This window comes from Ictalurus punctatus, chromosome 15 (genome assembly GCF_001660625.3).
Source record: "Ictalurus punctatus breed USDA103 chromosome 15, Coco_2.0, whole genome shotgun sequence".
NCBI classification, from domain to species: domain Eukaryota; kingdom Metazoa; phylum Chordata; class Actinopteri; order Siluriformes; family Ictaluridae; genus Ictalurus; species Ictalurus punctatus.
The window spans coordinates 22,109,645-22,246,660 of record NC_030430.2 but is presented as its reverse complement, the minus strand read 5'-3'; the positions used below and the strand labels follow the sequence as shown (position 1 = coordinate 22,246,660).

The 137,016-nt window shown below is 41.1% G+C and overlaps 3 protein-coding genes and 1 long non-coding RNA gene across 6 annotated transcripts; 3 read left to right on the top strand and 1 right to left on the bottom strand.

The window, feature by feature from the left end:
- Positions 1–54,929: 54,929 nt before the first annotated feature.
- myb (v-myb avian myeloblastosis viral oncogene homolog) lies at positions 54,930–64,872 on the bottom strand. The gene is made up of 15 exons (XM_017487823.3): positions 64,586–64,872; positions 62,253–62,370; positions 61,931–62,002; positions 61,143–61,235; positions 60,535–60,755; positions 60,115–60,343; positions 59,676–59,744; positions 59,410–59,514; positions 58,897–59,133; positions 57,636–57,760; positions 57,331–57,442; positions 57,090–57,209; positions 56,897–56,980; positions 56,346–56,450; positions 54,930–55,901 (listed from the first exon to the last, which is right to left on the bottom strand). Exons 1-15 carry the CDS (start codon positions 64,606–64,608, stop codon positions 55,788–55,790), a joined length of 1,827 nt encoding a protein of 608 aa, XP_017343312.2. The 5' UTR covers positions 64,609–64,872; the 3' UTR covers positions 54,930–55,787.
- LOC108276283 (uncharacterized) lies at positions 62,309–63,034 on the top strand. Its single transcript, XR_001814880.3, has 2 exons — positions 62,309–62,418; positions 62,721–63,034. It is a non-coding gene; the product is annotated as an uncharacterized LOC108276283 (long non-coding RNA).
- Positions 64,873–72,509: 7,637 nt separating the features above from the next.
- hbs1l (HBS1-like translational GTPase) lies at positions 72,510–117,917 on the top strand. 3 transcript variants are annotated; one of them, XM_017487481.3, is made up of 18 exons: positions 72,522–72,719; positions 73,288–73,353; positions 73,988–74,125; positions 75,588–75,773; positions 97,514–97,622; positions 99,400–99,611; positions 99,746–99,911; positions 101,724–101,841; positions 104,574–104,720; positions 104,877–104,951; positions 106,898–107,015; positions 111,175–111,243; positions 112,669–112,773; positions 113,018–113,108; positions 115,070–115,178; positions 115,314–115,414; positions 116,100–116,244; positions 117,100–117,917. In XM_017487481.3, exons 1-18 carry the CDS (start codon positions 72,677–72,679, stop codon positions 117,109–117,111), a joined length of 2,010 nt encoding a protein of 669 aa, XP_017342970.1. In that variant the 5' UTR covers positions 72,522–72,676; the 3' UTR covers positions 117,112–117,917. The 3 variants fall into 3 exon arrangements, with proteins under 3 accessions (XP_017342971.1, XP_017342970.1, XP_053542464.1); XM_053686489.1 differs by lacking the exons at positions 72,522–72,719; positions 73,288–73,353; positions 73,988–74,125; positions 75,588–75,773 and adding an exon at positions 77,758–78,628; XM_017487482.3 differs by lacking the exons at positions 97,514–97,622; positions 99,400–99,611; positions 99,746–99,911; ... (9 more) ...; positions 116,100–116,244; positions 117,100–117,917 and adding an exon at positions 78,634–80,200 and having other exon boundaries at positions 72,510–72,719.
- An 828-nt stretch (positions 117,918–118,745) lies between these two features.
- On the top strand, positions 118,746–132,431 carry aldh8a1 (aldehyde dehydrogenase 8 family, member A1). Its single transcript, XM_017488064.3, has 8 exons — positions 118,746–118,755; positions 120,728–120,975; positions 123,697–123,844; positions 124,247–124,402; positions 124,487–124,636; positions 125,551–125,807; positions 128,946–129,107; positions 131,533–132,431. Exons 1-8 carry the CDS (start codon positions 118,746–118,748, stop codon positions 131,983–131,985), a joined length of 1,584 nt encoding a protein of 527 aa, XP_017343553.2. The 3' UTR covers positions 131,986–132,431.
- Positions 132,432–137,016: the final 4,585 nt, after the last annotated feature.

The window sequence follows — 137,016 nt, the reverse complement described above, 5'->3', positions numbered from 1 at the left end:
AGTGCTGAACCGAATCATATTGGATCACTAGTGAATCGAATCGCTACTTGTTTAACTATATTGTTTTCTATTGTATCAAATTGTCTGAAAGAGGGAGATTCCAACCTCTACATCAGGGATACGTCTCTATCAGCTTTGTATTTAAGGCATTATTCTTGGCTAAAGCTGTAGGTTTGATTCTTCTTGGAACGTGCGTGATTATACTGAACTCGAATGATATTTGAATTGCACACAGATTGACTCCTCTCAACTAATTATGTGACCTGTGATGGCAAGCTGGAAAAATTTCGCGGTGTTTCGTCCACACAGGTGAAAACATATACAATCACCTCCTTGTCCAGATCGGTTGGATGTTTGTTGTGCACTTGTTTTGTTTTTTTGTTTGTTTACGGATCTTGCGTTGTCACACGGCCCAACGTATTGACCCTGAGCACGTTTTTTTTTTTTAAATTTTACAGCTGCTGGAATATGACAAGAACTGTGAAATATCAGTGTGTATATTTTAACTGGAGAAAGAATTGACCCCCATACTGCATTCAATAGTGGTTGCAACCTTAAATCCCCCTGCTATGTGTTTAGACTGGATTCTGACTTGAGTAAATGAAATAAGAATACTAGGACAAGCGTGAGCCGGCAACATGTGATCTACATCTGATCCCAGACTTAAGCGGGGGCAAGAATACCTTTAGAAATGTGTCACACTGTAGTTGACCCTGAACTGATCGACTTTAGCGTACCCTATGCTTATGTTTGTGTGTGGTTGGAGGTGTAATGGAATAAATGTATTGTGTGGCATGTGTTGTTTGTTTCTGTAAACCACATCCTTCCAATCACTAAAGGTTAGCATGAAGAGGATGTACTGGTGTACCAAGGCAGGAAATGGTTACACACGAAAATCTGATTAATCCTCTGCTCCGTCTCTCACGTTGTCAGTGGGTCAGAAGCGCCTACGTGATGGAATGTTCCCATTTAAAGATTCGGCTTCTGCTCACGGCTGCTGTTTTTGCATCGCTGATAGTGTGTGTTTAACTTTAGTAGTGCACCTGTATTTTCTCTCTCTCTCTCTCTCTCTCTCTCTCTCTCTCTCTCTCTCTCTCTCTCTCTCTCTGTGTTGTCTGACTCTCCCATGTTGCTCTTACATTTGCATATCAGCCTGTTTGTGGCTTGTGAAGATAAAAAAAAGTGTGTTATATGGCAGTAAAGCAGTAAATGTTGTGTGCTAGTAACGCAGAAGGTTGTGTTCAAATCTCAGGACTACCAGAGAGTCAATGTGGGGCCTTTCAGCACCGAGTCATCAATTACATTCTATCCCCAAGTGGCTCAGAATAAAAATCACCTGGCAAATGAATCACACTCGTCTGTAGACTATAGCAACAGCGTACACTTTTATGCTGGACGTTCCACCATCAAGAGATGGAGGGAAAAAAAGAGGCTGGTGAGAAAATGACTTCTTATAGCTGTTTTAACGTAAGTGATGACAACAGCTAACTTTTTCGCAGATGGTCCACTCGATTAAATGTAATTATGAACAGATAAAGAGCACGATGTCCGTCCGTCCATCCGTTTTCCATACAGCCTATCCTGTACAGAGTTGCAGGGGAGCCTGGAGACTATTCCAGGGAACTTGGGGCACAAGGTGGGGCACACTACATCTCGAGGCACAATGACACACATTCACACACTATGGACATTTTTTAATCAGCCTACAGCACATGTCTTTAAACTGGGGGAGGAAAGCCCTGAAGTGAGAACATGGAGAACGGGGAGAACATGCAAAAACAGGGCGGAGACAGGATCTGATCCCCTGTAGGTTCGAGGCAAATGTGCTAACCACTAAGCCATTGAGCCTCCCAGAGTTCTTTATTTAATAACACAAAACCGTAATAAGAAAAACTGAGCACTTCAGAATTCATAAGGAGGTAACGTGGGGTCGCAGGGAACCTGGAGCCTATTCCAGGGAGCATCGGGCACGATACGGGGTACACCCTGGACAGGGTGCCAATCCATCACAGGGCAAAATCACACTCCCATTCATACACTATGGACACTTTGGACATGCCAATCAGCCAACATAGCATGTCTTTGGACTGGGGGAGGAAACCCCCGCAGCACGGGAAGAACATGCAAACTCCACACACACAGAGCAGTGATGGGAATTGAACCCCCAACGGTGTGAGGCGGACGTGCTAACCACTAAACCCCCCATACGCCCCCAGTTAATATTTTTCAAACTGGTAAACTTCAGATCATGTGAATGCCGTGACTCATCAAAACATCCCAAGGAGTGTCAAGATGCGATTGGTCAAGATGATCACAACACACTACAAATGGATTAGAGACTGGTCAGAGAGCTCATTTGTACACTCCCTCATTCTGTGATGCCAGAATTCAAATGCAGATATTTTAATAATGATAAGTGATGTACTGTACAAGTCAAGGTCGAAAGGAGGAAACCTTCAAAACTGTACCAGTAGATGTCGCCAAACACCTTCAGAATGTCAGGGATTTTCAGGCCTCGTGAAGTCACAGCGCAGGGAGTTTATGTGGGACTGGAGACATTGTGACTGAAGGGAGAGAGTGAAGTGAGATGGTGGGAGGAGACAGACTTGCTAAGTTAGTATAGCAGTATTTGCATACCTGTATGAGCACATTTGCAATCCAAATCGCACCTAGTGATTTCGACTGTTCTGAGCAGTGCGATTGGGAAATCATCAGATCACCTGACACAGGCTTTGTTCACTTCATGAACATTTGCTTTGAATTAGAATTCCCTGTAGGGGTTTACTACATATCAGGTGTGTGTGTGTGTGTGTGTGTGTGTGTGTGTGTGTGTGTGTGAGAGAGAGAGAGAGAGAGAGAGAGAGAGAGACAGAATGGCATTCATGGTGTTTGAGTAGCAGGTGGAGAAGACACTGTAAAAAAAAACAACAACAAACAGTAGAGGTCAGAGGTCACACACACACACACACACACTCCATTGACAATTGTTAATGCAGCTAATAGATGGAACTTCATCACAAGGATGGTAAGACTGCATTAGGGGTACATGTTTTTATATCTTGGTGGAGAATATGCAACAAGTGGGGAACATGCCCAATTTTGCACAACAACAATCTGATGCACTGTCTAATTGCAGCTCACGAGCATTTTTGACAAATTCTCCTCATACTGCAGGCACATTTGAGCTTATAAGTGACTTAATCTGGGGGTAAGTGTGTATGTAGGTTCGACTCTAAATATTTACACTTGACACAAAGCTCTCAGAGATGCATGACAGGATGACAAAGTGCTCCCCGTAACACCAACACGCCGACAACACCATGACTCACACATCTTATATCCATAACACCCTCCGCTAGTCACAGCTTTTGTACTACTTAATCATCCTGATTATTAGATTAGATTAGAGCTGTATGTAAATTACTTCGGGGGTTTGTGAGTTAAAGCTCCTGAAACTGTGTTCATTATTATTATTATTATTATTATTATTCAGTTTTTCCTCTTAAAGCTTTTTATTTATTCATGACCTACTGTGAATAATGCATACTAGAATTGTAAAGGTGTATCTAGTTATAAGAGTGAGGATTGGATCACCACACAGGTCCTGGGCGTTTAATAGTTTTAAATGTAAACCGCTCTTATTAATTATTATTATTATTATTATTATTATTATTATTATTATTATTACTAATAACGGCCTCATTATCAGGGAATAGATCATTCTCATTTCACTTTTAACCATAAGTGTGCGTGAGTGTGTTTGTATAACCCTTTTTTCATGGCTCAGAGCTGGGACTTTCCCAGTATGATTCATTTTAGTTCATATATGAGTAAGTGAGTGATTCTGGGAAGGCAAGGGTTAATTTCTCACTCCCACCATCTCATCTCATCTCTTCTCTTCTCTTCTCTTCTCTTCTCTTCTCTTCTCTTCTCTTCTCTTCTCTTCTCATTTACCGATTAAAAAACAAAACTGGTTAACCCATGTCAAGCAACAATCTGAGGCACCTCTTAATCGAGTAACACAGTTGAGTTGGAATTAGCAAAGACACAAATATGGTTAATTAGCGTCCATGCTAATGGGATGGTCTAATGATGTACTGAAAATGTAGTCATTTGGTTGATAAATAATTTACTTTCATTCTACATATGTTAAAAAAGTGACCTCATTCATCCGTATCAATATAATTGAAAATACAGAATTATCGATTGATGAGCTTCAGGAAATTCGATGAGGCCGACTTCCTGTTGAACATGTGACGTATTGTTCAGGTAGCAGGGTTGAGGGAATGAAAATGGACCTTTTTCATAACCTATAATAGGCAACTCATGGAGAAAAGGATGCTCCAAGCATGAGATGTTCAATGAATTTGCACGTTGCAAGTATTTTAATGATTATAAAGCAAGAAAATTGTAGATATAGTGAACTAGGGCAGGTATAGTGTTGTTTAGATTTAGTAGGTTTTATTGAAATTTATTCGAATGTATATATATATATATAATAACATAACTTATAGAGCTTGCACGTTCTCCCTGTGGTCCAGGGGTTTCCTCCGGGTACTCCAATTTCCTCTCCCACTCCAAAGACATGCGTTGGCATTTCCAAATTGTCCGTAGTGTGTGAATATGTGTGTGATTGTGCCCTGAGATGGGGTGCAGGGTGTCCCCCGACTTGTGCCCTGAGCTCCCTGGGATAAGCTCCAGGCTCCCCCTGTGTATGATAAGTGGTATAGAAAATGGATGGATAGATGGATGGATGGATGGATTAATAAATGTATAAAAACCAGTGGGACACAAATGGCACCCCGATCTTGGCGTCACCCTCCGAACGCAGAAGCAGATGCGAGCCAAAATAAGATAAATAAAGGATTTGAGAGAAAACATCAGTCAACAAGATGGCGTTTGCATATTTCAAACTAGTTTGTATATTAGCACGTTAGCAGTGTTAGCGTTTGGGGCGAACTATCCTGTAGGATAAGTTCAGCTCGTCTGGCCACTTCTCAGCTGTTGTCATGTTGCTTTATTAGTTTGTCATGGAGCCTCGAGGCCTCAAGAGAGAACAATGATTAAAGGAGCGTCGCACCGACTCATAATATTATCCTCATTGCAAATGATCACTCTCTCTCTCTCTCTCTCTCTCATACACACACACACACACACACACACACACACACACACACACACATTTGTCTCACTGTCTTTATGAAGACCCTTCATTGACATAATTATTAATGCAACTACAGTACTTAACGCTATTCCTACACTTACATCTAACCTTAACCTCGTTTACCTTAAAGAAGTGCTTTTCCTTATGGAGACCAGATACATGGTCCCCACAAGGTCAAATATTCAAGGTCAAATACCCCTATCCATGTGTTGGAAATGTGTTCTTGAAAACGATGTGCATAATAATACTATTATATTGTGCTAATACACCATTTTGTCACTTCCAAACACTCTTTTGCTATGAAAAGCAATGTTTGAATTGCACAAGTATGCGTGTACCTTCACCAGGTAACACAATGTATTTTTTATTTGTGTTAAGTGTGTGTGTTTGTGCGTGTGTGGGTGTGTGTTGTATATGAGTGGAGATTGAGGAGCAAACTCACATTCCACGACCCTTGAGTTGGCACCGGGAACATGGCGTATCATTTGACTTGCAAATCCACTTGCAAATGAAGGGATTCTGGGCGAAGGCGTGTCGGCGAGGTGGTCGTGTGTCAGCCAGGTGCGCAAGATCCAAACAGGCGAGTGCGTGCGTGTGTTTTTTTTTTCTTGCGAGGCTGAAACCGAAATGCACTTCTTTTACACGTTCAGTCACGTCGCCGCCGGTTTCGGCCCACTCGGCACGCCAATCCAAAAGATCTCGGACGAGAAGATCTCATGTTCTGAAAGGAATGTGATTCCTCGCCCTTTCCCTCAACACGTGGAGGGAGTGGAAGAGAGAAAGTAAAAAAAGAAAAAGCAGAGCAATCGGTACAAGGATTCCGTACTGATATTCTCAAACCCTGCGTTACATGTACACACTTTTCCTCCTGAACTGTTCATGCACTTTATCCTACGACTCCTGAACCAAATTCACTTCACCAGTGTCACCATGTTTAGTGCTTTGTGTTTAAAGAGGGTGCGTTGTGGTTGACATGGTTACATGATGTGGTTACATGTGTATGTTTAGTTTGCTTTTTTGGCGTCTAGTTTATTTTTCGGGTTGTGTGTTGCTGCTGTTAGCTTTGGGGTTTTTTTCTTTTCTTTCGGTGTCGTAAAGTTATTGTTGGCGTTAGGAGGGAGAGGCTGTGTCGGAACGTGCGGTGTGGGACCCCTGCACATCTACACTGAGAGACTCGTTTGACTTGCAAATGCTTATGCAAATAAGTGATCTGAGAGAGTGTGTGTCAATAAGGTAAAAGGCAGGGCTGACAGGTGTGTGTATGTGTGCTTGTGCATGTGTGTGTGTGTTTGTGTGTAAAACAAAGGTGTATCATTTATAGTTGACCTGTTGAAGACTCTTTTTGCTGAAGTTAAAATGTTCCTTAACGTGTCTTGTTAAACATTTAACACGGTCTGGATTAATCAGTAAGAGCTCAAGGGTTTTGTGTGTGTGTGTGTGTGTGTGTGTGTGTGTGTGTGTGTGTGTGTGTGTGTGTGTGTGTTTTCTCTTTACCATTAAACAAAAGCTACACCAACAACATAATTATCTGCCTATTGTTTTTCTTGCTGCTATTTGAAAACTAAATTATGAATATACATGATTAGATATGCAATAATTGGGTTAGCATACAGTAATTCTAAATCATCATCACCCCTGCAAAGGTACTGAAAAACTAGGCCTACATCCTGTAGGTGCAGAATAATAATAATAATAATAATAATAATAATAATAATAATAATAATAATAATAATAATAATAATAATAATAATAATAATAATGGGTAAAAATCCAGAAAGAGTTTTTCAGTGTGTCTTTTAAAGGGTTTGTGTAGAACTCTACAAAAGAAAGTTTTTTTCTACCAGAGAGTTTTGAAGTAAAAACCCATAAAGATCCAAAGATACCTTGAGAAACATTTGAAGAGTTCTTTCTTAAAAAGAGCAACGGTCAAATCTAGAACCCGGTTCTTCAGCATGTCCTTCTGTCAAACTCTTCTACTTATAACCCTAACTAACAAAAGGTTCCCCAACCAAATAGTGTTTTAAGTAAAACTCTTAATTAGCCAAAGATCCCTTGAGGGTTGTTTTTTTTTGTTTGTTTGTTTTTTTACAAGAATGCAGGCCAAACTAGAACCATTTAAGGGCATTTGAGCTTGTCCTTCTGGGAAACCCTTAAAGATTCCAGAACCCTTTTAGAAAGAGAAGGAGTCTTAACTATTCAATGAACCCTTGAAGAACCGTTGAGGGTTTCGTTGCAGGATCAAATGTGTAGGATTAAAAGGAATGTAGGATAAGATGTCAAATCTAGAAACCATTTTTGGGTTCTTCAGCTTCACCTATGTAGAAGCCTGGAGCAGAAGGTGTCCCTATCAGAGAGGATTTAAAGTAGAAACTTTTTAGGATGATTGAGTGATTCTTTTTCTAACAGTGGGATACAAGGTCAAATCAGGGGGCACGGTGGATTAGTTGTTAGCACGTTTGACTCGTACCTCCAGGGTTGGGGGTTTGGATCCTGTCTCTGCCCTGTGTTCATGGACTTTGCTTGTTCTCACCGTGCTTTGGGGGTTTCCTCCGGGTTCTCCGGTTTCCTCCTCCAGACATACATTGTAGGATGATTGGCATTTACGTGATAGTCAAATTGTCCGTAGTGTGTGATCGTGTCTGTGATGATTTGGCACCCCATCCAGGGTGTCCCCCGCCTTGTGCCCTGAGTTCCCGGGGATATCCGCTCAGCTGCTGACCCTGTGGTATGGAAAATGGATGAATGCATGGATGGATAGGACAAGGTCAAATCTAGAACTCTTAAGAATACTTCAGCTTGTCCTTCTTGAAAACCCTTAAATGGTTTATATCTAATCCAACAAAGGATTCCCAATTAGACAGAGCTTTAAATAAAACCCCTATAGAAAGCAAAGAACTCTTAACTATCCAAAAATAAAATCCATAAGAACCATTAAAGTTTAAAGTTTGAAGTGTAGGATAAAAAATAAAATAAAAATCTAGAACCATTTAAGGGTTCTTCAGCTTCTCCCTGTGGAGGTTTTATGTAGAAGTCTACAACAGAAGGTATTACTGTAATGCCTTACTGTCTGGATGTTCCAGTAGGAATATAAATAAGCTCCAGTTAGTCCAGAATGCAGCTGCTAGAGTCCTAACTAGAACTAGAAGATACGACCATATCACACCGACATTATCAATACTGCATTGGCAGTAAAATCTCGCATTAACTATAAAATACTTTTATTAACCTATAAAGCACTAAACGGTCTCGCGCCACAATATCTAAGCGACCTTTTGGTTTTCTATGATCCGCCACGTCTTCTTAGATCAAAAGATGCAGGCTATTTGACGGTACCTCGAATAGTGAAGGCTACAGCAGGGGGAAGAGCTTTCTCTTATAGAGCCCCACAGTTATGGAACAGTCTTCCTATTAGTGTTCGGGACTCAGGCACAGTCTCAGTGTTTAAGTCTAGGCTTAAAACGTATTTGTTTACTCAAGCCTACCCTGACTAGATTCTGTTCTACTACTTCACAGTCATAATTATCTTTTTTCTCCCTCTCTCCATTCGCCGAGCCACACACGAATTTATGGAGATACTAGAGATCCATATCCTTTCTGCCTCTGGATGGAGCTCAAATCTTCTCTAATTCCAGACTGCTGGGACTACGGCTGCTCCTAACGCCATACAGACTTCATATAAATCCATAATGAACTTTTTCACACTAACTGTTGTTACCCAGATGAGGACGGGTTCCCTTCTGAGTCGGGTTCCTCTCAAGGTTTCTTCCTCTTAAAACATCTTAGGGAGTTTTTCCTTGCCACCGTCGCCACTCAGTGGCTTGCTCAGTTGGGATAAATTCGCGCCTTTAATATCTGTATACCATGTTGATATTTCTGTAAAGCTGCTTTGAGACAATGTCTATTGTAAAAAGCGCTATACAAATAAAATTGAATTGAATTGAGAAGGTTTCCCTGTCAGATAGAGTTTTATGTAGGGCCATTATCCGAATGCAAAGGACTCTTAACTATCCAAAGTACCATTGAAGAACCCTTAATGGCTTCTTTTTGCAAAGAGTGGAGGAAAAAAGATCAAATCTGGTTTCTTTATATATATATATATATATATATATATATATATATATATATATATATATATATATATATATATATATATATATATATATAAGAATGACAAGCTACACTGGCAAATATGTTATAGGAGGAATAAAACACATCGGAATTTCTCGTTATAGGAAAGAAGAAATCATCTCTGCAGTTGAACCCGGCTCCATTGTTTATCACAGCATGGAAAATATTTTTACCACCACTTTATTCCAGTACAACTGTGAAGAACCTGAAGTAATTTATACGAAGTGAGTCCACAACCTCGAAGTCATGAGTGATATTCTTAATAACTGTCATACTACGCACAGCTGTCTAACAGTTGAGTTATAGTAGAAGTGGGACACTCTTTATATGGGCCTCAGGAGATCATGGCTACAAGGTGCAGAACAATTTAAACAGGCTCTGTCTGGGAGAACAGCCAATATCATCACCCCTCAGGTCTGGGCTGTTACTGTGAAAACCAGGATTTTGGCTGAAGATTTAGGGAAGCCAGTTGCAATTTCAAGAAGTACAAGTAAAGTCTACTGGAAGTGGTCCATTAATTCTAATCAAACAAGATCTAAATAATATAACCTGGCAGATAAAAGAAGGTATTGCAGCTTCATCTAGAGCAATTGACTCAGGTGTCTGTCGCAGATTTAAGACTTGATTACTGCGTGCGCCATTAGGTCCTTATCTCCAAGTTCATCTACTATTCCTGCATTCCTGCAAACTGGGTTTGGGTAGATTCAAAGCTCTGATGTTTGCCTACAAAACCAAAAATGGACCTGAACCTGAATTGGGTCAATTCCCAAACCATACCTCAACAGTGTTTGACTGGCCACCCTTCAAGACACAAGAAAGACAAGATATGCATCAAGGGTCTTCCATGTACCCAAGTGGTAGAAAGAGCTTTCTCGTCCTCTTTCAAGGTTCTACATCATTGTTCTGCAAACAAGGGTTCAACTTTCATAGTAGAACCCTTTTAGAAAGCTAGAACCAATAACCATGCTAAGACCATCTGCTATTCAAGTCACTTTGAATAAAAGTCTGGGTTTGTTTACCATTTTTTTTGTGATTTTTTTTTTACCAGTCCAAAACACTTTTAGATATCTGGATTAATCTGAGTTTTAACCCATGTTGGGAATGCTCATTACCAGCAGGAAGAAAGCTACTCTGTGGTTTTCTTTTGATCAAACTTATGCAACAAGGGCTGGTTCGAGAAATCTCCTGGCACAAAAACCACCCATGCTTGGCACAAGAGAGCCTCATTTCTGTCATCTGGCAAAACTTGACGTGTGTAAAATCCAGTCTGTCTTGTTTGCCCCCGCTTTCCTCTCAGATTCTGGAATTTAGAGGAAAGGAGAAGCACAGGAGAGAGGAAGAGAGATATAAGAAAAGAGGAAGAGATGGAGACCAAAAAAAAAAAAAAAAACACAGGGCAGGTGTACCTGTAATGTAGCCAAGCAAGTCTAATGTTTGAAAGCAGTCAGTAAAACGGTAGGATTATAATCAAACTCTATGCTGTGGGAAAAAAATGTACGCGTATGAACATTTCATCTTAATTTCTCTGGTGATACTTACAAATTTTAGATTATTTGACTCGATATCTGACTGGGCCAGTCTATGAACCTGTATATTTCTGTAAGACAAGCCTGTCTTACAAATATTTATTTTCCCTTGAACAAAGAAAGCATGGCATAATAGGATGATGTGACGCTTTGATATCGATGACTTGCATGGCTTGTAGGACACTGCTAGCACTGACATGAACCATAGCGAGGTTTACGACACACTCATGCTCCAGTCCTCATGCGAGCCTTCCCACAGGCGAGTCCGGACACGTTAGGATCAGAACCCAGAGCGCAGGGAGAGAACAGGAACAGGAATAACGGGATTCCACCTCCGTGTGCCGGCTGCGGGAGTATCGGCCTGCCCCTTTCCCACGAGAACACACTCCTGACCTTGCTGCTGATCCGGGGGTCTTTGCATTTACATCGACACTGAGCGATCTGACAGATGTTCTTAACCAGAGTGACGTACAAAAACGAGGCTTGAAGAGGACTCGGGGATGAGGGTACAGTGCCGTCAGTGCTGTGATATCCTGCACCCTGGGTGGATGGGAAAGTATGCCTGATAGAATTGAAGGAGTTCACATGATAGATGCTGTAAAGGACAAAGACACATGACAAAGTTTAAAGAAGGAGTCAGGGCAGAATCCTCTTTTGTTCAATTCTATTGAAACGTTTCTTGTCGTGTATTGTTTTCTCTAACACCTACATGTCAAAAAAAACAAAAAGAGCCGGAAATCCCGGTCGCTTTGTCTCTGTGTAAAATTGTTTCAATATCATCTAGTATTGTCTCCCATGAGACAGAGTTCGACAATAACAACAAAGCAAACTCTCCCACCTTTAATTTGAAGTATTTTTTGACGTTCTAACTTAAAAAAAAAACAAACGATTAGCATCAAAACTAAGGATACTAAATTAGTTCCCACTGAGGCCTCTTGTTTTCTACCTCTTTGCCTCTGATTGCACTTCCTGGTTCTTCCAAAGTTCCTGACATAAACATCCTCACATCCGTGTTGATTTGCTGACATCAATTTTACGAAGTTCATGTGTTCCTGGAAGTGTTAAGAAGAAAATCTCAATTCTAAGACTTATATTCCTGTTTGTCTAGTTGCCTAGATTTACTAATCCTAGTTCCTGCAGTTGCTAGAAACCTCTGCCTGTCTTATCCATCCATCCATCCATCTACACAGAGTCACGGGGGGAGCTTGGAGTCTATCCCAGGGAACTTGGGGCACAAGACAGGGTGCCAACCCATTGCAGGGTACAATCACACCCTCATTCACACACTACGGACAATTTGGAAATGACAATCAACCTACAATGCTTGTCTTTGTGCCAGGGGAGGAAACAGGAGTACCTCGAGGAAACCCCCAAAGCACAGGCAGAACATACATGCACACAGACCAGAGGTGGGATTCGAAATCCCAACCCCGGAGGTACAGACAAACTGAAAATGATCCAATATTACATTTCTGTGAGTGGCAAAAGTACGTAAACCTCCAGTTCACGTTAGCGTCAGATGGTTTCAATCAATGGGATTTCAATCAGGTGTGACAGAGCACCCTGTTTTATTTAAAGAACAGGGATCTATCAAAGGAGATTACCTCAGAAAAAGAGTTGTTGATGCTCATCAGGCTGGAAAAGGTCACAATACCATCTCTATAGAGTTTGGACTCCATCAATCCAGAATCAGACAGATTAGGTACCAATGGAGGAAATTCAAGAGCGTCATTACCCTCCCAAGGAGTGGAGACCAACAAAGATCACTTCAAGAGCAAGACGTGTAATAGTCTGTGAGGTCACAAAGGAACCCAGGGTAACTTTGAAGCAACGAAAGGCCCCTCTCACATTGGCTAACATTAATGTACATGAGTCCACCATCAAGAGAACACTGAACAACAATGGTGTGCGTGGCAGGGTTGCAAGGAGAAAGCCACTGCTCTCCAAAAAGAACATTGCTGTCCGTCTGCAGCTGTCCAATTATGTTTGGAGAAAGGAAAACACTGCATTCCAGAACAAGAACTTTATCCCATCTGGGAAACCTGGTGGTGGTAGTATCGTGGTTTGAGTCTGTTTTGCTGCATCAGGTCCAGGACGACTCGTCATCATTAATGGAGCAATGAATTCTGAATTATACCAGCGAATTCTAAAGGAAAACGTCAGGACATCTCTACATGAACTGAATCTCAAGAGAAAGTGGGTCATGCAGCAAGACAACGTCCCTAAACACACGAGTCGTTCTACCAAAGAACGGTTAACGAAGAGAAAAGTTAATGTTTTGGAATGGCCAAGTCAAAGTCCTGACCGTAATCCTATAGAAATGTTGTGGAAGAACCTGAATCAAGCATTTCATGTGAGGAAACTCACGAACATCCCGGAGGTGAAGCTGTTCTGTACTGAGGAACGTGCTAAAATTCATCCAAGCCGATGTGCGGGACTGATCAACGTTTAGGAGGTCACACCAGATACTGAAAGCAAAGGCTCACATCCTTTTACCACTCACAGATATGTAACATTGGATCATTTTCCTCGATAAATAAATGACCAAGTATAACATTTGTGTCTCATTTGTTTAATCGTATTCTCTTCATCTACGTTTAGGCCTTTCGTGAAAATCCGATGATGTTCTAGGTCATATCTATGCAGAAAATTGTAAAGGCTTCACAAGCTTTCAAGCACCACTGTATTGTGCGAGGAGAGAACTGGCTAGTGGGGGAAGGGGAGGGCGGGGAGGGTGTAGTGTGTGATAAATAAACTTTTGAGACACGATGACGTTACGACAATCCTCATTTCTCCATCGACTGAATTTAAAACCAGAACCTGGAGCAAGCTGGGCCTCTTGAACATTATAGACACTTTGAAGAAAACCTTAGCGCTGACCTTGCACATTTTACGATCTAATATCATCGCATTGTATTTAGAACAGCAAGACTTTTCAGTCACAGATTTGCACCTGCACAAAGGATTAAAAAGGGGAACCTTCTCTGATTAAGACGTGGCTTATCTTGTGCCTGGAAATCCCTGAGGTTACAGTAACAATCAAGATCAGAGCTCTTGTGATCTTTTGGCATACACTGCCGAGGGAAGTGGCTTACATCTGTACAATTTGTAGATCATTGAACTCATTGTTTGTCTTTAGAACTTCCTGCACAGAAGAAACGAAATGCATAGAATGGCTGCATGTCGCTGTTTGCCGTTCTGAGGTTGACGTATAATTACGGCTGCTCAGAAATACAGCTGTTATAAAAGGAGGAGAAAAAGATCCCTACCGTCTGTCAAAATGTGTAAGCCTTGGGGTAAAAACGAGGTCACGTCTCTGAAAGAGGGAAAGTTGTTTATGAAATACTTACGAGTCATAAAAATGAGCGCGGATAAACAGAAGGTAACCAGCACTCAATGCAAAACTATAAGAGAGAGTGTGTGTGTGTGTGTGTGTGTGTGTATACAAAGAATAAATGACAGTGTTCACTTCTCCCTGTTTCATTTGTCTCTGTCCTCACTCTTTATGTTCTGTTTGTTTACACTCATCTTACAACTCGCTGACAAAGACTCAAAAGCTAGGAGTGCTTATCTCAAACTAGGATCCAAATTCTTTGCACTAATTTGCATGTTTTTGTGTAAACGCATGTGTGTGTGTGTGTGTGTGTGTGTGTGTGTGTGTGTGTGTGTGTGTGTGTGTGTGTATGCAGTGGAGAGGAGTTGTTTTCAGGGGTGTTGTAATAAAATGTCCACAGACGTTGCTTGGTTTAGAAGTGGACCTAGAAGTGTGTTTACATGTCTTTATTTGCGTGTGTCTGGGGTGGGAATTCATTCAATTTACATTTAATATTGTAAATATTAGATCACACACACACACACACACACACACACACACACACACACACACACACACACACACACACACACACAGACTGTCTTGTCTTCTATTTTTCTTTTTGTCTATCTCTCTTTGTCTGTTTCTGCCTTTGACTATCTGTCTGTCTGTCTCTCTCTGTGGTCTCTATGTCTCTCTCTCTCTCTCTCTTTCTCTCTGTAGGCCTCTACTGTCTCCCGTTCTCTCGTTCTCTTTTTGCCTGTCTCTCTGTTTGTCTATCTACCTTTTTGTCTGTATGTTTGTGTTTGTCTCTCTCTCCACCTCTGTCTGTCTGTCTGTCTCTCTCTCTCTTTCACACACACACACACACTCTCTCTCTCTCTCTCTTTCTTTCTATGGTTGTAGAAGAGTTGGGTTGCAGAAACGTTAAATTTCTGCCCTGATTGTTCTGAGCACATTTGTACATAACATTTACAAACCTTCCTACAACGTTGCTGCAACATTGTTAGTCGTGGGGAGCATTTCCTTAATGTTCCTTAACGTTAACACTAATCACACTGTGAAGCAAACCATTCTGAAACATTGCGGGAATTATTTCTGTTATTTCTGGAATGTTGCATTCTAACTATCTTGAAAAGTTACTAAGGGTCTAACACCGGTCTCTTCTAGCCTTGCTGTCACTGCCTGTCTGTCTGTCTCCCTCTCTCTCTGTCTCTCTCTCTCTCTCTGTCTCTCTCTCTCATGGTGTTTGTTATTGGGGCAGGCTGGCTGTACAGGTTAGTCGTGTGTGACGGGGTTGTCGTGTGTGTGAGCATGGGAGCATGTTTGGACTGCTCCCGGATCCAGGAGTGGTGTGAGACAGTCCGGGGTGCAGAAGGAGGCCAAACCCTTTTTGACTCACCCCTGATCCTGACCTGGTTCCACCAGTCCGATCACATAGTACTCCTCTTAGCAAGAACCACAAAGGACATCACCTCTCTTCTCCTTTCTCTTCCCTTCTTTTCCTTTCTCTTCTTGGCAATGTTAAGACTGATCACACGCAAACACGAACACAAACAAACACACGCCACACACTTCCTTCTCTGGCGTTTTACGATGGTCCTGATTCCTGTTGTGCACCCCACTTCCCCTCGGGTTCTCCGGCAAATGTCCCCTGATCTCTGTCTTAGGCCCTGTTTACACTAGTGCGTTTCCGTTTTAAAACGCATAACTGTTGCTACATTTACACTTGTCGTCTACACTACTCCGGCGTTTTCTGAGACTTGTGGAAACGCCGAAGACTCCGTTTTAGTTTGAAAACTCCGGCCTCGCGTTTCAGTGTAAACAGACCAAAACGAAGACTTCTGAAAACGTAGGCGTGGCTTCGCCCACACTCGCCCCCTGATTGGGTCTTCTGGATCATGGCGTATCCTTCCCTGATTCGTCAAGCCCCTGCCATATCGTTTATGTTTTCCCTGCAATGTCCCAGTGTGCTACTGTTACAAATAAAGTGAATTGTTTGACTTTGTTTTAATGGAGTTTGATGATGTACAGACTAGCGTACACGCTAGCCTCGATGATGCATATTTATAAAGTAAAAACATGACGAGGAAAACAGAACGACTAGAAAGTACGAAACCCGATGTTTAAGAAAGACGTCCTTGCTTTTCCTCGCCATCATGCTCGTTGTTGTGCCTGCCGGTGACTAGCAAACAACTTCCTGTTTACACTTGTATGCGCATGCTCAGTGTGCGTGAATGGTCATGTGACATGCGTTTTCGGTCGTGTAGTGTGGACGGAGCGGAGATCGTTTCTGAAACGCATCGGAAACGCCGGTATGGATGAGGATCGTTTTTGTTTTAAACAGGGCCTTTGTGTGTGTGTGTGTGTGTGCATGTGTGTGCGTGTGTGTGTGTGTGTGTGTGTGTGTGTGTGTTATCTGGTTTAGTTACCTCATCATTTCCAAACACGCCTGTGTGCTCTTGTTACTGTGGTTATATTACACATAAAGAAAAGTAGTAACCTTTTGCTCTGCATCATCATTCTTCTTCTCCTGTCCTGCTCTGAGGTGGAAGCCACAGGCACAGAGAGCCTGGCTATGGACCAAACAGGATCCGGATTTAATCCTGGCAGCTCAAGCACCAACAATGAGCTCCTGACGTATTTCTATGCCACATGGGCACTGTAGCAGTCTATAAAGATGACTCTGAAGGAGGATTTATTTACCGAAAGTCGGGTGTAGCGTAAGAAAATGTAAAAAAAAAAAAAAAAAAAACCCCACACAGCAATAGCACAGAATAATGACATAATGAATAGACAGGAAGTGAACTTGTACTCAACCACAACCTCAGTGCAAACAAAAGAACACTTTCAACACTCGCACTTATTAATTAGATTTGTTTTTCTCTTTCGTATTTTCGCACTTATACCCACAGACATCATCGGCATACCGTGAATGTTTCTGTTTTGCATCATATAACCAACGCACTGTTACAAAAGTCCCGTTAGTCAGGATGTGATGTTCAATAAATCACTCGAGTCTTATTTCTGAATCTAATTTCCAGACATATTTTCAGTTCCTTTCGTTGTCACTTCATCTTCGTGCATCGTGGGAGAAATAGTGTAAACGTGCCATGATTAATCTTGATTAATTCCCAGGAACATGGTACTAGGCCGTGTTACAGTAGGCTGATGTGTCCAGAGGTTAAATATAGGTGGATATACGAGTCGGCGCTCTATTTATTTAATGGATACCAACAATGTTGGAAAAAACCTTCAACACTGTATGGCCAAAATGATTTAGTCCCACTTTCCTGCTATAATAACCTCCACTCTTCTGGGAATTTTAGGGCGTGGCTGTTGGGATTTGTGTTCATTCAGCTATAAGAGCATTTGTGAGATCTGGCAGTGATGTCAGGATGTTGAGGAGCTCTGGGGTGCAGTCGGTGTTCCAGCTCATCCTAAAAGCTGTTCAGTGGGGTTGAGGTCAGTATCGTTGGACTCGGTGCAGGACACTCGAGTTCTTTCACTCCAAACTTTACTAACCATGTCTTCATGGAGCTTATTTTGTACACAAGAGTATTGTTATGCTGGAACATGTTTGGACCCCAAGGTTCCAGTGATTACACAATTATGTTTTTCCAACCTTTTGGCAACGGGTTATGGAAGAAACATATGGCTCTCACTGGGGTCCTTTGGAGTCCCGGAGCCTTTGAAATAGCTTTGTAACCCTTCCCAGGCTGGCGTCTTTCAATCACCTTCTTCTTCATCATTTCTGTTTGGAAAAGCCAACATGGCTCATTATCCAACAGGAAGTAGCCTAGGCAAGATCAGAAAGTAGATCAAAATATTTCCATGTGTTTTGGTCAAATATATTTATGTTTTCTTAAAAGTGAGGTATTACAGGCAGAAATTGAGTTTTTGCCCAAAAACCCGAGTCATCAGGTGGGTTTTCCCAGACATCACTAAAAACAACTGAAATCATACATGAATTTATTTACACTGTTTATTCACTTTCCATCGCAGCTGGTTCCGTTGTCTGTCTAATGAGGTGCCTGTGAGCATTTTGTTTTTCTACCATGTCTATCATGAGGCTTATTATCTCACCAGGAACAACTTAAGCAAGCTCAACTTACCTATCTACCACAGCTACTGGTATAATGTTTACACTCTCCATACCGATACCAACCTCAGTAGCTAGCAGCAACTATCAGCTTAGCACATCAGTTCACTTCATGACCAAAATGCACTAAAACAAAATGTAAGATAAAACAAAGGCAACCTGAGTAAACACAAAATGCATTAAATAATAATAATAATAATAATAATAATAATAATAATAATAATAATAATAATGTTATTTATTGAAGCAAAAAAGTTATCCAATACCTACTGGACCTGTGTGAAAATGTATTGGTCCCCATAGATACTAATTCCCAAAATCCATAAAACTGCATTATAATGGGGTTCAGCTGGATTAGACGCAACCAGGTCTGATTACTGCGAACCCTGTTCCATCAAATCAACACTTACATAGAACATTTATAACAGCACCAAGTTGGTTAAACGGTCTTACGCAGTAACACACTATGCCAAAGTTGAAAGAAATTCCACAAATGATGAGGAAGAAGGTGATTGAAATACATCAGTCTGCACAAATATTTTACAAATTGCTCTGTAAAGATACAGAGTTTCACTTGTGGTAGAAATTCAGTGAACAATGTACGCAAGGAGTTTGAAGAATGTTTTCAGTAAATGGATTTTGTATCAAAACAATAACATAAAAAAAAAATTTAAAAAATAATTTCCATTTCAGGCCGAGATAAAGCACAGTCGCTCTTCCTGTGTGAACAGGTTTCTGTGTGATACACGTTCGCGAAACTGTCAATGTTTTATGGAAACAGGTCTGATGTTCAGTGGAAGAAAACTACTGAAGGTTCGTATGATAAAACCACATATCTGCATTCTGTCACTTTTTCTTTCGCTCCTCTGAGCCTAATGATGAACAGTGATGCTTTGATGTCAATCTGGCTCAAAATGAATGATAAGTAATAGAATTATACTGCTGTTGTACTTTAACATCGTTATCTGTTATACTCCTTACAATACGTTTTGGGAATATAAAAACCTTTAGATAAATAATGAATAATAACATGATGTCATTACAGTTCATGGTGTGATTATCACACTTGTGTTGTGTTACTTAAGGCTGTTATGGAGGACAGTGTCCTTGTGAATCAGACAGAGAGGAGTGTTTTTTTTTTAATAAAAATGTGATGTGTGTAGATGCCCTGGGTTTGGGTGTGGTATCAGAAATGTGTGTGTGTGTGTGTGTGAAGATGTGGTAAAGGGTGTGTCTGTGGTCTTGGGTGGGTTGTGGCACACAGTGGGATTGTGTCCAGGAGCAGACATGTGTGTATGCATGTGTGTACTACTGTAGACATGCATGTGTGTGTGTGTGTGTGTGTGTGTGTGTGTGTGTGTGTGTGTTGTTATCCAGTAGCTATAGTATTGTGAAGTCTGGAGTACACATAAATAAAAATCTATCTTTTTTTTTGTTATATTTACTTCCTCATTTTCTTTCCCTCTTTCTTTCTTTCTTTTTTTTTTTTTAACCAAGAAGTCTTCCAATTGTTCATACACTCACTTCTGCTTTCCTGCTGAAAAAAGTCCTGGAAATGATTGACAGGTTTCTATTGGTCGCTGTTGTGTTTGCAGAGCAATTTTGTGTGTGTGTGTGTGTGTGTGTGTGTGTGTGCGTGCGTGAGAGGTTTGCTTAATGGTTTTATAATAGGAATAAAAAGTGTCTGCACTCAATTGAGGTTTTTGTCATTGTTTTTATTCGATAAGAAGACGTGCGCATAAACTGCGATGGAAACACGTTTACCGGATAAATTCCTCGATGTGCATCAAAACAGTCATGTGACTTTGCCTCAAAAAAAAAAAAAAAGCACGCGATTGGATAATTGGCTCGGAAAAGTAAGAGATGCGCCGGTTTCCCGGGAAGTGACGATTTTTTTTTTTTGAACACGTGCGATGGAAACGGTGCTTTATTCGCAAATGTTTTACGCGACATTGAATTTGCAGCTTGGATGGAAACATAGCTATTAACGTACACGTAGATCATTTTCCTATCACACCACGTCCCGAAGTGTTTCGTTTCTTTTTACAGCACATTTGTCCGCGACAAATGACATTTTCATTAATCACGTGAAAAAATAATTTAGCTTGTCACGTTAGTTAGAAAGCACAAAGTCTGGAAGACTTTCATGTGGCGGAAAACTTGCTGTTACAAAATGCTGATACTGGAGACTCCTTCCATAAACGTTAAATAAACGTCTCCTTACAGAAAACATTTTTTCGTTGTTAAACAACAATGTTGTTTTGTTGTATTTGTTGAACATTGTGGAATTGTTTTCCGTTAAAAAAAAACAACTATTTATTTATTTATTTATTTATTTATTAGATTCTGTGGAGCATCTGCCATATACGTCCCTGTGTACTCTGTTACTATGGAAACGCGAACATATTAGAACCAGTGCATTAATATAAACCACTGATTAGAATGACAACCAACACTAATGTCCACGCTGCTGTTATAGAAAATGAATCAACAACTTCCGAGCGTTTCAAATTGAGCATTTCACAATGTCAACAGCCCCGTGACAGCAATATTCACATCTCTCAATTCAATTCACATACCTGTTCATTTGAACACTTTAAAGAGTGTTTATCATTGTAGAAACGACAATTTATTTAATTACACCTACAGTACTGTGCAAAAGTCTTAGGCACATGCAAAGAAATGCTGTAGAGCGGAGATGCCTTGAGAGATAATGAAAAGGAATGTTTCTCAATACTATAAAGAGCAGTAAACAGTAGTAAATGAAACAAAGGCAATATTTGATGTGACGACCCTTTGGTTTAAAATAAAAAAAAGTAGTCTCAGGAGGAATTAGTGTAGTTTTATAAGGAAATGAGCTGTAAGTGTTATTGAGCGTCTTGCAGAACCAGACACGGTTCTTCTGGAGACTTTGACTGCAACAGTTTCTCTGTAACAGTTCCGTTTTGTGCTGGAAAACCAATGTTTGGGAATCTAACATCGATAATGTAGAAGTCATAAAATAAAGATCTTTAACAAAATTTGTACTATAAAAATAGGGTGTCTAAAACTTATGCACAGTACTGTATGTCAAATCTGTCCTGCATTTGTAACTGAAATAGGAATGTGGGTATTTTGAAACCGATACACCCTGATGGGAAAATGTTTACTGGAAACCACTAGGCAAATTCCCATTAGGAAATGAAACCATTTTTCTGTGGTTTTATTCATCTCTGTGATTTTATAGCATCCCTCTGCTCTCACTGCTAAGCTACTTTATATTTCGTTAGATTTATTATTATATTAACACAAAAGGCCAAAAGTATGTGGACACCCGACTATCACACCCAAAACTTTTATAGGTTTTGGGATTTTTTTTTTTTCATAGGAAAAAAAGTTTTATAGGATGTCTTTGTATGCTTTATGTAGCATTATGATTTCCCTTCACTGGACGCTCAAACCTGTTCTAGCACGACGATGAGCCTGTGCACAAAGCCAGCTCCATGAAGACATGGTGTGTTACGGTTGGTGTAGAAGATCTCGCGTGTCCTCCACCTCAACCCCGCTGAACACTTTCGGGATGAACTGGAACACCGACTGCACCCCAGACCTCCTCAATATCCCGACATCAATGCCTGATCTCACTAATGCTCTTGTGTCTGAATGATCACTAATCCCCACAGCCACGAAGCCAAAATCTAGTGGAGAGCCTTCCCAGAAAATGGAGCTTATTATAACAGCAAAGGACTAAATCTGGAACGGGATGTTCAACAAGCACACATGGGTGTATACTTTTGGCAACATAGCGTATTATTATTATCATCATTATTACTGTATTTATTATAGTAATTTGGCAGATGCTATCATAAGTCATACCTTACCTTCTGGAGAATAGAATTAAGGTCCCTTCATTGACTGCGTTTACATGGACAGCAGTAATCTAATTATTGACCTTATTCTGAATAAGAACAATATTCTGATTAAGGTGTTTACGAGTCGCTTTTAGAATACTCCTTTCATGTTCCCGTTTTACATGTTATACAACATGGATGGATTAACGGCACACGTCATTACGTCTCCACGGCACGCCGTCCGACGTTCCCTCCAGAATTTCACGTATCGACATACAGTTCGTCTGCGTTATGGTATCGTATACAGTCTTGGCTGTTTCATTTTTAATTTTACGAACGCTTCAAGTGCGGTTAATTATTTGTCATGATATACATGCAAATAGACGACTGCTTGAAGCCGTGGTCTGCGTCCCAAACCGCGTACTTACCTACATGTATTTCACCTACTGTATAGTAGCCGAGGTGCATGTATTTCTCCTACTATATAGTAGGCAAGTACGCGGTTTGGGACGCAGCCGTGCTCTCTTGTTTGCCATCAAACGGTTGAGCACTGCCGTGTGTGTAGGTGTCCTGTTCCAAAATGCGGTGAAAACTCTCACACGACATTAATAGTGTGATGAAGGTGTGTACACGTCTGTAACGCATGTCGATAATGCGACTAAAACAGGAATACTCCACACGTCTTAATTCCATTTGTGTTTACTTCGAGTGTGACTTTAGTCTGATTAAGGTCCTCGATACTCGCTGTTTACATGCTAGTTTCTTAATCCGAGTATCATCTTAATCGGGTTAATATCAGATTATTGTTGTCCACGTAAACGCAATGATTGTCAGTTCACTTACAATACAAGGAAATGTGTGTCTCAATGAAGGTAGTCTCAACAGGGAGAGGAACATCTAGGAAAAACAGCCTCTACAGTTTCGAGAACGCACCGAGATTAATCCCCGAAACTCATATCTAACATTAGCATAACAATTAGCATAGCTTTCCTATTAGTTTCAGAGCGGTTCATTTAAAATACTTGCTCAATAATGCGATTTAAACGAATAACCAAATGATAAACTGCGACTTTAACGGGAAGGCCGCAGTTATGAGCATTGGAGAAATGCAGCAAACACTAATCACGAATCATGAGTCATCAAACTAGGAATGAAACAAGAGAACACACCGCACACACTCAGAGCTTGAGGGATGATGGTGGTCTTTATGAATGGTTCCTAACATAGGGTCCATGTTTTTAAAAAGAATTATTATTAATATTATTATATGTGGCGGAAGAAGCAATGGAAATCACAACCCAGCATGATTAGTCATTTATTCGTTAATGAGTTATTATAGTTATTAGCCAGTTGGACACATGAATCAAATAGGTTTAGTTTCTTTTAACCTAGCGATTCAGTCATGTGATTGTTCTGTTGCAGTCGCCGAATTCTACAACGGAAGTGTACTAGAGGAGAAAGGTGGCAATAGTTACTCACCTTTCTTCAGAAAAAAAAAAAAAATCGGCTGTATTTCGACAAAGCCGATGAAATGATCTTTATCTCCTTTCTCCAGAACTGCTGAATCATCGGGAGGAGAGAGAAAAAAATACTCTCCTCTGTCATTATAGAGAGGGTAATTCAATTTCAGCTAATAATTAATAGTACTTACTGCTGAGACAAACTTCCCAGTTGTCCCATAATGTAGCTAGTTAGCTAACGTAGCTACGTACGAGGCAGCACGGCGGGGAAGATCTGCTTCACTGCTGCTTCTTAACGAAGCACGGACACAATAACGCTGATGTAGTCAGTCCCGTATTCGGCTCTGAGATTGCAGGGATTATACACATGAAACTCATAGATGGTTAACGAGTCTGTCTATAAACAGCTTGCAAACCCTCGCTCCGTATCATCCTAACATCTACATTAACACAAGATGAAGAGTTGCAAAGAACACAGAGAGCAGAGAGCTCAGCCTATGTCGTGGTTTGCATGATTACTTTTTCCCATACTATATTCCTATGGCATTTCTTCATCTAAAATCCTAAACCTAATCTCTCCATGAGTTTAACCAAACCAACGTCAAAGCCTAACCGTTAGAGGAAAGTTCTAGCATACATAGCTAATCTAGCTAGGAGACTTATCCCCTATTACTAGCTGAGATAAAATCATGCTAACCAACTAACTAATCTATTGAAACTTCCCCTCACTGTTAGTTAAATAATTTCCATTATTTAAAAACTGAATTATTCCTATAGTTATTTTAGTTTTGACTTGAGAACGTGCGTCAAAATGGCCACCTGCATCTCAGTGAGCAGGGACTCACTTAGCCCCAATGCTAAGTGGTGCTGGATGTGTTTTGCATAACTCTAAGGATGACTCTTCCGCCAGCTGCTCGAATGGTCATCCTCGCTTTCTCTCAACACACACAGTCTGGTCTGTTTTAGGAAGTATGTACATGTGTGTGTATGTGTGTGTGTGTGTGTGTGTGTGGGTCAAACATGGTCCGTCGGACATAGAGAATATCGTGTGAGGATATCGTGGGTTTGTTTATGCTACCTACAAGGATTTTTGCTGATGTATAAATGCATGTTTGTGTGTTTCTTTATAGCATAAGAGGACTGATAAGGAGGTAAGTTTGCCTCAGAGTGAACGTAGTGATATGAATAACAGACATGCAATGAAAAATTGATCATCTTTTGGTAGCGTGTTTAACCATTATGATGTGCATTAGAGATTAAACCTACAGTGTGATAACAAGGAATTTCCCAGTTATGATGTATAGAAAGTTAATAATTTCAGATTGAATCATTTCCACCGTGCGCCTGCAACCGGATACAGATTGATGGCGTGATAACAGAATCGACTTTTCCAATTTAAATGCAGTTTTCAAAACTAGCATCGGAAAACCGTTTACCTCAGCTGAACCTCGTGTTTCGGATTACCGGGACGTTTTACAGCAAAGCGATCAAGCCTGTTAGGTTATTGTTTTCTACTTTCATACTGGCTTAATCTTCAAACATAAGAACTGCAGGCCTTATCTCTCCGACCTTCTGTGCTTGGACTTTTTTCAATCCTTTCCATTGGGCTCACTCTTTCTCTCTCCCTCTCTATCACTCTTGCTTTCTCTCTCGCCCTCGCTTTCTCTCTGTGGTTTTTGTTCTTATCTCTGTTTAACTCTGTCTACAACTCAAGTCACATTACCCAAGTGTAGCGTTCTGATAATACCAGCCCCCCTCCCCTCGCCTCGCCCCTCTCTCTCTCTCTCTCTCTCTCTCTCTCTCTCTCTCTCTCTCTCTCTCTCTCTCACTCTCTCAATTCATGAGAAGGGGAACCCAGAGAAGTGGCTTCCCAGTTTTATTGCGCTGTGGTAAGGGGGGTTGGGGCGGACAGGGGGAGGGAGCACTTGGCTGTACTTTCCACTCTTTGTGCTCAAGTGTTTGTGTGTTTGTGCGAGTGTGAGTCCACTTGCTGACGCCGAACAAGAAAGCTTCTCGTGTTGTCACTGTAAACAGCAGCGAAGATCTTCTAAATCTGCTTACACACAAACACGACTCTGTCTCCTTCAGCTTCATTTCCGACTCAACACCTGGCACACGTCTAGCTGGCAGTTTGTGTTATGGAATATTGCACAAAGATGATTTTACTATGAAGATGGTTTTCATGTTTTTAATGTATTTAATAAAGCACCTTTTATTTTTTGACATTAACAAGTCGGACTGTCTCTCTGTTTCTCTCACTGCTGTGTTTTTGGTGTTAAATCATCAGCATATATTTTTCACACGTTCTCCAACATCAACCTCCTCCTCCCGCCCTTCCCTCCATCTCTCTCTCTCTCTCTCTCTCACTCTTTATTTCTCAGTTCGTATAATCCTCCATGAACACGGAACAGAAAATACTCATCTGTGGTCTTTAACAGCAGCGACAAGTTATTATTGTTCAATGAGCTTCTGTTTAACACACAGTCTCTCTTGTCTTTGTTTCACTGTGTGTGTGTGTGTGTGTGTGTGTGTGTGTGTGTGTGTGTGTGTGTGTGTGTGTGTGTGTGTGTGGGCAGGTTTATAGCTTATAGTCCCAACAAGGATAGAAATAACAGACAGTTTTGACTTTTAGTTGGTCCCCATGAAGGAAAAAAGTTTTAGAAAGTATGTTTAAATATATATATATATATATATATATATATATATATATATATATATTAGTTGTAGGCATACTATTAAATATCTGTATTAATACTGTAGTTATATATCAGTGGAAGGTTCTCAAACATGTGTGTGTGTGTGTGTGTGTGTGTGTGTATATTTGTGTGTCAGTATGTGAGTGTGTTGAGGGGAAGTGACTTGCAAGTTGTATTCATTTTGTACCCCAGCATTCTTACGCTAACCACTGACACACACACACACTACTTCTCCTTTTCATTTCATGTGTTTGTGTATGTGTGTGTGGGTCTGTGTGTGCATGTGTGTTCACACTGAGTAAAAGTATGAAGTCTATCTAACACCTTCATATTCGGGTTACAGTGAAACAGCGTTCACCTTAAGCCTGATCTGACTCACAGCATGCCAAAAGTGCGTAACATTCAATATCATGACACATCGTCGGGGTCTGATGTGCAGTCCAGGTTATTTATTGATTCAGTTGCCTTGCTAGTTTCCTAACTTAGATACAAGGCCAACTTTTAAAATGTGATTGCTAAATTGTAACGCTAATTACGCCAGAAACTGTTCTACCAAAATTTGTATATCAGGATGGTAAATGTGTTGTGTGTTGTGTTGGCTGTGATGTGTGTGTGTCGTAAACCGGGTTGAATTTATCGTCATAGTAGTGAAAACATGACAGCAGACGCACAATTTATGCCTGAGCATGTTGCTCTACCTCACATGTTCTACGACAGTTTAATATACAGTCTGCCAAAAAGAGAGATGAGAGTAACAACAACAATCAGAACCGTGAAGATCGTTTATATGTGCTTATAACATAGTGCTGTTGAATTCTCAATTCTGATTGGCCGGAACGTGTCGATTGATTTTCTAAACAAGCGGCTCGGACAATATTTTATGTTGCGATTCGAATCTCCGTGTTTTTATTATTTTTTTGATCGATCGTTCCTATAGTAACAATTCGCACAGTAGCCGATTCTCAATATGTGTCTCGCGTACTAGTTCTACGTCATCGTCCACCGCCGAAGTTCAATTCCGATAGTAACGAGGACGCTTGAAATTACCCGGATGTGTTCTTACTATCGAGGATGCATCGGGCGGACAGAACCCGCCTGAAGTCCCAGAAGTCAATGCGGCAAAACAACGGCGGATGACTGCAACAATGTAAATATGCGTCTAAAAAGAATGATCTTGATATATGATTTAGATTGGGAGATATGTAGGGTTGCTGAAAAGTTCGAATTCATCCCTCAGAAGTGTTTTAATTAAACGACGCTAGCTTCCATGCTGAGGTAACAGTAAACTCGTTAGCTTGTAGTTTTTAGTTAACGTGAGGTCGCAGTTCCAAACGGTGAGCTTACGACTTTAAAACATGAGCCAGTTAAGAGTAAATCTATTAACCACTGAAACGTATTACTTAGGGAGCACTGAAGAGACGATGGTCCGAACCCACTACTAGAAATGTGCTGGGGTGGTCCATTGTTCAACAGGAAGATCGCAGCACATCTCAGGTCTTACAGTGATGCGTTCGATGTCCTCCTGTCCTTCCGAGTTCATTCTTCCAAGGTAGCCTGGCAAGACCGGTCTTCAGGAGCACGCACCTTCTTAGAATTGAGAAACAGCCATAGACTTATAGGTCTGGAGACAAGAATGCCATTGTCAAGTCCAAGACCAGGACTAGCCGAGATCAAGTGAAGACCGAGTCTTAAGGGGTTTGAGGACAAGTCGAGAGCTAGTCAAGTCAAGATTTAGACTGAACACTATTGAATCCTTTTCAAGGGCAAGCCTTTACTTCTTTCGAGCATCGTGCCACATATTCGTCATAAAGAAAACATTACAAAGAAAGACAAAACAAACTCTCGGACAACACCAAGATAATACTGTATTGACCAAGACTGAGTACAAATGCCAATAAGACCGAGAAAGGCCATCCAAGTCAGTAGTGAAAACAGATGATTCTCGAGACCAGACTAGAAGGAGAAGTCTTTATTTGTCACGCATACATTACAGCACAGTGAAATTCTTTTCTTCGTATATCCCAGCATGTTAAGAGGTTGGGGTCAGAGTGCAGGGTCAGCCATGATACGGCGCCCCTGGAGCAGAAAGAGTTAAAAACCTTGCTCAAAGGCCCAACAGAGGCAGCCTGGCGATGATGGGACTTGAACCAGCAGCCCAGAGACTTAACCGTTGAGCCACCACTGCCCCAGAGTAGTGGCTAGACTCGTGCGGTGCTAGTGATGCTCCACATCAACAGATGAAAAAATGTGTAGTTGTTGATATGGTGAAGTTTTCTGTGAGGAGACATTTATTTAACATTTTTTGGAAGGTGTCTATGGGAGCACAGTGGCTTGGAGATTAGCACGTTTGCCTCGCACCTCCGGGAATGGGGGTTTGAAGTCCACCTGCACTCTATGTGCATTCTCCCCGTGCTTCGTGGGTTTCCTCCGGGTACCCCATTGGAAATCGCTGTTTTTTTTTGTTTTTTTTTTGTGACATATTTGGACAAACAAACATTTGATCATCTTTGAAACAGTGCTTATTAATAAAGTGGATATACTTGAACAAAACCACAAGGAAAATTAAATGGGGTATACTTATTTATTTTTTTACCATGACTGTACCTTAAACGTTGGGGAAAGTCCTACTAGAGAGAGAGAGAGAGAGAGAGAGAGAGAGAGAGAGAGAGAGAGAGAGAGAGAGTCTGTTGTAGTGTTAATAGAGTAGATGGTCTGGTAGTTGTAGTGTTTATTTAGTGTTTAGTAGCTCTATAAAACAGGATTGTGATATCTCTTATCAAGGCACAGGTGTTCTGGAATCCCCACAATACACCCCACCAACACACACACACACACACACACACACACACACACACACACACACACACACACACACACACTCGCACACATACACAAAACATTTCTTAGAAATAGAGTGTGTAAAAAAAACATCTCCACCATATAGTCCAAATATATTCATTATGATGACAGAGTGTGTGTGAGATTTCCTCATAGTTATTTCAAAAAAAAAAAAAAAAAGGAAAAGGCTCGAGTCTCAGGCAGTCTGTGTTGTGTGTGCACCCATGTGTGTATATGTGTGGGTGGGTGTGTGTTTGCTCTTTTGCTGTCAGCATCATTTAAAGGATAATAAAAGAGTGGACAGCGGCTGGTTGTAGGGGCTGCAGGGTGAAGGGAGTGTGTGTGTGTGTGTGTGTGTGTGTGTGTGTGTGTGTGTATGGGAGTGAGTGAGTGAGTGAGTGAGAGAGAGACAGACAGAGAGAGAGAGAGACAGGGAGTGAGTCTGTGGCGGGACTTTGGACGTGCGTGGCGGGATTGTGTATCTGCGTAAATAATAGGTTCCATTTACTCTTTTCATTCTGCTCTATTTCACCAGGTGAATGGAGCAAGACACACATTCAAATACGCCTACACACACACTCGCAAACAACACACACGCACAGAATGTGGGAAGTCAATGGTTCCTTTTTGATTTTTTTTTTAAAGTATTTATTTTTATGAACAGATTAATGACACGTTTCTCAGAAGTCAGCGACAAAAATACCCAGCAATTCAGGCTGCAAAGAAAGAAATGAAAGCCTTACAGAGATCAGACGCCTGAATATTATCAGACGGCATTATGAATAAAATAATAAATCAGGTGAAAGATAAGAGCTTTTTGTTATTTTCGAACTTTTGAAGAGTGAATACACATCTCTGACTGTCCTGAGGTGTGTACCTGTATGTTATTCCTATGAACTGCCTGGAAATTTTGAATCATTTGACCGAATCTAACATTAGATTAGATTTGGGACGTTTTTAGAAAGTGAATCATGTGTTCCGGTTTGAAGTGAAATTGTCGACTCTGAGTCCAAATTGTTTGGATTTTCTGTTTGGTTCGGTGAAGTAAAAAAAAAGAAATCAATGGACAAATATATGAATGAATAAATCGTCAACAATGAAACTTTCACATATTAGTGCTTTTACTTTATTCATTTAAAGAAATCAATTCGAATGAATACATTTTTTGGATCTTTTTTTTTTTTTTTTTTTTAAATTCTTTATGTTCAATCTTCTAATAATTTAATAATCATTTCCGCAACCTTTTCAAACATTTTATTTGCAATTCTTTTATTTGTTTATGTATTTGTTTATTTATTTGTTTGTTTATTATTCATGAGTTCTCTTTGCGCAACACACTTGCATTTCCTTGACATGAAACAGGTTTTCAAAACTTATTATGACTTAGGAATGCTGGACCATTATACGGAGCGTGATTAATCATGATGACTAGGACACACTTAGGTAACTGTAAATTAGGTAGTTGCTCATAAATCTGCAACGTTCTGTGGTGTACTGCAAAGGCAAATATTGTAATAATAATAATAATAATAATAATAATAATAATAATAATAATAACAGATGATGTGTGAGAAAATTCATGCATTCATCATAATATAGAATAAAAATATTATCTTTTAAAAATATATGCTTAAACAAAAGATTATATATATATATATATATATATATATATATATATATATATATATATATATATATATATTACCGTTGATGAATTTGCTATTTAGAACTTTATTATTAGTCCTTGACATCCGTAGAGCGCTCCAAATATCTGTTTTTGGTTTTGTACCTGAAGTGGGCGTGGCCTAATTTGGAACAGTTTTTTTTTTTAATAGCCAGAGGTAGAAATGTCATCATAGTGTGTGAAATCTGGCACTGGCTTCTTAAAATCTAAACAAACTAGTAGCCTAATTTAAACCACCTTGGCCCTGACCAGGCAGTTACTAATGATGCTGTAAATACGTGTTAATGAGCGTGGTCTTTGTTTGTCCCACAAGCTTCATATCTGACAGGTCAAAATTTTTTTTATTATTATTATTATTTTTTTTTTTACATCCTGTGGGATTCCAGTCCTGATACACATCTCTAGTCTCAACCAAATGCCCTCTTTCTGGCTAAAATAAATAAATAAATAAATAAATAAATAAATAAATAAATAAAAAATAAGACAATGTATAATTAGGCTTTAAGGCTCAGGCTGGCTTTAAAGCTCAAGCTCAAATCTTACTATTTTGATTAGTTCTACTGCTGCTTTATCAAACTGCCTTGTTCTGTGGTAGTGGATATGTACTACACTGTATACACTATAAGGCCAAAAGTATGTGGACACCCGCCGATCTCACCCGTATGTTCTTGCCGAACATATCATTCCGAAACCATAGGCATTAATATGGTCTCCTTTGCTCTTCTGGGAAGGCTTTGCACCAGGTTTTGGAGCGTGGCTACGGGGATTGGTGTTCATTCAGCCACAAGAGCATTAGTGAGATCAGGCCGTGATGTCAAGTGAGGAGGCCTGGGGTACAGTCGGTGTCGTCATGCTGGAACAGGTTTGGGCCTCTTAGTTCCAATGAAGGGAAACTGAAACACTACAGCATATAAAGACATTTTAGACAATGGTGTACTTACAGATTTGTGATAACAGTTTGGGGAAGGAAGACATATATGTGTCGTGATGATCGGGTGTTCATATACCTTGGGCCGGATAGTGTGCTAAAATCTACTATGACTGCTGTGTCTACTTGATCCTTTTTTAAACTTTCATTATACTTTTTTTTTTTTTCTCCCTTTAAAAGAAAAAAATAATTAGACAACCAGTGCTCAAAAACTGGCCATTAAGTGTAAATGTGTAAAAGTGTCATGTAAATGCTTTGACTGCTCACATCCTGACAGGTTAATACACAAGACAAACTATTGCACCAGGATACAACTCTTGCACATACTAAATAGACCAGAGCGCTCAGAGCTCACTTGTTCCATGCTAATGAGGGATTTTACTACATGCACTCAGGGTCACTCACAACTTTTTCACCACCATTGCCTGAAGTGTTTGACTTGGCTTTTGATGATACAGAGGTTGGGCACATGGCCATGTGTTTTGCCTGCATTAAATTTTAATTTATTTATTTTTTTACATGAATGAGGGGGGTTGTGTGAGCTACTTCCTCCAGGGATAGTAGTGGCAGTTCCAGTTTTGTTGTCCACCTGCTTGTGTGTGTGTGTGTGTGTGCAATGCCGAGGTGTTTTGTATCTGATTTCACAGACTGATATACGCATCGCCATCATGTGAATTAGGAATGACGAATGCTCGTGTTTGTTATTGTGTACAGGTTAGTGGTCATTTGGATTTGAGTGGGTGTTATCTAAATAGAGGGTGTTCCAGGTGTCGCTGTGGTTGAAACATACAAAATACACCTTTGTGAGTTTTACTCTCAAACATTCGAAGGAAGCAATGAATCAGGTGTCTCCCTATTTTTCATCAGTGTTTCAGGCATTTTTTACATCAGGCAGAAATCATGTCTATCTCTGATGTTGCAGTTTCTAAAACATCAGGACTCCATAGTTATTCAGATTATTATATTGTAGTGCCTCAGTTTGAGTTAACCAAGGTCACATTTAAGCAACATCAGCCGTTTTGTGATCAGTATCACTGGTGTCACGGTCACTGGTGCTACACTATAAATATGTATTAATACTATAAACAGCTCCGGGGTTCGATTCCCGCCGTGGCCCTGTGTGTGCGGAGTTTGCATGTTCTCCCCGCGCTGCGGGGGTTTCCTCCGGGTACTCTGGTTTTCTCCCCCAGTCCAAAGACATGTATGGTAGGCTGATTGGCGTGTCTAAAGTGTCCATAGTGTATGAATGGGTGTGTGAGTGTGTATGTGATTGTGCCCTGTGATGGATAGGCACCCTGTCCAGGGTGTACCCCGCCTTGTGCCCCGTGCCACCTGGGATAGCCTCCGGGTTCCCCGTGACCCTGTAAGGATAAGCAGTATAGAAAATGGATGGATAATAATAATAATATTAATAATAATGGATAAGCATTATTTTAATATATTTTAACTTTACAAGGACTTTTAAATACATTTTAATGTATTTATTTACGATTCAACATTTTTTCAGTACGACATCGACAAACACACCAAACAAATGAACTATGGTGTTAAATATTGTGTTATACCCTTCGGAGTAATGCATTAACGTCTGGATTAAGTACGGAGCTTAAACTCAAGACTACACTTTTAGAAAAAGGTGGTCCTCAAATATTTTTTTTTACATTTAGGTTTGAGTTTAGAATTTCAGCTTTTATTTCCTGGTTTATCTACGTAGATATAAAACAACACAATTTGTATCAATTCGTAGGTGAGCAAAAATATCGGAACACGTGACCGACAGGTGTTTCTTGTTTCCCAGGTGTGTCCTGTTTGATTGTTTAAACAGTAAATAGCTCTGAATATCTACTGTTGGTTTTAGCCTTCAGGTTCACCTGTGAAGACTGCATTTGGTGTTAAGAAGGGTAAAGCAAGATGAAGATCAGAGAGCTGCCTATGGGAGAAAAGCAAGTCATTTTGAAGCTGGGAAAAGAGGGAAAATCAATCAGAGGCACTGCACAAACACTGGGCATGGCCAATATGACAGTTTGGAATGTCCTGAAACTGAAAGAAACCACCGGTGTACTGAACAACAGACACCGAATGGGTCGGCCAAGGAAATCAACAACAGCTGATGACAGAAACATTGTGAGAGCTGTGAAGAAAAACCCAAAACAACAGACAGTGACATCAACAACCTCCACAGGGCAGGGTGAACGTATCACAATCCACCGTTCGAAGAATGACTTTGAGAGCAGAAATATAGAGGCCATACCACAAGATGCAAACCACCATATTGGAATCTGCAAAGAACTACAGAGATGAGCCACAAATGTCTGGAATCAAGATTATCCTCTACCAAAGTGATAGAAAGGCCAAAGTGTGGAGAAAGAAAGGATCTGCTCATGATCCAAAACATACGAGCTCATCTGTGAAACATGGTGGAGGTAGTGTCATGGCTTGGGCTTGCATGGCTGCTTCTGGAACATTCTCACTGATCCGTATTGATGATGGAACTCATGATGGTAGCAGCGGAATGAATTCAGAAGTGTACAGGAACATTTCATCTGCCAATTTACAGAGAAATGCATCCCAATTAATCTGGAGGAACTTCATCACGCAGCAAGACAACGATCCAAAACACACTGCCAACTCAGCATAGGACTTCATCAGGGGGGAAAAGTGGAAGGTTTTAGACTGGCCAAGTCAATCACCAGAACTTAACCCAGTTGAACAGCACTTCACCTCCTGAAGAGGAGACTGAAGTGAGAACCCCCGCGAAACAAACAACTGAAAGAGGCTGGAAAACTTTTACTCACCTAAAAATTGGGTTATCGCATACAAAATGCTCTATGTTTTATATTGTTTAACACATTTAAATGTAAATACCAGGAAATAAAATCTGAAATCCTAAACCCTCGTATCATATCCATCTTTTGATCTCAAAATCAAATGTCTTTGGTGTAGAGCACAAACAAATGAATGAGTCTTGCCGTTCCAACAGTTTCGGACGGGACTGTATTACACAGATTTATCTCGTTGCGTGTTCATATTGCCCAACCGTGACCTTTTATCCTGCAAGTTAATATCTCACACTTATCATGCAATTCTGAGTTACTGTGCTTCCGCTTATTAGTCTATCCTCTGCGCCCAATCGCTGACGAGACTATCGAGTATTGGAAACAGATGCTCTAAGACACGGTTGTGTGATATTAAGACGTAATTCCGAGATAAACCAAATCGTAGTTATGAAATATTCATATTCATATGAAATATTCCGTAGTTGTGAGATATTAACTTGCAGTTGCGAGATAAATCTGTGTAACTAGAAACTTGCTTCCCTTTTTCTTTTGACGGACCTAATCCTACAATGTAGGGGTAAGTGGAAGAGACATTAAGCCATATTGAGTCTCTCTAAATGTCTATAATGTGATTAACTGATATTTTACTGTAACATGTGTGACTTGATTGTGTTTCTGTCACTCGGCCTTATTGTAGTTATGTTTCGTATATGATGCTCGGCCTCGCGTTGAGTTTTCAGGATTGTTGGTTTTTTTTTTTTCTTATTGACTTTCTTTCCTGGGTCTAAACAGTTTTCATCAATTATTATCTATCCCTGACACGCTGCTGTATGCATTTTTTCTGCTCTCTCATGAACAAACTGTCAAACAAACGAATGCCGAAGCTCATCCAAATCTCTGGCTAATCACACCAACACACAAGCTGTCTCTGTAACTCTCTCTCTCTCTCTCTCTCTCTCTCCATCCTTCTCCTTCTCCTCTGTTTGTCTCTCAGAGCCCCTCTCTGGTATTATCTGCTCAATCTGTGTGGGTTTTCACTCTGTATCAGAGCGTGTGTGTCCGTTCACGTGTCACGTGTCTCTGTGTTATCGGAGAGGCTAAGACAGGGACAGGTCTTACGCTTTCCCTTCTATCATCCACGCAGCATCTGTCACCTCAATCCCCCACTGTGTGTGTGTGTGTGTGTGTGTGGTGTGTGTGTGGCTGGTCTGGCTGGCTTCTTTTGTTTACCCTCATTCACAACTTTTTTGCTTATCTTCCACGCTTGCTGTTGTCTGAACAGATGCAATTTCAATTTGATCGCATTGAGTCATGAATTCGTTTACATGCGACACCGTAAACAAGTCATTTACCTGTGCAGAAGCAATACAAAGGAAAGGTTTGCATCCATCCCGTCACATATAATTCTCGTCACGTGCAGCAGCCTCATATCATATCTTGGCTCGTATCATATCCAGATCAATTTTTAAATGTAATTTGATGGTAGAAGGAATGAAGTATTGAATGAAACATTATAATGACTGCAACAAGTGCAGGACATATTACTTACTGTGCTGAGTAAATAACATTACCCACAAAGCCTAGACGACTAGACAGGGGGTTCTCTCAATTTAAATATTATGCACATTAGTCAAATATACAGTGTAATACTGGTTTTTTTGTTGTTGTTGAAAACTACACGAATTGGCGAAATCGCACTCGCACGAAATAGTTTTGCACGGTCTTTCGCAGTGATGTTTTTCGGTAAACGAGACTTTTTAGCTGTACTCATGTTCGACGCATGCGAATCGAAGAGGGCTTTGGCTGTACGCTAAAATGACGCGTCTCGGCCCGAATCTGCTCTAAGGTTTGAAAACGTTTCTGTTTATTGCAGGGGTTTGCTTGATTTTACCATCGCAAAATCGCTAAATCCTGGAGGGACTGGAAATTCCTATAAATACAAACACAGTGCATTACATTACATTGACATTTATTCATTTAGCAGACGCTTTTATCCAAAGCGACTTACAAATGAGACAGTACAAGCAAACAATACAAATACAATACAAATCAGTGCAACTGCTTATTTTCATTTTTCGATTCAGAAAAATAAATAAATAAACCAGTTAAAATGTAATTAATTTCAAAATGAACGACGCTATTTATCCCTGTTTTAAAGTTATTGAGCATGAGATTGGATTTAAATCAGTGTAGTGTGCGTAATTTTAAATCTATTGACTTCAAATCAGGCTAGCAAAAAAATTTTTGGACTCATTGCTTTCAAAAGAGAGCGTGAGAGAGAGCGAGAGAGAGAGAGAGAGAGAGGGAGAAAAGGAGAGACTCACCATAGACTCAACAAGAGTCTGCCATATTAATAGCTGCCATAATATAAGTGACTGTTTTGTGGATGTTCTACAACATTAAGCGTAACTACAAATGTATAATAAAGTGTATGTTCTTTAATAAAAGCTTAATAATCATGTAATCATTGAATTGCTGAATTAGTGACCCTTGGGGACCTCTGGACATTGAGAAGCATAGGACTGTGCCATGGAAAGATGCACAGTCTGTAACAAAAGTGAGCCACATGTGGGAATTTGCAGCTATTTACTAAGACATATCACGAATCACAACAGAAGGGTGACAACACTTAACTGACATTGTCACTGAAGCCATAATCATACCCCCCCACCCCCCCCACCCCCCCAAAAAAAATAAATTTAAAAACAGCCTACGGACATGACTACAATACAATGCGTTAGGAACTACTTTTACGATTGAGGAACTAAGAAACAAGGAACTAGGAAACACTGAAACTAGATAAAACAAGGAAAATGGAAAACCAGGAAAAAAGTCGTTCCTGGGTTAACAAGGGCAGAGCTTACAAACATCGTCGCATTACATCACCACAATAGTTTGCCTGACATTAGCTAGCTCGCTAGCAAGCTCGGCGTTGCTGAATAATTCATAGTTGTGACTACAGAATATATTTTAATGAATTAATAAACACTAATAAATACTAAGCTGGGAATTGCTGCTGGAGAGGTTCGATAAGCGTTACCAGGTTCAATAAGCTAAACTAGGTAGCTGGCTAAAGTGCTGCGTTTAGCTAGCTGGCTAGCTTATTTGTTAGGTTTCATTCTACAATGTAATAGGATACTTTTAGCTAGCTTGTTAACGTACTTGGTTACACAATATAACAGTGAGCCTGATATCACCCAGTGCTAGCGAACCTGACTAGCTCATTTAATTAACATCTAATAGCTACTTCTGGTGCAGTTCTTTACAAATTTAGGAGAGCTGATATCAGCAGTTAGCTGATGTAGTGATGAGAGGAAGTACCATCCATCCATACATTTTCCATACCGCTTATCCTATACAGGGTCACGGGGGAGCCTGGAGCCTTTCACAGGGACCTTGGGGAGCAAGACAGAGTGCCAACGCATGACATGGCACAATCGTACACCCATTCACATACTACAGATGATTTGGAAATGCAAATCAGCCTACAACGCATGTCTTTGGATCATGGGAAGGAAAGTAGAGTATACAGAGGAAACCCCCTAAGCACGGGGAGAACATGCAAGCACTCAGGACGGAGACAAGATTCGAACCCCCAACCCCGGCGGTGCGAGGTGAACATGCTAACCCAGAGAAGTATCACATTTAGTGCAAAATATAGTGTTTGCTTCAAGACACTACTACCCTAGATATAGTGTATAGCGTATGGTTTGACTAGCATTCAGGGCTTCTTTGGCAAATTTGTTGAAAAAGCTTGGCTCATAATGTTCTGAGGACAATGTTCAGAAACAATGCGGGAGAATCCCTGGAGATTGTAGACCTGGAGAAGACATGTAAACATGATGGAGTCGAACATGCCGAGACTCACTGATCTGTAGTGCCAAGGTTTTGCTCATTAATACACGCTAGCACGTCCCAGTCTGCTAGGGTTCATCTCCACATCCAGCTCAATCAATTAACGAAAGACATGTGGATTAGCACATATCGTGACGTGGTAGCTCGGTGGTTAAAGTTTTGTACAAGTGAACAGAAGGTCGTGAGGGGCTGCCAAAAAGCTGCTGTGGGGCCCTTTTACGAGATCCTAAACTCTCAACCGTTGAACCACTGAGCAATCTCACTTACTAGTCAGCTGTACGCTTTCAGTACGTTGTTTGGAGTAAATATGGCACATTATTTACCACTTAACACTGACACTGAAAAAATAAATCAATCGGGCGAATATTACACCACAACGATGTTATATTCTTCAATCTGATTGGTCAGAATGTTCTATTAAAGCAGTTCTGATAGCGATTCAAACAATATGTATTACAGTAAAGGCGCTTGTTCTAATATGGCATCGTTTCTACGGTAACAGTCAATTCACAGCGCAGATGCTGTATGGAATCTATGGCTGATGTTAAACAGATTAAAACGTTGAGTTGTATAACACAGAAAAATGCGAGACGGACTTTCCCCAACGTGCGAATGTAAAAAGCCTGGAGCATAATACATTAAACAATTCAAAATTGTCATCGTTGGCAAATCACTGTGGCATCAGAGGAGAAAAAGACTTCAGGGTGTGCTGTTATAAAAAAAATTATCCACTTTAAGGAGGTGATACTAACTCTGCGTCCTGTCAAAGCCCCATCACATCACCTGGTCACTGGATTATTTTCCTATAACAGCATGCCCAAAAAGTGTTTATTCCTTACTTAATAAATTCACTGGAGTCATCGATGGGCCCAGATGTACATTCCACACTCAACTAGGCTCAATATATATATAAAATGACTCAATGAAAAGAAATCACACTCTACGCACGATACTATAACTCGGCTATAGTATACACATTATTTCTTATTAGAAGTATACAATAAACTAAATATCAACCGATTATTCAACCAATTTCTAGACATTCTTACCCATTTCAAGTTTTAAATAGTCTCGTTCTATTGGCAGGTAATGTTTCGAATTTCAAGCATTCGTTTCTAGAAATAAAGCAAAATGACCTGCCAGTAGATTAAGACCATTTAAAGCCTGAAATGAGTAAAAGCGTTCAAAAACAGGGTGAATAATCTTATATTCGGTTTATAATCATCATCATCATCATCATCATAATAATAATAATAATAATACCATAAAAATAAATATTTGATACTTTTGCCCATATTTAAGACATTTTCACTTGCTAAGATTTCATTTTTGCAGCGTCATCAACTAACCAGAAATCCTTTCAAATCCATAATCCTTTTATCCTAAACGAGGCAGATTATAATCCTCTCATACAGCTAAGTAATTAAGGATTAAGGGCCCTACAGTGCCTACCAGTCTGCGGATTTGATTTCACAGGCTTCTGGTGAACCAAACTTTAACCACAGAGCTACTAAAGCTTGGGAAATGAAGCTTAATTGGTTCTTAAAGCTCACAAACTCTGAGCTTAGTAGCTATCAAACCCCCTGTACCTCCTCAATAATCTAATAAATTTGACGTTTTTATTCTGCTTGAGAATGTTGGTTTTTAATATATTTCATTTCAATTCAGTCGTCTTTGTGTAGTGCTTTTAACAATGGACATTGTCACAAAGCAGCTTCACAGAAATATATACATTCAGGATATAGATTTTAAATGTATAATGTATCCCTAATGAGCGAGGCAGAGGTGACGGTGGAAAGGAAAAACTCCCTGAGACGATATGAAGAAGCAACCTTGAGAGAAACCAGACTCAAAAGGGAACCCACGCTCATCTGGGTGACAAAGATAAGTGCAATTATATATTTACATTTACATTTATTCATTTAGCAGACGCTTTTATCCAAAGCGACTTACAAATGAGGAAATACAAGGAATATACAAGCAGGAAATATGTAATTCCCTTCTATAAGTGGGTACTACATGGTCAAAAAGCGCATTTGTGCAACCAGGAAATTCATGATAGTTTGCACATGAAGTCTATTTTGTTACTTACAGTGCCAACTGTTCACTGATGGAGACTTGAGTGCTGAACTCTTTGTGGCGTTTGCATTCCTAAAGCTATCATAGCGATTGTAGTTTTTTTTTTTTTTTTTTTTAAAACAGAAGTCCTTTCAATGGGGCTTTGAAAGCAATCAGTTGTTTGCTAACACATTACACCAAAGAGGTTCAGAATTCCAAATAAGCCCCGTCTTAAGTAAGGAATAAAAATTGGCGTTATGCTATTACAGGAAATTAATCAACACATCTGACTGGTTAGTGTATAAGCCTGCAAAAATCATGGATTAAAAATGTGCTGTTGTTTAACTACGTGCTGTATAATTGTCGATATGGTGAAGCTTTCCGTAAGGACGTGTTTATCCCGCTTTAATTTTTTTTTTTTTTGGAAGGAGTCTCCAGTGTCAGCACTGCAAAAAAAAAAAAAAAAAAAAGAAAGAAAAGAAAAGTCAGAAGTGAAGCCGTTGTAAACGAAGTTTTCCGACAGTCTCAAACACACGAGGCTTTGCGGTTTCTCGGTAACACGACAAGCCGCATTTTTTCTTTCTTATTAATTTCAAGAGAAAGCGAAAGAATGACTGCGTATAGCTGCTGTAACATAATTAATAACATGAACGGACTTGTTTCGCGGATGCTCGACACGTCATTCTCGAATTCATTCAAAGTGTAATGGCAGGGATATTCCTTTGGTGTAAGAAGAATGAAACATTTTAGGTCATGCTGTTGTGAGAAGATAATCGACTTCAAGCTGGTAATGGAGACTTACTCGACTCTGATGACTATTTGCATATAACCGTCATGTTTTTTCGCTTACAAAATGCACGCCTTTATATATAGTAATCCATATTTGCGTTTCTAACAACCTGTTCGCCGTGATTATAAATTTGATATAATCCTTGCTCGTCATCCCAGAACAACTTTTAGGTTAAAGGCTGTAAAGAAACAGTACGGCCCTGAGGTCAGCGTTTAAAAACGAATCCCTCATTCGTTAAAGCCTAAAACTGAGTTGGGACCTGTTGGGAGTGTTTAGTAACAAACACATATCAAGTGCACAAGCACCAAGTGTAAGGACGTACTTAGCTTTCGTTGTATGTGCTTTATTTTTATTTAACCGTTGCAGATCCTTTAACGTGGTCCTGCTTTACTTGGAAGCTCACTTTAAGTTACGTTTCACACTTAAAAGAAAGTCCTCACGTAAAGTGTAAATAAAGGGTATTATTAATAAAGTGAAATCATCAATGATTCATGTGTTATGCTATGCCGGTTGTGAGGTGTATTTGGTGACTCTTTTGTGTATGTTATAGAGTACACACATATACACAAACACACAAACACACACACACGAACACAATGCGCTTGGGATTAAGTTGCGTTGTTTGTGCAACATTACACTTCAAGATCTTACAATGACAGATGCGTGTCAGCGTTTACAGTAATTGTTTTTCATTGTTAACAGTCACACCATGCACATTTTTCAACTCCGTCTCACATAAACACACACACACACACACACACACACGCGCGCACACACAAACACACTTATCATGGGAGCTCAGCAGTATTGTACCTGCCAGCAGAGTGGGGTGTGGCTAATGGGCCTGACCACAGAGGAAATCAGCCTATTGTAATCTTCTCAGTGTTTTTGGCTGTGTGCGCGAGTGCTTGTGTGGGGGGGTCAGAACGGAGGGGGGTTTATGAGGGTTTGTGTGTTTGTGCACATGTTTGTGTGTGTGTGTGTGTGTGTGTGTATGAGGGTTTGTGTGAGAGAGAGAGAGGGGGGTGGCCCACGGTGCAAAGAAGGGAAAGTGCTGCTTCTGCAACATCCGGCTAATAATTTATTGTGACAGGTTGAACAAACTGAATTTGTGTGTCAATCTGCTTGCGACACTCCGATGCACTGTTTTAGAAAGAGAGGGAAAAAGAATTGACTCATGCACCAGATGGGAGAAAATAGATGTGTTTTTTTCCACTGCTTACTGCAGTACTGTAAAAAAAAAAAAAAAAAAAAAAAAAAAACCCCAAAAAAACAAAAAAACAAAAACAAAGTAGACCTGCACTTAGATTTCAAATAAATAAATAAATAAATACGTTTGTTAAACACGTCTTGGATGTCTGATTTTGCTTTTATAGACTGTTCATGAACGGTCTTTTCGAGACGTTCTCCGTGTTCTAACATAAAAACAATCTACGAGGGTTAGGTTTCAGTTAAACGGCTCAGTTCGACAGAACTGCAGAACCTTTTCAAATACAGGCTACGTTTACTATACAGAAAGGTGACGAATTAAAAGGAAAAACCAACACAGAGTATGTTAGTAAGATGTTAGGTCATCACGAGCCACCAGAATGCTCTTATCTGAGTCTCTGTATCTGTACTGGAGCCATGAATACCGTTTTCCCAAAAGATATTCCCTCCTTTAATGTTTTGACGACGGTGGTAGAGAGCGCCGTCTAACACGGTTTGGCTGCGCTAGTGCTGCATTCGAGGCGATGGTAGCTCAGTGGTTAAGACGTTGGACGTCTGCTCAGAAGGAGGTGAGTTCAAATCACAGTACCACCTAGCTGCCACTGCTGGTCCTTTAAGCAAGGCCCTTAACCCATAACTGTATAAATGAAATATAATACTGTAAAAGCTGCCCTGGATAAGGGTTTCTGCCAAAATGAAGTTGAAACTTGTAATATCTGCCTACAACTGGAAAAAAAAAAAACCCACTGAAATTTCAACTCATCTTCTCAACTACTAGTTCCTTCCCCGTTTTACAGAGTCACGTCAAAGCTACTTGATTACAAACACTGTGAACGGTGTAAAGTCCCCCTTCTCTACTTTTAAATGAGTTTATATTAGCATAAAGTTTAGATCGGTTCATATACAGACATAGTACTTGGTTAAAGCTATAACATTGATGAACTAATCACTGTTTTGAGAAGGACTAGCTTGTTGATAAATGCTGCTTGCTATTGTCCGTTGACTAGCTTGTTGCTAAACGCTGCTTGCTATTGTCCGCTGACTAGCTTGTTGCTAAACGCTGCTTGCTATTGTCCGCTGACTAGCTTGTTGCTAAACGCTGCTTGCTATTGTCCGCTGACTAGCTTGTTGCTAAACGCTGCTTGCTATTGTCCGCTGACTAGCTTGTTGATAAATGCTGCTTGCTATTGTCCGTTGACTAGCTTGTTGCTAAACGCTGCTTGCTATTGTCCGTTGACTAGCTTGTTGCTAAATGCTGCTTGCTATTGTCCGCTGACTAGCTTGTTGCAAAAAGCTACTTTCTATTGACCGCTGGCTAGCTTGTTGCTAAACACTACTTGCTATTGTCCTTTGTTGTTGATGTGCTGCAATTTCAGCCCAAAATGTTGCATGAAAGTTTGAAATTCACTATAGTAGCCCAGCACCAATAGCCAATCAGGTGTGTAACTGTAAAAGTGCAGTTAAAGTAGCATCATGAGCTTTGCGTACTTTGACAGAGCAAAGAAAAGCCCTGCGTTCATGGAGGCGTCCATCCCCCCCCCACTTCGCACATCAGATATCTTGAGGTTGAAAATGACATGTACGTAAATAAATTGCCTCTATAGGTGTGATTGATAGACTGTGATAGAGCTCTACCCTGACCATGATGAAGCAGCTCCTGAAGATGAATGATGATTGGTGACTGTCGTGCGCTTCTTGTCACTTGGTTGAAAGTGCCTTGGCTGTACATGTACCTGAATCGATTTCACACCAGAAACCTGCTCAAGTAGGCATCAGTACCGATATGCATAGATCCTCCAGTAGCTAGATCCATAGATCAGACAGCATTTAGCTACGAACTACAGTATAGCAATGAGTGTTTGTTATGGATGAAAATCTTGTTCTCCTGGACCTTATCACTGCATTTGTCGCAGTGTTCCATGACATGCAGCTGCCCGGACATGACTGGGATACCTGACTGGTATCACTGGAGAGGTTTCAGATCAGCATTAATCTAGCATTAATTTGTCTTCCACTAGTTTTCAGCCTGTATCTCATCACTCCATTGGTGCTCGTCAAGACTCAGATCTCATCCCACTGCTATTCCTTATATACCTAACAGTACTGTGCAAAAGTCTTAGGCACATGCAAAGTAATGCTGTAGAGCGGAGATGCCTTGAGAGATAATGAAAAGGAATGTTTCTCAATACTATAAAGAGCAGTAAACAGTAGTAAATGAAACAAAGGCAATATTTGATGTGACGACCCTTTGATTTAAAAAAAAAAAAAAAAAGTAGTCTCAGGAGGAATTAGTGCAGTTTTATAAGGAAATGAGCTGTAAGTTTTACTGCGCGTCTTGCAGAACCAGACACGGTACTTCTGGAGACTTTGACTGTCGCACTCGCTTCTTATTTTTGCAGCAAAACCCAGCAGCCTTCATTATGTTTTTGGTCTCTTACCGCTTAATACGCTGCTTTCTGTACTGACATTTTTTCTGTAACAGTTACGTTTTGTGCTGGAAAACTAATGTTTGGAAATCTAAAGTGTTTTTGTACTGACTCGATAATGTAGAAGTCACATAAATAAGTACTGTATATACTCGCTGACACCTCTGCAATATCATCAGACAGCATTGTTTTCAGTTGCTGCACCGCTGATACACAATTGTCTGCCGAATCTGAACCCTCACACAGTCCTCCCACGCTGGCATAGAGACGGTGGATGGTTAAGAATACTGCAGTTCGAATATGACTGATCGGAGGTTATCCCGTCTAGCCGTATAATCACTGCCATTTTGAGGACAGAATGGAGGACAAACCCTGCGAAGAACATGCCTTTAAATAGAAATGCTCTTGGTTGCGATAACCGTCAACCAAGAGAGCGATTAACATTTTATTTGAGCATTCTAATAAATGGATCACCAGCATAATCCCAACAAAACTCTCTGATTGTATAATGAGTACTTTATTTCAGGTCAAGATGCTAGCTAGCTAGCACTTATTTCTTTGTCAGTGTTGCTAATGTTAGCCAGACCAATTGTGCAGCGGGCTCAAGAGCTTGCGCTGGGAGCTGCACTTGTCACAACGAAATATTCTTTAAAAATCATTCGACCTTTAGTTTTCTCTTTAATGATCACGTTTCTCTGTGTGTACGCATATAAATGCCCCAAAACAGATATGTTTAGCCAGCTGTGTTAGCTAGTTAGCTATGTCATAGGATAACTGGGATATTTCTGAAGCAAGTATTGCTAAGCTGAGCAAAGATTAGCTAGTCAGCTGAGATAAATATGAATACACTATACGGTAAAAAGTATGCGGATACCTGGCCAAGACACTCATCTGTGCTTGTTGAACATCCCGGGAAGGGATTTAGTCCTCCTTTTGCTGTTATAATAAGCTCCACTCTTCTGGGAAGGCTCTCCACTAGATTTTGGGGCGTGGCTGTGGGGATTAGTGATCATTCAGACACAAGAACATTAGTGAGATCAGGCATTGATGTCGGGATGTTGAGGAGGTCTGGGATGCAGTCGGTGTTCCAGTTCATCCCGAAAGTGTTCAGTGGGGTTGAGGTGGAGGACACGCGAGATCTTCTACACCAACCGTAACACACCATGTCTTCATGGAGCTGGCTTTGTGCACAGGAGCATTGTCATGCTGGAACATGTTCAAGCATCTTAGTTCCAGCGAAGGGAAATTGTAACACTACAGCATACAGAGACATATAGTATTGTCTGCTTCCAACTTTGTGGCAATAGTTTGGGGAAGAACCCCATATATATATATATATATATATATATATATATATATATATATATATATATATATATATATATATATATATATATATATATATATATATACGGGTGTGATGGTTAGGTGTCCGAAAACTTTTGGCCATGTAGTGTATATATCAAGGTGAGTCAAAATGAAAACCTTATATTTTTTAAAAATTTGCATTGTTTATTGTAAATAGGTTTCCCAAAATGTGTATGAGCTTTAAGTATATAATAAAGGAAAACACAACTTTATTTTGCTAATAAAATAACATTTATTTGGCTGTCTGTCCACTTCTACTGTACCTACAACATCATTTCTGGTTATGAAGTCCCTTCCTGGTTTTGTGCCTCATCTTTTTTTTTTATCTGTTTGTACAGTGTAGGGTCTTTGGGTAACTTGAAAGACAATTATTATATATAAAGTTAATTATAATTTTGATGGATGCACCAGTTTGAGCACTGGTATTCGACTGGTATCGGCCTTGATTAATATTGGACAGGATTTGATACATTTTCCTATCAGAGCTACTGATGTACAATATTTTTTTTTATACATGACGTCAATGTATGTAGAATATTTCCTTCATTCCGTCCTAAATTTAGCTGCGATTGTAGATTCCACTCTTCAGTACACTGAAAGAAAAAAAAAAAAAAAAAGTGGGGCAGCACTTTGAAAACAAAAGAATCGGTAAGAGATGTCGCATACGTTCTCAAATCTTTTGCAGGGTGTATTCCCGCTTCACTCTCAGTGTTCCCGAGATCCACCATGACCATCACCCTGATCAGGAAAAAGTGCTTAGTGAAGCTGAATGAATAAATGAATGAAATGATTAGCCTCGCATTACTGGGTGAGAAAAGCTTCTGCGTTTAAATTATTCTTCTTTTTTTAAATGTATATTAATGGTGGGGGTTTTTTTTTTTTCTTCCCCCAAATTAGGCCACTCCACTCCAGAATATTCCAAGGCACTCATCAAATCTGAAAATGTTATGATGTCATCATTTATCCTGCCATCTATACTAACAGGAGGTTCATTCAGATACGTTTACACCATCGAGCAGATGCTCTTATCCGGATCGTTAATAGTATATCAATTTTAGATGCCCTCGCCACGATGTACTCGTCACACCGGTATACGCTTCCACCCTTAAGAGCGATGAAGCGATTCAACAACACAGCAACAGGCCACCAATTTGACATCTGGTGTTTTTGCTGAATGTGAACTTGGCTCCGATCAGGCGTCTGCTTTTACCAAGCCTCGATTGTTTTTAGAAGCAACATGAAATAGCTTGATTACCTGCCAAAAGTGGAAAGAAGGAGGGGTGAGATTGACTGAAGTGTAATTTTAGAAGCAGGTTGGTTGGTGTATATGGAGGGCTCATATATAGGGTGATGCGTGCGTGCTGATTGGACGAGACATGACAGGCATTAGTGATGTCATTCACCATCGGAAAAGTTCTGCAGACCATGTTTCCAACGTCAAGGCCGTGTATGTAGGGGCTTAGTGCTTATATTTCTGAACATATGGGGGTGTGTGTGTGCGTGTGTGCGTGTGTGTGTGTGTGTGTGTGTGACTAAGTGGAGGGAACTCTCTCTTTGCACCTGTGTTTTTGTTTTTTTGTGTCACATTGGCTTGGTGATCTTACCCCCTCCCCCTTTTCCCTCTCTCTCTCTCTCTCTCACTCTCACTCTCTCTCTCACTCTCTCTCATTCTGCCTCTCTTTTTTTCTCCTTTCTCGCTCTTTCTCAGACAGAGAGCAGGTGTACGGGCCTTCGGAGAGGCTATACGCGTATTCTGAAAGTCTGCTCATGTCTCTTCATTGACAGGCCTTTCCGTTTCAAACCCACAGCGTGCATATCCTCTCTCTCTCTCTCTCTCTCTCTCTCTCCCTCTCTCTCTCGTTCTCTCTCTTTCTTTCTATCACAAACACACACACACACACACACACACACACACACACACAAAATGTTAACAGATGCTCTCACAAAAGACAGCTGAGACAGTAACAAAACTTTCCGAACAATGGCTCTCTGTGTCACTTTCTTTCTCTCTTCATGCTTTGTCTTTTGTTTAATCCTTCGATCAATCCTAAATCGCTTAATCAGGTTTACCGTTATCCGACCTGACTTTTCAAAACAAAACAACGACAGTAATGACAGACGAAGTGCCTAACGCGGCCAACTTTGTGTGATCCTGTCATATTTTCACTCGGATACAATCCGGCCCGTCGTCATATCAGGAGCGATATTTAGGCCGATAGAGGGGTTTCACTCACGTATCTGGAAGGATGGTACTACATGGATACCCTAAAGATTTGCATCTTCAGTGGATAACAGGGCTGGTGCAGTGGATGTGCAAAAGCACCCAGACCATAAGAGTGCCTGTTGCTGCTGAGATTAAAATGACATTATTTATGTAAACATTTCGTGAGTAAAATAAAAAGTAATGTACTGTAAGTATGAATGGCAGTGGATGGGATATCCTTGTATCCTTGAGGAGCAAGGGCTTTTACTTTGAAAAGAAGAAAAGGAAAAAGATCTGATCCTTTAATTGGCCGACTGTGCCCTTGTTCTACACAGGATCGCAGGGGAGCCTGGAACCTATCCCAGGGAACTCGGGGACACCTTGGATGGGGTGCCAACCCACTGCACACACATTCACATAACTACAGACAATTTGGAAATACCAATCGGCCTACAATGCATATCTTTGGACTGAGGGAGGAAACTGGAGTACCCGGAGAAAACCCCTGAAGCACAGGGAGAACACATAGTGTGGAGGAGGGATTTGAACCCCCAACCCTAGAGGTGTACCATCCAACATCCATCCATCTTCTATACCGCTTATCCTTTTCAGGGTCATGGGGGAACCTGGAGCCTATCCCAGGGAGCATGGGGCACAAGGCGGGGTACACCCTGGACAGGGTGCCAGTCCATCGCAGGGCACAATCACATACACACTCACACACCCATTCATACACTACGGACACTTTAGACAGGCCAATCAGCCTACCATGCATGTGTTTGGACTGGGGGAGGAAACCGGAGTACCCGGAGGAAACCCCCGCAGCACGGGGAGAACATGCAAACTCCACACACACAGGGCCAGAGGTGTACCAATATGGATGACAAAAAAATCCAGTTTCCCGGCAAAACAACGACGGACGAGCCTTTGAACGGACAGGAAAGCTTTTTCAATTGCTTACTAGACACACAAAAGATCTATTGAAGCCTTCGACAAACTCGCTTTCTTTGTAGGATGCTTTCATGCTGGAGATCTGAATCTGCTCCTCGGGGACGTTCTGGACTAATTGGTCAGCAAAGACATGAAATCAGCATTGCCGCCGTCACATACAAAAGATCCTAAAACTTCCACCAGCTGTAGCAAGTGAGAACGCAAACTGAATGTGAGAAACTAATGATCGGAGATCCTCCATGTCACAAGACAGGCTGTCAGCTCTGGCTTTGCTGTTCATAGAGAACAAGACAGATGGATTTCAAAGCTACTGTAGATTCATACCTATAGAATAGCTGCTGTAATCATAGCTTCCTGAATCTTCCTGTGCTCATTTCAGGACTCAAACAAAAAATGCTCGCACTAAGCATCCTTTTAACACACTTCCTCTACTCTTTGTCTTGACTCTTCTACACCTGTATATACGGTAATGCTTTATAATCCCTCCATCTCCTTCAGCCACTCTGCGATTGAGCGATCTGAATCTGCCTCCTTTTTATTTAGTGACAACGTATATTGTTAAAAGCACGCCACAAACAGAATTAATTAGCGTGTGTGTGTGTGTGTGTTTACAGAACTGGGTGATACAGGCAGCGTTGAGCAGGCAGGTGGCCACGTTGGAGGGGATGTGAGAGCTGAGCAGCTGTAAATTTAGGCCCTGGTCCGAGCCAGGCCTTCGTCTCTGACACCCACACAGGAAAAGAGCTATCCTCAAGAGACCTTACACATCCAAGCGCACCAATTCCTTCATTCACTTTACCATCCTCTCTCACCCACAAGCTAACACACACACATTCACACACAGAGACAAATTTGGTTTCCGTTCACGTTAAAAGGGGCCATTTACAGTACTCCACCAACACCTCGCCATGGTATAAATATACACACTGCAGAAAAAGCCACCAGTCTTGTGCGCAGTAAAGAAACCTAATATAATCCAATATTCATTACTACCGGTTTATTAGAAGAAACACAACTATACAAAGATCATTTCACAACAGTCCTTCCCTGTGGCAAACCACAATATAAACACGGAACCATCGCATTGTAATATATAATACAATAAAACGTGATGTGGTCTGGTGCTACAGGAAAACAATCTTCGACAGGGTAGTGTGAAAATTATTAGTATTATTAGGTAATTATTTTCCCATAAAAGTGAATCCTACATCGTTTAATTCCTCTCATACCACCACAATTAGCTTCTTTCTTTCTTTCTTTATTTTTCACCAATGGTTACGATATTTTATTACGTACCTTTACATACTATTATTCCGTCCAATTCCTCTTCATGTCCATTTATGGTTACATTTAATGTTGCTGAATGGTCACAATATTAGTTAGTTCCTGTTATCACTCGTACACAGCGGTCCGGCCGCTTTCTCTTAGAGTTAAAAGGACAGAATCTTCTGACACATGTTCTGACACATCTTCTGACCAAGCAGATGGAGAAGTCAGTAGTGCTGCTGTATGAAAAAGGAGTGAGAATGTAATACGAACCCGATATGGTTAAAGGACACACGGAAAGACAGATGCTTGTTTAAGCGTCTGGCGGTGTTCAGCAGTTAACATCGGTAGAGCATCAACATGGTTCTATGCTGGCAAAATAGCAACAAAAGCAACACAACCCGTGACACAAAGTTGCAAGTTAAAGCTTAAGGTTAGGGATGGGGATCTCCTTCCTGTGAGATATAGCAAAGATTGTCCAGTGCCTTCATGTAAAGCTTCCAATACCGATCTCTTATTTTTGTTTCCCCGTTAAAGTCATTTTTAACACTGTCAGCGAGAGGAAAAGGAAGGATATTGAATAATAACAGACTAATCAGATTAAAACATGATGAATGCTGTATGGAATTACCTGCAGAAACAGAAGTGCTCTAAGGTGTTTAGAACAACCACACTGTAAAACCGGATCAGTTCATTTACCTCCAAAAAATCGGAGGAAACTGATTACCTCAAAGTTTTGAAGTCGCTGAATCGATTTCTTTAAGCCAAATACACTTAAATATAACAAAAATTTAACTCAAACTTGTTCTATTTACGTGTATTCGGCTTAAAGAAATCGATTTACGAACTTAAAAATGTTTTAAAATATATTAAACCCAAACCCGAGTCAGTTTTAAAGGCAGAATGTCGATCTTTTTTTTATTATTTTATTTTATTTTTTTTTTTTTTACCACCTACTGCTCTTTATAGTAATTCATTTACTATAAGGAGAATAGTCATTGCATTATTTTCAGTGTATATTGAGATATACAGCAGTCTCTACAGTTTACACGGAATGGTTCTGGTTCTGGAATAAAAACAAACAAACAAACAAAAAAAGAGATACAGGTGAAAATTTCTCGTTGATGATCAAACTCAAAGGAGAACGGTGCGAGTGGTTTGAGCCGACAGGAAGGAACAATAATCACTCGTTATGACCGTGCTGAGCAGAAAAGCATGGCACGGTGTGTGTCGAACCTTGAAGCGGATGGGCTATGAGACCAAATCGGATTCGAAAAACAACAGGAATCTGAGGCGACACACACAGACACAGGCTCATCCAAACCTCATCCTGATGCATGGAGGTGCCGCTATGTGATTGGCTGATTGGATGTAGATGTACAGGTGTTCGTATTAAAGTGCCTATACACAGTATGCAGACTCTGTTCCCTGGTATATATTTAAGTTTAGTAGTTTAAGTCCGGACGCCCTGCTGAACCGAAGTAGTCCTTGATAAGGGAAACTACTGCATAGCAAGAGGGAATACAGTTAGAGGCATTTGCATGTGTAGTAGCTGGAGGGGTGTATTGTGGCAGCTGATAGATCATTTAGAAGTCGCTATGTAGAGTGTTGATGAGCTTTTTCCATTCACACCAGCTGCTCCTGAACGAGGCTTATCAGTCGCCTCTGATCAGCTCTATCAGCGTGAGTTGCTCTCTTGTATTTGAATACTACAGACGCCGTGCTCTTTCCCCTACTTACTCCCATACTTGGCCTACATGTGAACAGAGACATGTGGACACTGGGTTATCTGTAGCGAATGCTATAAACACTTCTCTGCTTCAATCTGGCAACTCTTTACTCTTTCGTTACAGAGTTTTTACAGTGTCCTTGTAACATTAACTACGGCTAAACAGAGCTTTGGTGACACGCTGGGTCAGGTATAAATAAAAACCTCAACGCATATATACGGTGCCCTCCAGTTCTATTGGCACCCTTGGTAAATATGAGCAACGAAGGCTGTGAAAATTTGTCTTTATTGTTTAACCTTTTGATATTTTGTTTAAAAAATATTCACAAAAAATACTCTCTGATGGATATCAAACAATTGCAAACAAAACACAGGTTTATCAGAAAAATATATATCTTTGTTAAATAGAGGTGTGCAAGAATTATTGGCACCGTTTTAGTCAATAGTTTGTGCTACTTCCATTTGCCAAGATAACAGCTCTGAGTCTTCTCCTATAACGCCTGATGTGGTTGGAGAATACATGGCGAGGGATCTGAGACCGTTCCTCCATACGGAATCTCTCCAGATCCTTCACATTTCGAGGTGCACGCTGGTGGACTCTCCTCTTCAGTTCACCACACAGGTTTTCTATGGGGTTCAGGTCAGGGGACTGGGATGGTCATGGCAGGACCTTGATTTTGTGGTCAGTAAACCATTTTTGTGTTGATGTTGCTGTATGTTTTGGATCATTGCCCTGCTGGAAGATCCCTCCACGGTCCATTTGAATCTTTCTGGCAGAGGCAGTCAGGTTTTCATTTAATATCTGTTGATATTTAATCGAGTCCATGATGCCATGTATCCTAACAAAATGTCCAGGTCCTCTGGCAGAAGAACAGCCCAAAACATTAAAGATCCACCTCCATATTTAACCGTGAACATGAGGTACTTTTCCATATGGCTACCTCTCTGTGTGCTCCAGAACCACCTCTGGTGTTTATTACCAAAAAGCTCTATTTTGGTTTCATCTGACCATAGACCCCGATCCCGTTTGAAGTTCCAGTAGTGTCTGCACACTGAAGACGCTCGAGTTTGTTTTTGGATGAGAGTAGACGCTTTTTTCTTGAAACCCTTCCAAACAACTTGTGGTGATGTCGGTGACTTCAGATTGTAGTTTTGGAGACTTTCTGTCCCCAAGACGCAACTAACTTCTGCAATTCTCCAGCTGTGATCCTTGGAGATTTTTTGGCCATTCGAACCATCCTCTTCACAGTGCGTTGAGACGATATAGACACACGTCCAATTCCAGCTTGATTCATAACATTTCCAGTTGACTGGAACTTCTTAATTATTGCCCTGATGGTGGAAATGGGCGTTTTCAACGCTTGTGCTATTTTCTTATAGACACTTCCCACTTTGTGACGCTCAACAACCTTTTGCCGCACATCACAGCTATATTCCTTGGTTTTACGCATTGTTATGAATGAATAAGGGAATTTGGCCTATTATTTATACCCGTGAAACAGGAAGTCATGGTTGAACAATTTCCTGTTCCTAGTTACCCAGGTATACATTTTTATTATTGTTTTTTTAAATATCAATGGGGATATACTTAAAATATATTTTTCTCATATGAATTCATAGGGGCGCCAATAATTGTAGCACACCTCTATTTAACAAAGATATTTTTTTTTATTAACCTGTGTTTTGTTCGCAATTGTTTGATATCCATGAGAGTAGAGTATTTTTGTGAATTCTTTGAACAAAAGATCAAAAGGTTAAACAATAAAGACCATTTTTCACAGCCTTCTCTGCTCATATTTACCAAGGGTGCCAATATTAGTGGAGGCCAATATTACCAAGGGTGCCAATATTAGTGTAATTGACGATAAGCACGTATTCATCACGCGTCTAACCTCCACCAAAAGGAAAATTGCTGTTAATTTGATATAAATTATGTTGACATTTTAACACACTGCAACCGGTAATCACCGGTTCTCCATAATGTAAAATTCAGAAATAAAATTAAAAAAAAGAATCCGCACGGTTCGCATTTACTTCACGTGAGTCTGAATGGTTGTATCGAGTATTAAATCGTGATTCACACACACCTAAGTGCTTGAGAAAAACCTGAGAAATGTCACATTGTGGAATAAGAAAGAAAACCACAGAAAGTTCCAAAAACACACTTTATTCACATGGCAGTTAAAAAAAAAATGTAGAAAAAAACGTGTAGAAAACGTTTGATGTATATAAAAAAAAGTGTTTGTACTTTCCGCTAATACAAAAGAGGCAGCAAATAACAAAAACGTTACTGCTAAATGTTTCTGATTGGCCATCATAGTCTTGGTATAAAAAGCACATCATAATATCACAAAAAAAGGCACAGTTATAAAAAAAAAAAATAAACAAAAACAAAAACAAAAAAAAAACCAAACAAGAATTTCAGTGTTTATAAAACTAGCAATACCATTGACACGCTGGAATATAAAAAAAATTAAACAGTGTTATGAAATTAAGTGTAAAGAAATGTCGCATCAGATCAAAAGCTTTTTTTTTTTTGTCACTTAGGCCTTTGATATGAAAGCATGCTTGGTAAACTTTGTTTGTTTGTTTGTTTTTTAGCTTGGTAGTAAACCAGAAAACCAATACTTATTTTTTTTTTCGTCTTTGTTCAATTGAAATCTTGCATTATAGCTTCACTGGTATCAAGTTTAACATAGTGCTAACAGGATCCTAATTCAATCCTGCACTTTTCATTTTTGGGTTTTTTTTTTTTTTTTAATTTGAAATGGTAACACTAGTGAAATGATGGGTGCCTTTCTAAGGACACACACGACTTCTAAACTTGGCAATGTGAACTATGAGGCACTTGAGTACTCTGATCAGTGCTTTGGTTTGGGAGTGTGTCTCGTGTAGCGCACTTTGAACATGGTTCTGTGTCATTTCGGAGGCAGCACTGCTGGGCTACAGGGTGTAAATCATGGGTAATGCTCGAAGCAAACAACGCTCCTTACTGTTAACGCGCAGCATAGACTAGAGATTAGCAGGATGCACGAATACTGGGGTCCAACACTGACGAATGCGCCTGTCGTAGTTAATTATTCTTAATACAAAATAATAAATTATTACAAATTGTTATTTATATTAAAATTCCATACAATTAGAGCCCTCATAGACAGTTCATTTCCCCGTGTATAATACAAAATATATAATACAATATTATTAAAAAATAAAAGCCGACAAACAAAAGAGACAAAAAGAAAAAATGTAGAAAAACAAACAAACAAAAAAAAAGGTTCATTTACTTTAGTTGGCTGACGTCCAACACGGAAAAGCACAACATAATTGACGGCTGTGCAGTCAAATGAATGGCTGTACGCCTCTCCCAAATCACGTATTGTACCATAATGACTCGACCCCGCCTTAGGAGCGGCCACGGAGTGTTTTCTCTTTCCATTATTGCAGAATGATTGTCTGCTGTCTCTCGACCTCGCTCCTCCACGCTTCCTACATGACCAGCGTGCGGGAGCAGAAGTTGTTGAGGTATTTGTGTGTCGGCTCAGAGGGCAGAAGCTGGTCCTCGGTCTTCCCACAAAGCACCTGCTCCCATGTTCCCACGTGCTAAGGAGGAGGAGGAGGAGGACAACAGAGGGGTAAGAGGAAGGCGGGAAAGAAGCACAAAGATAACGAACATGATGAGCGTCGTCATTTTATGATTTTATGGTGTAATACAACACCTGGATTCGCAGCGTAACAAGCAAACAGCCCATTCGAAATACCTTTATACTAAACGAACCACGGTTCTGTCTCGCTATTAAAATGTGAAATTTTTTGGAAGAACAATAGATGGATGGCAATAGTTTGATCAGGGCCCCCCCCCAGAACTTTCCAGCCTTTCAAGTTTACGTTTTCTTCAAATGAAATCTATAATCCTTGGAGATATTTTTTCCCCCAATTTTCTCCCCACATCTGGACTCGTCTGGCAATACGACGGCTATACGAGAACGTTAAATAGTTAGAAGGACGTATCAAGCAATGCACAACTGAAGAAAGAGGTTGTGTTACCTGCACTGGGCTACCCAGAGTTCTGCGGGGCATCTGAGCGGCTTTATGTCCGTCCTCGCTCTTCTCCGATCCGGGCAGCATCAGCAGCGAGCTCGTCAACAGATCCTGCAACGAGTCGGAACGACACAGAGGTTAAATATCACCTCACGAGGAAACGACGGAAGTTTATTTCTGTATTTCATCTACATTAAAGAAGTTCAAACAGAGGACAGAGGTGAAAACAAGGACTGGATGATGGTGCAATTGATTGTGATTATAATCACATAATATCTGAGGACAACTTCGTATTGTCTCGCTTTGCTCAGGTTTTCCGAACGGGAAGTCACTTTACGAGTCAAAACATCTGTTTATTTTTATTACTGACAACAATTGTTTTAGACGATTTTAGATTGTCATTGTCTGACTGCGAGTCATAACAGGGTCGCTCATTACTCTAGAAAAAAAAACAAAAAAAAAACGGAAGACAAACACTTTATGAAATGCATATCTCAGAAAAGTCTGTTGTGAAATTTGTGGACATATCGCCCATGCTTAGGTGAAAGGTCACTCACCGGCATATTGTGGGCGGGGCCACTTGAAGGAAAAAGCTGGGCATGAAGATTCTGTCCCTCCCACTGCAGACACGTTGGCTCGACCTGCAAGCGCAATATGAACTCACTCGCTGTCTTTCATACGTACGCTTACAGATCACATGACGGAAGACATAATAAAAGATATCTAGATACATATAAAGAAAGGACTCACCTCTTGTTTAATCTTCTTGAGCGGAGGCTGGTCGTGATGCGCTCCTCCGACGCTCACTTCACATTCCTGAGGCTCCTGTTTAATTCCTCCAACTACTGCATCTACAGGAGGGCTGTGAGCCTAAACACAACACACACATTCCCGTTAAGACACTATAACACACGCACGTAACAGCTAACGTTAAACCATCAGTATCGTATTTAACACACACACACGATCACGCTTATACACAAACTCTCACCCTCTTCAGCGGGCCATATTTGGTGTCCTGCAAGGTCAGTGCTGTTTTGAATGGAGTAGGAGTGCGAGGAGAACACTCCATGATCGAGCGCCTTAGAGTCGGAGTCCTGAACCTGAGAAAGAGAGACGATTCAGGAATTAGCTAACGGCTTTATCGTAACAAACGCCGCTCGAATCGGTTTAGGTCTATGAGTGCAGAATGCTGTATCGGTATTTAGATCATCGTGTGAAAGAGTTCATTTAAGGTCTAATACTGTAAAAAAAAATAAAAAAATAAATACATTTAAAAAACCAACAGAAACTTACATATCGTTCTCCTTCTGGTGGTGGAGAGCGAGGTCGGGCTGCAGCGGCTTCTGGGAGCACACAGCTGAGGGCGAGACGGGTAGACTCTGACCGTCCGGGTCTGGACTCACGGAAGCGTTTAAGAACTACAAAAAAAAAAAAAACAAACAAAAAAAAAAAACAAAAGACAGAAATCATCATCACACACCTGCACTTGACTGTGTAAAGGAACAAACAGCCACAGAATACACTTCAGAAAAACGCAGCTGTGTTTTAGAAACGTGCCTGCAAGTTATGAAAGAAGATCTGAAAAAAAGCAGGTTTTCCTCCCCCCCCCCCCGAATTCCCCCCCCATCTCTTATAGGAACGCGAAACCCGTTATATTATCTAATCTCTGCTCATAATGGAACGTTCGCACCAGTGGGGTGTTTTGAATACGAAAAAGGACAATCTGAGGTTCTTGCACCCTGTGAATGCAGCTTGCACCTCGTGAAGTAACCGATTTCAGATCTAAACGTCTGGGAAGGGGAACCGAATGCTTAATAGAGTCCGATGTTTCTTGAGGATAGTCACTTTTGCATATACGTTGATTCGCGGATTTGGTGGTATTTGGTGAACGGAAGCCTGTTCGGTCCTGCGCAAAGTGCACAACCTTTACAACTGCTGAATTAAGATTTCATAAACATGTAATAGAATGCGTGTGGAGTTGCAGAGGTATGATCTCCAGTACCGTGGATATACACTACGACACACTCCTTAGAGATGAGATAATGAAAAATCAGGAAGGAACGAGAAATGATTGTCGACACGAACACGATCACCACTACTACAGTGGAGACTACCACTACTAGCACTACTGACTACTGACTCGGGTCTCTCGGTGGTACCTGAGAGGGCGAAAAGGGCAGGATGCTTGTGTCAGAACGTTTAGGCGCGGAGCGAGCGAACGACGAGAAGCCGCTGTCCTCGCTGTTCACGCATGCAGCCTTATGCGTTTTACTCAAACTCCTGTTAGAGCTCTTGTCGGGCCATGCTGTGATGTTCTGAGAAGATCATGCAGAGAGGGTTGATATTTAGCCTGCCCGCCCACTGATATACTACCTATACTTATACTAGAATGTTTTTTTGCTCAGGAAACTGATAAATACGTGCAATAAATATGTAAACGTATATTGTATATACGTTTGAATATGTCAGGTGCAAACTCTCTAACTGACTCTAAGCTCGTCCAGGCAGCAATATGTCACACGTCTGTAATACAAAGTTTTGTTCGTTTTCTTACAGAATCGATGGCATCCATGAACTCTGGTAAGGCTGCCAGGACGCCGCTGTTGCCTGCTGCACTGCCGCCGCCGTTTGTGCCGCCGCCGCCGCTACCGTTCGGACTGTTCGTGTTGCCGTGAGCGCTCTCCTCTGGAAGGCAGCCTTGCTCCAAGGGTGGGGCTGGGACGGAGACAGCCACGCCTACTGAGGTGTCAGTCAAAGAGCCCCGACCCCATGTGTAACTGGCCATGGAGATCTGTGTGTGTGTGTGAGAGAGAGAGAGAGAGTGAAAGACAGAGTAAATGATGGAGGAAGAGAGGAGAGAGAAAGGGAACTTGACTTGTTGAATGATTTGGGAGGGGTGGAAGGGGTGGGGTGGGGGGGGTTCTATGTTTCACAAGAATTTGAACAGAGTTTGTGGTGTGATAAGGGCACATTGCATCACTTAGCCAAGCAGTTAGAATGTGAAATAGACCCCCAGATGCTTCCTCCAATTATTCACACACGCACACACACACATACACACACTCACGGGTAGTGCTTGTTGTCCTTTCAGCTCATTCTCTGTCGACATCAGAAGCATCTCAATCTCCTTCACTCTCTTCTCTTTCTCGGGATCTTCTTCATTATAGTGTTTCTGAAGCACACACACACACACACACACACACACACACACACACAAGCCGAGTTAGGATAAAATATCTGTGCTTATCTACACAATAGACGCAGTGTTTTTTACCCAGACATTTTAAAAGTCTAAAATAGACTTCATATGAAAAGTCGACGTTTCTGGGTCACCTGTATAGCTGCAGTGCCGTGCTGAGGGATGTTAAAAATGTTCAGCTGCAGAGCCAATGGAAACGGCACCTAAACAACCAATGACGAAACAGATAATGAGTTCATGATGATGATGATGATGACAGTCTCATACTGGCTCGTTGAGTCATTCTAATGCAAGAAGTGTACCACATGTGTTTTCAGTAGAAATGCACTGAATGTGCGTAGCGGGCTTGTTTATTAATCGCTACAGTCTGGAACGTGCCAATAAGCGCTCTGTACATGGAACTATAAACATAACTATTCCGTTTAGTAATAACGGCAGATATTCCTGGAGGGGTTTTGATCAAATCGCGGCATCATTTTTGTAGCGTTATAACCTGCGGTATCACGTGCCGTCTGTATCCGTGCGTGTTAATGAACGATGAACGGAATGTAGGAACGTAGCGCTAACAGTTACCCGTTGTGGGTCAGGGATGTAGTACTGGGCCGGGTACTGGTTAGTGATGGGGCTGGTTGGCATGGAGCTGCTAGTCGGAGTCTGGCTGTAGTTGAGCAGGTGGGACGGTTTCGTGTATCCGCTGGTAATCGGCGATGAGCTGACTTTAGCCGTGTGCTGCAGATAGCCTTCCTGTTCCACTTTACGCCGCATCGTAGAGTTCCAGTGGTTCTTTATGGCGTTATCCGTTCTGCCGACGAGAGAGCGGGTTATTAGACGTGGATGTACACGCAGAGCGGGTTGAAAATACAAAACGGTTACAGATAAGTAACAAGGCGAATACAACATCACACGATCCGGGTCTACTGGACGTCTTAAAAACTGTTTACAGGTTCAGATCGAAATGGCTGGAAGTGTATTTGATCGTGTTATCGTTCGAACCTGCCCGGCAGCAGTTTGGCGATCTCGGCCCAGCGGTTGCCGAGTTTCTCGTGCGCCTGGTAGATGATACGATCTTCCTCCTCCGTCCAGGACGTCTTCTTTACCTCCGGGTTTAAGTGATTATGCCAGCGTTCGCGACACTGCTTGCCGATACGCCCCTTTAAGTGCTTCGCTATGACCGACCAGCGTTTCGGACCGTACTTCTGCACCAGCTCGATCACCTGAGGGTATGCAGAGAGAAAGAGTCGTATGAGTAAAGGAAGGCTAGATGGAGCGGACAGGCGAGGAGGCGCAAACACACACAGAAGGGGAACTTGAATTGCGCAACTATGCTAAGGCTGCACATAGATAGTGGTATTTAAAATGACTAAACATCTGTAATATCCACCTGCCAATGACTATCGGCAGGCCATAAAGTGACAGGCGATACAGAGTTAGACACCTGCTCCGTACAGTTAATCATTAGTTGCGTCCAGGAGTTCTTTCTGCTGAAATGTTCTTATAACTGTGCTTATAAGGGCCGTACGCTTGGTGCGTTCGGTGTGTCTCTGAGCTGTCTTTAAGTCTTGATTTGTTTTTGTTTTTCATGTTCAGGTGTACGCACGTACCCGCTGGTCTTCTTCTTTGGTCCAGGGTCCTTTAATGAGCTCGGGGTTGAGGACTTTCTGCCAGCGGTGCTGACACTGGACGTCCGTGCGGTTCTGTAACGAGCGAGGATGGTTTCGAGATCGTGAAAGTGTAATCACACGTGCAGAAAGACAACAAAACACCCAACATTTGAATTACGGTGTGCTTCTGTAAGTAACACCAACAGGATGTTGCTGGTGTGAATAAGCAAAGGTCGCCATGAGATTATAAACACACGTTGCTCTGGTTGTGCTGTGTAATACGCGAACAGGATGTACGTTATTGTGTGGTGGGTGTTTTGGCACATGAATTACTAAAGGTGTTAGACTGCCGAGATGGCCAGGTGCGTGGATTCCCCTATGAGTGCTTCAGAAATGAAACAGCCCCACTTTCTCATTCTCATGTACAGTGATTTATACAATGCAGATCGGTTTCTAAAACAAAACAAGCTGATACCATGCATGAATGTGTGTATTTATATATATCTATATATATATGAGTGTGTGTGTGTGTGTGTGTGTGTGCATGTCAGCAGGTGCACAGCGGATTCTGAAACAAAGCAATTTCCCCACCCTCCTTGACTCTGCCCCAGACTGGAGCAAATCTAAAAGGGATGCCCAAATATGCAAATTGTGCCATGAACCAGCACATCTATACTACCTGAAGCTTCTAGCCATTCACATGCAAATACTCACACATCTAACACATCCTCACCTAGCCTGACCCTCTCTAAGTCCCAGAATGCACACAAACACACACACACACTTACAGGCAAAAAGCTGGCGATGACTTTCCAGTCTTCTGAGCCATGATGTTCCACCAATCTTTTCAACTTCTCATCCTGTTAAGAACAAGCCAAACATTATTCATTCTTAGCTGAAGAACTGATATAAAGGCAGATGAGAAGAACAAAACGTTTCTAGACGGCTCGCTAGGACCGCGTACGTTCTAAATACACGTATAGCACGTACTATAAATCTAACTAAGCATCACATTTCCTCTGATTTTGCGAAAGGCACCAGATATGTTGTGACTGAAAAGAAACACGGTTCGAAAGCATAGTTTCACATTTGAACAGTGCTTCCGTGTACCTCTTCACGTGTCCAGCGTGTTTTGCCGAGGTGCCGTTTTCCTGTTTTGGCTAACGGCGCATCGTAGTCGTGATCATAAATCTCCACGTCGTCATCGTCCTCGTCGCTGCTGTAAACACTGCAGGGAAAGAGAAAGCGGGGAAGAGGGACGGGGCAATCGAAGAAGGTAAGGAGTAAAGCGTGAGGGGAGGACAGAACGGTGGAAGAAGGAAGGGAAAGGAGGAGTAAAGGTTAAAGAGAGAGAGAGAGAGAGTGGTATAATGAGTGAGAGAAGACTCTGAGTCAATTTTTTGTTCCAAAAAAAAAGACATGTATGACGTATAGCGAATTACAAACAGCCCCCTAGTCATACTGTCATGAATAATAGAAAAATTGAGCGATAACACAGTCAAAACAAAAGTGAAGTGGCTGAACCTGTAGTACCAGCAGATTGAGAGAAACCTGTTCTGATGTTTTTGGTTTCCACAGATATATGTACAAAACGTGGAGCGGCCCTGTTTCCCCACCACTGCATGTTCAGACCTGCTCGGGTCCTGTCACAGCCACATGCTCAACTAACTCACCTGGCCGGCTCTTGGCCAATCAGAAGGAAGCACGGCATGCGTGGAAGCCCGTGCTCACCTGGCTTTTGTGTCACACTTTAGGTGCTATGTGTGTTTATGTAAGCCTTGTGCTTATCATTACTGTTTAATGATTGATAAAGGACAAGGAAGAGGTCAGGGGCGTGTCGATCTTCACCCCAAAAAAAGAAAGAAAGAAAGAAAGAAAAGGGGATCTTGGGGTTACCTATTCATTTTACTCTATACTAGCTATATGAGCAGTTTTAGAGCATTCACATCGAGAGATTGGAATGAGTGTAAAACTCATGTGAAGCCTGGGCTAGATATTGTAGTGTTGATTATGCGACTTTGTATATTACTCAAAACTGTGTTCAAATTAAACACCTAATTATGCATGAACTTTTCTGCACCAGATATAATACTAAAAAAAATATTTAATTATTATTATATTTGTGTGTGTGTGTGTATGCGTGTGCATGCAACCGAGTACGGAGAAGAGTTCACACAAGTGCGCTCGTGCCACACTGACAGCAGGGCATTACAACTCGCCGTTCATTACTCGCGTGACCCCGACCCCTGTTTCCGCCGTCGCGTGCGCTCGGGTTTTTTTTTTTTTTTTTTTTTTCACGTTTGACGCCCAAACAATCGCGTCTCTTTGTTTTTGTCGCAGAAACTTTTCAAATACTCTTGACGCACTTGTCGAAAAGAAAAGATAGTATTACGATTTGGGTTTTTTTTTTCTTTTCTTTGCACGTCAGTCATATATCCGGGAACTTCCACATGATGTGAAATAAATAAATAAATAAATAAATAAATAAATAAATAAATAAATAGTTTCTGCAGCATAACGAGCGAAACCACAGGTTTGGAGGTAAAATAATAACCGCTATTAACCGATTTAAGCCAAAACCAACCTGACGTGGGAGCAACTGGGGTTCAGTTTAGGGTCACACTATAGATGGAGGCGAAAACGAGACCAAACCTTTTCGAAGCTAAAAGACAAACTCTCTCTCTCTCTCTTACACACACACACACACCTGTCTTTTAGATGTAAAACAATTCAGATAATGATATGAAGTTTAAAAAAAATAAAACACAACAACAACTGAAAATAGGTTATAGGTCACACTGTTGTCTTGGTTACTCTCGAACTTTCTTTCAGTGTCAAAATCACCTTGGTTACCTCAAAAACAGCCCCGCTGACACATTTACAGCTTGTGTACAGCTCTTATTTCCACCTGAAACTATTTAAGAATAGGTCTCAGTTTAAGATAGTAACTTATTTCCAAAAAGTAATTCGACCCCCGACGCTCATCTTCATCCTCATCCTGACTGACCGACGGACCCGCACGCGCAACGAATGAATGAAAATTTAAATGAGAGCGCGACCACCAGGCACCAGAGCGCGAGCTCGCTCTACTCACTCACATGACCACCACTACCACCACCACCACCAAGCCACCTGTTCCTGCGCGCGAGCCGGAGAACTGTTAGGATTTAGCAATTAAATACAAAAAAACAACGCTAATCAGAGATTAAAACGAAAAACCCGTCGTTGTAAATATACCGCTCACACGCGACGCTCAAGAAAAAGGAAAGCATTCATCCGCGTGCGCATATAAATAAATATAAATATCTTTACTCGCTTACTTACAGCTCTCGAGCTTGTCGCACGCACGTACGTACACACCATCATCATCAGCAGCAGCACCATGCATGCATCCAGCATTAAATCATAAAGTGCACTTAAAGCAAAAGGAGCTCCATGCCTACCTGTGTCTCGGTCGCCTCGCCATCCCGTGTGTTGGAAGGTGAGATGAGAGAAGTTTAGTTTAGTGCGCGCGTATGTGTGTGTGTGTGTGAGGATGCGTGCGTGTGTGCGCGCGCGCGCGTGTATGTGTGTATGCAGGCGTGCTCGCTATACGCTCCTGGTCTCCGCGATGAGAAGGAAGTGGACTGACATTAAGCTCACATTAAGGGGGAATGAGCCAGACTGTAAACACACCATCCATCAGACAAAGCTCTGGCACGGCCTCCCCGTTCCCCCCCGCTAAAGTTCGCGCGTTTGTATTAGCGCATGCGCGGTTGAGCGAGGCGTCAAGTGCTGCTCTGTCGTCAGCGCGCCAATTCGGTCGCCTGGTCGCGCTAAACTCCAGTTACACACACTCGTGCTGCAGTGCTAGTAATGTTTACCGAGCTGGAGGAGGAACTTGAATGGGGGTCATTTCAATGCAGAGCTTTTCATGGTTTAAGCTTCTAAAAGCAGAATATAGGCTGCCATTGCTGTAGCCTGGATCACTGTGGCATGTAAAATGTCGTTTATGAACGAGACATGTCGTTATTTCTACATTTTCTCTGAATGATTTTCCCTACACTCTGCACTCTCACTTTCACTTTTAAAGAACTGAAGCTTCCTTTTACTTCCTTCTTGGTAACTAATTAAAAAAAAAAAAAAAAGATAACCAGTGTTGCACATTTCTTTCATGGGTAAGTTTAATGCCTGTTAGAAGTCTCCAGATTTGTATATATTTTTTAAAAGTCATGATGATAATCAAAGCATGTTACATGAAAAAGGAAGACACTTAGAATAGAGTTTAATCAGAATAGAAAAATAATAGTTTATAACTCATTTCCTACAGAAAGAAGGCGTCTTTGGTCATGGCACCACAAAAGATTGACGTGTTTGCACGATGCAATCATTTCTACCAGACAAAAAGAGGCAGTGGGTGAAAGTAGTCAGGAAACAGATATAGATGGAATAACTTGCGTTTATTACTCGTAAATACTGCCAAGAGGATTTAAAAACCAAGAACAAAGTAGTGTGAGGGTGGAAAAAAACAATGGTGATTAGTGTTTGGTTGTTGGGAGCAACAATGATCGGTGATTGGTCATTAGGAACAATGGTGATCGGTGATTGGTCTTTAGTAACAATACTGATCAGTGATAAATCATTGGGAACAATGGTGATCAGTGATTGGTCTTTAGTAACACTAGTGATCAGTGATTGGTCTTTAGTAACACTAGTGATCAGTGATTGGTCTTTAGTAACACTAGTGATCAGTGATTGGTCTTTAGTAACACTAGTGATCAGTGATTGGTCGTTGGGAGAAATGATGACCACTGATTAATTGTTGGGAGCATAGACTCACACAGGCATGTCTGAATCAGGCTTTACATACTGATGGTGATTCTACTGAAATTCTCTCTCTCATCTCCTATAACCAGCAGCTCTGATCTGACCTGGAGGGCCATATTGAATGCAGGACAGTCGCTAATGTCTGTCTGGAATATCGCTATATTTGTCTTCAGGTTCTAAAATGGCACCAAATCTACTGACAGAGTCACTAAGTTGGCAGCACTGGAGATAACTGATGGGGGATCATATCTAATCTAAATGTTTTTGTGCATTTGTCCTTGAACTATAGGCTATTATTACATAAACATAAACTGCCCATCTCTTTCTTCACCTGCCATGTTTCCAAAGCATTATTTAAATGACTGTTGAACTGTTGATATTTCAGACTAGATCTGTTATTGTCAGTTCAGTGGAACAGAAATGTGTTTTAATCTATGATCACACTTTCACATGTTCATCATGAAAGTTGTTCTAAATTCAACAAACGTTGCATGTGTTTTGTTCTCTGCTTTTATTACTGTTAATAATTGTCATGATGCTGCAGTCACGTCCGATTACATCATTTGGCTTGGTCCATTGTCTCTGAGCGCTGATGTTCCTGTGGACGCTGTGGGATTGTTGTGGCTCTCCATGGGGTTACACATGCTCATCCATGCATCTCAACTAAAGGAGGAGGATCCATGGGTTCCTTCATTACAGACACAAGTTAGTCACAAAGCAGGGTTGTGCAGATTACCTGGGAAGAGCCTGCAGTCAAAATTACTCAGAACTCATTACAACGTTCTAGAAGGAAATCAAAGGAATTTTAGAAGTGTTAAAGGAAAAACCTGAATGACTTGCATATGAATCTTTATAACCAATCTGTGATCTTTAATGATCTTCTTTTTTTTAGTTGAAACTTTTTTCATCTACATGTGGGTCTATTGTGGGTTGGTTTTTTTACTGCTAGCTGCCGATAAAGAGGGCGATGCAGCAGCGCTTTAATCCTTTAATCTGTCCAGTAAGTTTCATACTTCAGCAAGACCTGACTGTTATCTCTTACGTTATGTTTTAGATTGCTGAATTAATTTCTCCTGTTCAGCGAGGAACTGTTAAGTTGTGTCAGCTCTAGCAATCTCCCACTGTGGCATCAACGGGACATAATGATAATGATAATGAGTCTTTACTGGTCACATATACATTACAGCACAGTGAAATTGTTTTCTTCGCATGTTAGGAAGTTGGGGTCAGGTCATACAGCGCTCCTGGAGGAGAGAGGGTTAAGTGGTTTAAGAGGGTTAAGAGGCTCAAGGGCCCAACAGTGGCAGTTTGGCAGTGCTGACGCTTGAACCCCAGACCTTCCGATCAGTAACCCAGAGCCTTAACCGCTAAGCCCCCAAGCCATTAAACCATTAACTTCTCACAGGAATGATGAAAATACAACACCAACCAACAAATCAGCACCAGAAAATATTTCACTATAAACATACAGCCCCCTCTGAAACAGTTGGAATGGCAATTCATTTGTTTGTGCTCTACACCAAAGACATTTGGGTTTGAGAAGAAAAGATGGATATGAGACGAGAGATTAGGATTTCAGTTTTTATTTCCTGGTATTTATATCTAGATGTGTTAAACATCAGAAAACATTCATAGAAACCGTTTGTATCAGACCACCCAATTTTTAGGCAAGCAAAAGTATAGGAACAGAACTTTTGTGGCTCATCTCTGTATTTCTTTGCGAATTCCAAACCGACTTTCCGATTCTTACTGCTGGTGAGTGGTTTGCATCTTGTGGTATGCCCTCTATATTTCTGCTCTGGTGGATTGTGAGACCTTCAGCCCTGCCCTGTGGAGGTTGTTGGTGATGTCGCTGTCCGTTGTTTTTGGGTTTACCTTCACAGCTTTCACAATGTTTCTGTCATCAACTGTTGTTGACTTCCTTGGCCAACCCATTCAGTGTCTGTTACTCAATACACTCAATACACCAGTGGTTTCCATCTTTTTCAGGACATTCCAAATTGTCATATTGGCCATGCCCAGTGTTTGTGCAGTACCTCTGATTGATTTTCCCTCTTTTCCCAGCTTCAAAATGACTTGTTTTTCTCCCATAGACAGCTCTCTGATCTTCATGCTTGTTTACTTTTTTTTTTTTTAGCAACAAATACAGTCTTCACAGGTGAAACTGAAAGCTACAACCAATAGTAGAGGTTTTTATTGTTTTAAAAAAATCACTCTAACAGGACACACCTGGGTAACAAGAAACACCTGTCAGTCACATGTTCCAGTATTTTTGCTCGCCCACAAATTGGGTGTTCTGAAATAAAAAAGTGCTATGTTCTATGTTGTTTAACACCTCTACATAGAAAGACCAGGAAATAAAATCTGTAATTCTAAACTCTCTTCTCATATTTATCTTTTGATCTCAAACCCAAATGTCTTCAGTCTACTGCAAAAAGAATTGACTTGGTCTTGCTGTTCCAATAGTTTCGGAGGACACTGTATGTAATATATTTGGGGGAGTATGTTTTCTTTAACACCTCTAGTGTGTAAATGAAGGCATATGGATGAGTAAAAGTTGCATGTTGCATTTAGGTGTATGATATAACCGATCTGACTTGTTTTGTGTTATGCAGTACTACATAACAAAAATTACTGTTATAATAAGGATATATTGACTAGATTAAATATTGATATATGTGCAAGACTTGTGCTCGCAAGGATTTTTTTTTATAAATCCTTGCTACAAAACAATTGTGAGTGAGTTTGCAATTTTGATTAGACTGATAGTGTGAGATAAAGGATTTCACTATTACATGTTTCCGTTATAGTAAAGTCTGTCACTTGGAAAGGCCTGTCCACATTACGTAGGGGATACCATGGAGACCAGTGTGAGTAGTGACACACATACACATGTACATGCACGCACACACACACACACACACACACACTCACAAACACACTATGAGGTGTGAAGTTAATTCTAACTCATTTTCTCTCTCTGCTCTGAACGCACATGCTTACTGTCACTTCTCTGCAGATAGCAGGTTTTAGGGAAGTAAACACACACACACACACACACACACACACACACACACGCGCACATAGATGCAACCACAACCATAACCTCTCTAAAAACTGAACTCTGAGACCAACTTATTGCAGTCTTTCATATTCATATATATATATATATATATATGTGTGTGTGTGTGTGTGTGTGTATATATATGTATATATATATATATGTGTGTGTGTGTATATATATATATATATAAATATACACCCCCCCCCCCCACACACATATATATATATATATATATATATATATATATATATATATATATATATATATATATATATTGAACGTGTGTGTGAATGGTGCCCTGTGATGGACGGGAATCCAATTCAGGGTGTATTCCTTCCTCACACCCTGGGGTGTTCCTGGGGTAGACGCCGGATCCACCGTGACCCATATTTGTCTATATAGTACAGCAATATAATTATGTCACATCACGATGCAGTTTAATGGTAAGGCTATAACCCTGAACGACTCCATTGGTTATTTGTTAAAAAAAAAAAAAAAACGTGAAAGTTTCATTTAAAAGGAACATGACAGTACATGTTGGATCGGACTTTATTAGCGTACCTCATTAAAAAAGAGGATATATTTGGTGTATTGTTGAAGTGTCTTTAAGTGTAGTGATATATTTTTGACTTAATATATGACAATTTAGTTTAATATCTATAAAGTCCATCCATCCATCCATCCATTTTCTCTACTGCTTATCCTATACAGGGTTGCGGGGAGCCTGGAGTCTATCATAGGGGGACTTGGGGCACAAGACGGGGGACCTACTGGACAGGGTGGCACAATCACGCACACACACTCACACACTACGGGGAATTTGGGAATGCCAATCAGTCTACAGCACATGTCTTTGGACTCGGGGAGGAAACCAGAGTACCCGGAGGAAACCCCCGAAGCATGGGGAGAACATGCAAAGTCCAGGCACACGGGATGTGGATTTGAACCCCCAACCCCAGAGGTGCGAGGCAACTGTGCTAATCCCTAATCGATAACGTTTGTTTGTCTATCTATCTATCTATCTATGCTTTGATCTTCAGTCTGATTTACATGGGGAAATGTTGCATATTCTCTCTTTTGCTCTCTTTCTGTCTCTCTCTCACACATACATCGTTTTGTTCATTCCTCACTCTCTGTGTATTTAGGTCAGTTTAAGAAAGAACCAGGCAAGTGCACCTCAAACTCGAGTGTGTGTACTGCAGGTGTCTGTTTTTGTTCCAAGTTAAATTTAGACCTGCACTCAAGTGTCAAATGTCATACAGATGTGAATGACACCTTTCAGCAAAAGATTGCAGACTGCTAGAGAAGATCAATCACACACACACACACACACACACACACACACACATACACACACACACATACACACACTCGCACACACACGCACATACACATAACTCTGATTCATCTGGATAGTGCGGTTGCATTTAGGAGTCCAGAGTTATTGGAAACTTTGAGTCGTGCTTTTTTCAGGGCTTGTACGTACACAATTAAGTGTTAGTAACTGTCTTAGTAAGGCATTTGACCACCAATGCACCTTCCCATCGATTCTCTGGAGTGATAAACGCCGTTCTTCCAGAAGAAATTCCATCAGGCAGTGTTTTGATGATGGTTGTTGGAGAGTGTTGTCTAACACGGCACTCCAACAAAAAATGTCCCATAGTTGTTCGATTTGGTTGAGGGCTGGTGAGTGTGAAGGCCAAAGCATATGATTTACATCATTTTCATCCTCATTAAAATGTTCCGAGAGCCCTTGTACACTGTTCTCCTGGAAGAGACCACGCCCATCAGGATAGCAGTGTTTCATCAGCGGATAAAGGTGATCTGATGAATTTTTTTTAATTTGCAGTGACAAGTGTACTAGACTGCAAAATAAATCAGTAAATGGTTCCCACATGAGTAATTACTTTGTCACCCATCTCAATGTGTGTGTGTGTTTGTGTGTGAGTGTGTATTTGTATACAGCATATGGAATCCTGCAGATTATGCAGTACTGATATCAGTACTTGTTATCAGTACTGATAAATGAATTAGCATTGTTAATCCTCTGTTTCAAATGTCCTGCTGGAGAGGAAGGGGGGTGAGAGGAGCAGCTTGGTGGTGGTGGTGGTGGTGGTGGTGGTGATGAGGGGTGGGGGGAATAAGGTGGTTTCCAGGAGTAGGCAAGGTGCAGCAGCTGTGGGACAATCAATTCACACTAGGAGATAACTCTTACATGGGGAATTTTCCTCCACCTTGATATCACTGTCTTGGGGCTAAAGATTATACATATGTACTTGATACATGTGTGTACAGTACAGTATGTCCCAATAGGGTGAAAGGAAGTTGGGGGCAGACGTAGGACACATCTGGACCAGTTGAGGACTTTGTTAAGGGCCTTGTTTATGCCGCAGCAGTGACGCAATTTTCCAATCAGTAGACAAGCTCTGTGATAGTGATCAGAAGTGCCAGAGAGCCACCCCTAAATTGTTTGGACGTTATTTTCTCTCAGTATGTTGCTTTGGATTAAAGTGTCAATCAAATACCTACATGTTATAAAGGTATAAAAGTACAGCGGTGAGTAGTCGCCTCACAGCTCCAGGTTTACTGTCTGTGTGGAGTTTTGCATGTTCTCCACATCTCCGCTTGGGTTTCCTTCGGGTTCTAGGATAAAGCTCTTACCGAAGACGAACGAATGAATGAATGAAGGATAAATGTACATCAAAACGTCTACAAAATCAATGTCCTTAAATTCTGTTAAGGACATATCATTGAGCTTTGTTTTATACAAACTTCCCTGTTGAGAAAACCCGCAAAAACAATAGAAACCATCAAAGAAATTCTAATGGTTTCTACTACAAATACCATTACAAACAATCATCTAACCATTAAAACCATTACCAATATTGTTCCATAATGGTATCCACTAGACATAACAAGCTGCCAAAAGAAGGCAAGAAATTACCAGTAGAGACCCACAGGGACCATTACAGTTTCCATTAAAACCAATACAATTCCCATTATAACCATTAAAGCCATTACAATTTCTATGAGGGTTTCTATCATTCCCCCACTGCACCCCACAGCAGGGTTAGTTTTATAAAGCTAAAAGTGACCAAGAAATCATTTTAAATATATATATTTTTTATATTATTATATTATATTGCAACAATACAGTTTGGAAACATCAGTAAAATAAATAAATAAATAAATTTTATATATATATATATATATATATATATATATATATATATATATATATATATATATATATATATATATATATATATATATATCCCACACTTACTATGCATTAATTGTGTATATAGTGTAATTAGTCATGCTGATCCATTCCAAATAACAACATTTCTAGATTTAAACTTCTAGAATTAAATAAATGTCGTTTTAATCATGATTTATAACACAAAATTTGTGCTTTTTGCAAACAAACCTAGCCCAGGTCACGTGTTCATGCAGGCTGCTAAAGCGACTTTTTCTTTGAAAGCCCTGGGTAGTGACTCGTAGTGCAGTGCGCATGCGCAGAGCTCAGAGAAAACATGGCGGCTGTGCTGCAGTGAGGTGCTTACGTCAGTATTATTCCTATGGACGCATATGCTTCAACTTTTTAGCAGAAAAAAAACAAACAAACCAAAAAAAAGAACACAACAGCTGAAATAAAATTACAATGTCCCGCCACAGGAATGTTCGAGGGTATAATTACGATGAAGGTGATTAATGTCAATCTGTTTGTTTGTTTTTTGGGCTTAGTTAGACTTATTAACTAGCTAGTTTGGTGTAGCTAGCTTAGCTAACTTTGCTAACTATCTAAGCAGCAGGTGGCCGGCTTTATTGATGTGCTCGCGTGTCAGGATTTAAAACAGCATTGAAATGACTCTTATTGTGTGTGTTATCATTGTAGGAATCAAATATCATGGGTTTGACTGCCTGAACTGCCTATAGTCAGCTTTAACTTACCTAGCAAGCCTGGTTAGCTAACCAGAGATAATACTTAACTTGTTGATAATGTTCAGTAATAGTTAGTGTTGATGAGGCAGAGAGGACGAATCTGGAGAAACACAGATAAGTGCTGAAAGCTGAAATAAAACAATAAAGACGCTCAATGTCCTATTTAAACTGTTGCACTTATTAATATGAATGATTATGCTTCTATACATGTTTGTAAATGTGTTTGTTTTTATTTAAAAACTGGGCTGTTAGGCCCATTCATTCACTCAAATGCTGGCATTGTCTCTACCTCATACCTGTACCTTTCTGGTGTATTATTTTAACCTACAGATTTTGAGGATGACGACATTTACGGGCAATCGGTGGACGATGACTACTGCATCTCGCCTGCTACGGGTTGGTATTGTGATATTGTAGTGCTATGTGATTATATACACCGTGCAGATCCTCAGTCCCGTGCTCAGGTAAACCCAGATCACGAAACACACCGCACTCACAAGCTACGTTGACGTCCACCCTAATGATCTGGGTGTAAAACCTAGGCATTTTATTTATGGGTCTGTCTTGGTCAGCACTCGAGCTGCCTTGGTTGTGATCAGTATATATAAACACAATACAGTGCATTGTAATGTTGGCAACATTTAGAAGATTTAGTGAAGGCATTATATTGATGCATAACGTGTGTGTTTGGGTTAATCTGTTTTCCGTATAAAGTTTGAGCCACGTCGGTATTTTATCGTGCCAGGAAGACACTGAAAAGAGCAATGCCTGTGAAATAATCGAGAAATATAACACACACATGATCCTAAACATTGTTATGCTGGACATTCAGAACAAAATCGAGGTGTGTGGGGTGCCTAAACTTTACCACCCAACTCTAGGGTTAGCAAGCGAAAACGTATTCGTGTCTGGTTTGTTGCGTAGTCGGAATACGGTGCATCTTGTATCTTAGCACGTATTGTAAATGTTCTAACAGCCACTAGCTGGAGATGTCTCCTGATGTGTTTGTGTGTGTGTTTGATTTCTACAGCTGCTCAGTTCATTTACTCGCGGCAGGACTCGCGGCAGACACGGCAGGTAGAGCCGCTGGAGGAGGAAGAACACGAGGAAGAGGAAGAGATGCCGACGTCGCCCACCGTCACGCAGACGCTCGACCCGCTCACGCAAGGTGTAGCCAAACGGCAACGACTAACAGAAAAACACTTTTGAAAGGGTTTTTTTTTTCTTCGTTCCCCCTTCAATTCCACATAAAACCACTCCTGAAAGAATTTTGTACCCACATTTTCTGTCTTGATCCATGCCTAATATATAACACCTGACCCGAGTTATAAATCAGTCCCTGTAGGATTTAGCGATTTTTGCAATCACCAAAAAAAAAAAAAAAAAATTCGGTGGAGCTTGCAGTTTCTCGAAATTACTGCAGATTCGGGCCGAGACGCGTCATGTGACGTCATCACAACGCGCATTCAGCCGTAACCCTCTCTGATTCACGTGCGTCGAACGTGAGTACAACTAAAAGGTCTCGTTTGCCAACAAACATCACCGTGCAAAACTTTCTCCTTCAGTTGCGCTCAGGCCAATTCGAGTAGTTTTCCGCCAAAAAAAAGCCCCCCTCAAATCGCATCGCAAATTTTGGAAAACAAACAACGTAGCAAAAACAAGTCTTTTGATTAACTAAGAATCTAAATGACTGTTCAGTCAGTTTGTTATTTATTTTGTTAGTCATTTTGGTAACGACGGAATGCCTGTGAAAAATAACGCACTAAATAAAATTATTTTATAAAAGTAATGTCAAATTCTTTCTTTACCTTTTCACTGAAATGTACAGTACCATGCAAAGGTCTTTTTTTATTTTTTTTATTTTTTTTGTACAAATTTTACTATAGATATTTATTTTTTACAAATTCTGCGTTATCGAGTCAGTACAAAAACATTTTAGATTTCCAAACATTTACTTTTCCCAACCGAGAATTTTTTTTGTGTTGGTAAAGAAAGCAGCGTATTAAGTCGTTGCTGCAAAAATAGCGAGCGCGACAGTCAAAGTCTCCAGAAGAACCGTGGCTGGTTCTGCAAGACGCTCAGTAACTCTTCCAGGTCATTTCCTTATAAAAACAAATGCACAAATTGTATCTGGGACTACTGTTTAGGAAAAAACAAAAAAACAAAGCGCCAATGGTTTTAGCACCAAATATTTAGTTTGTTTAGTTTATTACTGTTTACTGGACGTTGTAGCGTTTCTCTTTTAAATAGAAAGATTGGATTTCATCCTTTTTCGAAGCCATCTTTACTTTCCGTGTTCCTCGGTACTGTATGTCGAGGGAGTTTTCTTCGAGCAGTTCTGCTGGATGTTCCCCGCTGAAGAAATTCTCTCCTGCTTCACGGGAAGTCTGATTGCAGTGTAGGATGTCGTAATCGTTCGACACCAGCGCGAGGCTCCTGTAAGGGAAATGTTGCAGATGTTCCTGTGGAGTTGATGAAAGTGTTCTAGTGATGGCTCTGTGTATATGGGGTGTGAAATGTGGACTTGTACAGTAATTGAGCCAGGTTTTAATTCTCCGCCTTGACTTTCAGGTGGGTTGTACTTGTATTTACGCAAGATGACGTGTGTGTGTGTGTGTGTGTGTGTGTAGGTCAGCTGTACTCGTGTTTGGACCAGATGAGGACGGTGCTGGGAGACTCTGTGCCTGAGCCCACACTGAGAGAGGCGGCTCTGAAGTACGACTGCGATCCTCACAGAGCTCTCGACTCCATTCTATCTGCGGAAAGCAGCAGCAAGCAGACAGCCGCACCCAAAACCCAGCCTCCACCACAGAAAGGTACACACCCCTAGTCAGGGATACTCTCAGTGGACCACGTCCAAACTCCAGGGGCTTTCCAAAAGATGATAGACCTATTAACTTTCAGCACTGCTTGTTCCTCTGTGGTGTGAATGAATGACGTGACATTGTAGAGGACTTTGTAGAGTATATTAAATTCAGATCTTTCGGTGTAGAATAGCTTATATATTCTTTACAGCGTATAAGCTATAAGGTGTTTTTACTCAATAAGACCCACATAAGTACCAATCTAGGACATTTAGTCCTACAACAACCCCCAATTTAGTTTTAACAGAATTACAGGCGTTCAATATCAGCGCCGTTACCCTACGTTAATGCTAGCAATGACGAGAAAGGGAACTAAAAACAAACTAAAATGCATAGCCTGTGGCCCACGATTTACCCAAGTATACAATTTATTTGTCTTAAAACCTATTTTAAATGAAGTTTACTGCTGAAACAATGTGGATGTTTGACCTGTGTTAATTGCCAGGCTTCGTATAAGAGATTAGCAGCGCAGATTAGCTAACCGTGCTAGCTGCCGAATGTCTCCCGAGACCCCACTGAGATCTGGTACTTGGTTCCAAGCTTTATTTCTCTTCCTAATGCTCTCCATACACATTACATTTAGCGAGAGGTCGTGTACGACAGGATAAGATGCGTTTGATTAAAGGACATAACTCGTGTAAAAAAAAAAACAATAAAAAAACAACAGGTAGTAGAGGTAGGAACTAGGGACGGTCTCCTGAACACCGAGTTCAGCAAGTGACGTCAAATCAGAACGGCTGCTCACAGCATCAACAGTAAACAAAACAAAGTAGCACGTCTTTACCTTTAATCAGTCCGTACAGGATGTCGCAGAGTTTTTTATTTTATTTTATTTTTTTTTGCGTGATTGTTGCGGACAGAGATGCTTCAGCGTTTTTCAAAATTTATGGTGCAATTTGCGAGTTATTTATTTATTTATTTACTTTCGTGCGTTAAACTACTCGAATTGGCGAAATTGCAGTCGCTCTAAATTGTTTTGCACGGACTACCGTTGGTAAATGAGACCTTTTAGCCGTGCTCATGTTCGACGCACGTGAATCGAAGAGGGCTTTTGACTGAATGCACGTCGTGATGACGTCACACGACGCGTCTCGGCCCGAATCTGCGGAAAATCTTCTGTAATTAAAAAAAAAAATTATTATTTTTGCCGTTAACCTCTGCGATCGCAAAATCCTGGAGGGACTGTTTAAATGAGTTCTACTGTATATACACGTATTGTATATAGCTTGATGCTAACAAACAACCAGTATGGAAATGTTTATTCCCTCAATCAAATGGATATATTTCCATAATTATTTCCATGATTCCGAATTCTAAGGTATGTCAAAAACAGCATAAAGTTATGAGGGGGGATGGGGGGGGGGGGGACAATGCCATACCATGTGCACTATACAATTGGTCCGAGGAATCATGCTGCTCAGTCGTTTGTCTTTGTTGCTTCACGGCCTCGTTCCTATTGTGCATGAAGTTGTCAACATCTCAACATCTGTGGTACTGTTGCCTTTTCATGCTACACTGTCACTGAAATTGCTGCCCCTGCCAAGCGTACCTAGAAAACGGTCACCTGCCGCTTTGTTGCTCGCTGGTTTGGCCGCAGGGTGATTCCTGCACGAATTGCCGCCATGTTTGCTGCAACATATCCATGATCTTTAACCAATCGCATGTTGTGGTGATGATTTCTAGTTGGCCAAAGAATGGCCCATGTACGACCAGTCCACTTCAGCGCTAATCCAAATGAAGAGGACTTGGTTTTTAGAAGAACAAAAAATGTTCCGTGGTATTCTGTAAAATGGGACAATATCAATATTTCTACACTTCCTGGTTGACTTTAAAAAAAAAAAAAAAAAAAAAAAGTGTGTGTGTGTGTATATATATATATATATATATATATAATACACATATATACATATACATACACACATATCTCCGTCCCTCCAGGGTTTAGCGATTTTGCGGGCACAGAAATTAACGCAAAATGGAAAGTCCTCAGTATTCGGAGGAGCTTGCAATGTTTCAAAATTACCGTCGATTTGGGCCGAGTGACGTCATCACAATGTGCATTTAGCCGTATTCACTTCGACTCACGTGCGATGAACATGAGTACAGCTAGTAAGTCTCGTTTGCCAACAGACGTCACCGTGAAACACAATTTCTTGCAATTCAAGAAGTTTTCTGCAAAATTAACAGCGGCCAAGGATCAAGGATTTTTGGTCACAACAATCAGAAAAAATAAACCCTCCTTGAGATCCTGTACAGGCTGTCATATCAGATATCACCATGCAGTGGATCTGAGTAGTTTCTGTTTCCTTTCAGACCTCTGTTTCTGTTTTTCTGGAAAGCAGCTCAGCTCTCTGCCTGATAAACCAAATAAGCAAATATATCTTGCTTGATTTTTTTAAATATTTTATTTTTTTGGTGTTGCCAGATTCAGATTAACCACTTCACTTTGAGTTAAAATAAAGCAGCTGAAGACTTGGTCATGTCACCTCATCTTCTGTTCAGTCTGTTTTCATGTAGGCTTAAGGACACTTTCTGGGTATTTCTGGTTACTTTGTAGTTCTCTGTACTCATTTTCTTGTGCGAGTGTTCAATAAGAGTTGTTTTCGAATCTAAAAGGCCAGAGTTATAGTAAATAAAATGGCACATTGATCTCAATATTGACTTTAACCACCAAGTGAGTAACGTATTGCCTTTTTCTCTCTTTGTCTGATCTCAACCGTTGTATGCCTGCTTGTGGTGCCTCGCCACTCATCATCTTCCGCTTCCCACTCCTCCTCCGCCTCCTCTTCTCAATTGGCCCTCGTAAGGTAAGGAGCCTTATCCCTTTCCGCACCACACGACACTGATAGGGTCACACGTGTAACACACGTGTCGACACGTACACAGCCACAGTCTGGATCAGGGCTTTCATGCAGCCTTAGCGATCTTTTAGCCCCGACCGACCCAAAAGACGTCAAGGACCGTAGTCAGTTTTCTGCGGGTGGTTTGGCGAAGGACGCGTTAACTCCAAATTCAGGGACTGGTTGTGTAGCTGCCGGACCGAGCTCTCTGGCTCAACTGATGGCTGAGCACGAGCGCAAGCGTGCAAGTCCAGCTCAGGGTCCAAATATCTCCTTTACCAACTTTGGTTCCTCTAGTCTTGGCCAGTGTCTCCAGCTGGGACCTGGTATTTCCCTCTCTGGGGATCTCTGTGTTCTTCCCAGCCTGGGCAGTCTCACCTCTGTAAGCCCCAGCTCCAGCCTTCTGTCTTGCTCTCTGAGTAGTCTGTCTCTACAAGACTCTAAGATGGCTGGATCATTGCCTGTACCACTACAGAGTCTGAGTAACTCCTGGAAGGCTAGTAAGCCAGTGGAAGTGGGAGGGGTTAGTAAAAGTCCTGGGGTCAGTGGTCAAAGTGGAAGCCTCTCATTGGCTGAGCTGATTGAGGAGCATCAGAGCAACAGCCCTGATCTTTTCAATTCAGTGCCAGGCTTGCAAAATATATCCACGCTCACGGCGAATCCACCGAGTAACGGTAACACTACTAAAACACAACGCAGCAGCCTCGGTCCCAACAATCTGCCTCTTCCTACGCTTCCTCTTCCCAAACCTCCTCCTAACGCTCCTCTTCCTGGATTTTCCTCCACACCATCTTTGTCGGAGCTCATATCCCAACACCGAGCTGCAACACCCAAACGGCAAAAACAGAAACCGGCGCAGGCTAAGCAATCCTCTCAGGCCCGCGAACCTCTAAACGTCGACTTAAGCGTCCTCATATCACAAACGTCGCCCGAGCCTTCCACTCCTCGCGATTACAGCCGCACTCCCGCTTCACCATGCTCGAACCGTTCGATGAAGCGAAACCTAGCGGGGGTTTTTGCAGAGCCGTCCGTATTTGCTCTCACCATGTGCGTGCAGATGAGGAAGAGGAGGAGCCAGTGCAGCAGGGCGGGGCATCAAGCTTTCCCGTACAGCAAACAGACAGCAGGAGTGAAAGAACGAGTGCAGGGTCCACCCCTCCATCACATCATGCCGTTCTCCTTCGACACGCCGTCTCCTGATGACGTCGTCAAAGCCAACCAGAAGAAGGCATTTACGAGAGAGTAGAGCTTAATAACTGTCCATTTTAAACTTCTACCTACAACAAGCTGCCATACAAAATAATCCCAAAGGCCGCTCGACTGATCCCCCACGGGGCATATGAACTTTTAAACATTTTTCCAATAGCACTCTGTCATTCTTTATCAAATAGTCTTACCTCAGAAATGAACCAGGTTAATCCATTCACTGAGCAGCTTTTTTTTTTCTCTTTAAAAAAAAAAAAAAAAAAAACGGTATCGATACAGGTTTTTAAATTTGTCTTCGCCAGCTTTTGTTACAATTTTATTAATTTTTTTTTTTTTTTTAAATATATAGACTCTTTTTCAAGTGGAATTTTAATACCTGTTGATTATAATAATGGTGCACTCGAGTGGAAAAGAGAGAGAGAAAACGTCTTTATAGAAAACAGCAACTATAAAAAAAAAAAAAAAAAAAAAAATCTCTCACAGCTGCTGTGCTGTATTTTGATGTCAGAAACGTTTCAGGTTTACCACAGAGGCAGAAAGAGAGAAAACATGGAGAGCATACTTTTTGGGTTTGGGGGACACCTGAAATTCTGCGCATCTATTTATGAGTTTTTTTTTTTTCTTCTTCTTCTTCTTTCTTTTTAAGGACAATTTAAGATTATTATCACGATTATGATTCCTAATAAATATACCATGCTTAAGCTTGTTCGTTTTTTAACCTCCTCTTTTAAAGCACCGATGTACAGTTGAGGTTGGTTTTGATTGATGTGGGCGTAGGCCTGAGGTTTGTGTATATACTGAAATAAAGATTCATTTGCAGAGATTCGTACGTGTGATTGCATGGGTTGGGTCGATGCGGGTGCAGGGGTGTGTGACGCTCTGCATGCACGCGTGTGCGTGTGGTTGTAGTAACACAAAGCGTGTTAACGCGCTAACTTTAATGGGTGTGTAAGCTCTGTGGTGTTTATCACGTATTCCGTGACCGTGTGTGTGTATGCGAGACCGACGTGCACTCCTGCAGGCCACATTGAGGTGTAAACACACCCAGAGCATCCTGGGTAACTTCAACCTTGTTTGTTTTGGTTTTGTTGTGGTGTACATGACCAACCACAGCTGGAGATGTTCAAGTCCTCCTCCCTACACACACACATCACAGGATACAAGCACAACCTCAGTGTGTAGTGTCTTATCTGATTTTCAGTACAGGATTAGTAAAAACATCAAATTCTGGCAAATATACCAAATTTATTTTATTTTTTAAAAACAAAATTCCCTGTGAGTCTTTGAGGATCAAAGGATAGGAAATGTTTTGCAAGGGAATTGTCATGCCTTTACGTCGGGGCTTTTGGAGCTGGGTTTAAGGGTTCTGTATGCGACAGAGATTATTATTTCAATTTTCTCGTAAGTGAGTTGAAATCATTTAAGATCCTCGGTCAGTTTTATATCCTGACTGATAAAATGTCCTGTAGTACAAACCTTTTTAACGCGTATGAATGTGTACATCAACGTCATGAATAACATCTCGTTACAGTGGCACCTGTCACGGGGTGGGGTGTGTGACCCCATTAGGCAGTGAGTGAACAGTCAGGTCTCGAAGTTGTTGTGTTTAAAGCTATTTAGATATTTTATTTCTATTTGTTTCGTTTGATAATTAAAAACGGAACGGACGCCGACTCGGCGTCACTGTGCGGTTGTCTGTTACGCGCTGAATCGGCGACAGGGTCAAGGACGCCCACGGCTCAGCGATGCGCCCCCTCATATGCTGTTGGCCAGCCAAAATACGTTTAATATGTTTGGTGTCCAAATTTCGCTTTATTTTTAAGGTTAGATTTACGAGCTTTATCTATTTCGCACTAAAAACTTATCAACTGCAGTCTTTTTCTTTCTTTCTGTCTGTCTTTCTGTCTGTCTGTCTCTTTCTTTCTGTTTTTCTTTCTTTCTTTCGTTCTCTTTCTTTCGTTCTTTCTTTCGTTCTGTCTCTGTCTTTCGTTCTGTCTGTCTTTTTTCTGTTTTTCTGTCTGTCTTTCTGTCTTTGTCTTTCTTTTTTTCTGTCTTTTTCTTTCTTTCTGTTTTTCTGTCTTTCTTTCTTTCTTTCTCTCCCTCCCTCCCTCAGATGGTGTTTCTGGAGAAAGTAATAGATAAACAATGTAATAAACTATCCGAGTAAGTAAGGAGTACAACACTAAAGGGCTTGCTGTTCTAGGAAAATAATCAACAGTGTGAAGCAGACTTACTCTTACCACCCTGAAGTTGATTATTTTCCTATAGCAGCGTGTCCTAAAGTGTTTTCTTCCTCTTACACCACAGTGAGATTGACACCTGGTTTTTTTTTAGTTCATAGTCCACAGGTGGATATGTCCTCTATAGCGTCTATAAATATTTATCGCCCCCCCCCTATTGAAGTTAATAAAAGGAAAAATAAGATGAAACTCGTCATGCTACCGAGAAACCAGAAAATGGAAAGTCCCATGATGGAGAACTTACTGCCTGACACTTACTGCACTGACACTAGAGACTCCTTCCGTAAGGTCAAAATCTCCTCACAGAAAACTTACATCATCCGTGGACTGATGCGGATTTTGCATTACAGCCAGAACTACTGTCGAGGCTGCTGTTGGAGGAAAATAAATCAACACCTCCTGACTAATCAGAGTGGGGAATTCGACAGTGCCGTGGTGTAACGTTTTATTGAAAAGACTATAGAGACTATCGAGATCTTCTTGCATAGGCTATCGGACATCTACAGACTCGAGTAAGAACCCCCGGAGTGAGCCATGAGGTGGGTGGAGACTCGCCCGAGTGTCGTGATCAGTCTCGCAAGCCAGACCTCTAGCTTTGCTATAGAGACTGTTCTGTTTCTTCAGTGAATGTGTCCAAGAACTGGCTAAAAAAAATAAAAGCTGGAGTTTGACCGACGTCTCGGGCTATTTGCAACACGTCGAGTAATAATAAGATTATCTTGACGCACTTCTAACTGCTTCACACACCACACTTTAATATCGTTTAACGACAAAATTCCTTTTCAGTGCACTGAGCGAGGGTCCAGAATGAGATTCTGAAGGTTGTGGCTAGACAAGTGTACAAAAGATGCAGCATGAGGAGCATCTGAGGCTGAGACCAGCATGTGGAAAATCTCTCTCTCTCTCTTTCTTTCTTCCTCTCTTTTTTTTTTTCTTTCTTGTTCAAACACTTCTAGGTTGTTTGTAAAATCTGAGCAGAAATTAGAGTGACACTGAAAGTTCTTACTGCTGAAACCGGCTTCATTTTTTCTCCTCCTCTCTCTTTAGACGCTACGTACGCAGCCATCCTGACTTACCTTCTTATTCTGTACAGAATCAAAGCAAAACCAGTCAAGGAAGCAAAGTCATCTGTGTGTTAGTTGTTCTGCAGAATTATTAATGTGAGGATGTGGGTGAGATCTGAGCAGGACACTTTTTTTTAACACTTTGTGTACCGAGACGAACGTGGGTGAAAACAGGAAAGACTGCTTTTGAGCACAGCGATGGCCTCGCTCTCTCGCTCTCTCGCTCTCACTCTCCCTCTCGCTCTCGCTCTCTCTCGCTCCATTTCAGCTGTGCTTATTGGCATGATTGTTATAAATCACATTGTTGCCAAAGCAAATAGTGCAGGTAGATTCAACCAAAAGTTCTACAAAAAGAGTACACACGCATCTGCAGCATAATAATCTAAAACATACGCAAACAACTCGGGTAAATATCATTCTCCAACCAAACCCCCCCGTCTCTGTCTCTCGCTACCTCTCTCTGCCTCTCTCTCTGCATGTCTCTCCACTTCTCTCTCTTCCTCCCTCTTTTTGCCTCTCTCTGCATGTCTCTCCACTTCTCTCTCTTCCTCCCTCTTTTTGCCTCTCTCTGCATGTCTCTCCACTTCTCTCTCTGCCTCCCTCTCTCCACTTCTCTCTCTGCCTCCCTCTCTCCACTTCTCTCTCTCTCTGCATGTCTCTCCACTTCTCTCTCTCTCTGCATGTCTCTCCACTTCTCTCTCTGCCTCCCTCTCTCCACTTCTCTCTCTGCCTCCCTCTCTCCACTTCTCTCTCTCTCTGCATGTCTCTCCACTTCTCTCTCTCTCTGCATGTCTCTCCACTTCTCTCTCTCTCTGCATGTCTCTCCACTTCTCTCTCTGCCTCCCTCTCTCCACTTCTCTCTCTCTCTGCATGTCTCTCCACTTCTCTCTCTCTCTGCATGTCTCTCCACTTCTCTCTCTCTCTGCATGTCTCTCCACTTCTCTCTCTGCCTCCCTCTCTCCACTTCTCTCTCTCTCTGCATCCCTCTCTCCACTTCTCTCTCTCTCTGCATGTCTCTCCACTTCTCTCTCTTCCTCCCTCTTTTTGCCTCTCTCTGCATGTCTCTCCACTTCTCTCTCTTCCTCCCTCTTTTTGCCTCTCTCTGCATGTCTCTCCACTTCTCTCTCTGCCTCCCTCTCTCCACTTCTCTCTCTGCCTCCCTCTCTCCACTTCTCTCTCTCTCTGCATGTCTCTCCACTTCTCTCTCTCTCTGCATGTCTCTCCACTTCTCTCTCTCTCTGCATGTCTCTCCACTTCTCTCTCTCTCTGCATGTCTCTCCACTTCTCTCTCTCTCTGCATGTCTCTCCACTTCTCTCTCTGCCTCCCTCTCTCCACTTCTCTCTCTCTCTGCATGTCTCTCCACTTCTCTCTCTGCCTCCCTCTCTCCACTTCTCTCTCTCTCTGCATGTCTCTCCACTTCTCTCTCTGCCTCCCTCTCTCCACTTCTCTCTCTCTCTGCATGTCTCTCCACTTCTCTCTCTGCCTCCCTCTCTCCACTTCTCTCTCTCTCTGCATGTCTCTCCACTTCTCTCTCTCTCTGCATGTCTCTCCACTTCTCTCTCTCTCTGCATGTCTCTCCACTTCTCTCTCTGCCTCCCTCTCTCCACTTCTCTCTCTGCCTACCTCTCTCCACTCCTCTCTCTCTGCATCCCTCTCTCCCCTTCTCTCTCTCTATGCAACCCTCTCTCCACTTCTCTCTCTCTCTGCCTCCCTCTCTCCACTTCTCTCTCTCTCTCTCTCTCAATTCAATTCAACAAGCTTTACTGGCATGACCGTGTACATGTACAGTATTGCCAACGCATTACAGGAATGTAGAAATGTTATTAATAAACATTGTGTAAAAAAGAAAGATGTATAAAAATGTAAAAAAAACAAAACGGAAGACAAGCAGGGCTGTGCGTGTGTGTGTGTGTGTGTGTGTGTGTGTGTGTGTGTGTGTGTGTGTGTGTGTGTGTGTGTACTTTGTCGCCATGGTTCTGTGTTGTTCATCACTGTGCTCAGGTATTCGGATACAGTGTAGTGTGGGTTTCGGGACAGATTGCACTGCATTTTACTTTGTGCTCATGTTTGTGTGTTCCAGTGGGTGATGTGTTATAATTTGGTGAGGTCTGATTGGACTGATTGTTCCTGTGTGCGGCTGTTCTGATGTAGAACCGTGTTAGTCTGTGTTAATGCGCAGAGTTTCAGCACCAGCCGGGTGAGGAGACTCTTCTCTCGGCTCAACTCTTGGCATTGCAGGGCTTTGTAGTGGTAGATCTGGGGGTCAAACCACTACAACCTCTCTCTCTCTCACTCTCTGCATATGTCTCTCCCCTTCTCTCTCTCTCTCTCTCTCTCTCTCTCTCTCTCTCTCTCTCTCTCTCTCTCTGCATATGTCTCTCCCCTTCTCTCTCTCTCTCTCTCTCTCTCTCTCTCTCTCTCTCTCTCTGCATATGTCTCTCCCCTTCTCTCTCTCTCTCTCTCTCTCTCTCTCTCTCTCTCTCTCTCTCTCTCTCTGCATATGTCTCTCCCCTTCTCTCTCTCTCTCTCTCTCTCTCTCTCTCTCTCTCTCTGCATATGTCTCTCCCCTTCTCTCTCTCTCTCTCTCTCTCTCTCTCTCTCTCTCTCTCTCTCTCTGCATATGTCTCTCCCCTTCTCTCTCTCTCTCTCTCTCTCTCTCTCTCTCTCTCTCTGCATATGTCTCTCCCCTTCTCTCTCTCCCTCTCTCTGCCTCTCTCTGCATCTTCCTCTCCCCTTCTCTCTCTCTCTGCATCTCTCTCCCATTCTCTCTCCCCTTCTCTCTCTTTCTGCATCTGTCTATCCCCTTCTCTCTCTCTATGCCTCTCTCTGCATCTGTCTCTCCTATTCTCTCTCTCTGCCTCTCTGCATCTGTCTCTCTCTCTGCCCCTCTCCCCCCCCCTCTCTCTCTGCATATGTCTCTCCCCCCCCCTCTCTCTCCCCTTCTCTCTCTTTTTGCATCTGTCTCTCCCCTTCTCTCTCTCTTTGCCTCTCTCGGCATCTGCCTGTCCTATTCTCTCTCTCTGCATCTGTCTCTCTCTCTCTGCCCCTCTCCCCCCTCCTCTCTCTCTCTTTCACTCTCTCTCTCTCTCTCTCTCTCTCTCTCTCTCTCTCTCTGCATATGTCTCTGCATATGCCCCCCCCTCTGCATATGTCTTGCATATGTCTCTCTCTCACTCTCTCTCTGTCTGTATGAACACTGTCTTTATACTATCTGACCACCTTAGGCTTCTCTTCCATTCCTCTTTTTCTGGTCGTTGTCTTTTTCTCCACCTACGCAGGAAAAAGTGACTGTGACAGCTGGCCTTCGGCTGCTGCGTTTCCCTCGGTTTTTGCACTTTGTGGGTTCTGCTGAAATGCGGATATGTCATGCTCTGAAACAGTGCAAAGTGCTATAAATTGGTCATAGCGAGAGAGAGAATCATAAAAACAGAGAGAGAAACAGAATTGACCTGTTATTCAGACCGCAAGTGATCATCACGCCTCAGCTCACTTGCAGTTATTAATGCTTTTTTTTTTTCTTCTTCTCTGGTGGTATATTCATCTGTATATTGTTGGTCTCTGGGTTCTCTCCCTGCCTGCACTACACACACACACTCTCTCTCTCTCTCTCTCTCTCTCTCTCTCTCTCTCTCTCTCTCTCTCTCGCACACTTGCATTCACAGCGAGGTGTGTAGCGAACAATAACCCTGCACTTTACAGGAGAGGAGAATTGTTACCCGGGTACACGTGATTAAACCTTTAAAGCAGCGACGTGCCATTTCGGTGTACTACAACCCTTCAGGTCGGTGTCTGCCGAATCGTGTTGATGTGTACAGGGTAGATGTGAATGGTGAGCCGAGCTGTGGGGATTCCCCCCGTCATCCTAAAGCGATCGTACACCCACTCAGAACTCACACACAAAACAAGACTGCACCAACCTGTGGCAGATGCATGTTGTTTTTGTTTAAAAGAGAAGAGTGTGTTCCCCTCTTTTCTACCTTTTGGCACGGGACTTGTGTTGCAACAGCTCCCCCAGCTGGATCCTACACGTTTCAGGATCCTAAACCGGTTCCTGAGCATCTGGGATGCGTGCTCGAGACCTGAGAACCGCGTGACGTCAGAATAACGAGACGATCATATAAAGCGATTCTCGCTGCATCTTTTATACATGTAATATACGTGACTTTTATTAACACGATATTACACCACAGCGTTGTCGAGTGAGCTATTCCGATCGGTCAGATGTCGATGGTTTATATTAACGCGCTTGTTCTAATATCTGAATACGTTCTATCTAATATATGGTTTCCATAGTAACACCCGGCACAGGAACTTGTACGTGTAGCCAAGTTTTTTGGTAGAAGATGGTTATTTAGCGTTTTTGGAAGGTGGGACGTGTCCAGGTTTCTGACACGGGGGATTTTTTTTATTTTATTTTGAAAATTGGTCTTTCGCAGGGATGTTTGTCGGTAATCGAGACGTACTCTCGTTCGACACGCGAATCAGAGAGGGCTTTGGCTGAGTGTGCGTTGTGATGACATCACGTGATGTGCAGAAAATCTGCAGTAATTTTAAAATCGCAAGCTCCTGTGAATAATGCAGAGTTTGCTTGACGTTTGTTTATTTATTTACTTGTATATATATTTTTGGCGTTAATTTCTGCGATTGCAGAATCATGAACTCCTGGAGGGACTGACATACAGCTGAAATGACGTCATTTGTTTTTGTCGCACAACAGTGAACGTATCTATTAATGGATAAGATTTATAACATCATTCTGTAGTCGTTAATTGTTCGTATTGAAGAGGAATAAAACACTTGTGGATGTGGGATTGGGATTTTTTTTTCTTTTGTATTAGATTTTTACATGAAAATTATTACTATAAATATTACTAGCTGACTTTAAGCAGATGGTGCGATTTATTAAAGGTTTGCTTAATTTTTTTTAAATTGTAAAACGTTATAAAGTTTTTACCTTTTTTTTTCTCTTAATGTTTCTTTTTTAAATGTTTTTTTTAATGCAAAAAATAAACCAAATATTTTATAAATTGTTAAATAATACTAAAATTGTATTAATTATGAGTCATTTTAAATGTAACGCTACTGTATTGCTGGCGGTTTGTGAGCGAACCTGTAGATCGTGAGGCACATCCAAGGGTTAAAAATATAAACTTTAAAAGCGTGAGACAGACTAGAGAATTTTTTTTTCATAAGAACGAATTGGCGAGGTAGAAAAATGATGCGCTTTTGTGGCGCCTATTTGGAGAAAAAGCCTTGGAGAATTGTGATCGATATTTTTGCCGCAATCACCCTGGTTGTGATTATTTTCCTATAAAAGTATCCTCGCTCGTGTCCCCCCCCCCCCTTTGTTTTCCTTGGTATTTACGTCTACATGTAGATGTAAATCATCAACAAAAAACAGCACCTTTTGTATCGGACTACCCAATTTTTAGGTGAGCAAAAGTATAGGAACATGAGTAAATAGCAACACTTAATATTTGGTTGCATTTCCCTCACTTGCAATAACTGCATCAAGCCTGAGACTTACTGACGTCACCAAACGGTTGGTTTCTTCTTTTGTGATTCTTTTTTCCGTGACCTCTTTCAGTTTGTTGTTTGTTTCGCGGGGGTTCTCACTTCAGTCTCCTCTTCAGGAGGTGAAGTGCTGTTCAACTGGGTTAAGTTCTGGTGATTGACTTGGCCAGTCTAAAACCTTCCACTTTTCCCCCCTGATGAAGTCCTATGCTGAGTTGGCAGTGTGTTTTGGATCGTTGTCTTGCTGCGTGATGAAGTTCCTCCAGATTAATTGGGATGCATTTCTCTGTAAATTGGCAGATGAAATGTTCCTGTACACTTCTGAATTCATTCCGCTGCTACCATCATGATTTCCATCATCAATACGGATCAGTGAGAATGTTCCAGAAGCAGCCATGCAAGCCCAAGCCATGACACTACCTCCACCATGTTTCACAGATGAGCTCGTATGTTTTGGATCATGAGCAGATCCTTTCTTTCTCCACACTTTGGCCTTTCTATCACTTTGGTAGAGGATTCCATTCCCTGGAGGAAGATTCCAGAACATTTGTGGCTCATCTCTGTATTTCTTTGCAGATTCCAATATGGTGGTTTGCATCTTGTGGTATGCCCTCTATATTTCTGCTCTCAAAGTCATTCTTCAAATGGTGGATTGTGAGACCTTCACCCCTGCCCTGTGGAGGTTGTTGATGATGATGATGATGATGATGATTTTATTTATACCTAGATGTGTTGAACATCAGAAAACATTCATAGAAACCGTTTGTATCAGACCACCCAATCTTTAGGCAAGCAAAAGTATAGGAACAGAACTTTTGTGGTTCATCTCTATATTTCTTTGCGAATTCCAAACTGACTTTCCGATTCTTACTGCTGGTGAGTGGTTTGCATCTTGTGGTATGCCCTCTATATTTCTGCTCTCGAAGTCATTCTTCGAACGGTGGATTGTGAGACCTTCACCTCTGCCCTGTGGAGGTTGTTGGTGATGTCGCTGTCCGTTGTTTTTGGGTTTTTCTTCAAAGCTCTCACAATGTTTGTCATCAGCTGTTGTTGATTTCCTTGGCCGACCCATTCGGTGTCTGTTGTTCAGTACACCAGTGGTTTCCATCTTTTTCAGAACATTCCAAATTGTCTTATTGGCCATGCCCAGTGTTTGTGCAGTGCCTCTAATTTTGATTTTCCCTCTTTTCCCAGCTTCAAAATGGCTTGCTTATCTCCCATAAACAGCTCTCTGATCTACATCTTGCTTTACCCTTTTTAAAAACTGAAGGCTACAACCTAGAGTATTTGTTCAGAGCTATTTACTGTTGAAACAATCCAACAGGACACACCTGGGTAACAAGAAACACCCGGTCACATGTTCCAATATTTTTGTTTACCTACAAATTGATACAAATTGTATTTGTCTACGTATAAAAACCAGGAAATTGCAGCTGAAATTCTAAACTCTCTTCTCATATTAATCTTTTCATCTCAAACCTAAATGTCTTCAGTCTACAGCAAAAAAAAAAATATATATATAAATTGTAAGTTTCGGAGAGGGCTGTATACGCTCTCTTTATTTTTGAGCAACAAGAAAAAGCATAAAGTTAGTTAACTTAGTTAGTTAGTTGACTTGAAGTTTTTCACTCTTTACATAGTCTTCACGCTTTACATTTATAAGTATGAATACTTTTAATTAAAATATTTACTCCCTAAAAGTTCTTTTTTTTTTTTTTCCTCGTTTTTTAAAAAAAATAATTTTTTTAAAACATGATACTGGGTTTAGTATTGAAGACATTGCATTGAAAAATGAATAAAGAGCTCGGATTTTCTTTACTTTCCATTTTATTCCCCTTTATACATTTTATTAATTTTTTTTTTTTTAATGTTTACTGAGCTCTGTCTGCCCCTCCTCCTCCTCCTCCTCCTCCTGTTTTGTTTCAGTGACACTAGTGACAGGTGAAAAGTAATGAAAGATTAGGGTAGTTTGAGCCCTCACTGGTGTTTGGTGTTCAGGTTTGGATCCGTTTTCCTAGGAAGAGTGCATTTACATATCCTGCTGGGCGTGGGCATGGGTGTGTGTAAGAGTCCTCCGGGGGGAACGAGGGAAAATTTGCTTCTTTTGTCATCACAACCTTAAGGCTATTCTTATGAAAATGATCACGTAGAAAGGTTGACCTTGTTTGGCACTGAAGGTGTCCTGGGGGTAGTGTGCACTACAGCAAAGCCTTTGCAAAGCGTTTGTCCTTGTTTAGTAAGGGATTTGACCCCCCCCCCCCCCCCCCCCCCCCCCCCCGGACCCTGTAGTGCTGCCTTCACGCTTGGCGTTTTATCTCAGTTGCACTGCTCCTGATGTTTTGGGGGGTTTTCTTGGTCACAAGTGTAGCCCTTCCAAAGCCGACAGAAGTTCAGCTTTTCCAAAAAAGCCCCGAGTGACATTGTGTTTAAAAAAGAAAAAAGAAACCCCCCCCCCCCCTAAATGGCAAATGTGCATGTTGCTCATGCTGCATCACAGGGCGGAATAACATGCTCTGAGGAAAGCGCTATCCGCCCCCTTCCGTAGACATGAGCTCTCAGACCTCCACAATTGGCTAGTGTCACTGTAATTGACAGGGGAGCTACAATACAGCATGTCCTCCGTCTCACTCAGCCAACCAGAGCGCTCGGTTTAAACTCCCGGCCATCATCGGGATTTATACTTGTGAACTAATGATATGCGCTTTTCTGTTGCGGCACTTTTTAAAATTTATTTATTCAATTTACCTTACTTACCGATCAGGTCCCGAGTCAGCAGGTGACAAAAACAAGCTTGGTGAACAAATAGGCTTTAGTGAGTAAATATTGCAAGGAAGGAAAATATTTCATTGCCAATATTCCGGTATTGCGACATAGAGGAATAAGAGCTAGTCTATATTTGTTGGGACGTTCCCTGGTGTGCAGGCAACCACATCATCGCCAGAGTTAAACCAATCGCTATTACTCGGAGCAATAAATGTAATCTAGATCGCAAGTTAGATTAGTCAATTAGTTCATCTAATAGTAGCTATGACCGGTAAGAGTGTTGTGGTAAGTGTGAGCGTTTTAATTCTCTTACACTACAAAAGTTTAGACACACTCATTCTTTATTTTTTATTTTTTTTCCACATTTTAGAATAATAATAAAGTCATCAAAACCCTGGAGTGACACAAACGGGACGATGGGAGTTATGTTGTGATGGGGAAAAAAAAATCCAAAGTAATTGAATATTTTAGCATCTTCAAAGTCGACGCCCTTTCCGCCTAGAATTTCCAGAAAAGTATTCTTGGCATTTTCTCGACCGATTTCTTGAGGAATTTCCCTGAGGTGCTTTTTAAAGTGTATTAAAGGAGTTCCTACGTTTAAAATAATAATTTTTTTGTAAATAAAATGTACTTTTTTTTTTTTTTCTAAAGAAAGACACCGATTTCGAATATTTTTAATCATACACCTTCAGATCAGAAGGTTTTTAAGGTCATGGGGAAACATTTTGGTCGTGTCCAAACTTTTGACCGGTAGTGTATATCTGAACATAAAGCCCCTGACCCGTACTTTTTCTGAGACAGTACAAGTGTGAAAGCACCCTAACAGTTCTGTAGTACAGAACATGTTCATTCTGTCATGTAGTGTAACTTTGAGTAGTTTTGTAAATGTGTGATAAGTACTGTGGCATGAATAAAAATGCTAGTGGCAATGTTTTGTGTGTAAGAATACAATCATTATAGTGTGTTTTGGAGGATAGATATTCTGTAGGTGTGTGTGTGTGTGTGTGTGTGTGTGTGTGTGTGCACAAGCAGGTGAAGGAATTATCTCTACCCCCCACACCACTTCCTGGCCTTGTGGCTGTGCCTGCAGAGTCAGGTGTTTGTGTGTTTGTAAGATAAAGGTTGATTTGCTGTGTGTGGGGGTGTTCGGGGGCTGGGTTTGGGGGCTTTGGTATGGGTGTGGACAAATGTCCCTAGAAATACTTTAATCTTTCATCCTACATGTTTTATTTTTCTTTGAATCTACAAAAATGAATACTTTTGGTGTTAAATCAAGCCGGCACAAAATATAATTGATCTGTCAAAAAATTTATTTTCTAGTGCTACAACGCAAATATAGCAAAACGGGTCAGATTTTATTTTTTTTTAATAGAAAAATGGCAGGAAAGTCCTTATTTATAGATGCAAGTTTGACGTGGAACTATGTCGTCATCCATATATCTTCAAGCTTGTTGGTGCAGTGAAATAAAATTCGGTAGGCCAAGTTACATCTCTCTAAGGTGATGTCTGCGCGATATACGATATTTCATCACCGCACATGAGACGATACACTAAAGCTACGATATGAGATTGATCGATCTATCTATCTATCTATCTATCTATCTAGCGGTACAGACTTCACGAAATGATAATGACACAAATTAAATATGAATACATTTATTTAGTAATGACGACAAATCAAACCACTGCAATATCAATACATTGTATTGTAAGAGTCGTAGATCGGGATTTATAATACAAGGCATAATATTCACCTGTTACTAACATGTTGATTTGAATCTTTTTCAACGACACAAATGCTTCATGACGACGTTTATTAATATGGAACGATTGTACGATGGTCGGTTGTGGCTTAAATGATCTGGCTACATAACAAATTCATTTCATCACCACTCCTACTGCTGTCTGAGCTCCACCTGAAACGCACAAGCTCGTTACGTCACGCCGTTATAACTGTACAGATGAGAAAAGCAATCATAATTTTATTTTGTACATTTCCTCATCTTACTGAAATACATTTCTTGTTGTTCCACTGGCAGTACAACAGACAACATTGCTGCATGATGAAGTTCCTCCTGATTCATTGGGATGCATTTCTCTGTATTTTGGAAGATAAAATTCATTCTGCTGCTACCATCGTGAGTTCCATCGTCAATACGGATCGGTGAGAATGTTCCAGAAGCAGCCATGCAAGCCCAAGCCATGACACCACCTCCACCGTGTTTCACAGATGAGCTTGTATGCTTTGGATCACTCTACACTTTGGCCTTTTGTAGAGGATAATCTTGGTTCCAGAGCTTTTGTGGCTCATCTCTGTATTTCTTTGCGAATTCCAAACTGTTTTTCTGATTCTTAATGCTGGTGAGTGAGTGGTTTGCATCTTGTGGCATGGCTTCTACTTTATATTTCTGCTCTCGAAGTCTTCTTCCAACGGTTCTTCCAGACCTTCAATGTCAAGATTGTTGTTGATGTCACTGTCTGTTGTTTTTGGGTTTTTCTTCACAGCTCTCACAATGATTCTGTCATCAGCTGTTGTTGATTTCCTTGGCCGACCCATTCGGTGTCTGTTGCTCAGAACGCTGGTGGTTTCTTTCATTTTCAGGACATTCCAAATTGTCCTATTGGCCATGCCCAGTGTTTGTGCAGTGCCTCTGATTGATTTTCCCTCTTTTCCCAGCTTCAAAATGACTTGCTTTTCTCCCGTAGACAGCTCTCTGATCTTCATGTTGGTTTATCCTTCTTAACACCAAATGCAGTCTTCACAGATGAAAACTGAAGGCTAATATCAAGAGTAGATATTCAGAGCTGTTTACCGTTTAAACAATCAATCTAACAGGACACACCTGGGTAACAAGAAACAGCTTACAGACTATGTTCCAATATTTTTGCTCTCCTACACATTGGGTGGTCTGATACAAAATGTGCCACGTTCTATGCCGTTTAACACCTCTACATAGAAATACCAGGAAATTGCGGCTGAAATTCTAAACTCTCTTCTCATATTCATCTTTTGATCTCAAACCTAAATGTCTTCAGTCTACAACAAACACAACTGAATTATCCTTGCTGTTCCAATAGTTTCGGAGGGGACTGTATGTTTGCAGAGGTCTTCACGCTAGTTAGAGGTTGTGTGCAGCTTTGGCAAAAAAACAAAATCCCATATGCAAACCAGTATGGTTACTGTATTTTGATGCTTTGTTCAACGCAGTGTCGGAGAAGTTGTACTGAATACCGGTGGGTTTTCTAGAACGACATCGTGACCCATTGTTCTGTGAACCGATTTGCATGTTTTAAATTACCGACCAACGTGAAACCAGAAGTATCAAATGCAATTTTCTGAATTAAATATACCATTAAACCTAACACCTGTTTGCTTTATTAATCATTAGGCACAGTGCCTATGTGCATTTTATACAGGTGCATCTCAAAAAATTTGAATATGTTGGAATAGGGTTCGGTTCTGTATTATAAATTCTTTATTCTAATATTTTGAGAATCTGGGTTTTTGATTTCCTTGAGCTGTAAGCTGTAATCATCAAGATTAATACAACAAAAAAGTATTTCATGTTGTGTGTAATGAATCTAGAGTATATGAAAGTTCCACTTTTTGAATTAAATTACGGGGGGGAATGAACTTTTCCATGATATCAATTTTTATTTTCAAAGACGCACGTGTGTATGAAGTTGTCCGCTCCATTGTAGCGCTTTAGTGTGTACATCAGTTCTATCCTGGATTTACAGAGCACTATATTAAGAATAAAACACTTGGTGGGTGTGCTGTTACAGGAAAACAACCAATGACGCAAAGGAGGATTACTGTTACCATCTTGAAGTTGATTAATTTCCTATAACAGAGTGTCTCAAAGGGTTTTATCCCTGGTATACCACAGAAATTTGCCAACGCTGAAAATTTCGATTCATTAACGAACGACATCCGTTTGTAGTATCATCTGTGAAACAAGTATGGTATAGAGTCTGCAAAGAATTGTTCTCTCTCCAGCCTCTCTCTTCAACCCCACCCCCGGCTCGAAGTTTATAAGACGTAAACATTTAATGTAGCTTGTCAAGTTTAAAGAACTTGTAATAAAACGCCGACTCTGGAGACTCTTTCCGAAACGTTAAGTAAAAACCGATGACTTCACCATGTCAGCACTTCCACGTAGGGTTTTACGATTTTTTTTTTTTAATCCAATTGAGTGGAGCGTAGCCTTTCACGTAAACAAGCACGCAAGTTGTTCCTGTAGACACAACACCGCGTTAGAACACGTGCGATAATATAAACCTGTGATTTTGAATTCCTGGTAGAGCTGCTGTTATGGAAGCACCTTCTGACCAATCAGAATCCAGCTCTTAACAGTGCTGTGGTGGAAGGGGAATGTAGTGAGCTCTCTATAGGGAAATATTTCTCTACTGAGAATTCACCGTAGAGCATGAGTCAGATCCTACTAAGATGCTCATTCAGTATTGGGGGGGGGTGAAGAAAGTGAACATTTCAAAAATATGGCAAAGACCTTTTTTATATATATATATATTACACACCATTTTCCACACTGTGCCAGTTTTGACATGAAAAGAGTTTGAATCATTTCAAAACATCCATCAGTGTCAGAAAGTTCTGAAGAAGCATTAAAGGCCTAGTTTCAGAACTGTGCCTTGCTGCAGTCAGCGCCATGCTCTGCTCAATTATCCTGATGAGGTGTGTGTGTGTGTGAATGTTTATTCGTTTTAGTGAAAGCCTGTGGGTTTTATGCCACCGGTGCACGTAACTGTCAGTGACGTGGGAACAGTTAACTCTTTCCTAGCCAGGCTGCAGAGAGAGAGATGACTGGCTGTGGCTCTGAGCACTGACTCGGCGAGTACTGGAATGACAAAGCAAACAGAAAGCCCGGTTACCTTACGCTCACACACACACACGCACGCACGGTGTGTCTCTCATACATACTTTCTTTCGTTCTTCTTCTGTTCTTGCACGTCACCTTCGCCTTTACCATGAGAGCGTTGAGTCATGAACTTCAGTAAAACAGTCCAGCAAAGATATCACCAATTTGACTTAAATGTAGCCAATTAGCCAAGACCATCTTTTGTGGATTTTGTTTTTAAACTCGGAACTAAATGCCGTAATGGAAAATTAGTCTCGGTAAATATATTCCTCAGAGCATATCCAGATCTATAAGTATGAACGCTTAATAGCTGGATACTCGTGCACACCAGTTTGCTTCAAATCTTCACCAAGGACTTTCAAGATGGCCGTATTTTCTTATTTCCGGTTCACAAAGCCATCAATCAACGCTATGTTCCTGATATGTAAACCTTAGAAACGAGTCTATCTATCCTGGGCGTGGTTTCTTCCAGGACGGCCCCGCCTTTATCCGCATGGCTCGAGGGTATGGTGTAAATCATATGCTACGACCTTCACCCTCTGCAGATCTCTGAACCGAACTGAACACACATGAGAACGTTTTAAGAATGATGTCGAACACCGACATTTATAGAATCGGTGAAGCTCTTCTTGTTGCGCAACACCTTTCCTGCCATTTTTTTTTTTAATTTGATGAGATGACTGTAGAAGTGCTATGAGTAGTTTTGATGGGTTTTATGGGTTTTGTGTGTAATGGTGCCTATATATGTCCTACTCGTTACACATCTCTAAATTACACACCATTCAGCATGACTGTGAGTAGAAGCAAGAAACAAATGACTCAAAAAGTCAAGATATTTTAAAAAAAAAAAGAGCAAAACTTAACACCTGTGAGTACTTTCCATCAACACCCCCGTTTTGTTTTCACTTATGATCAAAACAGTTTTATTATTTTTTTTAGAATCCTAAGCTCTCTGGGTATTTCTTATATAGGGTGTATACGTGTTCCAGACATATTATATAACTTTAGCGATCCTGTGGAAAATTACAGTGCAGGAGCAGAAAACAGCACGTATATCCAAGTTATATATGTGTGTGTGTGTGTGTGTGTATGTATAAAGATGTCAGTCCTCTTTCTTTAACAAACGTCATTTATTGTGATTTATGTGTAAAAATGTAACTGCAAGTTGTTTTTCTGTGACGTAGCGAAACCTCGTGAGCTTCCCGAGACTCGTCTTGAATCCGAGGTGGTTCCTAAAGTGGCCCGGATGACCGTCTCCGGAAAGAAGCAGACCATGGGCTTCGACGTGCCAAGGTAAGCTCGCCAGGAGCCGGGTTTCTTTCAGCAGAGTCCAGCACTGTTAGAACTTGAGTTGAGTAATTCAGTAGTTCAGTAATTCTTGGTTTTGTTAACCGGACTTTTTTGTTTTTTTGAATGTTCCGCCGCACACTGTGCGCCATAGTTGTACTATTTCACATGTGAAAATTCTAGGCCATGTATTGTGAAGATAAAAATGATTCATATCACAGTAACATTCATATTTAGGTGGTCTTTCAGCAGAGAAAGGGGACAGTGTGTGTGTGTGTGTGTGTGTGTGTGCTCGCAGCAATAAAACCACAGGAGTGGCTGCTGCTTATAGATTATTCAGATGAGCATGCAAACACAGAAATCCGCAGACTATCACCTCCCCACCTTAAACCACAGACCACACCCTTGGCGCTGGAGCAGGGAGGGTGGATTATGGGGTGTACAGTGTGTTCTGCAGGTGGTTCGACCTTTATACTCGCACAACTTGAGGAGCATAATACTGAACACTTAAGTAAAGCCTGAAAAATAACGTTGAAGCTTTGTTTGCTTTAGCATTTAAAATGAATTATTTACACATTCATGTAACGTGTTGACGCGAGTTTGTCACACGTCCGTCGTGCCGCAGTACCCAAGCAAACAAACAGACAGCCGTCTTTCCGAACGTTAACGGGATAGAACGGTGTTAACAATTAGACCTTGTCACAAATGTAGTTTTCTTGAGTTTCACAATTGAGCTATGTGTAATGAAAGGACAAATTCGAAAGCAAGTTATTGTTCCTATAGTAACGGCTTACTTGTATACCAATCAGCAATAACATTAAAAGCACTGACCGGTGAAGTGGATAACATTGAGTATGCTGTTACAGTGGCACCTGTCAAGGGGTGGGATGTATTAGGCAGCACGTGAACAGACTGTTATTGGGCAAGCGTGAGGATCTGAGGGACTTTCACAAAGGCCAAATTGTGATGGCTAGAAGACCGGGTCAGAGCAGCTCCAAAACTGAGGCAGTGTGATGCTCTGGGCAGTGTTCTGCTGGGAAACCTTGCGTCCTGACATTCATGCGGAGGTTACTTTGACACGTACCACCTACCTAAACATGGTTGCAGACCAAGTACACCCCTTCATGGGAACGGTATTGTATAATATTGTATAAGTCCGATCCATGGAAGCCCCACCTCACAACTTGCAGGGCTTAAAGGATCTGCTGCTAACGTCTTGGTGCCAGATCCCACAGCACACCTTCAGAGGTCTTGTGGAGTCCATGCCTCGACGGGTCAGAGCTGTTTTGGTGGCACAAGGGCGACCGACACACTATTATACAGGTGGTTTTAATGTTATGGCTGATCGGTGTCTAGCAGACACTCCAGAATAAACGTATTGAAAAACTGTGCATCTGCATCACTATATAGTGATGTTTGTTTAGGATTGTTGGAAGGAGTCTCCGGTGTCAGTGCTTTGACGAGCCTGCAATTTTGGAGATGCAACTATAAATGGATAATAAGTACAAAATGTCATTCTTTTAATAAATAAAATGTAATTGCGGACAAATTTGCTGTGTTATTAGGTGGGGGGGTGGGGGGGGGTTCATGACGCCTTACACTATTGATTATTTTCCTGTAACAGCGTAGCCTTAAGTGTTCTATTCCATTCTGGCAATATACAAAATTTCAGTCAACAGTTGTGTGTGAGACCAGGAGAAGAGAAAAATCACATTTACCACAAAATATTTTCCATAAACTGATGAGCTCATTTGGTTAAAAATGCCTTGTTGCGTCCGTGTAGCTCCGAGGAGAACGGAGTCAGCCCGTCCGTGCGCAGAGGTCCGAGCCCGGTAGCAGCTCCGGAGACTCCGTCTAAAGCGGCGTGTGTGGCGGAGGAATCGGCGGCCCCGACCCCGCCCCGCTCCACCAGTAAAAACAAACAGCAGCTCAACATCCGCACCGAGCTGGAGCAGAGGCAGGGAGGGAAACCACTCCTCAACCTCGTCGTCATAGGTACGCCTTCTCCGTCTAGCCGTCTGCAGTCTTATACATGATCCGGTCAACAATTAACCCTTTATCATTATTGTATACGCTTCCTGACTCTATGCTCAAACTTGAAGCATGAATGTCTGAATGTGTGCGCGCAGGCCACGTGGATGCGGGTAAGAGCACGCTCATGGGTCATCTCTTGTACCTGTTGGGGAACGTGAATAAACGCACCATGCACAAGTATGAGCAGGAGGCGAAGAAAGCTGGCAAGGCATCTTTCGCTTACGCCTGGGTGCTGGACGAGACCGGAGAGGAGCGAGACAGGTCGGTTTAACATACACGCACGTACGTCAAATCTACAGTACCAGCCTGAAGTGTTGATATGTGCAATGTTGTTTTTTTTTTTATTTTTATTTATTTATTTATTTATTTTCTTCCCCCTTTCCATTTCTGAAGGTTTTTGTTTGACGCATGTATAGTCAAGGCAATGCCTAGGTTGGAATTTGTTTCCGTAATATTTACCTTTTGAAACGCCCCCCCGGTAGTACCTTCAAGTCATTTCAGAATTACAGTAATTACAAACTTCCGACTTCCGACTCGACAAACTCGAGGACGCCCGATTTGCTTCCTGTGTCACTGCCTAACTGTGTATACGTTATTTCATAGTTTTCGCTTCTTCGTTATTATTGTCTAAAGTAAAAATGTGAAAGCAAGGCAAGCGCTTGCACGGCTGGAGGTTTGGCTTTTGGCTGTACAGTTCAGATGATCAGTGGTAACTTTGTCTATTAAACACTTTTTTTTTTTTTGCACTTCAGCAGACTTAAACGATGTTGTTTTTGTTATTATTATTTTTTTTCTAAATAGATTTTAATTAGTGTGTGCTTAAAAATACAATTTTATTATTATTATTTCTTTTTCTAAATAGATTTTAGTGTGTGCTTAAATACAATTTCATTATTATTATTATTATTACAAAGATTTCTTTATTTTGGTTCAATTTCATTACTTCATAAATGTTTCTCTCGCTCTCTCTCTCTCTCTCTCTCGCTGTGTCTCCTTCTCTCTTTCACTCTGTACCTCTTCTTCTCTGTCCATCTGCCTCAATTTGTGTGTCTCTCTTGACAATCTGTATTTCTTGTCTATTTCATGCTTTGTCTATCTTTTTGTTTTTCCTCTCTCCCTGTTGTCTCTCTGCCTGTCTCTCTCTTGTTCTCTCTGACTGTCTGTCTGTGTGTTTGTCCATCTGTGTCTCTTTCTCAGTCTTTGTCTCTCTCTCTCTGTGACTGTCTCCTATTTTCTGTCTGTCTGTCCGTCTCATCTCTCTCCCTCTTTCTCCTCCTGTCTTGCGCTCTGTCTCTCACCTCTGACCACCTCTCTCTCTCTCGTCTCTCTCTCTCTAACCCCCCCCCCCCATCTGTCTCTCCCTCTCGTCTCTGTGTCTCTCGTTTCTGTCTTCTGTCTTTCTTGGTCTGTCTTGTGAGGGGGAAATGATAAATTTTTTTCTTTGTACTAGCTCTGTTCGCTCCGTTCGTGCTCATCCGCGAATAATGCCGCTTGCGGTCACGTCATGGAGATTAGTACGGAACGCTCTTTCCTCTTACATTGACGCAATTATTGTCTTCAGGAATGTCTGCATATCTGCTAACAGCTTGAAACCACCAAACTGGCTCAAACCTCCTAGGACGCCCTTTTCGAGACTCGCAGATGTCCAGCTCTCCTTATCTTAAACTTATACGGTGCATGTGAGAGAGGAGTACTTCAGAGCGCTCTCATCTTCTATCCTGCTTTCTTCTAGCCTGTATTCATCTCTCTCTGTAATAAAACTTCTACACCTGAGAGGACGAGTCTACTGGTGTCTAGATTTCCGCCACAGTCTCTTGTCTCAATCTCTGTCTCTCCTCTCTCCCTATCCATCGTGCTCGGTCTCTCATCTCTGACCACTTCTGTCTTTTTTTTTTTTTCTTTCTTTTTTTTCCTCCCTCTCTCGTGTCTTTCTCTCATTTCTGTCTTCCTTGCTCTCTCTATCACTGTCTAGTCTCTCTCTCTCATTCTCTTTCTTGTTTGTTTTCTGTCTCTCATCTCATGCTTTCTGATAATCTCTCTCCCTCTCTCTCTCCCTCCCTCTCTCTCTCTCAGAGGGGTGACCATGGATGTGGGCATGACCAAGTTTGAGACCAACTCCAAAGTTGTGACCCTGATGGATGCACCAGGCCACAAAGACTTTATTCCTAACATGATCACTGGAGCAGCACAGGTATTAAAGATGAAGATTCTAGGTCTCATGGGCTGTGCAATGCTTGTTGGGTACTCTGTGTGTGCGCGTGTGCGCGCTTGTGTGTGTGTGTGTGTGTGTGTGTGTGTGCACGTTTGTGTGCGAGAGAGAGTTTTAGTGACTTTGCAAAAATTTGTTTCTGAAAGTCTGAATGAAATCTTTGCTTTGTAGATCGGGTGGCACCACAACTCTCTGTATGAGTGTGTTCCTTCTGTTTGGGCTTGTGTGAGTGAATGAAATTACTCACGGTCTACTGGCCGGATTTACTCATTTCCTTGAGTGTGGATGCTGAGTAAGGTGTTTGGTAGAGAGAAAGCAGTTCTGTATGTGTGTGTGCACTGAGAAAAGGGGCTTCAGTAGGGAGAAAGTGTGTGTGTGTGTGTGTGTGTGTGTGTGTTTGGGGGTTTCATTCTCATAAGTAATAAGCAGGTCTGTTTTTCAAGTTCAAATTTAACGATCATTTTAAATGTTTTTTTTTTTTTAAGCACGGGGAAATTTTTTGTAGAATCGACTGCAAAAGTTTGAGATTGTATTGTGGTAAGAGTCTCACCACGTGCCCTAAATCTAAACTTTAAACCTGCAGAAATAGGCACAATTTATTTAATTAAAAAAGAAAAAAAGAAAAAAAAAAAGGCAAAATAGTCTGTCTTGTGTTAATAATCCGTCTATCATATGTATTTGAAAATGCACAGGATAAACCAGGAATGTAAAATAAAACCTACGGCTTTACAAACTGAACACACACGACCAAAAAAAATGTATTTAAGGTGTTGAAACCTTCACCACCCAGAAAAATATCATGTGGTATAACCCTGCATTAATGAGAAGAATGATATTTTGCTCATGTACCTTTTACAGAGCATGGGGAGAAATGTCTGCTTTGTGTAAGACATCGTAATTTCTTTCTTGGTTTAAACATTGTATTTACATCTTTTGAAAGATTTCATACATGTTTGAGTCATTTTTAAAATCCCCCTTTTTTTTTTTTTAAATTAAGACAGAAAATGATATAAAACCACAAAAAAACCCACATTCATGCATTAAATAAGCTGTTGCAGTTACAGTTCTTACCTAATTGCACAGTTTTGCACCAAATTTAATTGTTTATATACATGTTTTCTCTGGTAGCACTATCTGACTTGAGTGGTTGTGCCACCTGACTCTCAAATTAAACAGGCACAACCTGACGTCGTAAACGGTACCAGCCTCAAAACTGCTACTACTGACCTTGTCATTGCATCGTTACGGTGACTTGAGGTCTTGTTTTATGATGCGAGACCCTCTCTGTCTTTAAATCCATGCCAAAATAAAAGTCTTCGGTTCTAGGCCACGCCCCATCCCATTTGTGGAAATTAGAATTTTCCACTGAGAGTTGAATCATTCCGCAGGATTTTCTGACTGTAAAGGTTTCAAACATATCATGCCAAACTATTTTATTTATTTCAGAATTTACTTGAATAAATTTGCCTTCTTAATCCGCACGTATGGTCAGTCGGTCGCACCACGTGACCTATGCCAAAAATGAGTCAAACGAATTTTTATTTTGCTTATATATTCACGTTAAGTGGACGTTAGAGTAATGTGATGTGTCATGTATTTATTAAAATATTCTCTAGGAAATTATAGGACATAACAAACAAACAAACAAACAAACAAACTAACAAATAAATAAATAAATAAATGCATGTCATGGCCCTGACCCTCTACCATTTTTTGGGGGTTGTATCTGTGTGATGCAATATTATAAATCTTTTTTCAGACCATCACATATTTCATGTCATGTGGTGATATTTCTAGTAATCAGCCAGCCAATGATGACTTTGAACAGATAATATATACAACAGCCATCACAAAGGCTGTTTAAGAATGCTGTGGGAAAACAACCGCAAGAATACCTACGACGGTATTGAGGACAAAAACGAATGTGTGGACCTCATTCGATTGACAAGTAAACACACGCAGGCCAGCGCCAATTAAACCACACCCAAATTAAACACCGCTCGACATTCATTTGTTTAGTGAGTAATAGACCTGCACAAATAGCGGTTCTGTAGTGTAAATAACGCCGAAGGCCGTTGTCCTGGATGGTAGTAATGTGAGCCTTGTTTTCGTGATGTTCTTTGATCACTGGCCAACTCGCGCTGTCTGCGTCAGACCTGTGAGTAATCGCTAACTAACAGCGCGACACAGCGAGACAACCAGCGCGAATATGAAACGGGCTGGAAATATGAAACCAATTTGTCATCATTTTCAGAAACAACATTTTAAGAAACGTTTGAATCGTTTCAGGCTTCTTCTCGACCAATCTTCTTACCGGGTTAATGATACCGTTTTGACTTCCACAAATTTATGGCTTAACGTGCGGTTGTACTACTTTACTCACATAGATTGTCACTCCTGAGCTGACTTTCAGGCAAAAAAATTCATCGATTTGCATATTGCTAAGGCAAATGAGCATATGTTATTTTGCTCATGTGTAATTTGGCCCACACTGTGAATGTTTAGCTTTCTCTGCTGGGTGTGTGTGTGTGTGTGTGTGTGTGTGTGTGTGTGTGTGTGTGTTGATGTGTTAGTGATGTATGCCAGTTTGGGGAAATTTAAGGCTGAGTAAGTGTGTGAGTTTGTCGGAGCTGTTATTAGTAATTTTGGGAGAGGGATTTGAAGCAGCGGGTGTGTGTGTGTGTGTGTGTGTGTGTGTGTGTGTGTGTGTTCAGGCAGACGTAGCCGTGTTGGTGGTGGACGCCAGTCGGGGAGAGTTCGAGGCCGGGTTTGAGGCCGGTGGTCAGACCAGGGAACACGCGCTCCTTGTTCGATCTCTCGGCGTCACACAACTTGCTATCGCTGTTAACAAGATGGACCAGGTGAGTAACCATGGTGACCACAACATCCACAGTTACCACAGTCGTGTCAATCAAAATTTCCCTCAGCCTCTGGGAACTCCTTCTCTGCCTTTCTCTCATCGTGTGTGTGTGTGTGTGTGTGTGTGTGTGTGTGTGTGTGTGTGTGTGTAACTTCAGGTGAACTGGCAGCAGTCGAGGTTCCAAGAAATAACTTCCAAACTTGGCCAATTTCTCAAGCAGGCTGGTTTCAAGGTACGACACCGTGCTTTTGTTTGCTACACGAATGTAATTGTGGTGATCTTTGCACAAGATACGCCAAGTTGTGTGTTTGCACCTCTCTGAGAAGTCCAACACAGATTTTTATCACATTGAATGACTCATTTAATACACTGGAGTTCAGAGAAACTCATGTTCTTATATGGCTACAGCTTAATCATACTTGTGTTGGTTTCCTGGTATGATTATCATCTGCTGATTTGTCCTCTGTATTCAGAAATGAGAGAGAGATGATCTCATCTGCAGAAGAGACCGCCCATGGCTTCAGGGAGATGCACCGGCTGGAAATTAGTTTGAAATTTCAGGGACATTTCATACAGCATTTTTACATTTTACTTCGGTCTTGTCTGTAACTTCTTTGCAAGTTGAGCCGGTGATTTGTAGGAGAACCTGCACGCACGACCATATTTCGAAAAATCCAGAAGAAAAAGAGAAATGTAGAAGTATCTTACATTTCAAACTGTAGTACAGTTATAGGGGAAAAAGTATGAAAGGTACTTATTTTCCAGATCTGGAAATTATCTTAAAAAAAAAAAAAAAAGTTTGGAAGGTTTGGTTGACAAACTAAGATCCCGATCAACCACTGATCAGCCATAACATGAAAACCACTGACAGGTGAAGTGAATAACATTGATTATGTCGTTACAGTGGCACCTGTCAAGGGGTGGGATATATTAGGCAGTGAGTGAACAGTCAGTTCTCGAAGTTGATGTGTTTGCAGCAGGAAAAATGGGCGAGTGTAAGGATCTTAGCGACTTTGTCAAGGGCGAAATTGTGATGGCTGGACGTCTGGATCAGAGCATCGTCAAAACAGTAGGTCTTGTGAGGTGTTCCCGGTATGCAGTTTTTAGTACCTACCTAAATTGGTCCAAGGAAGGACAACCGGTGAACCAGGGACAGGGTCATGGGCGCCCAAGGCTCACTGATGCGCATTGAGTGACGGCTAGCCCGTCAGGTCCGATTCCACAGAAGAGCTACTGCAGCACAAATGGCTGAAAAAGTTAATGCTGGCTCTTATAGAAAGGTATCAGAACGTGCAGCTTCCACAGACCGGTCAGAGTGCCCATGCTGACCCCTGTACACCGGTGAACGGGCATGTGAGCATCAGAACTGGAACATGGAGCAATGGAAGAAGGTGGCCTGGCCTGATGAATCATGTTTTCTTTTACATGATGTGGACAGTCGGGTGCGTCAAGGATACACTTTGGGAAGAATGCAGTATGATGCTCTGGGCAATGTTCCGCTGGGAAACCTTGGGTCATGGCATTCATGTCGATGTCACTTCGACACGTACCACCTACTTCAACAGTGTTACAGACCAAATACACACCTTCATGTCAACAGTATTCCCTCATAGCAGTGTCCTCTTTCAGCAGGATAATGCGTCCTGCCACGCTGCAGAAATTGTTCAGAAATGAATTGAGGAACATGACAAAGAGTTCAAGGTGTTGACTCGGCCTCCGAATTCCCCAGATCTCGATCCGATCGATCATCTCTGGGATGTTCTGGACAAACAAGTCCGATCCATGGAGGCCTCGCAACTTACAGCACTTAAAGGATCTGCTGCTAACGTCTTGGTGCCAGATCCCACAGCAAATGCACACAAATTAGAAATGTACACTTTCTAAAATATATGCTGTTTATATTTATATATATATATATATATATATATATATATATATATATATATATATATATATATATATATATATATATATATATATATATATATATATAAAATACATTGGACCATATTTGTAAAGAATGTGAGACTAGTCATGAGACTATTTAGAGCAGGCTTAACAGCTTTGCTTTGTTATTGTTGTGTAATTATATTTTTTATTAAGACTATATCGGTAATTGCGGATAGGTTATGTGCTTTGTCCTCTCGTGTTAATGTGTCACTTGCAATGTGCTTACAGGAGAGTGATGTGTATTACATCCCTACCAGTGGCCTTTCAGGACAGAATCTCACCACCAGGAGTACTGAAGCAGCGCTCACAGCCTGGTACAAAGGCCCGTGTCTACTGGAACAGATAGGTGTGTATGTCCATGTGGCGTAGGTTTAGGTGTTTTACAGTGTTGCAGAATCCTGAGAAACTGCTTCTCTATGTGCATGCATAACAAACCAGTGTAAGGGACCGGTGTTGGTATATTAACTAGGATTTTCCAGCGGTTAACCCATGCGCGAACCCACACACAAACGGTAAGATCGCAGCATGCTCAGCATGATTCCGTTGACTCACAAAAAAAGCCCCCAGACCATTCATCCTGAGCCTCATCCAGGCCTTAAGATCCTGCAGATGCTGTGAAAAAGTCTTAGGCATCCTCATTTTTTAATACAAATTGTCGGCTTCTTCTGCTCTTGAGTCTACGATCAGAACCGTACATAGGAAGGTTATGAAATCTGGCACACAGATGTGATGGTCTGAATTGATCCCATAGCAAATTCGGAGTTGCTATCTCGAAAACTCTAACGCCACCAACAGCTTAAAAAGTTGTGCTCATGTTTATATTAATAACTTTTAAACTGTGAGGACCAGAAACAAAATTAACGCCCCCCCCCCCCCCCCCCCCCCCGATTCCTTGACTCGAGACGAATGCACCCGACGACGTAATTTTCCGTAATTAAACATTTTTCCACTGTTTAGAATTTTATGGAAAACACTTTTTCAAACTCCTCCTAGACCATTTATCCCTTTTTCACAAATTCCGAATCGGATCATCTTCGGACCATGCTGACAAAAAGTTATTCATGTCAAACCGTTCTCGAATAACGCGCAAACGAATTTGACAGTGAACAAGCCGAAAAGGGCGTGAGGCTGTATTTCCCCAGTGTATTCAGACCAAACTTGGTATATATGTCATAGGCATCGTGACTCGAGGGTACCTGCGCAGTTTCTGAACAGCGCCACCTAGTGCTCACGAGATGACGAGCACAGTTTTGCTTTCCGATTTTTTTACCAAAATCGACACAAATCATCTTCGGTCCATGCCAGCAATAAGTTATCGATTTTATGTGGATGGACCAAACCGAACCGTCACCCATGCTCATGATGCTTGCTTAGCTCCTTACTTTGCCTCTGTTGTGCTTGGCCCCATAATTGCTGCTTGCAGCTATATTTATAATAATAATAAGAATTATTATTATTATTCGCTTAGTAAATAAAGCATTTTAGATTTTCTTATCATTACTTTTCCAACCAAAAAATTCAACATTAGAGAAATATTTGCATGTCAGTAAAGAAAGTCATATTTTACACATTAGACCAGTTCTCAGACCAAGAGCGACAAAATCAAATGTACCGGAGACTGCTGATGCATTTTTAAAGGCACCCAAAATGGACTTTGTTCAGTTTATTACTGTGTACTGCTCTTTAAAGTAGATTTCTTTACACGTGCTAAAGGCTACGTCCACGCTGTCCGTTTCTGCCTCAGTTGACTTTTGGAAATAACCTTGAGATTATTTCTGCTGAAACTGCAAACTCCTCCATCTGAGTCTTTTGTCATTTTCAACATGAATGGTTTTATTGATACAGGTGTAGGTGGAGTAATCCATGTGTTATTAATTGGGATAAGTGATGGGATATCATTTCCTTTCATATATCACGTTACCTGAAGACATGTTCATGATGCATAATATGTTTGGCTTTGTTTGCAAAACAGCAGGGGAACATATAAAATTTTAAAAAAAAACTTTAAACATACAAAAACAGCTCCGGTCATCTTACTATGAGCAGTGCTGTATTTTTATCGACCTTTGTACTATACTTGAAATACTTTCAGTGTCTCACAATATCAGTATCATATTGAGTATATTTAAATTGAGAACACATTTCATTGTTCTAGTACTATTTGTGTATGTTAAATGTTGTTTAATAGCACAAAAATAAAATAAAACCTATATTACTTGTTCTGCTCTCTGTCGCCTGACCTAAATCCGTCGTAATCTTTACTGAATGTTTTGGCCAAACGACCCTTGTGTCACATGATGTAGAAAAAATGGCTTCATATGAATGCATGTGAATGACAACTTCGCGCCTTTTTCCGGTGGCTGAATCTGAAAGGGCATCTATTAAGCATAGTGTTGCTTAAAATAAAATCATTTGGGGTTGGGCTGCATGTATTCAGTTCCCGAAGGAATTCTGACCAGACTTTACCGCCCCCACAGTTATTTCTGTTTATACCTGCCCACAGTATTTTCTAACAGACTTACTTAGATCTGCACCACACACACACACACACAAAAAGTAAAAAAAATTAACAAATGTAACTGTTTTTTTCTCTCTCTCTCTCCCTATTGTAAGGTTACTATAAACCAAATGTTTGATTATGAAACTTTTTTTTTTTTTTACTAATTTGAAGCTGAAATTAGTCTTGTTCTATTGATAGTTTTATTGATTCAAATTTTAAACATTTCTTTCTAGACCGAAGCCACATTATCTGCCAATTGAATTTTTTTTAAAAAGCTTGAAATTAGTAAAAGCATCCAAAAAAAAAAAAAACGAGCTTACTAATCTTATATTTGATTTATATTAATCTCATAATAATAAATATAAATATATAGATCAATTTGCCCATATTTCAAGTTATTTTCACTTGGAATACTTTTTTTTTTTTTTTCCCTTGTATGTCATTTTGATAATTAATTTAATGGTCCTGAGATTGTCTACTCTGTCTTTTAGAGAAATCCAAATATAGGGTATTATTATTATTATTATTATTATTATTATTATTATTATTATTATTATTATTATTATCATTATTATTATTAGTAGTAGTAGTAGTATCATTAACATTGGATGTTGGGAATGTCATGATGCAGAAACGAGTCACACGACAAGTGCAGGGAAAAACAATAAAACCAGTCTGTTTTCTTTGCGCTATGCAAATGATCAGAAATACAAATCATTTTCATTCACGAGCATTCGGAGCATGCAGGACTGCGGTAGACGGCTTATAGTCCAGTTGCGTATAAAGGCTACATCTGTACTGTAAATGTAATCCTGACCATCAAAGTGACTGCGTAAACGGTCAGCGTTGTTGTTGTTGTTGTTTTCGTTTTCATCCCCTGTGGTCGCTGCAGAGCCGTGCACGGTTTTTGCACAAAGGTGTGAACGTGTGTGCGGCAGCGTCGCACAAATGAGAACGCGGAGAGGTTTTCACACATGCACTGCTTTGGCTCGCTCTGATTTTTACGGGTTTATTTTAATTCTGTTGGTTTGGACTTTATAAACGTTAAAAGATTTTTGCATTTGAAGGGGCGGGGGCGGGGGGGGTCTACACGTGGATAAGAAGGAGATTACAGACATGTATTAAAGAAGCAGTTTGTAGATTTTTGTGTCCTGCGCTGGCTGTGAGGCATTTAGCGATTTAAAGGAGACACTGCCATTTCCATCTAACTGGCCACACCTGCTCTGTAGAATAAGCCAGAAAAAGTGTAAAGAGAACTAATAAGATCCATTGCGTGGTCGTATTGTAGATGTGTGGCAGTCTGGGAAAACCGGTTTAAACCTGATCAATTCTGGCCAAACACCAAACGACAGAAAGTGGCGAAAAATTGGATTTTGTCCAGAAATTTGTGTGTGTGAGTGAGTAATATTCTTTGACATCTCTACTTTACAAAAATGTAAATGTATACTATATCGGCAAAAGTTTGTGGACAGCTGATCATCACACCCATATGTCCTTGTTGAACATCTCGTTCCAGATTTAGTCTCGCTTTGCTGTTCTAATAAGCCCCAGTCTTCCGGGAAGGCTTTCCACTAGAATTTGGTGCGTGGCTGTGGGGATTTGTGATCATTCAGACACAAGAGTGAGATCAGGCCTGGGGTGCAGTCACGCTCCAGTTCATCCCAAAAGTGTTGAGGTCAGAAGAACCAAATATCAGGTGTCCACAAACATTTGGCTGTATGGTGTATAATTTGCCAAAATGAGGCCTTGTCTGATAAATGAGCCGGTTTAACCAACACAGTGGTGTAAAAAAAAAAAAATATATATATATTTTCTGGACAGATGAAGGAAGCTTAGGAAAGTCTGTAGTTTTCCGAGATGACGGTATGATTCCTGGTCTAAAAGCATGTCTAAACATTACAACCTGCACCTTTATAATTGTTTGTTAACATGAAGAAAGTACTGAAGTTTTAATCCTTTAAGATGATCTCATGGGTCTTGGTGTCCCCCTTTCTTTCCCCTGCAGATTCATTTAAAGCGCCTCAGAGATCAGTGGAGAAGCCCTTCAGACTCTGCGTGTCAGACGTCTTTAAAGGTCAGTGACATCAATCCACCCTCGCAAAACCAACCACACACTTCTTAACCTGCTTAACAGTGACCGTAAGGCTGCTTTCACACATGCAGGGTTTCGTCTGTTCGAACCGAACCCCGGCGCGTTTCCTCGTCTGTGCCGTGTTTAGACAGGCGAGGAAACGGCGATCGCGCTCTGACGCAGAACCGAGCGCCCGGTCCGAGAGTCTAAACCGCGTCGCAGTTCGATTGTGAGAAAGTGATTCAACTCTGATTCAAAGCGAGTCAGCCAGCGTGCAGAAAGTGAAACGAACATGCCGTGTCTTTATGTATTTATTTATCTGTGTAGATGTGAGCTGCTAAATTGTGCTGAGCAGAGCCATGGCGCTGCAGGAATTAAACAATGTAAAAGCGACGTATGGCAAAAAAATAGCGTATCAAGATAGTCGAAGATGTAAGATGCATCACACTTGTTTAGTTTTTGCTAAAGAACTGCTGTGTGGAACATGGGGAGTTGATCATACGTTCTATTTAATGTCTAGAAAAATAAACGATTCGACGTTGGAAAAGGAATGAATGAAAATGAAATGGAAAAATCGGTCGGTTTGAACAATTTTACCATTTTAAAGATAACATCTGATCATCTGCTTATGGCATTTATTTAAATAAATAATACATGAATAAAAAAAAAATATATATAGTAATACCTGCAGTATCTCAATTTATTACGATGTCGATATTATATCGTGATGATATTGCTCAGTCCTCGACATGATGCGCTTAATCTTTCATATAATTATCTAATCGTTTTATTTCTGACCTATGAAACGGAGCGAGTAACGAATGAAGCGGTATGTGAGTTCCACTCTGATCCTGATTGGTTTGAAAGGTGTGAAAGCGTGCTTGAGGTCATTTATCGCAGCTCACACGTTTTCTTGCAGTGGGTACTTTTGCGTTGCGTTGCGTTTTTGCACACGGTGTAGATTCATTTAAAAAGCATTACTCTCCACATTTCACATATAGTGTTGCAGTACGTCGTATTAGTCATTCACACCCATCACCCTGTTCTCACCTTTCAGTTCTTTTTTTTTTTTTTTTTTTCCATTCCCAGGGTTTCTGAGGTAGAGGTAGGCCTGGCCTGGCACTAATGTTTTTGTAAATGATGTCTGAACATTTAAAAATGATGAACGTGTCAGATCAGGCTGAAGGTCCTAAGAGACTGGGGTCTGGTTGAAGAGTGCACCAACGAGTGCAGAGATTTCTAGAACTTTCCACCGACTTTTTCTTTTTGTGCTGCAGCGACTTTTGTTGTGTGTTAGTAGCATTAGCTATGCAGCTCCAATTCAAATCTTAACCCAAGTTTTCTTGAACACCTCCTTTAATGGTGGCACCTAACCCCTAACCTTCCCGTGGGATCACATTCTTAGACTGTCTGATGTACGCTTTTCAGATCAGGGTTCTGGCTTCTGTGTGACGGGGAAAATCGAAGCTGGCTTCGTTCAGACAGGAGACCGGATGCTGGCCATGCCTCCCAACGAGACCTGCACTGTGAAAGGTAACGCAACACTCTAGGTGCTGTGTGTGTGTGTGTGTGTGTGTGTGTGTGTGTGTGTGTGTGTGTGTGTGTGTGTGTGTGTGTGAATTCAAAATGTTCACATTGACTATTTAGAGCAGGAAAAAAAAATAAAAAAAAGAAGTTGGCCGTTGTTGAGCTCAAGGCTTCTGTTAAAGAAATGTAATACTGCCCTCTTGTGGTAGCTCATTGATTTGTCATGCTTCCTGTGCGTCTCTCTGTTCAGGTATCACTCTTCACGATGAGCCGTTAGACTGGGCAGCTGCCGGGGACCACGTCAGTCTGACCGTCACAGGGATGGACATCATAAAGATCAAGTGAGTACATTTCTTTGGGGGAAGCAGGTCTGAATCTAAGACTCTGTTCACCTCTGACCTTGGAGTGTTCTGTCTCAGAGACCCGCCTTAAAAGAAATAAGTTGTAAATCACCTTCAGAGATCGTGAGCCTAGTCATAGATCTGTCGTGAAATACAACGCATGTATACTGTTGAACTGATGCCGGACATTTTTGACCATCCGCTCGTGTGTAGATATAATCGGGTCGTAAAGAACCGGACAGAACCAGTACACGCCACAGACTTCACAGCTCAAAGAATTTTGCAACTATTGTAGAAAATGCCAGTAAAGCAACTCCATGAGAACGGAAATCATGGCAGGATGATTAAATTTTACTTCCTAATTTCACTACACCCTTCTTCTTTAGTGGGTTACTCGAAAGTGACTGTTCAGTTGAACATGCCATGTATTTAAAAATAAATCTGACCACCGAGAACCTCGTGTATACCCGGAGTTCCACACTTTATCAGAGACCGATTTTTCTGTTCCGGTACAAATACCGAAACCTTATCGGTATCAGCCGGTACTCACACCTGTCCTATATCGTTAACCTATAAACTCTTTCACGAAAAAATCTAATCGATCGTAACAAAAGAAAAAAACTGAAATCTCATTCCATGGAAACATCTCCAGTTCCAAAAACGCATTTCTTTTCCAAGTCCAATTAAAATTTTTTGACCGTTGTTTCAAGATCGGATGTTTTCTACAATATCCGATCCACCATTTTTTTGTTTGTTGTTGTAAAATGTATTTATTTATTTATTTTCGCTGGTACCGGCCTTAGACCGATACTGTGGTGCCATCTCTAATTATCATATTACTTGTGTGCACCCAGTTCATTTTTAACAGATGATTTAGAATTTTTATTTTCAGTCTTCTTCGGTCAAAAGTTTGTGGACACCCGACCGAAATGTTTCTCATGATCGTTAGAAAGCTTTTTGATCGGAAGGTGTGTGATTAAACGTGTGAAATCGGTGCCGTGGACAAAAATATCATCGTGCCGACGTGTTCGCTTCTTTCATTAGAAAACTAACATTTAATTTACAAAAAAATATATATATATTTTTTTAAACGGACGACTCAGAGTGAAATATTCTGAAAAGCAGGCGATAAAGAGTCCGGCGTCGGTGTGAACTCCTTTAATACTGTTTAATAAAAAAAAATAAATAAAAAAGCATTTCAGGGAAATTCCTCAAGAAATCGGGGGAGAAAACGGCGAGAATACATTTCTGGAAATTCTAGGCGAAAAAGGCGTCGACTTTGAAGATGCTAAAATATTAAATTATTTTGATTTATTTTGGATTTTTTTTTTATTATTATAATGTACTTCCCCTAGTTTCATTTGTGTTCCTCCGGAGTTTTTATGACTTTATTATTCTAGAATGTGGGGGGTAAATAAATTAATGAGTGTGTCTAAACTTTTGACTGGTAGCGTGTGTACATTGTGAGCAGTGAATTATTTAGTTTTTGTGATTGGGCTGGGGAGTTGTACACCCCCCCCCCCCCCCCCCCCCCCAAAAAAAAATCAACAAAATGAACACTGCGTGCATCTGTTTAAAGAGCGAATCAGCACATTTTGTTTTAAATGATTTTTTTTATTTTTATTTTGGGATTTAACACAATGATATCTTTTGGCAATTGCACATTTTGTGTTATTTCAACAAAAACATAAAACTTCACAATTATATACAATAAAAGGATGAGAGAGAGTGAAATCCCAGTAGTCATAGCAATTTGAAATACCAAATATATAAATACCAAAACAATAAACTGCCAACAAGACACCTCTCCCAACCCGAACGCTCCAGAACTCGGCCCGAGAGCGCTTTCCAGTAGGCGAAGTGGAGCATCCTTTAAAACTTGGCACGTTTTGTACGTGTAAACATACTAACTCTGTCATTCCCTGCCTGTTCACATCGTTATCCTCGTTCTCTTTCGTTAGTATCGGCTGTGTGTTCTGTGACCCCAAGGAGCCCATCAGGGCCTGCACTCGTTTCCGAGCCAGAATCCTGCTGTTTAACATCGAACTGCCAGTCACACAAGGCTTCCCCGTGAGTTCACACGACCTCACCGACGAGCATCGGAGCAAATACACTGCTTTGAAATGGCTTGTATTGTTTACGTTTCAGCTGTCTGTGTGCGCAGTGCAGAGTTTTAAACTCTGTGTGTGTGTTTCTGATCGTCAGGTTCTGTTGCACTACCAGACGGTGAGTGAGCCTGCCACCATCAGAAAGCTCGTCAGTGTGTTACACAAAACCAGCGGCGAGGTTCTGAAAAAGAAACCGAAGTGAGTACGTTAGAATTTAGGGATCTCTAGACACCTCGTTGTTTTGTTCGAGCTTGTGATGCCAGAATGCGGCTGTTAAGAAGCTTAATCAGGGCCTGGTAATGACTTTTTAATGCGATTTAAAAAAAAAAATTCGGAATAATTAGTTGTTACTAATCCATGTGTTTGGCGTTATTGATGAATTTATGCATGATTTCCGCCGATGCGAAGTATTTCATGGGACCCTGGATTTATGATCTCGATGCATGTGGTTTCTTTCTGTAGCCTACATTGAGTTTTTTCAGTATCAGTTGTTGCTTGCAGAACACATTTTCCCTACCTTGAAAAAAACACTAGGACTAACGTGGTGTATTTCTACATTTTTATGCTAATGCATGTCTTAAGGAAAGTGATGTAAAAGTCTGACATTGATGTTTTGTGCAGAGATACAAAAGATCCTGTTTCCACTAGGGGTTTTTTTTTGGTTTGTTTTTTTTCACCCCCCTCCCCCTTCTTTCCCCGGTGTGGGTGTATTAATGTAGGCATGTGAATATTTTTCACAGTGAATGATGTAGTTTAAACAAAATGAAGGAAATAAGTTTAGAATAGATTCATGCTTTTATAAATGTGTTATGTTGACAAAGTCTAAGGGACGATCACCTTTAGTGCCGTGTGCGTGTGTGTGTGTGTGTGTGTGTGTGTGTAGATGTTTGAGTAAAGGTCAGAACGCTGTGGTGGAGATTCAGACTCAGAGACCTGTGGCTCTGGAGCTCTATAAGGACTACAAAGAACTCGGGCGCTTCATGCTGCGTTATGTGGGTTCCACCATCGCTGCTGGGGTCGTCACAGAGGTATCTTTCACTCACACACACACACACACACACACACACACACTCACACACATGAAGGTTCCAAACTAAGCATCCTATATAATGTAGGTTATGACTAAATGTACTGTAAAGTGAACATGGCAGCAGGTTATGACATCATCACAATAAAACTCTTCCATATGGACAGTAAATATAATTTTTACAGTATGTACATCTGAGGGGGAAAATGAACTATTTTTTATATATATATATATATATGCTATTACTCACATGGGGCACCAAGATGTCGGGGCCGCACTATGGGGGCTTTCACACTAGCCGTTTAGTCGGGTACCGAACCCGAGAATACCTGTAGGAGTTTGGTTGCACTGGAACCGACCCACGATTCCCGTGAATGTAAAAGCAACTCGTACTCGGGTCGGCACTCGTTCAGGAACTAAAGTAACCTGTTTGTATGTTTTAGCCGATGACGAAATCATAATTTTCCACGACGCACGTGTACCATGACACAGAAGAGGTCCACTGCTCCACATATCAGCACCAAAATCATTTTGTTATAGAACAACTACAAAAAACGTTTAGTCGATAGAATCAAGTGTTCCTGAAACCAGACCAAGGCTGCAGGGAGCGCCGGGAACGATGGCACTTGGATTCGGACCGCAGCGAGCGTGCCCAGTGTGAAAATCACCTATAAAGCTTGTTTAAAGATCAGTCTTGTTAATCATGCTCCAATGTCAATTACATTAATTGCTGACGATGCTTTTTTGTTTTGTTTTTTTTTTGTTTTACGATGTCCTATGACCTAGCTCTAACACAAACACAGCCACCACTGTTGTATTCGTTAGTCTTAATAAGCATTTCTCTTCCATTGTGTAGATCAAAGATTAAACTGCAGCTGCACCCAGATCCTTCAGAACACGCTGACGGGACTGAGGAGCCACTGAACAGAAGTGCAATTCCACCCTTAAACTGGACGTCACACACAATCTCCCTCATCCATCCTCATCGCAAGCTCATTCACATCCGCTCTCGTCTCGAACACGAAGGCTCGGTGTCTGCATGCCTTAGATTCCCTCCATTGTTTCATTAGTGGCTGTTTAACACCACACCAGCACAGTTTGTTTACACCGACGACGTCCCTGATGAACAAACCCAAAAACTTTTCTTCTGATTGTTTTATTATTTTATGTAAATCTGATTATAACAACAACAACAAAAAAAAGTGCAATTCACCCCGGATGGGGTGAGGATGTTTTTAAGATTCATTTTCTTTCCTTTTTTTTTTTTTTTTTTGAGGTTATTTATGAATTATTCATCAAGGGCTTTGGCACCACAGTACCAAATATGGTAATATGCATTGATATTTCTAAACTCCCTTCTCTTGTATCCATTGATGCTGATGATCCTATGGCTGAATGGAAATTCAGGAGGGGAGGGGGGGGGGGGGGGGGGGGCAAACAAATTACAATCTACAACTGTGCCCCGAACCTAAAGCAACACTAAAGATCTGATCCAGCAGAGACCGCGAGAGTTCAAAGCAGGTTAGGGTTCTCGTGGTACAAGCACCTGAAGAAACTGTGAGCTGCTGAGAAGCTCTGGCAGCAGTGAGACGTATTTAAAATGGGTTTATTGAAGCTAAACTTGTTCAAACATCTGACTGCTGCTTCAGTAAGAAAATAAAATCATGAAAATGACCGCACATCTCATGATTTATTATTATTATTTTTTTGGTGAGTAGGTGTGGGCTCGCCCATATAGACATGGCGTTGACCTAACTGTTCTACTTCAAACACCTTTCACCAAAAAGTTGATCTTTTTTTACCCAGGAAGTTTGAGAAATCAGGGGAATGTGATTGTTGGAGAGAAATACTCGGGTGATTAACAAAGCAAAGCAGCATATAGGGTAAGACTGTGGTAGTAAGGTGTAAGGGCGATTCTGAATATTTGATAAATTTCCCATTGTTTGGGTTTCCAAGCTGTTATGTGGATACATTTAAGACTAGGTTGAGGCAGCTCATTAAATCACATTTAAAATATATACCCAGTGTACGTCCTTGTTGAATTTGCACCGCACACGTACAGAGCAGTACAAGCAGAGGACACGGGATGCGCTTTCTCTTCATCCCCTTTCTTTTTTTTAAATTCCACTTGGTTGTAGAAGCATTACGTTTTCAGCTGGTCCGTATGTTCGTCTCTGTGACCATCCCAGATTCATGTTCGTGCAGTATCTCCAGAGCGAGTTCTTGTACGGATTTATCGTCATTTATCGTAACCAGCAAATGAACTGATGAGATTTTGGAAAAGATCCAAACAGCATCAAGGTCAAATATCTGAAATATCTTTTCTTTAATAGCGTCCTTCCTATTTGAAGTACACCGATGAGCCGTAACATTAAAACTACTGAAACGTGACGTGAATAACATTGATTATCTCGTTACAGTCGCACCTGTCAAGGGGTGGGGGTATGTTAGGTAGCGAGTGAACAGTCACGTCTTGAAGTTGATGTGTTGGAAGCAGGAAAAATGGGAGAGCGTAAGGATCTGAGCGTCTTTTGATTGCTAGACGTCTGGGTCAGAGCATCTCCAAAACAGCAGGCTTTATGGGGTGTTCCCAGTATGCACTGATTAGTACCTGTCTAAAGTGGGAAACCTCGGGTCCTGGCATTCATGTGGATGTTACTTTGACACGTACCACCTACCTAAACATTGTTACAGACCAAGTACATCCCTTCATAGCAACGGTATTCCCTAATAGCAGTGTCCTTTCACTGCAAAAATTGTTCAGGAACGGTTTGACGAACATGACAGAGTTCAAGGTGTTGACTCGTACTCCAAATTCCCCAAGTCCGATCCATAGAGGCCCCACCTCGCAACTTAAAGGATCTGCTACTAACGTCTTGGTGCCAGATCCCACAGCACACCTTCAGAGGTCTTGTAGAGTCCATGCCTCGACGGGTCAGAGCTGTTTTGACGGCACAAGGAGGACCGACACAATATTATACAGGTGGTTTTAATGTTATGGCTGATCGGTGTACATGTTATGGGTATTCGAGGCATAGAAAATTAGTGACCAGAAGGAATAGATTTGTCGTGTCGTTTCCATTGGCGTGGAATTCTCCTTGTTTAAACTTGAGCATTATTATTATTAGGAAACTTTGCTCGAGGCATTTCAGAAACATAAGTAAGACCCATTTATAGTAAGAAATAAGACAGGACGGGCCAAAAGGTGAAGCAGAAGTTGATGATTTTATAATAACAGCACGTCCCGAAGTGTTTTATTCCTCTTATATCACAGGAATTCGACAACAATGACAGTTTTATGTGAAGTAAATAATATTGCATCAAACTTCTGATTTGTTTATAGTTGTTGCTTACATTATAGTAGGGTTATAGGAGCTGTAAACAGTTGTTCCTTTGCCATTTTATTGATAAATCACAGTCCTCTGTCCTGAAGGCTTCCCCATACTGGAATACTTAGAAACACTTTAAGAGCTGTGGTCCTTGACCTCGATGACTGTTAAAGCTTGTCTTGGGCATTTGGGTGGAGTTTAAAACTACACACTGGACTGAAAACACTTGCCATTTTCTGTGCGCCGAAGTGTGTTGAAACTTTTGGTTAATTATAAAACCACTGATTATGAAATCACGCTCATGACAACCAATGCGAAGACTAACTGTAGGTCCCTGGTTGCCAGATTGTTTCCTAGTTATAGGATCGAACAATTATTCAAAACCGATAAGAACTTTTGGTTGGTTTGGGTAAGGGTGGATAATTTCCCCGTCTTCACTGGAAGGAATTCAATCGGTGTATGTTTTGATAACTCTCATTACGTTTTCATTTTAAGCGAGCTGCCAGTTTATATGCTTATGGGTCATTGGTCGTTTTATCATGTACACCTACATAGACATGTGTCTAACTCTTTGTTAGCAGTTCCAAAGAGTTTTACACATCTAAGGTTAAATAAGTGCAGACCATTCGTTCCATTTGTCACATATACATTACAGCAGAGTTTACATACATTTTTGACATATCCCAGCGTGTTAGGAAGCTGGTAGTGAGATGATACAGCAGCCCTGGAACAGACAGGGTTAAGGGCCTTGCTCAAGGGCCCAAGAGTGGCAGGTTGGCAGAGCTGGGACTTGACCCCTCGCTACCTTCTGAGCTTTAACCGTTTGAGCCACCGAATGTTCCCACCGTGTGAATGTCTAAGTAACATAAACCTGCTTTTCTTTTTTTTTCTCTTTTTGTTTATCAACTTCAAGAGAGAAAAATGATGGACTGTATTCAGTGCAAAACTGTTTACAGCTGAAGTGACTGATGATAAACCCAACTTGTTTTGTGAACATTCCACAACAGTTTAAAAAAAAAGAAAAAAAAAAGTATGATGCATTATTCATTAATACATTAAAGAAGCTGTTGGATGTGCTGGGTAACGCTGATTTGTTTTCCTCTAACAGTGCACCCTGAAGTGTTTTATGACTTGGTCCAAAGTCCAAATAAATAGAATCGCCAAATAAGGAGAAAACAGCACGATCTGGCAACAATCATCCCAGCGCGCGTATTATTTTCTTACTGCTCGGGTTTCTCACCGCGTGCTGCAGAAAGTTTCTGAGAAAAGCCGACATGTCCGTGACCCTCGTGCTGGAGAACTACATCGGCGGGAAGTTCGTGCCCTGCTCCCGGCACGTAGACTCATACGACCCGTCCACCGGAGAGCTGTACTGCACAGTACCGGACAGCGGCGTGGCTGAGGTGAGGAGCGTGCACTGGGTGCACACCTGAACTCCACGACTTGTACTGAAAACATTTCAAATGCGCGTGAGAAATAAAACAATAGCAGTCTTAATCAGGCAGTCTAACATCGGTTTAGACCAGTGCTGGATTCATCTCTGATGATAAACTCGTGCAGTGATATATCAGGACTGATGGCTGACCAAACTGAGCCTGTGCGTTTAGTTGCTGATTAAATAAACATGCATTTACACAGTTGCATGCCCCAGTGCCGCAGTTATTACTTCACAGATCGTGTATTTCACTCCTGACAAAGTTGTCATGCTGACAGGAGAGGAATATATGACCTGTCGAATAGTCATTTAAACAGGACTGCTGCTTGCACGTGCACTGCACGTTTTTATCGCCAGCACACGAAGTACTGAAGTGTGCTACAGATACTGATTCATGAGGATAGACGGCCACCCAGACAGATATGTACAGAATCTACAAATATAGACTTTTTTTTTTCTTTTAGGAACACCTGTAATTAATTATACAATCGGCCAATCATGTGGCAGAACAGTGCATACTGTACAATCATGCAGGTACGTGCAGGTCCATCTGAGCTTAGGTTCATCTTCATATCATACAATAGAATGGGGGGGGGGGGGGGGGGGGGGGGGGGTAACTCATTGGTGTCAAATGGGCTCGTTTGAGTATTTTATAAACTGCTGATCTGGGATTTTCAACATGTGACAGCGTTTGTGATGCGAAAAGCAAAAAAATAAAAATCATCCGTCGAGCGATCGTTCCGTGGGTGGAAAACGCCTTGTCGAAGAAAGAGTTCAGAAGAGAGTGTCCGGACTAGACTAGTCCAGACAAACGGACAGGAAATGCTATGATAATGTGAATAACCCCTCTTTACGACTGTGGTGAGCAGAAAAGCAGCAGCCAAGAACAGGAATGTGAGGCTACTACTATGGGCACCGGATCTGACCAGTTGAAGATTACAAAAGCATCTCGAGGTCTTTTAAAAATCTCCACCATGACAGTTTGTGTGAAGCCTGTAGCCCTAGATTCTTGTTCATGGCTGCTGTTGTAGCCGTTCTGAGATGGTCATTTTTTCCCCTTCTGCTCTCCTCTGACCTCTCTTAGGAGCGGCTGTGAGCGTAGATGACCCCGTATAAGTGAAAGCTCATCTACCTTGAGCTACTTAACACCTATTAGCACCTGTGTGGAAGAAAGAGACTCTGCTCTGGACGCATGAGTAGGCGTTTCAGTCGGGTGCACTTTGCCCTTGTCTTCCCGGAGATAATGATTAAAAAGTAGCCGGGGTCTGTGCTCAGAGTTCAACCTCAACCAAACGAGAAAAACACGCTGCGAGTCAGCGGAACGCGGCTAAAATAGTATAAAATCGTATATATATTTATAACAATATTACTCAGACGTAGCTATATGAATGTATTTATGTGCATAATTAGACCTATATAATAAATATTCATTATACCATTCGAAAATAGACCAGATGCATGTATTTATATTATATTATATTATATTAATATTATTATTATTTATGTCTTTATTTCAGTGAATATGTATTTTGTGGATTAAACTTCACAGTATATGTGGATATGACACAGTTCCCTACAATGTCATGTACTCTACAAACTCTGTGTATGTACATATTAGATGGAGTAGAACTTATTTTGGTGATTATTGCAATTGTGAACATTTTGTAAAAAAAAAAAAAAATATATATATATATAATATGCTGTTTGTGCGTACACGTACACTACAGGGTGCGCAGGGACGATACTCTGATTAAGACGATACTCTGATTAAGAAACTGGCATGTAAACGGTGATTACTGATGCCCTTAATCCGATTAAAGTCACACTCGAAGTAAACACAAATGGAATTAAGACGTGTGGAGTATTCCTGTTTTAGTCGCATTATCGACGTGCGTTACAGACACGTACACACCTTCATCACACTATTAACGTCGTGTGAGAGTTTTCACCGCATTGTGTGACAGAAGACGTACACACACGGCAGCGCTCGACCGTCTGACGGCAAACAAGAGAGCACGGCTGCGTCCCAAACCGCGCGCTTACCTACTATATAGTAGGCGAGATACATGTATATCAGCTACTATATAGACGGTAAGTACGCGGTTTGGGACGCAGCCCACGGCTTCAAGCAGTCGTCTATTAGCACGTACAGCATGACGAATAATTAACCGCACTTGAAGCGTTCGTAAAATTAAAAATAAAAACACCCAAAACTGTATACGGTCCCATAACGAAGACCAACTGCATGTCGATGAGTGAAATTCTGGAGGGACGTCAGACGGCGTGGCGTGGCGTGGCGTGGGGACGTAATGACGTGTGCCGTTAATCCATCCATGTCTTAATTTCTCATGCAAACTATGAGGGTGAAATTCTACAGTATGTTTAGACAGGACAAAATTCCATATTATAGCATATACTCTACACACTCTTCATTTGTAAGTGTGTATCATGCTTCGACTTTTAACTATATAACTTTTCATATTTGCACACAGGAGATTTAGGGTTAGAAGACTTGCCTGCCGTATAATAACTGCTGATCCATGCAAATATTCCCTGCCTCTTTGCTATTTGAAAAGAGAGAGAGAGAAAAAAAAAAGGTCATAAAACTAAAGCTTTTGTGTTTGTCATAAACAAACAAAAAAACTGTGTGTGTGTGTGTGTGTGTGTGTGTGTGTGTGTGTAATCAAAGGTGGAGGCAGCAGTGAAGGCTGCTAAAGAAGCGTTTCCTGGCTGGTCAGCTGCAAGTCCAGCAGAACGAGCTCGGGTTCTGAATAAACTTGCTGATCTGATAGAAGCTCGCCTGGAGGATTTCGCCCAGGCGGAATCTAAAGACCAAGGCAATACAACACACACACATACACACATATATATATATATATATATATATATATATAGACCTAGTATACATGTCCATTAGCTTATATTATTTTATACTCGCATAGTGCAAGCCTGTCTCACATGTACAGGTGGAGGAGTTATAGGGAATGACATGGTACGACAATCAGTGTGTCTACAGACTACATACTGATACACTGAAGTGCACACATGTTAAAAATGAGACTTTTGTGTTGCTGTCATCTGCTGAAGGCATAACCAAGGCAAAAATAAATATATAAAAACATGGCTCCAATAATGGGAGCTCAATTATTCAGCATAATTGTTTCATACAGATTTGTATTTGGGTTTTTTTTTCCCCTTCCACCATTCCTCCGTCTCTCACCACATCTTTTCTGACTCAGGCAAGACGATAAGCTTCGCCCGAAATGTCGACATCCCACGTGCAGCGTACAACTTCCGATTTTTTGCTTCGTCCGTCCAGCACCACACGACCGACTGCAGTCAGATGGACCACATGGGCTGCATCAATTACACTGTGCGAAACCCTGTAGGAGTGGGTAAGTGTATATATGTGTGTGTGTGTGTGTGAATGAGAAGGAGAGATAGAGGGAGATGATATTAGACACTTGTTTTCCTCACAGCTGGTCTGATCAGTCCTTGGAACCTGCCTCTGTATCTTCTTACCTGGAAGATCGCTCCTGCTGTGGCTACAGGGAACACAGTGGTGGCCAAACCCAGTGAGATGACCTCAGTCACTGCCTGGATGATGTGCAAGCTGTTGGAAGAGGCTGGTGAGGAGTGTGTGTGTGTGTGTGTGTGTGTGTGTGTGTGTGTGTGCAGTTAAAGTCTAATTGATATACAGTATGTTGCTCAGTAAATAAAATCACTCTAATAAAGTTCTTGCACTGACAACATACACTGTAAATATGCAGGAAAAGTGTATTCATTTGAACAACCATCAAACACAGTGTGGGTCACTAGGGGGCGCTAATCACTCACAGTGAGCTAGTTTTACATCTCACAGTGTCTGTGGCCCAGTCAGGAGTTGAAACTTTAGATAGCTTTCCCCACTCTGGAGACGTAGCGTAATGGTTTAAATGGTTTGTTGACGAATAGGAGTTTTGTTTTTATTCCACAGCGCTGTTCAATCCTCGATTGTAATTGGTCAGAAGGTGTTGGTTCATTTTCCAGAGCAGCAGATCAGGATCAGACAGTAGTTCCCGCTGCAAATCAAATCACAGGTTTATATTAATGCGCTTGTTCTAATATGGTAGCGTTTCTATAGTAACTCACCTGTGTGAGTACTTGTATGGTGAATTTTTGTAAGGAGTCTCCAGTGTCAGCACTTTCTATGTGAAGCCATAACTTTATGTTTTCATGGGAAATGGGACAAAAGCAGTTTACACTTCGCACTTTCTCTATAAAATGACCAGCTGGATTTGTTTTACCTTATTGACTTCAAGAGAGAGAAAAAAGAACAACTCTTTATAGCTGCTATAACACAAGTGATAACAGGAACTTATACCAAATTAATGTTCCAAAACATTAACAACTATAAGGTGATAAAAGTGTGATACAAAAAAATTTATTGTCGGCAAAATGTTGTGGTATATAAGGAATAAAACCCTGTTGTGTGTTGTTATAGGAAAATAATCCACTTTTGAGTGGTAACAGTAAGTGTGTGTGTGTGTGTGTGTGTGTGTAGGTTTCCCACCAGGAGTTGTGAATATAGTGTTCGGCACAGGTCCGCGTGCAGGCGATGCCCTTGTGTCTCACCCGGATGTGCCCTTAATTTCGTTTACGGGCAGCACGGCTACAGCTCGAGTCATAACCGAGCGCAGCGCCCCCTACTGCAAGAAACTCTCTCTGGAGCTCGGGGGAAAAAACCCAGCTGTCGTGTTCGCCGATGCTGACCTCGAACAGTGCATCAGTACCACCGTGCGCTCCAGCTTCTCCAATCAGGTGAGCTCTCTTACTCCCTCTTACTCTTACACCTAGCCAATCAGCTCACTCTTTTACTCCAGACTACCAATCATGTACTAATGATGATTGTGATTCACAATTCACTTTTGTGCATTTGAGCGGTCTATTATTTAATGCAATTGCACTGTTTCAACACCAGAGGTCCCCAGTCTGCACAACACTTATTCAACCATGTTATAACAGTTTAAAAGAGCTCTTCAGTGGCTTTTAAACAACACCAGCCAATCTACAGAAAGACGATGCGGCATTTTAGCCGACTTTGGAGCTCTGTTTCGAGTTAAAATGACGCCTCAGGTGCTGCTATGAAGCTCTTTTTCCATGGGTCAGAAACTTTGTTAAATGAATCAAATTTTTTGGGAGTTATTTATTATTATTTTCCAGTTATGTATTTATTTTTAAGATATGGTAAACCTGTAGTATATTTTGTTCATCAAGTTTTATACAGACAGAAATGGACACGATTTGCACTGTTTATAATTCTTAAATTAAAAAAAAAAGAAAAAAAGAAGCCTTTTCAGTCATAATTTTTCTACATTAAAATTCTGTCCAAAATATTCCAAGAATCAAATAGAATATAATCGGGAAGCCAGTATCGTGAATCAAACTGAATTCTGAGTTCGATTCCCGATGATAGGTGGAGCCAAGGGAGCAAAACTGGCTATGCTTTCTGGGTGGGAGGGATTGACATACTCTTTCTCCCTTGTCAATCAAAGCAGCACTAGATGATTGCGGGCGTCAGTGTGCCCAAGTATGTGGAAGAAGGCAGAATGAGAATTGGCCAGATTGCGGGGAAAGAAATCAGGGAGAATCCTAATAAAAATAATGATTTATAAATATTAATTGAAATAAAGTTTAAAAATATTCCAAAAGTTCTATGCTTGAGAATCATCCTGAGGTAGATGGGGGCATAAACAAGAGACAGATGAATCCCTAACCTGACTTTTTTTTTTTGTTTTAAATTTACACAAGGCATTTATAAGACTTTTATTTCACCTGGTTAGTCTCAGTTAGTGAAAATGATCCCAACATAACCTCTAATATATTATTCATCATATAATAATTATTTATAAATCATGTAGGAATACTATCATTAGCCAAGCACGCAATATTTTTAAAGAAATGTCGCGCCTTTAATGATTTTTTACCAAAAGATCCATTTTGACTCAAAGATAAGTAGTGAGTCAAAATATAAGATATATTATAAGATACCATAAGATTTCAAATAAAGCGAGTCTACTTTGTCTATACTGAGATGTAATTTGGCCCTTCTCTGATCCTGGGTATAATTGTTGTGAAAACTTGACACGGGTTTTGCTGAGAACTCAGCAATTTGTAATTTTAGCTACAGACTGATGATGCAGCAAAAAAAAAATCTCAGCCCGTGATACAGGACGATGTTTTTACAATACGCAATATGTATCACGGTAATGAGGTTTGCTAAGGTTAGTCAACAAAACGCCAACTGAACATCATTTTAAAAAGACATAGAATATCGATGAGAATAATCCAGCTTGGGCGCATGAGCGCAAAGACAAAAAGAGACTTCGCTGTCCAACCGGTTGAGTTCTGAGCACGGTCACTCCATGCAGCCAAACTGTGACGTGAGGGTGAACGTCCCGAAAAAGGATCTTTTGAAGAACACGCCCACCTTTGCTCTGACATTACCATCAGACATATGGGTCAAAGGATAACATCTCCACTCAAATATGCATCACACTTACTGCATTGTGCATGTAACAAGGACAACGAATTTGTCAGTAAAAAAATTTTTCTTTAAAAAAAAAAAAAAAAAAAAAAGTCAATAAATAACATTAACAGAAGTTTGAAAATAATCACTCAATAATTAGGAGTCCGATCTTAAGATCTGCTAACTTGAGTATTACAGGATAACTCTTTAGTCTATTAACGATCCGATCATAAAGAAGGATTCAGAACACACTGACGTTGAGATAAGACCATATCCGTTATTTTAGTTTTCATGATAATATAGTTGCAATACTGTATATATTAATTGAGTGACTTTACACCGAGTACTATACTGTATATACGAAACTTCGTGAGTGGACACGAACTTACCGGACACGAACATCACAGACTGTCAAAACGCTTGAGATCCGCCGTGTTGAATGATCCGCACGTTCTGAATGCGGGGTCGGGTGGGAAATTCGAAGCTTGGGAATAAGGCTGCGGCTGTTTCGAGTGTAACGTACCCGAAACACGGCGCGGTAAAACTACAAACTCGATTTCATCTATAAATCTTAAGTTCTGGTCATTTTCCTCTGTTTTTGAAATACCATAAATCGTGCTCGACTGACTGACTGACTGACAGAAATATTGTTGTTACTAACGGAAACCTTGTTTTTTTAAAATTTATTTAAACAGACTGAACGTAACCCATGCAGACACCAGCGACTTCTCACACTCAACACAGGCTGTGACCCTGAACAACCGTTCCCATAGATACCTAGTACATAGCCTCTGTACTAAAATACGAAGCCTTTAATTACAGGAAATGGTCAAAAATTAACGCGAAACATAATTATTAGGTAAAGAAATGTCATCATTTCCGACACTAATGAACGGGTAGAATGTATAGAGATGACGTATTATGAAATGATCTAAATGAATCCATCTTCTATACCGCTTTATTTCTTTCAGGGTCACGGGGAACCTGGAGCCTATCCCAGGGAGCATTGGGTACAAGGCGGGGTAGACCCTGGACAATCACATACACATTCACACACCCATTCATACACTATGGACATGCTAATTAACCCACCATGCATGTCTTTGGACTGTGGGAGGAAACCCCCACAGCACGGGGAGAACACGCAAACTCTGCACACACAGGGCCACGGTGGGAATCGATCGAACCCCCGACCCTGGAGGTGTGAGGCGAACGTGCTAACCACTAAGCCACCGTGCGCCCTAAACGAATCATGATTATTTAACAACATTCCCTATGATGTTCACATGTTATTGCCAAAGATTTATATCCATTTGAATGGATATTGACCCAGTAACGAAGTACTTATGACTTTATTGTACTATGTATCGCCACATGGAGGTGCTCATGCTCCATATAACTCTCATCTCTACCCTGTTTTCCCTCCTCAGGGCGAGATTTGTCTCTGTACCAGCAGGATCTTTGTGGAGCGGAGCATTTATGCACAATTCCTAGCAAAGTTTGTAGAGGCGGCTCGCCAGTGGAAAACCGGCACGCCCTCTGACCCTTCGAACGACAATGGAGCGCTTGTGAGCAAGGAGCACTTAAAGAAGGTCAGACAATGTCATCATTAAACTCTTACACTGGATTGAAACTTTTTCTCAGATGTACAGTGCTGAATGTTACTGAAGAGATATTTGGGTTTTGGATGGCTTCAAGGATGGTTAATAAACACACCAAACTTTATTCAGGATTCCTCCAGATGCAAATATATAAAAGAAGCGACTTGAAATGATTCAATCTTTCATTCGTTCGTCTCCAGTTAGCGCTTTATCCTGTATCCGCTTTATCACGGTGGATCTGTAGTCTCTCCCAGGAACACTATGTATGACGATGGGATGTCAGTGCGTCGCAGGACACCATTCACTGACACTTACAGGAGATTTAACATAGCCAGTCCACTCACTGTCAAGTTTTAAGGAGGAAACCCGAGAACACATGGAAACACACCCACATGGAAACAGAGAGAATATGTGAAACCATACAGACAGTAACCTGAGCTTAAGATCTTACAGCGGACCCTGGAGCTGTGAGACAACACTACACTGAATTTAGTATAACGAAATCAGTATTATCAGTGTAATTACTTCAGTTGATAAAGACAATCTTAGCATTCTGGTGAATGATCGTTGCCTCTAACACTAAAACTAGCGAGCTATTCTTCCGAAATCACACACTTTGTCTGCACTAATTCCTAAAAGATCAATCGATGATACGGTATCTTTATTTTTAAAAGTTTCTTTTGTCCCACATATGTTATATATGACCTACTGTTATACTGTATTTGTTTTTTGTTTTGTTAGCAAGAGCTTAGCACAGCTACAGTATCATAGCAGCTTTCCCTGCTAGCTAGCATCCAGCTTGTTAGCTCGCAAAGACAGATAGAAAATCGATTGTCTTCGAACTTACCTTCAAACGTGTGTTTGTCCAGTAAGTGATGATTTGTGGACTCGGACATTTTGGAGTCCGAGTACAGTCGAGTCTGCGTCATGTGTAACATGAAAAGAAAGATAAAAAATAAATGACGACATAAACAGGCATCCCACGTCTCCCGGATACTGATTCTAGACAATATCCTGGAACTTGATCTTTTTGAGAGCGAGCGAGAGACCTGATAGGAGCAGAGAGCGAGTGACAAGAGCGAGAGAGTGATTGGTCTGTCTTATTGCTTGCTAGACCTTTTAGTTTTCTCATATTTTCACGTAAAATGTGAAATTAATGTAGTAAATATCATTAACCCTGCTGAGAGGGATTATTTTTTATTCACAGACAGATTAAAAGCAGTAATAAAGCGTGAAGCTTGTTGTTATGACGTGCTGCTGATTGTAACTCCACTCTGTAGTCTCTCTCTCAGACTATATAACTGTGGGGGAGAGGCATCAAATCACTGAAATGTCAACTCCAACTGGAGGACGCAATATAGTGTGATACAATAACAAAACAGGTTCGTTTGTATTTTCATACACTTGTAATATAATAAAAGTTATATATGTATATATAGCACGTTCGCCTCACACCTCCAGGGTCCGGGGTTCGATTCCCGCCGTGGCCCTGTGTGTGCGGAGTTTGCATGTTCTCCCCGTGCTGCGGGGGTTTCCTCCGGGTACTCCGGTTTCCTCCCCCAGTCCAAAGACATGCATGGTAGGCTGATTGGCGTGTCTAAAGTGTCCGTAGTGTATGAATGGGTGTGTGAGTGTGTATGTGATTGTGCCCTGCGATGGATTGGTACCCTGTCCAGGGTGTACCCCGCCTTGTGCCCCATGCTCCCTGGGATAGGCTCCAGGTTTCCCCGTGACCCTGAAGAAGGATAAAGCGCTATAGAAGATGGATGGATGCATGGATATATATATATATATATATATATATATATATATATATATATATATATATATATATATATATATATATATATATATATATATCCTTTTTTTTCTTTGAAACCATTTTTGGGTAGGAAACTAGTTGAGGTGCTGATGACATGAAATACAAATATTAAATGGCAATGATAAGATGTAACAGTGGTATTTTTTGTTACATTTATGTTGCCATTGGTTTGTGAAGGTTAAAATATTCATTTAACAGCTCATAAAGAAGTAGTTTTTTTTTTTTTTTTTTTAAACAGGGAGTCAGTCCTCTAAGAGAAGGAGACAAGTCTCAAGTCCCTAGCTTCCCTTCAACCTGTCACATTTTTGTTTCCTCGAGGCAGTTTTTTACTTCCTCCATCGGACTCCTACATTCCTTTAATATTTACTTGATTTCATAAGCAGTTCTTTGCACTGGAAAAATGTGTAAAAGTTCAAAGGGTGTTAATATTACTCAAGCCACTGTACTGATTTTTCCATGATTGCGAAAAGCTATTTTGCATTTTGTTTGTATTGTCCAAGTACACGTACTGCTTGGATTAAAACTAACGCCACCATGTTTCACATGAAGCTACGTAACGACTCGGTTTCCCTGGCCGTTGTGTCCTGGTTTCAGGTGCGGGGTTATGTGGCTCTGGCGAGGGCTGAGGGTGCTCAGGTGCACTGTGGTGAGGGCGTCGACGCTCTCGCTCTCCCGCCTCGAAACGCATCCGGATACTTCATGCTGCCTACGGTGATCACGGGCGTTGCAGACTCCTCTGCCGTGATGCAGGAGGAGATATTCGGCCCCGTCACCTGCGTGACGCCCTTCGATACAGAAGACGAAGCGATCTCGCGGGCTAACGACGTGCGCTACGGCCTGTCCGCTGTGGTGTGGTCCAGAGACGTGGGACGTGTTCACCGAGTGGCTCGGCAGCTGCAGGCCGGATTAGTGTGGACCAACTGCTGGCTCATCCGAGATTTAAACCTGCCGTTCGGAGGAATGAAGAGCTCAGGCATCGGGAGAGAAGGAGGGAAAGACTCCTACCACTTCTTCACTGAGGTTAAAACTATTACTGTAAAGCACTGAGGGCGTCGCAGATTAATACACTACCGTTAAAGTGGCTTTATCTTAGTTTAACTCAGATGATAAAAAATGCTTTCAAAATTTCAAAATTAAACACAGAATAAGACAATATTTCTGAATATCATACCTACCTTTAAAAAAAAAACCTAGTGATGCCTTATATAATATCACATACCGTATATTCTCTCTACACACAGAGATAATTGTCCGTTTGTATCAGCTGACATTACAGTTTATCATAATATGAAATATCATCAAGCCTTGCCACAAGCATTTCAGCGCACTGCCGGTCAAAAGTTTGTGGACACCCGACTGAGATGTTTCTCACGATCGTTAAAAAGCGTTTGATCCGAAGGCGTGTGATTAAACGTGTGAAACCGGTGTCGCAGACAAAGATATAATCGTGCCGACGTGTTCATTTCTTTCACTAGAAAACTGACATTTTATTTATAAAAAATACTGGTTACATTTCTGGAAATTCTAGGCGAAAAGGGCATCTACTTTGAAGATGCTAAAAAAAATATAATTTTTTATTTTGGATTTTTTTTTTATCACAACATAATTCCCGTAGTTCCATTCGTGTTACTCCAGAGTTTTGATGACTTTATTATTATTCTAAAATTGGGTGTGTGTGTGTGTGTGGGGGGGGGGGGGGGGGGGGGGGGGGGTTGTTAGTGTGCCTAAACTTTTGACCGGTAGTGTATGTCCTTGACATGATAAATAAACGACTTTGAGCTTCACAATTGGAATTGATGGGATTGTATTCATTTGCAACTTAATAAAATAAAAAGCTCATGCTGGTGATCTTGGTGGCAAATGATTATTTTTCATTTTTCAACTGTTTTTTCCACACACAGTTCACTCAGCAGTATTCCCTGTGCACCAATCCGTTCATTCTTTCTTACATTTCTTAAACAAACGTAACGTTTCTGCAAAATGTCATTTTCATCCTCCGTAAACCATTTGAAGAATTTCTACTCAAGGTCCACCACGAGCAAACTTGATTACACTCGAGTGGACCGAACCATACTGGTCAGCTGCTACGACCTAAATTAGCTACATGCTACATTAACTACATCCTAAAAAAATATCATATTATAATATATATATCAAAGCCAAAAACAGGGTCATAGGGAATTTTCCGGAATTACGTTTGTGCTACAAGGCTACTGGCAGTACAATTAAAAAAAAATAAAATTCCCAGAGATGCAAACAAAAGTTTACACCCCCCTGACTCTTAATGTATCGTGTTGCCTTCTTGTGCATCAGTGAACGTGTGCACCTTTTGTAATAGTCGTGTACGAGTCCCTCAGTTGGAAAAGGCTCAAATATGCAGAATATGCAGGAAAAGCAAGGAATGTGCCGGACCTGGAGGAATTTTCTGAAGAACAGTGGGCAGTTTAACTGCTCAGGACAAACAGCTATGTCGTTGATCATCCAGGTATTAAAATCGTCACACAGTATTAAAAATCAAGCCTATGTAAACTTTTGAACTGGCTCACTGTGAAAAATGTTGTTATTATTTTGTAATATGTTATTTTAAACCATTAACATTTTGCAGATTCTGCACGGCGGATGTAAACTTATGAGCGCACCTGTATGTTATGTAATCTATAAAGAAGAATCTTGGGGCAAATGAATTGGACCAGTTAATATGGAATCGCCTCTACAACAGAAAGCGACAGGTCTCTTTGAGTCTTTGAGTTATAAACACTTTTCCCACAGCCTGCAGCATTTTTGTTTCCTCGGGGCTGGAATGAAAATCCCTCCACCTGACGCTCACATTCCTTTAATATTTACTTTAGGTTTCATAAGCGATACTTTGCTCTCAATACACACCGGCATGATACGGCGCTGTAATGAGGTTGCGAGGCTATCGCTTTCCCAAAGACTCGGTGTGAGGCTGTGTGGGACGTTTAGCTGAGTGTGGGAAGTGGATTTTAACACACACGGTCACACACACAGACACTTCTTTCTGCACGAACCCACGTCCGTCCTGTGCTTCACCGTCACAGAATGTTCTGGGTGTGAATCAGTCTCCAATCCAGTGATCCCTTTCATTCGTGACATCATACAGTGGTTTGGCTTATGTCTACACACACACACACACACACACAAACACACACACACACACATTTGTCTTACTATCATAGAGAGGACCTCCCATTGACATAATTATTATGACTATACCTTAATCAAATGAGTTTGCATGTTCTCCCTGTGCTTCTGCGGTTTCCTCCGGGTACTCTGGTTTCCTCCCCCAGTCCAAAGACGTGTGTTGTAGGCTGAATGGCATGAATAGGTGTGTGATTGGGCCCTGTGATGGGTTGGCACCCTGTCCAGGGTGTGCCCCGAGTTCCTTGGGATAAGCTCAAGGCTTCCCTGCGAACCTGTTGTGGATAAGCGGTATGGAAAATGGATGGATGGATGGATGGACATTAGACTATTACCTCAGGTTTTCCTGCACACATAATCCTGGCAGCTGCCATCTTTAATATCCTTCATGGCATTTCCAGAGCAAATGCTGATTAAAAAATATATAAAATCTAAAAAGATGACACTTCCAACTGAAGCTTCTAAAGTGTGTAGTGTAAGTGTCATGGCTATGCTGGAAACGGCACTGAACTACGCCTCCCATCAGCCACTGCACCGCACTGGAATATGTCACGTGACCATTTTACGCCTGTCACACGTTTTACATTAATGAGCACATGTACTTAAGTCACTTCTTGCACCTCACTCGTTGTCTTGCGTTTGTCATTTGTGGTCGTTCTTGTCTCTCGCTCTCTGCTTCTCTGGTTATGTGTATCTTCTTCACTTGTCTCGATATCTAGTGTTTTGCATCATAGTCTTTTGTAAGTCTGCAGTTGCATCTGACTTCGCCACCATTACATGACAGTACGTGTATAGAAATAGACAGTAAGTGTATAGAAATAAACAATAAGTGTATAGAAATAAACAATAAGTGTATAGGGATGGACAGTAAATGTATAGAAATGGACTGCACGTGTATAGAATAGAAATAGACAGTAAGTGTATAGAAATAGACAGCACGGGTATAGGAACAGACAGTAAGTGCATAGGAATAGACAGCATGTGTATAGAAATAGACAGTAAGTGTATAGAAATAGACAGTACATGTAAAGAAATAGACAGTAAGTGTATAGAAATACAGTAATTGTATAGAAATTTACAGCATGGGTATAGAAATAGACAGTAAGTGTATAGAAATAAACAATAAGTGTATAGAAATAGACAGTAAGTGTATAGAAATAAACAATAAGTGTATAGAAATGGACAGTGAATGTATAGAAATGGACTGCACGTGTATAGAATAGAAATAGACAGTAAGTGTATAGAAATAGACAGTAAGTGTATAGAAATATAGTAATTGTATAGAAATTTACAGCATGGGTAAAGGAATAGACAGTAAGTGTATAGAAATAAACAATAAGTGTATAGGAATGGACAGTAAGTGTATAGAAATAGACTGCATGTGTATAGAATAGAAATACACAGTACATGTATAGAAATAGACAGTAAGTGTATAGGAATAGACAGTAAGTGTATAGGAATAGACAGTAAGTGTATAGAAATTTACAGCATGGGTATAGGAATAGACAGTAAGTGTATAGAAATAAACAGTAAGTGTATAGAAATAGACAGTAAGTGCATAGGAATAGACAGCATGTGTATAGGAATAGACAGTAAGTGTATAGAAATAAACAATACGTGTATAGAAATAGACAGTAAGTGTATAGAAATTTACAGCACGGGTATAGGAATAGACAGTAAGTGTATAGGAATAGACAGCACAGGTATAGGAACAGACAGTAAGTGCATAGGAATAGACAGCATGTGTATAGAAATAGACAGTAAGTGTATAGAAATAAACAATAAGTGTATAGAAATAGACAGTAAGCGTATAGAAATTTACAGCATGGCTAAAGGAATAGACAGTAAGTGTATAGAAATAGACAGCACAGGTATAGGAATAGACAGTAAGTGTATAGAAATAGACAGCACAGGTATAGGAATAGACAGTGAGTGTATAGAAATAGACAGCACAGGTATAGGAATAGACAGTAAGTGTATAGAAATAGACAGTAAGTGTATAGAAATTTACAGCACGGGTATAGGAATAGACAGTAAGTGTATAGAAATAGACAGTAAGTGTATAGAAATTTACAGCACGGGTATAGGAATAGACAGTAAGTGTATGGAAATAGACAGTAAGTGTCTGGCGAAATGTTTTTGTCAAACTCAAAAGAAAAGCTAGCAGTGTGTGTAAGACCTGCTCTTCCTGCAGACCACGACTACGCAGCTGTTCCCTTTACATTCCCTGATCGTTGCTAACGCTAGCCAGTTACTTTATGGGTGATGTGTTCAGACCTAAAGGAACTAGCTAGCATGCAAAGTGCGCAAAACGTAACTCGCTATTTACTGTTTAACTTCATCTGGAATACATCGTTGTGAAGCTTGAGATGTGAGATGTGGTGCATTGGCACGCCACGTAGATCTTGGTGATATTCTTTGATTTATGAATGAGTCATGCCTTATAGATGGAATCTTTCCTTTAATGAAAGAGGAAAGCAAACGTGCTGTGTTCAGTCACGTCGCTGAGCGTGACTGCATCCACACCCAGCTCAGTTTTTATTTTGATTTGATTGCAGACGATGCCCACCCTACACCACACACACACACACACACACACACACACACACAGAAAGTTGAAAAATGAAGGGCTTGTTTCCCTTGGCATAAGTCCTGCCTGTGCTGCTGTGCACTGAAAACATGTGTGAGAGCTTGTTATCGTGCAGACTTGAGCGCCGTGGCCTCGGGTCGACGTGCAGATCCAGAACCCAACCAAAGAAGTGCTGAATCAGCACAGTGCTACAGTCTGAAACACTCAGTATACAATATTTAACACTCTCAGTACTGTTCTGCTTTTGGTTTTGCGGTAAACTGCAGTTTTCCTATTCGTGTTAGCAGATTTATGTTCTGAGGACCAAATCTTTGTGCCATTAAAGATCA

Bases quoted from the DNA above. Each gene is read 5' to 3' on its own strand.
- myb (XM_017487823.3), bottom strand. From the start codon at position 64,608: ATGGCGAGGCGACCGAGACACAG. The intron at 62,371-64,585 runs GTAGGCATGGAG...CTTTCCCTGCAG, and splicing joins GCGAGGCGACCGAGACACAG to TGTTTACAGCAGCGACGAGG. The intron at 57,210-57,330 runs GTGAGAGTTTGT...TGTTGTGTTTAG, and splicing joins AATATGGCCCGCTGAAGAGG to GCTCACAGCCCTCCTGTAGA.
- hbs1l (XM_017487481.3), top strand. From the start codon at position 72,677: ATGTCCCGCCACAGGAATGTTCGAGGGTATAATTACGATGAAG. The intron at 107,016-111,174 runs GTGTGTATGTCC...TTTCCCCTGCAG, and splicing joins GTGTCTACTGGAACAGATAG to ATTCATTTAAAGCGCCTCAG. The intron at 112,774-113,017 runs GTAACGCAACAC...CTCTCTGTTCAG, and splicing joins CGAGACCTGCACTGTGAAAG to GTATCACTCTTCACGATGAG.
- aldh8a1 (XM_017488064.3), top strand. The intron at 120,976-123,696 runs GTGAGGAGCGTG...GTGTAATCAAAG, and splicing joins CGGACAGCGGCGTGGCTGAG to GTGGAGGCAGCAGTGAAGGC. The intron at 123,845-124,246 runs GCAATACAACAC...TTTCTGACTCAG, and splicing joins GGCGGAATCTAAAGACCAAG to GCAAGACGATAAGCTTCGCC.